The sequence below is a fragment of the Dendrobates tinctorius genome, unplaced genomic scaffold, assembly GCF_039654945.1.
Source record: "Dendrobates tinctorius isolate UK_male_01 unplaced genomic scaffold, ASM3965494v1 ptg000093l, whole genome shotgun sequence".
Classification (NCBI taxonomy): domain Eukaryota; kingdom Metazoa; phylum Chordata; class Amphibia; order Anura; family Dendrobatidae; genus Dendrobates; species Dendrobates tinctorius.
The window spans coordinates 19237848-19382026 of record NW_027361761.1 but is presented as its reverse complement, the minus strand read 5'-3'; the positions used below and the strand labels follow the sequence as shown (position 1 = coordinate 19382026).

The 144179-nt window shown below is 45.8% G+C and overlaps 1 protein-coding gene across 3 annotated transcripts; it reads left to right on the top strand.

Moving 5' to 3' along the window:
- The first annotated feature begins 24017 nt into the window (after positions 1 to 24017).
- On the top strand, positions 24018 to 129107 carry LOC141098596 (opsin-5-like). 3 transcript variants are annotated; one of them, XM_073586520.1, is made up of 6 exons: positions 24018 to 24198; positions 88616 to 88909; positions 97356 to 97687; positions 123007 to 123454; positions 128300 to 128467; positions 128825 to 129107. In XM_073586520.1, the coding sequence occupies exons 1-4, from the start codon at positions 24123 to 24125 to the stop codon at positions 123364 to 123366; spliced, it is 1062 nt and encodes a 353-aa protein (XP_073442621.1). In that variant the 5' UTR covers positions 24018 to 24122; the 3' UTR covers positions 123367 to 123454; positions 128300 to 128467; positions 128825 to 129107. The 3 variants fall into 3 exon arrangements, with proteins under 3 accessions (XP_073442621.1, XP_073442622.1, XP_073442620.1); XM_073586521.1 differs by lacking the exon at positions 128300 to 128467; XM_073586519.1 differs by having other exon boundaries at positions 128300 to 129107.
- Positions 129108 to 144179: the final 15072 nt, after the last annotated feature.

Below are 144179 nucleotides of genomic sequence, written 5' to 3'. Positions count from 1 at the left end.
TGGCGTGGTGAAGTCGCAGTTTTGGGGTCGGCAGGAAGTGCTCGCATGGTTTGGTGGAGTGGCGACTATGGTGTAGAGTTGCACTCACCATGCTGGACTTGGTTGCTGAGAGCTGGACTCAAGCATGCTTGACTTCTTGGCAGAAAAGTTGGACTCGAGCATGCTCGATTTTTTGGCAGAAGCTGGACTCATCTTTGGGACTCTGTCTACTGGGCAGCTACAACTGGTGGTGGACTCTGCTCCAAGGCTGCACTATGGTGATGGATCCGGTTGTGGTGATGGATCCGGATGGAGGAGAAGATGCACACAGGTGGTGGGCTCTGTTGCTGGGAGCGTAAGCAACAGAGCAAAGCTAAGTGGTGTTCCCCTGTATTGTCATCTTTCCTTGTGTGTGTTTAGTGCAGTGGTGGGATTAGTTTCCGCACCGACCAACTCCCTAGTGAGGGTTTAGGTGCAGGGCGAGTCAGGGTTTAAGGTTCCTGTGCATCGCCCGGTGCGGAGCCAGCATAGGGAACGATAGGAGTGTAGAGACACTGACTCAGGGGAGGGCAGGAGGTCTCCACTTTCCCATTCCCTATTGCAGGGCCCCCATTGTTAATGTTACCTAGGTTTCCCTTTATTATTTAAATTCGCCTTACTGGAGGCGGGGTTTCCAGACTACTGTATTTATAACGTGTATTATCTAAATTCGCCAGTTTGAGGCGGCGTATCCAGCTGCACGTTTTATTATTTAAATTCGCCCCACTGGAGGCAGTGTATCCAGGGTCACGCGTGTCATGGGTTCGCCTTGCGGTACTCGCTGCGTCCAGATACACGCGTGACCGTGACATCCTCTCTATCATCAGTGGAGGATAGGAGTCATGGTCCTGATAGAGATCATCATAGGGTGAATAAATCCAAGTGGGATAATAAAAAAAACAAAAGAAATTTTAAACGAAGGAACCCAACATCGTCTCCGGTTGATAAGAAACCAAGGACTAATGCACTAGAGGTGATGAATCTGTCCTCACATACTCTGTCTGATATACAAAAGTGTTACGGCGGCGGAACACGCTTAAAAAAATATATATAAGCGTGTTCGCCGCCCGGGGTCCACCGTGCGGCAGATGGAAAGACCGCTGCTAACAGAGGCAGAGCACTACGGCGGTAGTGTGCACTGGGTATAACTGCATCCAATATGCACTGAGGCAAGCTCTGTTCAAGCTGCAGTATACAATAACGCTGAGTCTGTTCTATGTCACAGACTGACAGCAACACAGATACGGTATTTAAGGTCACAGGAGTAGCCTTATACCGCAGGACTACTCCGTCTAGACCTACCGTAACAAAAGATGCGGAGTGTCGCAACTGCGAACGTCCGACAGACTGCAACCGCACGGAGCCACAGAGGAGACACCGCAAACTCGCTGGTGCGATGCAGGACGCTAGCTGCTGGAAAAGTATAGCTGGAGCGCGCTGACGCTAGCGCTGCTACTGGCGGCTGCCCAATCACTCACACAATCATAATATCAGAGGAAAGGGGTTTCATAATAAGTCAGTCACCAGTCCAAGCATCCATCACCATACATACAGCAGCAGTATGAAAATTCTAGCGCATGGCATAGCGGCCATGCGCACTTTTTATAGCATACGGGACCTGCCGGAAATCTCCAGAGCCCTGAGCATAACCAATCAAATCAGGAGCAGGACCTGAGCACCTGACTCCTGAACTCCAATGAGAGCTAGTCCCGTGAGCATGCACGGAAGCTGGGACAAAGGACTTAGCCTCTGGAGACAAATGTGTGAATCTGGATTCCCGCATAGGCATTATAGAACCCAGATTCCTAACACAAAAGGATGTGCTGAGTTTAGGATTAAATTTTTCCCCTACTAATAATTTTAATTTCTTTTTGGCAGTAAAAGACCTCCATCTCTTTTCCCGGAAATTGATTCTGCGCAAATTACACTCTAAACCTTGTCTTGGACGAGATACTGAGGCTGATATTGAGCAGGAGGCTATATTAGTACTTGAAGAATTGGAGCACGAATCTAATCCGGAACTGAGAGGTAATGCCCTACCACCCGTCTTTTCTAGGTCCACCACTTTCCTCCCCTTGTCTATCTGCCCCCAGGTTGAAATTTTTACAAAATTGGTAATGGCGGATTTTAAAAGAATACAGAATCAGAAAAATAATGATAACCTGACATTGGGGCAACGCATGGCACTGGAGGACCTGCGAAAACTGGACGATATTGTTATCAAACCAGCAGATAAGGGGGGGAATGTGATCATTTGGCCAGTGGTGGCCTATGAAAAGGAAGCTTTTAGACAGCTGAGGGATAGGGTCACCAATACCCAATTGTCTAATAATCCGCTCAGTTCCTTTAAAAGTGAACTGTCGTTTATTTTGGAAATGGCATTCGAGAGAGGTATTATCTCCAAAAAGGTATTGGATGGATTACTTGTTAGATCCCCAGTGGTCCTGACCTTCTACCTCTTGCCCAAGGTCCATAAGGATCCTCTCCACCCTCCAGGGCGTCCGATTGTCTCTGGCATTGGAGGGCTATGCGATCCAATCTGTAAGTTCATAGATTTTTATTTACAGCCACAGGTGGAGACGCTGCTCTTCTATGTCAGGGACACTACGGACGTCCTGAGATGCCTTGATGGCCTGTCCCTTGATTCTGACACATTTCTAGTGGTGGCGGATGTTGAGTCTTTATACACTAGTATTCGACATAACGATGGACTGGAAGCTTCTCGATTCTATCTAGAGGCGAGTAACTTAGACCCAGACATCCGGGAGCTAGTATTGGACTTGTTGCAATTCATTCTCACCCATAACTTTTTCATCTTTAAGGACCGTTTCTTTTTACAGGAGTGTGGTACAGCAATGGGGGCGGCCTGTGCGCCCTCCTATGCTAACTTCTTTCTTGGCTTTTGGGAGAGGGGTTTGCTGTTGGATGGCGCAGAGGCCGCCCACAGATCATGGGATGGTATAGATATATTGATGACATCCTGTTTATTTGGCAGGGCTCCGTCCCGGAACTGAAGTCCTTTATGGTGGGTCTGAATCGCAATGAGTCCAATATCAAGCTCACATACAACTATAGTAAAAAAAACTGTGTTTTTTCTTGATTTGGAGATCGTGGTTGACGATGATGGTCATATCCAAACTGATATGTACCGTAAAAAAAATCTGTCAATTCACTATTGCATGCATCGTCGTCACACCCGATCTCCACAATCAATGCTATTCCTACTGGACAGTTTCTCTGTGCCCGGAGGATTTGTACCACTGATGTGTCGTTTGAGGGCCAGGGATCTTGGGCAGAGGTTTAGGGATCGGGGCTACAGTAATAGGAGTATTAAGAAAGGGTATGTCAGGGCAAAGAATACCAAGAGAGGGGACCTTTTGGCTACACAGAGAAAGGATAAAGAAAAAACCAATGAGGTTGTGATTTGTTACATTTGTACGTTTAACCAGCAATGGGGTACTATGAGATCTATATTAAGGAAACACTGGTCGATCTTGACGACTGACCCCCTCCTCGGCCAGCATTTGTCTTCTGGTCCATTAATGACAGCACAAAGGAGTAAAAATTTAAAAGATATCTTGGTATCGAGCCATTATACTTCTAAATCACATTTTTTATTTGGCTCTATAGGGAAAAACAATGGATTTTTTCCATGTGGAAAATGTTTGGCCTGTAGGAATCATGTGAGATCCACGACCTTCACGTCATCGGATGGCCTCAAAGTGTTCTCGATTAGGGATTATATCACTTGTTCAACCACACATGTGATTTATTATGCCATCTGTAGTTGAAAATTAATTTACATTGGCTTGACATCAAGAGAACTATGGGTCAGAACCCGTGAACACATCAGGGACATTGAGGGCTGCACGTGATGTGGTGGACTTGGATTCTCTCAAAACAATCCCCAGGCATTTTATATTGAAACATAAATGTAATCCAGGTGACCTGAAAATTAGAGGAATTGATCATGTGAATATGGGGGTCCGAGGCGGCGATAGTATTCGATTCCTCACGCAAAAAGAATGCCGCTGGATTGTAACTTTGGGGACCATGGTTCCTTTAGGCCTAAATGAACAACTTAGCTTCTCTTCCTACTTATGAGCTCATATTGTCTGCCTTCTAATGGTCACTGTATTTTATATTTTGTTTTTAATTATATGTTGTTTCTCCTTTATTTAGTTTGTGATATTATACTTTTGGAATCTTCCTCTATGTCTGACCTTCAGAACTTCTGGAACATGGAGCTGCCCGAATCCTGTAACATCCTGCTTTATAGCCGGACATATCAGGAATGATAGATTATATGCATTTTTGTATTTTTTGTAATTCTCATATATTTAAAAATTTCCTATGCGTTTGTAACATGCATTAATTGTCGTGATTATCTAATTGAAATGTAACTGATATTGGCTTCTCTAATATTAAGGATATGTATTTATTTGTAAAGTTCCGGATTCCGTGCTGATATCTAGCGCTTGGACAAATAGTGGGCATTGTTTGACCTTAAACAATATGGTGGCACCTGATATCCTTCACTAGTGCGCATGTACCGGGATGTGGGTGTTGCGGCCGGCGTCACTTCCGGTGTCTTTCTATGACGTCGCGGTTCACGCAGGCGCAGTGTGGACCGCGCCGCCATCTTGACTCTGGGGGTGTCGCTCGGTATCGCCTCCACAGACCCGTGACATGCGCCACCAATGGTGCGGTTTGATCGGGTATTTAAGAGGTATGAGAGAGACACTTTGTACATCCGGTTTCCCTTCCCCCTGAAGAAGCAACCGCGAAATGCACGTAGGGTCGCGTACTCATCCATGGACTCCAGCATGGGTAATAGACCATCAGATCTCTTCTATCCCTTTTACTCTTTTTACACTGTGGACAGTTTTCAGCAGCAGAAATTCTTGATGGGAGTTGATACCTTGCTATGAGCTATAAAATGGAATTATTTTGGTAGGGATGTAGTATAGTGTGGTCTTTCCCCCCCCTCCCTATTTATTCCTCCCATTTTCTAGTCGGTATGTTCTAAATGGCACTGGCATTATATAGGATATGAACTTACCATGATCTACTTATACTGTAGGGTGGGGATTTTTTGCCCGTGCTGTGAGGCTATGTAACAGTATGCTTTGTTATTAACCGGTGCACCTTGATCTATACCATCTCATCTCTGTTTTGGTTCTTACATGAATTAAATAATTGTAGTCTGTTTATGTGCATTTATAGAATTAAAAATATTTTTCATACTTTATGAGATTATGCAGACGCTTTATTATGGATTTTAGGCTCCATTGCTTGTTTTCGTTTGCTTCTTAGTTAGGAGGAGCTCCATAGGGTATTTACCCAATTCTAGTTCGTGAAGACTAGGAATTTGCTATTTATTATGTGTTCTGTGCTCGAGTTTCTGTTTCTTAAGATGAACACTATTGTGGTCACTAATATGTAGGCACCATCAAATAGTCAGTTATTATCACAAGCGCTTACCAGCATTCCTGTGTTACGAGCAAAAAATTCCCCATATGCAAAATAAATATTCTAAGGTACCATAAAAGAATGACCAAGCTGGTACAAATGTAACCGCTACCGTATAAATACCGCAAAGTGAAAAAACACACTGGTAATCTGCATATGAAGTAACAAGAAATAGCATTACCTGGCATTAAACACGTGTAGCTCAGCGTCCCCTCGCCCCGACGCGCGTTTTGCCACCAGCTTCTTCCGGGGGGGGGTGTCAGGGTGAGGGATATCTGAATATTTATAAGGCTTACAGCCAATGGAAAATCAGAATAGGAGGAGTGGGACAGTATGAACTCACTGCAGCGCATGATGTATCCGCCCGCCTCCTTGTTAATGAACTTCCTCTTACCAGCGCTCAATGACACGCAAGCTGTAAGCTCTGCGTGTCAGTGTCTAAGCGCTTTAGGAAGTAATCGGAGGTCAGGGTGATCACACAGCACTGCAAGTATTACCAGACTTAGAATACAGAGGAGAAATAAGGTGAAAGTGCGTGAATAATATCCAACAATGTAAACAAAGAATACTAGTGCACATTTGCATTTATCATTATAAAAGGAATAAATCCATTCTAAAAGCGCATAGTGCAAGAAAGAAAAATAAGATGAAAGTACCTTTATCATCATAAAAGGAATAAATAGATTCAAAAAGTGCATAGTGCAAGAAGGAAAAATAAAAAATAATAAATAATAAGATGAAAGTACGTGAATAATATCCAACAATGTGAGCAGGAAATGCTAGTACATATTTATGTTTATCATTATAAAAGGAATAAATCCATTATAAAAGTGCATGAAAAATATATAAATATAAATAAATCCAAACATTGAAACACATATATATATGTATGTACCAAAATAATCTCATATAAAAACCACTACAAACAGTATATATCAATTATAAAGATATATAAACATACAGAATATATACATTTTTAATAAAAAGTATTTTTTCCTTTTTTATATTTTTATTATTAAATGAGGCGAAAGACCTTTCTATATCACTCCTAAAGTGAAAATAGTACATACATAAAAAATATATATTACTAATACAAAAATATTTTATTACTAACAAGAAAAGAATAAAAAACTCTGTAGTTCATTCCAAGACTGTCACTGCTCCTCTCGCAAATAAGGACTTCCTCGATTTGTGAAAAGGAAAAACCGTCCGCACTATAAAGAATCAAAAAAATATTAAAAACAAATAAAATACAGTTAAAATACAAATGAATACCCTAAAGAACGATACCCCCCCATTAAAAAGGTGCATCCTTATAGAAAGGCGGAATAACCCATGGTTTCATTTAAACCTGATGGACTAATGGTACCAAGACGATAGATCCAAGGTAGATCAGGAACACCTGTTCAAGACTCCTCCTTGTGTATCCTCTCTAGGCCATGTCTCTGCGCTGATCTCTCCCTTCCTTTCTGTTGTGCGCCTTCGCAAACAGTGTCCCAAGCCGCCAGCCACGGATCACGCCGGGCGACGTGGGTCAGGCCCCGGGATCCTGTATTCCAACTGCTGCCTTTTTGAATATTGAATGCTGCTGCGACTGAGGCACTTAAAGTTACCTCAGGCTCCGTCTTTCTAGCTGAGCCCTGTATTTCTCCACTACCTTCAGGAGCCACCTTACCGAACTAGGCCTGGTCCTTCCTTCTCCAGAAAGGGGCTTCACAGGTGGCATATTGCACTTCCCGTGCACCAAGGACCCCTTCCTTCCAGTCTAGGAGCTTGGACAAGATGTTTCTCTCTTCTCTGACCCTTAAGCCCTCTCACAGCAATCCTGATCTTACTCTGTCCTGTCACAGACTGACAAGAAAGGCCCATTTACCTTAGACTAGCTACACCCACCAACTGTCACCTTGCTCTCTCTCATTGGATGGCCACAATCACTCCACTACCTAAGCTCCTCCCACTGTACCTACCTTCCACTCTAACCCCCAACACCCTATCCTAGTCAGTCTGGGATGAGGTCATCCTCCCGCCGGGTACACCCAGATGCCCTGACTAACTAGTGTGTGTGTTGAGTGCAGGGTTAGGAGTCCTGAGTGGTGATTCCTCCTTACCTGAGGGTGGGATACCACACCTTTGGATGAGGTGCAGTACCTCTGTGGTGATCGTACCCTCAGGGGCGCCATAGTGCCCTTTCTCAATGTTCTATATTGTTGTCGGATCCATAGTGGGCCTGAGAGCGTCTGTGTTTGCCTCCTGAAATGTATACGGATATTCAGTATGTTTAAACTATACTATATATACCTTGTATCTAGTGATACTGTACCCTTTTGCAATTATCCCTAGACTGTATAGAGCTGTCCGCTTCTGATACAGTACCATATATCTGCTTGGGTTTTGAGTCCATTCTCACAAAAATTATTAACTATGGTGGAAGAGGCCACGGATGTGGGTGTGGTGGGCGCAGCTGGTACTGATGGTGGTGGTGCATCAGCTGGTAGTGCCAAAAGCACAATAGCAGCTAAGGCAGGAGGTGTTGAGCCTGCGTCATCCTCTGGCACAAGAAGGCCTTTAAGGCTCCCTTTTCTGGGAGTAGGTAAACTGCTTTTAAAGCCGGAGCATCAGGAACTGGTTTTGCCTTACATTGCCAGAACAGCCTCCAGCTCTATCACCTCCTCTTCTGAAGTTTACAAAAATGCAAGCACTGAGTCGTCACTGCAGGCTTCTGGTCAGGAGACAACCTTCACCCCCACCCAAAGTGCAGGATGCAGCAGCCCACAATTCAGATTACTCCAGGGAGCTCTTTATGCCATGCCTGTTGTATCACGTGAAATCCTGAATTCCCCAGTCCAACATGAATCGGAGATGGAGTGCACTGATGCACAGCCACTGCTAGATGCTTCCGCTGGTACATTCACCCACAGCACTACATTCCTCTCGCTCTCTATAGAGCCAGAATGTGACACTGATGAAACTCAGGTGCCCTTTCCCGCATACTATACCACCTTACATGGTGACACAGAGGAAGGTGCACATAAAAGTGCCGGTTCCCTGAGCAGGTGGGGGGGTCCTAGTCGTGGGCGAAGGCAGTGGCACAGGACCCCTCATAGCACACAAAAGTGTCTCTGTCGGTGGGAGGGCCCACTCACCGTCAGACATACCGTCGTAATATGTGGGGCCCTGTGCCAGTGCCGTCACCCACGAGTGGGCCCCACATGCTTGCTCAGGGCTACAGCACTTGCAATACTTACCTCTCCCTGCTCCACCGCTGTGATGTCTTCCGTGTTTCCTGACAGTGACATTCAGGTTAGAGAGCGCGTTGACATCACGACTGTATGCCCTCTACAGAAACAGTACAATTGCAGAGAGCTTGAAGATGGCAATGCTGAGGAGTCCAGAGCACAGCACTGCCCAGCGAGGAGAGGTATTTAATTTTTTTAAATGTTGGGAGCATTTTTGGGGGAGCAATATACACTGGAGAATGAGATATGGGGCCCATCATACACTGGAGCATCATCCATTTGGCCCATCATATACTGGAGCATTCCAAATGGGGGACATCAGACACTGGAGCAGCATTTACGGGGCCCATTATACACTGGAGCATTAGAAATGGGGCCCATTATATATGGAGCATAATTTGGGCTCACACACACTGGAGCATCGTCCATGGGGACCGACATATACTGGAGCATTCCAAATGGGGGACATCAGACACTGGAGCAGAATTTACGGGGCTCATTATACACTGGAGCAGTAGAAATGGGGCCCATTTTATATGGAGCATTATTTGGGCTCATAAGACAGTGGAGCATCATCCATGGGGACCAACATATACTGTAGCATTATGTGGAGCTCATCATATACTGTATGGAACATTATATGTGACCAATTATTCTGTATGGAGAAATATATGGAGCTCATTATTCTGTATGGGGCACTAGGTGGTGGCCATAATACTATGTGGAGTAATATACTGTCCATTTTTTGAGCTATTGTAGAATTTAAAATAGACAATATCAGTCATGTCATGTAAGCAGTGAAGTATTTTTCAATGTACTATACCTATATTTCTGTGCTGTATTGGAGCATTATGAATTGTGGTATGTGTTAAAAGAGCGCACTGACACTCTTTGGCCCAGGGCACACGAAAACCTGGAGCCAGCCCTACCCCCCCACAACTTTAGCCAAATAACCCCCAGTTTTTGATGCGCAACTATTATTATAAAGTAAATTAAGGTTGACAAGCTTCAGTAATAAGAATTGATGTCGTTGGCATTGATATGGGCACTGTAGGTGTGTTTCCTGTCCTCCACTCCCTGCCGACTTTGCTTCCCCATTGACTTGCATTGAGTTTTGTGTTTCAGTCGGACCCCCGACTTTTCCCTATTGTCGGCCGATTTCATTCGACCCGACTTTTGAGAAAGTCGGGTTTCATGAAACCCAACTCGACCCGAAAAAAGGAAAAGTCGCTCATCTCTAACTGTATATATAGCAGAGTCACAATTTTGAAGTATATGTCAAATGTAAATCCGTCTTAGGACCAGGAACTATCAATTACATCTATTGAAAATAGAGGCAGTAAAGCCTAGAGCCTTAGAAAGGAAAAGGTATAAGAGAAATGTCACACTCTATGTATAATTCAAATGGATGCAGGCAAGATTATCCTTGCTAGTTTAGTTACAGGGTGGTGCTGGGTCTGCCCCACGTCCCTCAAACCCATTGCCTACACTTCTTCAGGGGGTGATTTATGCAGCCCATAAATCCTTTATGAAGGTGTTAGCTTCATTCACTGTGAACTGTAAAATGTGATAAATACAGTCATAAAAATCCATGCAATTCTCTCCAGCTTAAAAAAAAGTCATGTGATGCCAGCCTACGAAGGGAAAAAGAGAGATTTCACAAGAGGGTTTCGGGCTGGAGGAGGAGACGCCAGCACCAGGACATGTGAACCACAGCTATGCATGCATTGTTCTTTCTACTGACTGGAGAGGTGATAGCTACATCTATCAGCCATTTATGGCATATCATATGTCTAATATGGGAATACCTCTTTAAGGACAAATAATTTATATTTGATTCCCCTACAGCACTCCCACAAGGTAAAGTAAGAATTACACTGCACTGGCTGAAATCAATGGTCTGCTCATGTTATACAAGGATGGCCCAGGTCCTCCAGAGTGAGTTTCCCTCCTGCTAATTAATTGAGAACTTAAATGTCGCCTCCTTCTCCATTACTGTAACAGGATATTTCAAAAAGAATTTTCTAAATCCAACAAAAGTATTAAGTGTCTCAGCAAAACTGACAAGTATAAAATAATACGATGCCTCCGTTGCCAAGAATAGGAGTTGCAGTGCCTCACTGATTGTGTTGTAGTGCCACACTGGGTGTGTTCTAGTGTCACACTGGGTGTGTTGTGATGCCACACTGGGTGTGTTGTAGTGCCACACTGGGTGTGTTGTAGTGCCACACTGGGGTGTTGTAGTTCCACACTGGGCATGTTGTAATGCCACACTGGGTGTGTTGTAGTGCCACGCTGGGTGTGTTGTAGTGCCACGCTGGGTGTATTGTAGTTCCACGCTGGGTGTGTTGTAGATCCACGCTGGGTGTGTTGTAGTTTCACACTGGGTGTGTTGTAGATCCACGCTGGGTGTGTTGTAGTTCCACACTGGGTGTGTTGTAGTGCCACACTGAGTGTGTTGTAGTTCCACACTGGGGGTGTTGTAGTTCCACACTGGGTGTGTTGCAGTGTTATACTGGGTGAGTTGTAGTTCCACACTGGGTGTGTTGTAGTCCAACACTGGGTGTGTTGTAGTTCCATGCTGGGGGTGTTGTAGTTCCACACTGGGTGTATTGTAGCGCCACACTGGGTGTGTTGTAGTTCCACGCTGGGTGTGTTGTAGTGCCACGCTGGGGTGCTGTAGTTCCACACTGGGCGTGTTGTAATGCCACATTGGGTGTGTTGTAGTGCCACACTGGGTGTGTTGTAGTGCCACGCTGGGTGTATTGTAGTTCCATGCTGGGTGTGTTGTAGATCCACGCTGGGTTTGTTGTAGTTTCACACTGGGTGTGTTGTAGTTCCACACTGGGTGTGTTGTAGTGCCACACTGGGTGTGTTGTAGTTCCACACTGGGTGTGTTGTAGTGCCACACTGGGTGTGTTATAGTGCCACACTGGGTGTGTTGCAGTGCCACACTGGGTGTGTTGTAGTTTCACACTGGGTGTGTTGTAGTATCACATTGGATGTGTTGTAGTCCCACACTGGGTGTATTGTAGTGTCACACTGGGTGTGTTGTCCTGCACTTGGTGTGTTATACTGCCACACTGGGTGTGTTGCAGTGTCACACTGGGTGTGCTGTAGCGCCACACTGGGTGTGTTGTAGTTCCACGCTGGGTGTGTTGTAGTGCCACACTGGGGTGTTGTAGTTCCACACTGGGCATGTTGTAATGCCACACTGGGTGTGTTGTAGTGCCACGCTGGGTGTGTTGTAGTGCCACACTGGGTGTATTGTAGTTCCACGCTGGGTGTGTTGTAGATCCACGCTGGGTGTGTTGTAGTCTCACACTGGGTATGTTGTAGCTCCACACTGGGTGTGTTGTAGATCCACGCTGGGTGTGTTGTAGTTCCACGCTGGGTGTATTGTAGTGTCACACTGGGTGTGTTGTAGTGCCACACTGAGTGTGTTGTAGTTCCACACTGGGGGTGTTGTAGTTCCACACTGGGTGTGTTGCAGTGTTATACTGGGTGAGTTGTAGTTCCACACTGGGTGTGTTGTAGTCCAACACTGGGTGTGTTGTAGTTCCATGCTGGGGGTGTTGTAGTTCCACACTGGGTGTATTGTAGTTCCACGCTGGGTGTGTTGTAGTGCCACGCTGGGGTGCTGTAGTTCCACACTGGGCGTGTTGTAATGCCACATTGGGTGTGTTGTAGTGCCACACTGGGTGTGTTGTAGTGCCACGGTGGGTGTATTGTAGTTCCATGCTGGGTGTGTTGTAGATCCACGCTGGGTTTGTTGTAGTTTCACACTGGGTGTGTTGTAGTTCCACACTGGGTGTGTTGTAGTGCCACACTGGGTGTGTTGTAGTTCCACACTGGGTGTGTTGTAGTGCCACACTGGGTGTGTTGTAGTTTCACACTGGGTGTGTTGTAGTATCACATTGGATGTGTTGTAGTCCCACACTGGGTGTATTGTAGTGTCACACTGGGTGTGTTGTCCTGCACTTGGTGTGTTATACTGCCACACTGGGTGTGTTGCAGTGTCACACTGGGTGTGCTGTAGCGCCACACTGGGTGTGTTGTAGTTCCACGCTGGGTGTGTTGTAGTGCCACACTGGGGTGTTGTAGTTCCACACTGGGCATGTTGTAATGCCACACTGGGTGTGTTGTAGTGCCACGCTGGGTGTGTTGTAGTGCCACGCTGGGTGTATTGTAGTTCCACGCTGGGTGTGTTGTAGATCCACGCTGGGTGTGTTGTAGTCTCACACTGGGTGTGTTGTAGCTCCACACTGGGTGTGTTGTAGATCCACGCTGGGTGTGTTGTAGTTCCTCGCTGGGTGTATTGTAGTGTCACACTGGGTGTGTTGCAGTGTTACACTGGGTGAGTTGTAGTTCCACACTGGGTGTGTTGTAGTCCAACACTGGGTGTGTTGTAGTTCCATGCTGGGGGTGTTGTAGTCCCACACTGGGTGTGTTGTAGTTTCACACTGGGTGTGTTGTCCTGCACTTGGTATGTTATACTGCCACACTGGGTGTGTTGCAGTGTCACACTGGGTGTGCTGTAGCGCCACACTGGGTGTGTTATAGTGCCACACTGGGTGTGTTGCAGTGCCACACTGGGTGTGTTGTAGTTTCACACTGGGTGTGTTGTAGTATCACATTGGATGTGTTGTAGTCCCACACTGGGTGTATTGTAGTGTCACACTGGGTGTGTTGTCCTGCACTTGGTGTGTTATACTGCCACACTGGGTGTGTTGCAGTGTCACACTGGGTGTGCTGTAGCGCCACACTGGGTGTGTTGTAGTTCCACGCTGGGTGTGTTGTAGTGCCACACTGGGGTGTTGTAGTTCCACACTGGGCATGTTGTAATGCCACACTGGGTGTGTTGTAGTGCCACGCTGGGTGTGTTGTAGTGCCACACTGGGTGTATTGTAGTTCCACGCTGGGTGTGTTGTAGATCCACGCTGGGTGTGTTGTAGTCTCACACTGGGTGTGTTGTAGCTCCACACTGGGTGTGTTGTAGATCCACGCTGGGTGTGTTGTAGTTCCACGCTGGGTGTATTGTAGTGTCACACTGGGTGTGTTGTAGTGCCACACTGAGTGTGTTGTAGTTCCACACTGGGGGTGTTGTAGTTCCACACTGGGTGTGTTGCAGTGTTATACTGGGTGAGTTGTAGTTCCACACTGGGTGTGTTGTAGTCCAACACTGGGTGTGTTGTAGTTCCATGCTGGGGGTGTTGTAGTTCCACACTGGGTGTATTGTAGTTCCACGCTGGGTGTGTTGTAGTGCCACGCTGGGGTGCTGTAGTTCCACACTGGGCGTGTTGTAATGCCACATTGGGTGTGTTGTAGTGCCACACTGGGTGTGTTGTAGTGCCACGGTGGGTGTATTGTAGTTCCATGCTGGGTGTGTTGTAGATCCACGCTGGGTTTGTTGTAGTTTCACACTGGGTGTGTTGTAGTTCCACACTGGGTGTGTTGTAGTGCCACACTGGGTGTGTTGTAGTTCCACACTGGGTGTGTTGTAGTGCCACACTGGGTGTGTTATAGTGCCACACTGGGTGTGTTGCAGTGCCACACTGGGTGTGTTGTAGTTTCACACTGGGTGTGTTGTAGTATCACATTGGATGTGTTGTAGTCCCACACTGGGTGTATTGTAGTGTCACACTGGGTGTGTTGTCCTGCACTTGGTGTGTTATACTGCCACACTGGGTGTGTTGCAGTGTCACACTGGGTGTGCTGTAGCGCCACACTGGGTGTGTTGTAGTTCCACGCTGGGTGTGTTGTAGTGCCACACTGGGGTGTTGTAGTTCCACACTGGGTGTGTTGTAGTGCCACGCTGGGTGTGTTGTAGTGCCACGCTGGGTGTATTGTAGTTCCACGCTGGGTGTGTTGTAGATCCACGCTGGGTGTGTTGTAGTCTCACACTGGGTGTGTTGTAGCTCCACACTGGGTGTGTTGTAGATCCACGCTGGGTGTGTTGTAGTTCCTCGCTGGGTGTATTGTAGTGTCACACTGGGTGTGTTGCAGTGTTACACTGGGTGAGTTGTAGTTCCACACTGGGTGTGTTGTAGTCCAACACTGGGTGTGTTGTAGTTCCATGCTGGGGGTGTTGTAGTCCCACACTGGGTGTGTTGTAGTTTCACACTGGGTGTGTTGTCCTGCACTTGGTATGTTATACTGCCACACTGGGTGTGTTGCAGTGTCACACTGGGTGTGCTGTAGCGCCACACTGGGTGTGTTGTAGTTCCACGCTGGGTGTGTTGTAGTGCCACACTGGGGTGTTGTAGTTCCACACTGGGCATGTTGTAATGCCACACTGGGTGTGTTGTAGTGCCATGCTGGGTGTGTTGTAGTTTCACACTGCGTGTGTTGTAGCTCCACACTGGGTGTGTTGTAGATCCACGCTGGTTGTGTTGTAGTTCCACGCTGGGTGTGTTGCAGTGTTACACTGGGTGAGTTGTAGTTCCACACTGGGTGTGTTGTAGTCCAACACTGGGTGTGTTGTAGTTCCATGCTGGGGGTGTTGTAGTTCCACACTGGGTGTGTTTTAGTACCACACTGGGTGTGTTGCATTGCCATCTTGGGTGTGTTGTAATTTCACACTGGGTGTGTTGTAGTCCTACACTGGATGTGTTGTTACACCACACTAGGTGTGTTGTAGTGTCACGCTGAGTGTGCTGTAGCGCCACACTGGGTGTGTTCTAGTTCCACACTGGGTTTGCAGTAGTTCCACACTGTTGGTGTTGTAGTCCCATACTAGGTGTACTGTAGTTCCACGCTGGGGGTGTTGTAGTTCCACACAGGGTGTGTTTCAGTTTCACACTGGGTGTGTTGTAGTGCCACACTGGGGTGTTGTAGTTCCACACTGGGTGTGTTGTAATGCCACACTGGGTGTGCTGTAGCGCCACGCTGGGTGTGTTGTAGTCTCACACTGGGTGTGTTGTAGCTCCACACTGGGTGTGTTGTAGATCCACGCTGGGTGTGTTGTAGTTCCTCGCTGGGTGTATTGTAGTGTCACACTGGGTGTGTTGCAGTGTTACACTGGGTGAGTTGTAGTTCCACACTGGGTGTGTTGTAGTCCAACACTGGGTGTGTTGTAGTTCCATGCTGGGGGTGTTGTAGTCCCACACTGGGTGTGTTGTAGTTTCACACTGGGTGTGTTGTCCTGCACTTGGTATGTTATACTGCCACACTGGGTGTGTTGCAGTGTCACACTGGGTGTGTGCTGTAGCGCCACACTGGGTGTGTTGTAGTTCCACGCTGGGTGTGTTGTAGTGCCACACTGGGGTGTTGTAGTTCCACACTGGGCATGTTGTAATGCCACACTGGGTGTGTTGTAGTGCCATGCTGGGTGTGTTGTAGTTTCACACTGCGTGTGTTGTAGCTCCACACTGGGTGTGTTGTAGATCCACGCTGGGTGTGTTGTAGTTCCACGCTGGGTGTGTTGCAGTGTTACACTGGGTGAGTTGTAGTTCCACACTGGGTGTGTTGTAGTCCAACACTGGGTGTGTTGTAGTTCCATGCTGGGGGTGTTGTAGTTCCACACTGGGTGTGTTTTAGTACCACACTGGGTGTGTTGCATTGCCATCTTGGGTGTGTTGTAATTTCACACTGGGTGTGTTGTAGTCCTACACTGGATGTGTTGTTACACCACACTAGGTGTGTTGTAGTGTCACGCTGAGTGTGCTGTAGCGCCACACTGGGTGTGTTCTAGTTCCACACTGGGTTTGCAGTAGTTCCACACTGTTGGTGTTGTAGTCCCATACTAGGTGTACTGTAGTTCCACGCTGGGGGTGTTGTAGTTCCACACAGGGTGTGTTTCAGTTTCACACTGGGTGTGTTGTAGTGCCACACTGGGGTGTTGTAGTTCCACACTGGGTGTGTTGTAATGCCACACTGGGTGTGCTGTAGCGCCACACTGGGTGTGTTGTAGTTCCACGCTGGGTGTGCTGTAGTGCCACACTGGGGTGTTGTAGTTCCACACTGGGCGTGTTGCAATGCCACACTGGGTGTGTTGTAGTGCCACGCTGGGTGTATTGTAGTTCCATGCTGGGTGTGTTGTAGATCCACGCTGGGTGTGTTGTAGTTTCACACTGGGTGTGTTGTAGTTCGAGACTGGGTGTGTTGTAGATCCACGCTGGGTGTGTTGTAGTTCCACACTGGGTGTGTTGTAGTGTCACACTGGGTGTGTTGCAGTGTTACACTGGGTGCGTTGTAGTTCCACACTGGGTGTGTTGTAGTTCCATGCTGGGGGTGTTGTAGTTCCACACTGGGTGTGGTGTTGTAGTACCACACTGGGTGTGTTGCAGTGCCACCTTGGTGTGTTGTAATTTCACACTGGGTGTGTTGTAGTCCTACACTGGGTGTGTTGCTATGCCACACTGGGTGTGTTGTAGCGTCACACTGAGTGTGCTGTAGCGCCACACTGAGTGTGCTCTAGTTCCACACTGGGTGTGCAGTAGTTCCACACTGTGGGTGTTGTAGTCCCATACTGGGTGTACTGTAGTTCCATGCTGGAGGTATTGTAGTTCCACGCTGGGTGTGTTGTAGTTCCACACTGTGTGTGTTGTAGTGCCACACTGGGTGTGTTGCATTGCCACACTGGGGGTGTTGTAGTTCCACACTGGGTGTGTTGTAGTGTCACACTGGGTGTGTTGCAGTGTTACACTGGGTGAGTTGTAGTTCCACACTGGGTCTGTTGTAGTACCACACTGGGTGTGTTGCAGTGCCACCTTGGGTGTGTTGTAATTTCACACTGGGTGTGTTGTAGTCCTACACTGGGTGTGTTGTTACGCCACACTGGGTGTGTTGTAGCGCCATGCTGAGTGTGCTGTAGCGCCACACTGGGTGTGCTCTAGTTCCACACTGTGGGTGTTGTAGTCCCATACTGGGTGTACTGTAGTTCCACACTGGGGGTGTTGTAGTCCCACACTGGGTGTGTTTTAGTGCCACGCTGGGTGTGTTGTAGTTCCACACTGGGTGTTGGAGTGCCACGCTGGGTGTATTGTAGTTCTACGCTGGGTGTGTTGTAGATCCACTCTGGGTGTGTTGTAGTTCCATGCTGGAGGTGTTGCAGTTCCACACTGGGTGTGTTGTAGTTCCACACTGGGTGCATTGTAGTGCCACACTGGATGAGTTGTAGTGTCACACTGGGTGTGTTGGAATCCCACACTGGGTGTGTTGTAGTGCCACATTGGGTGTGTTGTAGTGTCACATTGGGTGTGTTGTAGTCCCACACTGGGTGTGTTGTAGTGCCATGCTGGGTTTATTGTAGTTCCACGCTGGGTGTGTTGTAATTCCACGTTGGGTGTGTTGAAGTTCCACACTGGGGGTGTTGTAGTTCCACACTGGGTATATTGTAGTTCCACGCTGGGTGTGTTGTAGATACACGCTGGGTGTGTTGTAGTTCCACGCTGGGTGTGTTGTAGTGCCACGCTGGTTGTGTTGTAGTGCCACACTGGGTGTGCAAGCCTCTCAACTGTCCCAGATCCAGCTGGACAGTTCCGATTTGGACCACCAGCCCAGCTGTTCCGCCCAGGAGCTCAGTTTTCCCGCATTGCACTGAGCCGCCACACCCCCATGCACCGACCCCATCCTCGCCCTCCCAGAGAAACCCACCGCAGTCCCTCACTGATAAATCCCAGCAATGACATCACTGGGCTGCTCTGTGCGCCCAGGACCTGTGATGAGGTCACAGGAAGGGAGGAGTCAGGGGTCACATGATCAGGGGCCTCAGTGTATGCAGGACGCTGCTGTGCTGGTTGTCATGGTGTTGGATGAGGTGAAGTTTATGTGTGGGGTCAGGAGGGGTTTACAGGGTGGATGCAGCAGAGCAGTGTGTGTACGAGATCTACGGAGCGGAGCCATGTGTGTATGAGGTGTACGGAGCAGAGCCTCGTGTGCACGAGGTGTACAGATCTGAGCCGTGTGTATATGAGGTGTACGGAGCAAAGCCACGTGTGTACAAGGTGTACAGAGCATAGCCATGTGTGTACGAGGTGTGCGGAGCGGAGATGTGTCTGTACAAGGTTTACAGAGCGGAGCCGTGTGTGTATGGGGTGTGCGGAGCGGAGCCGTGTGTGTACGAGGTGTATGGAGCAGAGCCGTGTGTGTGCTTGGTGTACAGAGTGGAGCCGTGTGTGTACGAGGTGTGCGAAGCGGAGCCATGTGTGTATGGGGTGTACGGAGCGGAGCTGTGTGTGTACAAGGTGTACGGAGTGGAGCCGTATGTGTACTTGGTGTACGGAGCGGAGCCATGTGTGCATGAGGTGTACGGAGCGGAGCCATGTGTGTATGGGGTGTGCGGAGCGGAGCCGCATGTGTTCAATGTGTATGGAGCGGAACCATGCGTGTACTTGGTGTACGGAGCATAGCCACGTGTGTAAGGGATTACGAAACGGAGCCCTGTGTGTACGAAGTGTACAGCTGAGCCGTGTGTGTACTGAGAGGAGCAGAGCCATGTGTGTACAAGGTTTACAGAGTGGAGCCATGTGTGTACTGAGTGGAGCCGTGTGTGCGAGGTGTACGGAGCAGAACCATGTGTGTACGAGGTTTACGGAGTGGAGCCATGTGTGTACTGAGTGGAGCCGTGTGTGCAAGGTGTACGGAGTGGGGCCGTGTGTATATGAGGTGTATGGAGCGGAGCTGCGTGTATATGGGGTGTGCGGAGCGGAGCTGTGTGTGTACAAGGTGTACAGAGCAGAGCCGTGTGTGTACAGGGTGTGCGGAGTGGAGCCATGTGTGTACTGAGTGGAGCCGTGTGTGTGTGAGGTGTACGGAGTGGAGCCATATGTGTACTGAGTGGAGCCGTGTGTGCGAGGTGCACGGAGTGGAGTCGTGTGTATATGACGTGTATGGAGCGGAGCCGCGTGTGTATGGGGTGTGCGGAGCAGAGCCGTGTGTACAAGGTGTACATAGCAGAGCCATGTGTGTACAGAGTGGAGCCGTGTGTGTATGGGGTGTGCGGAGCAGAGCCGTGTGTGTATGAGGTGTACGGAGTGGAGCCGTGTGTGTACTTGGTGTACGGAGCGGAGCCGTGTGTGTACGAGGTGTACAAAGCGGAGCCACATGTGTATGGGGTGTGCGTAGCGGAGCCGTGAGTGTACAAGGTGTATGGAGCGGAGCCATATGTGTACTTGATGTACGGAGCAGAGCCATGTGTGTACGAGGTGTACCGAGCGGAGCCGTATGTGTACGAGCTGTATGGAGCGGAGCCACGTGTGTATGGGGTGTGTGGAACGGAGCCGTGTGTGTACAAGATGTATGGAGTGGAGCCGCGTGTGTATGGAGTGTGCAGAGTGGAGCCATGTGTGTACTGAGTGGAGCCGTGTGTGTGCGAGGTGTACGGAGTAGAGCCGTGTGTACGAGGTTTACGGAGTGGAGCCATGTATGTACTGAGTGGAGCCGTGTATGTGAGGTGTACGGAGCGGAGCCATGTGTGTACGAGGCATACAAAGCGGAACTGTGTGTGTCTGAGGTGTGTGGAGCCGTGCGTGTACAAGGTGTATGGTGAGGAGCATTCATACCTCCCAACTGTCCCAGATCCAGAGGGACAGTCCCAATTTTGAGAGTCTGCACCGCTGGCCCAGATGGGAGCTTACTTTTCCCACGGACACAGGCGTACACGACGGAGCCCCTAGGAGCACTTTAAAACTTGCACGTGACGCTCCACCGGAAGTGATGTGCTGGAAGCTGACCGGAAATGAGGCAATTTCGGGAGGAGATTGTGATGGAACCATGGAGGCACATCAGGGAATGCTTCAAATCTATCACTGTGTCCTCCTCCGACAGCGCAGACAGCAGGATCGCCTTGGAATCTGGGATGCCGACCATGTGAGCAGATAATGATATGTCCTGCACTGGGATGCTCAGGTGGGCATTGCAATGGGAGCCGGGCTGCTAGAGTATCTTTATAGAATCTTTCTTTCTCTCTCTGTTTCTTTCTTTTTATCTTTCTGTTTCTTCCTTTCCCTGTTCTTTCTTTCTCTCTTTCTGTTCTTTCTTTCCCTCTCTAATCTTTCTTTCTCTCTCTCGCTGTTCTTTCTTTCTCTAATCTTTCTTTATTTCTCTCTCTGTTCTTTTTTCTCTCTGTTCTTTCTCTCTCTGTTCTTTCTTTCTCTCTGTTCTCTTTCTTTCCCCTATTTCATTCTTTCTCTCTGTTCTTTCTTTACTTCTTTCTTTCTCTCTCTTCTTTCTCTGTCTCTCTCTGTGTTCTTTCTTTCCCCTCTTTCTTTCTCTCTATGTCTCTGTTCTTTATTTCTTTCCCCTCTCTCTTTCTTTCTCTCTCGGTTCTTTCTTTCCCTTTCTTTTTTTTCTTTCTCTCTGTTCTTTCTTTCCCATTTCTCTCTCTCTGTTCTTTCTTTTTCTCTCTGTTCTTTCTTTCTTTTCCATCTTTCTTTCTCTCTTTCTGTTCTTCACTTCTCTTTCTCTCTCTGTTCTTTCTTTCTCTCTCTGTTCTTTCTTTTTTTCCCCTCTTTCTTTCTTTCTTTCTTTCTTTCTCTCTCTGTTTTTTTTCTGTCCCCTCTTTCTTTCTCTCTCTGTTCTTTCTTTCTGTCTCTCTTTCTTTTGTTTTCTCTGTTCTTTCTTTCCCCTCTTTCTTTCATTTTTTCTGTTCTTTCTTTCCCCTCTTTCTTTCTCTCTCTCTGTTCTTTCTTTCCCCTTTCTTTCTCTCTCTGCTCTTTCTTTCGCTCTCTGTTCTTTCTTTCCCCTCTTTCTTTCCCTCTCTCTGTTCTTCCTTTCCCTTTCTCTCTGTTCTTTCTCTCTGTTCTTTCTTTCTATTTGTTCTTTCTCTGTTCTTTCTTCTTTCTCTCTCTGTTCTTTCTTTCTCTGTCTGTTCTTTTTTCCTGTCCCCTCTTTCTCTCTCTGTTCTTTCTTTTTCTCTGCTTGCTCTCTCTCTGTTCTTTCTTTTCTCTGTTCTTTCTTTCTTTGCCCTCTTTCCTTCTTTCTTTCTTTCTCTCTTCTTCCTTTCTCTTTCGCTCTCTGTTCTTTCTTTCCCCTCTTTTTTTCCCTCTCTCTGTTCTTCCTTTCCCTTTCTCTCTTTGTTCTCTCTTTCTCTCTCTGTTCTTTCTTTCTACCTACCTGTTCTCTCTCTGTTCTTTCTTCTTTCTCTCTCTGTTCTTTCTTTCTCTGTCTGTTCTTTTTCCTGTCCCCTCTTTCTCTCTCTGTCCTTTCTTTTTGTCTGCTTGCTCTCTCTCTCTGTTCTTTCTTTCTCTCTGTTCTTTCTTTCTTTCCCCTCTTTCCTTCTTTCTTTCTTTCTTTCTCTATCTGTTCTTTCTTTCTCTCTCTGTTCCCTCTCTGTTCTTCCTTTCCCCTCTTTCTTTCTTTCTTTACCCTTTCTTTCTCTCTCTCTGTTCTTTCTTTCGCTCTCTGTTTTCTTTCTTTCCCCTCTTTCTCTCTCTGTTGTTTATTTCTCTCTCTGTTCTTTCTTTCTCTCTGTTCTCTCTCTGAGTTCTTTCTTTCTCTCTCTGTCCTTTCTTTCTCTCTGTTCTTTTTTCTTTCCCCTCTTTCTCTCTCTGTTCTTTCTTTCTTTTTCTCTGCTCATTCTCTCTCTGTTCTTTCTTTCTCTCTGTTCTTTCTTTCTTTTTTTCCCCTCTTTCCTTCTTTCTTTCTTTCTCTCTCTGTTCTGCCTTTCTCTTTCTCTCTCTGTTCTTTCTTTCTCTCTCTGTTCCCTCTCTGTTCTTTCTTTCCCCTCTTTCTTTCTTTCTTTCTTTCCCCTTTCTTTCTCTGTCTCTGTTCTTTCTTTCGCTCTCTGTTCTTTATTTCTTTCTTTCCTCTCTTTCTTTCCTTCATTCATTCTCTCTCTCTGTTCTTTCTTTCTATCTGTTCTCTCTCTGGTCATTCTTTCTCTCTCTCTGTTCTTTCTTATTTCTCTCTCTGTTCTTTCTTTCTTTCTTTCTTTCTCGCTCTGTTTTTTTTCTGTCCCCTCTTTCTTTCTCTCTCTGTTCTTTCTTTCTTTCTGTCTCTCTTTCTTTTGTTTTCTCTTGTTCTTTCTTTCTCCTCTTTCTTTCATTTTTTCTGTTCTTGTTTTCTTTCTTTCTCTCTCTCTGTTCTTTCTTTCCCCTCTCTTTCTCTCTCTCTGTTTTTTCTTTCGCTCTCTGTTCTTTCTTTCCCATCTTTTTCTCTCTCTGTTCTTCCTTTCTCTCTCTATTCTTTCTTTCTCTCTCTGTTCTTTTTTTCTATCTGTTCTCTCTGTTCTTTCTTTTTTCTCTCTCTGTTCTTTCTTTCTCTGTCTGTTCTTTTTTCCTGTCCCCTCTTTTTCTCTCTGTTCTTTCTTTTTCTCTGCTCGCTCTCTCTCTGTTCTTTCTTTCTCTCTCTGTTCTTTCTTTCTCTCTGTTCTTTCTTTCTGTCTCTGTTCTTTCTTTTGCTCTCTGTTCTTTCTTTCTTTCTTTCTTTCCCCATTTCCTTCTTTCTTTCTTTTTTTCTTTCTTTCTCTCTCTGTTCTTCCTTTCTCTTTGTTATTTCTTTCTCTCTCTGTTCTCTCTCTCTGTTTTATCTTTCCCCTCTTTCTTTCTTTGCCTTTCTTTCTCTCTCTCTGTTCTTTCATTCACTCTCTGTACTTTCTTTCTTTCCACCCTTTCTCTCTCTCTTGTTTCTTTCTCTCTCTGTTGTTTCTTTCAATCTGTTCTCTCTCTCTGTTATTTCTTCTTTCTCTCTCTCTTCTTTTTTTCCTGTCCCCTCTTTCTCTCTCTGTTCTTTCTTTTTCTCTGCTCTCTCTCTGTGTTCTTTCTTTCTCTCTCTGTTCTTTCTTTCTCTCTGTTCTTTTTCCCCTTTCTTTCTCTGTCTCTGTTCTTTCTTTTGCTCTCTGTTCTTTCTTTCTTTCCCCTCTTACTATTCTTTCTTTCCTTCTTTCTTTCTTTCTTTCTTTCTCTCTCTCTGTTCTTCCATTCCCTTTCTCTCTCTGTTCTTTCTTTCTCTCTCTTGCTCTCCTTTCTTTTTTTCTCTGTTCTTTCTTTCTTTTCCTCAGTACCAGTCAGTGTGCTCACAGTATCAGTCAGTGTGATCAGCAGTGCTAAATGGGTGCCGTTGGGTGTGGACATGGGTGTGACGAGATGTGAAATGGGTGTGGTTGGGTGCATGGCCTAAAATTTGCCTTTGTCTCTCTTTCCCTTCTTCAAAACTTGGGAGGTATGGGTGTGTTGTAGTTCCACACTGGGGGTGTTGTAGTGTCACACTGGGTGTGTTGTAGTTCCACACTGGGGGTGTTGTACTGCCACTCTGGGTATGCTGTGATTGGACATTCCTGCAGTGTGGAGCAGCCCCTCATTCTCTGCTCTCCCCCTCTCCTGGAGTGGACTCCTTCTTGCAATCAGATCTCCAGCTCTGCACATCCCTCATCTCTTCAGTCTCTGAGCTCACAGACATCAGCAGGATGGAGATTTCCCCACGGCAAATGGCTTAAAGTTCCCTCCTGCAGCTGGGATGATGGAGGACAAGTTTGCTTCTACCTTACATCCACTGGTGGATTATGGGGCTGGCACCTTCCTACTGATTGTAGGTAAGTTAGAGGAGCAAGGCTGCATGGTTTATATTATCAGTTATGTGACTGCAGTTTCCATTATAGTTTACACTTTGTTATAAATACTGTCACTAGAATAATAGTAATAATAGTAAAAATGATTTGAACAGTGATATGGAAGATAACATTAGTGGTCGCAAGTGTAATAATGTAAACATCACATGTAATAAAATAGTAATTATAATAATACTCAGCAATAATGAAAACAATAAAATCATAATATAAAATAATTCCATTCTGATTACACTACAATTTAGAATAAAAAGATCTATTTATCTATCATGTATATATTTTATTTACTGTATCTCTCTCTGTTATCTATCTATCTATCTATTTATCTATCTATCTACAGTATCTATCATCTATCTATTATCTATCTATATTCTATCTATCTATCTATCATCTAGCTATTATCTATCTATCTATTTATTACATATATATCATTTATCTATTATCTATCTATATATTATCTATCTATCTATTATATAGCTATTATCTATCTATCTATCTATCTATTATTTATCTATCTATTGTCTATCTATCTATCTATTATGTATCTATCTATTGTCTATCTATCTTTCTATCTATCTATTATCTATCTATCTTTCTATCTTCTATCTATCTATTATCTATCATTTATCTATCTATTATCTATCTATCTTTCTATCTATCTTCTATGTATCTATTATGTATTATCTGTCTATCTTTCTATCTTCTATCTATTATGTATTATCTATCTATCATCTATCTATCATCTATCTATCTTTCTATCTATTATCTATCTATTATCTATCATCTATCTATCTATGATCTATTATCTATCATCTATTAATTTATCGTTTCTATCGAATCTCCATTTTCTTTCTTTCTTTCTTTTTTTCTTTCTTTCCTCTTTCTTCCTCATATCTATCCATCCATAATCTATTTGTTTCTCCTTTCTATCTCATCTCAGTCTGTTTATGATCTTGATATACAGATCTCTATCCTGTTAGCTATCATTCGGATTGACAGTCAGTGTATGAAGAGCTGAGTGGTAGCCCCTAATGGTCCGGTAATGGTGGCCAGCTGTCCTCTTCTGTGACCTCCATGAGCTCTAATAGAGGCAGAGACACAATTTGCTCTCTGTGACTCCCTCACCACTAAAGTGTCGTCTTCTCTCTTCCGCTTGTGACTTGTTGCTTCTTCTTTCTCCTGTCTGGGGGATGAGGTTCTTCTCTGGAAGCCTGTGTCTATCAGACATGTATGTTCTGAGTAAAAAACCCGGTTAGAAAGGAGCGCAAAAAATCGGAGAAAGTGGTTGAAAGTCTTCTTTATTATATATCCACAACGCGTTTCAACAGACTAATCTGTGTTCCTCAGGTGGCAGTACAGATCACATGGGAAATGGCTATTAATTAAAACAACATGGCAACAGTAGAAGCAAAGTACATGGAGTAAAAAACAAAGTATAAAATGAAAATGTTGGATTGCTTCTAACCCCAAGTCATGACGAATATTCGTATAAAGGGCCGTAACTTTTTAAGGCTCCAAGTAACACATTTATCAGACTTCCATCTCTACCAGCCACATATGGTTCTCCTAATCCAGGCTGTTTTGCCTGCAGAACCCCCAAATGCCTCTGTTGCGCATCCATTCTGAATGGGGTGCAACATTTTAAATCTCACACTACGGGTTCATCTTTTAAAAGCAATAGCCACGTCAACTGTCATCCAAATTATGTCATCTACTTAGTTGAATGTGACTGTGGGCTGCAATATGTGGGCAGAACTATTCAATCAATGCATAATAGAACGAATAAACACCGCCGAAATATAAAAAACCGGGTACCTGCTGCACAGCGTATCCAAACGTTTTTTGCTTACACACAATAAGGATCCCAGTGCGCTGAAACTTATAATTCTAGAACATATTAGAGATGACGTCACTAACCGCTATGAGAGTCCAATCAGGAGGGAAAGTTATTGGATTTTTAAATTAGGGACACTAGCACCAGAGGGGTTAAATCTCACAATTGAGAAACCCTTCTGACATTCCCCTTTTTTTACCCACCTTGCTGCTTTTAATATATTTTAGCTTATTTTTACTGTTTTCGATTAATATGTTTTGTTTATTGTACGTGTTATGTCCAAAAAAGTTTTTTATTTTATACTTTGTTTTTACTCCATGTACTTTGTTTTTTTTACTGTTTCGATTAATATGGATTGTTTATTGTACGTATTATGTCCCAAAATTTTTTTTAAATTTATACTTTGTTTTTACTCCATGTACTTTCTTTCTACTGTTGCCATGTTGTTTTAATTAATAGCCATTTTCCATTGGCTATCGTTCCTTTAAATACCTGCCCCCCCATGTGATCTGTACTGCCACCTGAGGAATGTCTTAGGCCGGGGGTCACACTAGCGATTACAACGGTCGAGTGCAATGGGATAAAAAATCGCATTGCATTCGAACCCATGTTATTCTATGGGGCAGCTCACAACATGCGATTTTTTATCGCATCCGATCCTCGGACCGAGACAATCGCAGCATGCTGCGATTGTCACCGATTTTCGGATCGGATTCCCCAATGCAAGTCTATGGATGCGATAAAAAAACGCATGGAAAACGCACCAAACGTGTGACTTGCGATTAAATCACACAACTTCTCCAGGTCTACAGGATAGGGCATCAGGCATTGGCATTGGATGTCAATTTGATGCTTAGATGCAATTAAAATTGGTTCCTTGCCGGAAAATGGGATGACAGACGGATATCTGGCCAAGAATTCTTTGTGCGATTTCGTACCGTTAAAATGGGACCGATTTTTTAATGGTTGTGTGTGACTCCAGCCTTAGTGTTAGATTGCAAGCTCTTTAGCCAACATGCTTTCAATGTCGTAGTATGTTCTGTATCCATAAATAATAGAAAATACATGCAAGATTTTACTTAAAGGAGTCTGTCAGCACATTTTTACATATAGAAGTAGGAGTATTGTTTTATAGACACTTTTCCCCCGATAACAATGCTACCTTTTGTGCAGAGATCCAGTGTGCCAATCATGAGATATCTAGTGTAGAAGACATGTTAAAAAATGTCAGGAAGTGCTCTGGGGGCGTGTCACTGAATTTGGAAGAAGCAGTCAAAGTGCACTGACACGCCCCCAGAGCACTTCCTGTCTGTTTTACACATGTCTTCTACACTAGATTTCTCATGACTGGCACATCGGATCTCTACAAAAAAGGTATCATTTTTATTGGGGGACAAGCACCTATGCAGCCAGACCACTACTTCTATATGTAATAATTAAAGTTCATATGGCCTTTAAATGGGAACTTTATAAGAACATGTCAGCTTCAGGGGAAAAGCATAGAGGAAATACACCTTAGACAACTATCATCCATACAGCTATCTCTCCTGAGTAGCCCACACTCATTCACGCTCAGTTCGGCTGAGTGTTCATGTGTTTTCAACTGTGTAAGTGGAATAAGTGGTGGTCAGACACCTCTGAGAGCCTCTCTTCACCCCTTGGAACAAAAATATTGGGCTTTTGAATTCAAAATGGCGGATTCTTCTGGCTTTGAACCATCATCTGTTGGGGTCCATTTGGGTGGTCCCCATACAATTGAGAGAGTTGACTGAGTCCATAGAAATTAATGGGTTTGTGTAGCATAGTCTATACGACTAGAAAAACATCCTTACAGATTTCACTACCAGTCTTATCTCACGGTACAATATTTTGAAATCGTAATTCCCTTTTAAATTAGAGTTGAGTGAGATGACATTGAAATATTTACTCTGTTTTCTAGAAACAGCGCCACATTTGTATGCAGGATATGACTGGTATTTCAACTCAGCTCCATTCAAGTGTATACTAGCGCTCTAATCCCAGGCACTGCCAATAAACAAGATTGGCGCTGTTTCCTTTAAAAACCATTAAAAAAAAGAACAAGTCTAATCTCCTTTATATCCACACCTAACATCTAATTTTTCCCACTTCTCTGACATCTTTCGCTACAAATCCATCATTTAGACATCAGGGCAAATTTAATAATATGAGTGAAGAAATTACGGTGCACACCATGCTGCATAAAAAACCCCTTTGATTTATTTCCAAATTAAGTGCAGAGGAGGGTTATATGGTGTTTCGCCTTCACTTACGCTTCATCAGGAGTGATTTACTAGATCTGCCGGTTCCATATTCTAGTCATGTACTGGAATACTTGTACACCTCCAAATAAATGTGATGTTTTGCACCAGAAACAGAGCTCTACTCCAGCTATGAAAAGGAATATATTTGCACTACAATATGCCCCCATTTAGGAGGAAAAGTCTACTGTTGACCAAGCCCGCTTCCCAGTTTTCTCACCACTATTAAAAAATTACATGATACGGGATTAGGTAACAGCCGTTTCGCACTCACTTACGCTTCATCAGGGGAAATTTACTAGAACTGCTAGATTACGTGGACACAGCCAAATAAATTTAGGATGTTTTGCACCAGAAACGGAACTATACTGCAGTTATGAGAAGGCGTATAATTGCACTACAATTTGAACCAATTTCTGATGAAAAGTCTACAGGTGACCTTGCTCTCTTCCTACTTTTCTCGCCACTTTTGAAAAGTGGCAAGAGTTAGGAAAAGTCACAAATTTGAGCACATACTGGACCTTGGCGTGCTCCATCACTCCTGTTCCACAGGCTTTGTGCACGAAGCAATGAACTCGATCATAGTGCAGGGCTGCTTCCCATTCTCATTGTTACCATCTCACTAGGAGTACCCGTGTATGCCACATTAGCAGAGAAGAATTTGAAGTTTATGACAAGGAAATTAAATAAAATTAGCTGTAATGAGGGCACAGGATGATGACACTGAAGCCTCCTGAGAACGCGGCTCTCAAGGCTGAGTGCGCACGGATCATCCGGTAATGCCACTTTCCATTTATCTCAGTGCTGCAGTACAGTTCTTGCCTCCTGTCATCTGCTTGCAAAGCGAAAATCAAAGGAATGAATATCACAGTCCCTAGACTCACCGATGAAGTACTGATAATCCAGTAACTCCTATGACTACCTGATAATCCAAGTAGTTTTGCAGCTTTGATATATTTTTCCATTTTTTTTTCTATTGCTGCCTGGAAACCATCAGCAGGATGAATTAATGGATCCTGCTAAAATGACATATTACTGTATATCACAGCAAAGAGCACGGATAGAGATGCAGGATCTATAATACAAACTTGAGCGTAAAGCCTAAGATCAATACGCATGCTTTTTTATGTTTTCCTTTTTAATAATATACAGGTGCTACTCATCAAAAAGTTAATTTATTTCAGTTTTTCAATACAAAAAGTGAACTCATATATTCTATAGAGTCAGTACCCACAGAGTGATCTATTTCACGTGTTTATTTCTGTTAATGTTGATGATTATGGCTTACAGCCAATGAAAATCCAAGTCATTATCTCAGGAAATTAGAATAAACAAAAAAACACCTGCAAAGGATTCCTAAACGATTAAAAAGGTCCCTTAGTCTGTTCCAGTAGACTCCACAATCATGGGGAAGACTGCTGACCTGACAGATGTCCGGAAGGCAGTCACTGACACACTCCACAAGGAGGGTAAGCCACAAAAGGTCAATGCTAATGAAGCTGTCTGTTCACAGAGTGCTGTATCCAAGCATACTAATGGAAAGTTGAGTGGAAGGGAAAAGTGTGGTAGAAAAAGGTGCACAAGCAACCGGGATAACTGCAGCCTTGAAAGGATTGTTATGAAAAAGCCATTCAAAAATTTGGGGAGATTCACAAGGAGTGGACTGCTGCTGGAGTCATTGCTTTAACAGCCACCACACACAGACGTATCCAGGACATGGGCTACAAGTGTCACATTCCTTGTGTCAGCCACTCATGACCAATAGACAATGCCAGAAGCGTCTTACCTGGGCCAAGGAGAAAAAGAACTGGACTGTTGTCAGTGGTCCAAGGTGTTGTTTTCAGATGAAAGTAAATTTTGCATTTCATTTGGAAATCAAGGTCCCAGGGTCTGGAAGAAGAGTGGAGAGGCCACAATCCAAGCTGCTGGAGGTCTAGTGTGAAGTGTCCACAATCAGTGATGGTTTGGGGAGCCATGTCATCTGCTGGTGTAGGTCCACTGTGTTTTATCAAGACAAAAGTCAGTTTAGCTGTCTACCAGGAAATTTTAGAGCACTTCATGCTTCCCTCTGCCGACAAGATTTTTGGAGATGGAAATGTCATTCTCCAGCAGGACTTGGCACCTGTCCACACTGCCAAAAGTGCCAATACCTGGTTTACAAACAACAGTGTCACTTTGCTTGATTGGCCAGCAAACTTGCCTGACCTTAAACCCATAGAGAATCTATGGGGTATTGTCAAGAGGAAGATGAGAGACACCAGACCCAACAATGCAGACAAGCTGAAGGCTGCTATCAAAGCAACCTGGGCTTCCATAACACCTCAGCAGTGCCACAGGCTGATCGCCTCCATGCCACGCCGCATTGATGCAGAAATTGATGCAAAAGGAGCACTGACCAAGTATTTAGAGCATTTACAGAACATACATTTAGGTAGGCCAATATTTCGGATTTTACAATCATTTTTCAATCTGGTGTTATAAAGTATTCTAATTTCTTGAGATAATGACTTTTGGGTTTTCATTGGCTGTAAGCCATAATCATCAACATTAACAGAAATAAACACGTGAAATAGATCACTCTGTTTATAATGACTCTATATAATATATGAGTTTTACTTTTTGTTGTCACACCGCTTCCCCCTGCACCCCGTCATACCTGTCCACGGCGTCCCGGCGGACCTCCGAAGTGGGTGCGTGCCACTCGCTACCCTTGCTTCTGGTCTCGCAGCCTTCTCCAGGGTCCCGTCATGTGCGCACGCACACATCAAGCAGCTGAGGCTGCGACCGCGCGCATCTTAGATTTCTATGTTCCAGGAGGACCCCGACCCGGAAGTCCTGCGGTGCGCTCCAGCTATATAATGCAGCCTCTTCCTGCAGGCTACGCCTGATTATCATTTGTGTCAGTGATTCAGGTCCCTGTTCTCCCTGCGCTTCTGTACCTCTTTGTTGCGCTCCAGCGCTACTTTCTCCTGTGCCCTCACCATGCTGCTTTTGTTTTCTCTTTTAGTGTTCGCTTGCTCCAGCCTTCGCCTGCCTCCAGCTGCGTCACCATTCACCTCCTATGTAGTCTGCCTCTGCCTATCCCTCTGTACCGACTGAGGCTCTTCCCTGTGGTCTCCGGTCTTTTCTTCCTGCCTCAATAAGACCCCGCTCTGCCTCCTCCGCTTGTGTTTCCTACTGATTGTCCCTTGGTACCAGCCGTAGTGGGGATAGTCTCCCCTGGGCCTGCCCCTGATGCGTCAGGGCGTATAGAATGAAAAACAATGCGTCTGAATGAATGTATCTCAATGTGATGCGTCTTTTCCTGGTCGGCGGCATGTATCACCACCATGGACCTGGGCATCTAGCGCTATCCTACTGCAAGCCCTTTGCCTTTTCACAGACGTGCTGACTATCCCTCTGCAGTCCTCTCTGCCCCACAGTGTCCAGTACCTACCTGTCATATCGGGATACATCAATTCAGACGCATTGTTTTCATCCTATATGCCCTAACACATCCAGCACAAAAGAATATCCTCCTTGGAGATTTAGCCCACTAACGTATGGATATATGCTCAAGGCTTCTATCTCTAGTGTTCGTTAAAGAATGTTCTGATGAAGGTCCTGTGATGGACCGAAAACGTTCAAATAATTTTTGTCTAGATGTACAATAAAAAGAAAGGAACTGTTTATTTTTCACAAATCGAGTGCCAAGTTTTTTTTAGTTTACGCACAGGTTGGCGTCAGGAGGTGTCTCATCCCCCTTTCCATACCGTTGGGGCCTTCCTCTTTCTTTATCATTGTACTAGCTGAAGAGCCCGGCGCTGCCCGGGCATAGTAACTAACTATGGTTAGTTATAACAAATTATAATGATTATATCTATATATGTAAAGCTGAGTGTAGAGCCCCGCCCACTCCGCATAGCCACATTCACTATAATATCCCACATCATCCCGTCAGCCAGAGCTACCGGACTACTCCCCCTAATATCCCACATCATTCCATCAGCCAGAGCCACCGGACAACTACCACTAATATCCCACATCATCCCGTCAGCCAGAGCCACTAGACTACTACCCCTAATATCCCCCATCATCCCATCAGCCAGAGCCACTAGACTACTACCCCTAATATCCCACATCATCCCATCAGCCAGAGCCACCAGACTACTACCCCTAATATCCCACATCATCCCATCAGCCAGAGCTACCGGACTACTCCCCCTAATATCCCACATCATCCCGTCAGCCAAAGCCACCGGACTACTACCCCTCCCACATCATCCCATCAGCCAGAGCCACCGGACAACTACCACTAATATCCCACATCATCCCATCAGCCAGAGCCACCGGACTACTACCCCTAATATCCCACATCATCCCATCAGCCAGAGCCACTAGACTACTACCCCTAATATCCCACATCATCCCATCAGCCAGAGCCACCGGACAACTACCAATAATATCCCACATCATCCCATCAGCCAGAGCCACCGGACTACTACCCCTAATATCCCACATCATCCCATCAGCCAGAGCCACTAGACTACTACCCCTAATATCCCACATCATCCCATCAGCCAGAGCCACCGGACAACTACCACTAATATCCCACAATCATCCCGTCAGCCAGAGCCACCGGACTACTACCCCTAATATCCCACATCATCCCATCAGCCAGAGCCACCGGACAACTACCACTAATATCCCACATCATCCCGTCAGCCAGAGCCACCGGACTACTACCCCAAATACCCTACATCATCCCGTCAGTCAGAGCCACCAGACTACTAATATCCCACATCATCCCGTCAGCCAGAGCCACCGGGTCTCCTACCACTAATATCCCACATCGTCCCATCAGCCAGAGCCACCGGGCTACTACCCCTAATATCCCACATCATCCCGTCAGCCAGAGCCACCGGACTACTACCCCTAATATCCCACATCATCCCATCAGCCAGAGCCACCGGACTACTACCCCTAATATCCCACATCATCCCATCAGCCAGAGCCACTAGGCTACTACCCCTAATATCCCACATCATCCCATCAGCCAGAGCCACCGGACAACTACCACTAATATCCCACATCATCCCGTCAGCCAGAGCCACCGGACTACTACCCCTAATATCCCACATCATCCCATCAGCCAGAGCCACCGGACAACTGCCACTAATATCCCACATCATCCCGTCAGCCAGAGCCACCGGACTACTACCCCTAATATCCTACATCATCCCGTCAGTCAGAGCCACCAGACTACTAATATCCCACATCATCCCGTCAGCCAGAGCCACCGGGTCTCCTACCACTAATATCCCACATCGTCCCATCAGCCAGAGCCACCGGGCTACTACCCCTAATATCCCACATCATCCCATCAGCCTGGGGTCAGAACCAGAGCGTTGATTGGAATGGTCCTAACTTCCATACCGGAGATCCCTTTAAGAGAGGCCTGGCGTCAGAACCAGAGCACTGAGTAGATTTGCCCTGACTTCCATACCAATGATCCCTTTATTAAAAGCCTGGGGTGAGAATCAGAGTGCTGAGAGATTTACCCTAACTTCCATACCAGCGATGCCTTTAAGAGGGGTCTGGGGTCAGAACCAGAGCGCTGAATGGAATTGCCTTAACTTCCACTCCAATGATCCCTTTAAGAGAGGCCTGGGGTCAGAACCAGAGTGCTGAGAGGATTTGCCCTGACTTGCATACCAATGATCCCTTTAAGAGCGCCTGGGGTCAGTACCAGAGCATTTGAAAGCAATTGCCCTGACTTTAATACCAGGGATCCTTTTAAGAGAGGCCTGGGGTCAGAACCAAAGTGCTGGATGGATTTGCCCTGACTTCCATACCAATGATCCCTTTAATAGAAGCCTGGGGTCAGAATCAGAGCGCTGAGGGATTTACCCTAACTTCCATACCGGAGATCCCTTTAAGAGAGGGCTGGGGTCAGTACCAAAGCACAGAATGGATTTGCCCTCACTTCCATACTGGGGATCCCTTTAAGAGGGGCCTGCGGTCAGAATCAGAGAGCTGAGTGGAATTGCCCTAACTTCCATACCGGAGATCCCTTTAAGAGGGAAGTTGTGCCTATGGGATGGAGGATGTTTGATGGGTATATGGGCACAGGAGGGGGGATTCATTTCTGTCATGTGCTCTATGCTCCTTTCTGGGGGGCAGACAATGGCTGGGAGCTTATGGTACCGGGGATGCTAGATTTCTCCCACCCGGTCACTGTCTGCTGAGGTGTTGTCGTGGAGTGGGAAAACTGTTGCTCATAACTGTCATGATCCAGGTTGGATTATGACAGATAAATGCACTAGTAACCTTTTTTTTCCTTAAGCTGTGTGCTTAAAGATAGTTTTGCCCCTGGTGGCCATTAGGGTCATTGCCTGTGGTGGTTTCAGTTCTAGTTTTGCCCCGGTAGCCGTTAGGGTCATTGCACTCTAGTTACTTTAGTTTAGTGCATGTGATTATAAAGTAGGTGTGATTGCTCTGGCTCTGCTATAAAAGAGTGTCAGGTGTTGCAATCAGTGTTGGTGATATTGCTCATTTCCAACCAAGTCTGGTGGAGGAAGGAACTACAGAGAGGAGTTCCTTGCAGCTCAGGAAAGCTCTGGTGTAAAGTCTGGTGAAGGAAGGAATTACAGAGAGGTGTTTCTTGCAGCTCTGACAAAGCTTGGAGAAATAACAGCGATTCTGGAGGAAATCTGCATTCTGGTAGTGGACTCTATTGCTGGGAGCAAGAGCAACAGAGCAAACTAAGTGGTGTTACCCCTGTTTTGTAACTTTCCTTTTATGTGTTTCAGTGCAGTGGTGGGATTAGTTTCTGCACCGTCCATTTCATTATAAAGGGTTAGGTGCAGGGCGAGCTAGGGTTCTTAGGTTCCAGCTTGGCGACAGGTGCGGAGCCTGTATAGGGACTGTTAGGAGTGTAGAGACTGGCTCAGGGTAGTGCAGGAGGTCTCCACGTCCCCGTTCCCTATCGCAGGGCCCCCCCATTGTATCAGTTTCCCTGGTGTTTCCCTTTATTATTTAAATTTACCCTGCTGGAGGCGGTGTATCCAATTATACGTGTAATACTGAAATTCGCCTGCTGGAGGCGGTGTATCCGGCTGCACGTAATATTATTTAAATTCGCCCTACTGGAGGCGGTGTATCCAGGGTCACGTGTGCCATAGAAGTTTGCCCTGCTGGAGGCGGTGTGTCCAGTCACACGTTGACCATCACAATAGCAACCAATCACAGCTAAGCTTCTTTTAAACAGCTCTGGTGAAATGAAAGATGCTTAGTGATTGGTTGCAAGGAAAACTGTTGCTCAAAGCAACCAATCACAGCTCAGCTTCTTTTAAACAGCTCTGGTGAAATGAAAGATGCTTTGTGATTGGTTGGTGATACACACATACATTCAGCTTTATATATATAGATAGACTAGCTGAAGAGCCCGGCGCTGCCCGGGCATGGTAACTAACTGTGTTTAGTTATAGAAAATTATAATTATCCTCCATCCCATAGTCCCGTGCCCATAGAGCCATCACACATATCCTCCATCCCATAGTCGAGTGCCCATATACCCATCACACATCCTCCATCCCATAGTCCCATGCCCATATACCCATCATACATATTCTCCATCCCATAGTCCCATGCCCATATACCGATCATACATATTCTCATCTCATAGTCGCAAGCCCATATACCCATCATATTTGCCATCCCATAGTCGAGTGCCCATATACCCATCACACATCCTCCATCCCATAGTCCCGTGCCCATATGCCCATCATACATATCCTCCATCCCATAGTCCCATGCCCATATACCCATCATACATATCCTCCATCCCATAGTCCCATGCCCATATACCCATCATACATATTCGCCATCTCATAGTCGAGTGCCCATATACCCATCACACATCCTTCATCTCATAGTCCCATGCCCATATACCCATCATACATATCCTCCATCCCATAGTCCCATGCCCATATACCCATCATACATATCCTCCATCCCATAGTCCCATGCCCATATGCCCATCATACATATCCTCCATCCCATAGTCCCATGCCCATATACCCATCATACATATCCTCCATCCCATAGTCCCATGCCCATATACCCATCATACATATTCGCCATCCCATAGTCGAGTGCCCATATACCCATCACACATCCTTCATCTCATAGTCCCATGCCCATATACCCATCATACATATCCTCCATCCCATAGTCCCATGCCCATATACCCATCATACATATCCTCCATCCCATAGTCCCATGCCCATATACCCATCATACATATTCGCCATCTCATAGTCGAGTGCCCATATACCCATCACACATCCTTCATCTCATAGTCCCATGCCCATATACCCATCATACATATCCTCTATCCCATAGTCCCGTGCCCATATGCCCATCATACATATCCGCCATCTCATAGTCCCATGCCCATATACCCATCATACATATCCTCCATCCCATAGTCCAGTGCCCATATACCCATCACACATCCTCCATCCCATAGTCCCGTGCCCATATACATATCTGCTATCCCATAGTCCCGTGCCCATATACCCGTCAAACATATGCTCCATCCCATAGTCCAGTGCCCATATACCCATCACACATCCTCCATCCCATAGTCCCGTGCCCATATACATATCCGCCATCCCATAGTCCCGTGCCCATATACATATCCTCCATCCCATAGTCCCGTGCCCATATACCTGTCATACATATCCTCCATCCCATAGTCCGGTGCCCATATACTCATCACACATCTTCCAATCCATAGTCAACCATTATGACATCATAATGAGCGGTGGCAGGGCTTGCAACCTTTGATGACATCAGTGTCACCATGGCAACCATTGTGACATCATAATGAGGGGCGGGGCTTGACACGCAGACACTGCTTCCCCAGTATGCAAATAGGGGCATTGTGACATCATAATGAGGGGCGGGGCTTGACGCGCACACACTTTTTCCCCCAGTATGTAGATAGGGGCAAAATTGTTTGGTGAATTGGAACGTGCGAGGTTAAAATTTCACCTCACAACATAGCTTAGGATGCTCTCGGGGTCCAGACGTGTGACTGTGCCAAATTTTGTGGCTGTAGCTGCGACGGTGCGGATGCCTATCCTGGACATACACACATACACACACACACATACATACATACACACATACATACACATTTTGAGCTTTATTAGATTGTATGTATATGTTGTGTCGTCTGCCGGACATACTCGTGACCGTTCGTGACATTATAACTGACCAACACCGTTTTGCTGAGTCCCTATGGCTCAAGCTGAAACTTTTGCACTCCTGATTCAGACCTTCTTGGATGAGGTTCTGAGTTGCGCTCAGAGGTGGTGCAGCAGCTTCAATTTATGTCTGGGTTCCTGGTCTCTTCTCATGCCCAGGCTCAACCGGAACCCAAAATATCTCTCCCCGCCAGATTCTCTGGTGGGAGAGATACATTTATGGTTTCCAGGGAAGCCTGTAAATTATATTTCAGGCTCCACCCTCTCGTTCCTTAGGGAGTGAGGAACAATGAGTGGGGATTGTGGTCTCCCTTCTTGGGGTGATTCCCGCTCCTGGGCCTTCTCCCTACTGAATCAAAGGCATATAGATCCCAATAGGGGTTATGTGTCTCACAATGCACTAATTACAATAGCAAAACCGACAAAAAGACAATTGTGCTAGGACAAAAGGTAAATGAATTCTATATATTAATTTTATTAAATACAAAAACACATATAAAATTAAAAATTCCAAGACATACAGAAGCATAGAAGAGCCCGGTGGGTGAGAAAATGCCAACAATTGTGGGTAACCTGGAAGTACAAAGATGCAACAGTCATAGGAAATACAATGATATGATATTGTGCTGCTCACGTTGCTCAGCCTTAGAGAATCAACCTCACCAGGTGAGTCGAGATCACAGATCTTACATCCATGTATTACTGAGGGGCGCATCCTCTCGAGAACTGCCTGAAATTAGGACCAAATTTCAAATTTAACATCATGAGCTCTCAAAATAAATTAAGAAATGATCAGCAGTTTTTAATATTTGTTGTGACTATGGTTTTGTCGCCAACATTTTTTTCCCACGTGACACACAAAAGTATTAAACAATACCTTTTTTTTGTTAGGAAAAACCACTCAATAAGTCAATTACTTCTCTTATTGTTTTGACTTAAATCAGTCTGAAAACCCAAGTGTTCAATCTGTCTACAGCGCCACCAAAGGAAATGTAAAGATATAACACAGTTTCAGATAAAATTAATAGACTCTTTATGCGATGCACAGAGAAGATAAGTCCTCGAGAGTGAGAGAGGATTTTTATAGCCATTCCAGCAGATAGAAGAGGATTCAGGTCAGCGGCCACCCCCTGTTTAAACTCAGAATTTCCAAATACGGTGTTTAAAATGCATTTTTTTACTTCTAAACCAGACAATCGCTTTAATAACACAGTAATTGTAACCATATTACGGATTTATAACTTAGACTTTTTACGACGCTTCTATATTCGAATTCCAAAGTAATAGCTACCATAAGAAGAAATGTATAAGGAATGTAACAAAGCAGTGTAAACTGCCATGTGAACCACCAGCTATAATACTGGGGCGTCTCGGATTGAGGAAAAATACTGATGGCAATATCACAGTTCAGAAAATGTGATTAACAGAAAAATCGACCAATTACTAGAACTGAACTCACGCAGAGAAGACCCTTCACCACCAAGACTGTTTGGACCTTACGAATCAAGTTTTTTTTATAAATGCATGTCAAAACCCATACATTTTTATTTTTCTTTATCTATGTAGCTTTATAGGGATTTGTTTTACTGCAAAATGAGTTGTATCTAGGTACCAGATTAGGCTACATCTAAGAAGATGTATCCAGGATCCAGGATCTCGGAAGGCTCCAAAACACCATCCAGTGCAAGTCTGAGTAAAAATTTCTTATTTATTGGTTAAAATTGGACAATAACAAATGACGGTGATATATTCAGCAAAAATTGAAACCGACGCGTTTCGGGCAATATAGGTCTTAATCATACTTCTTCTCCTCCCATGATTAAGAACTTAATTGTTCAAAACTCGTAGGTTTTAACTTTTGCTGAATATGTCACTGTATTCCTTGATTTCTTATTGTCCTATTTTAACCAATAAATAAGGAATTTTTACTCACACATTTGCTGTATTGTGTTTTGGAGTTTCCCAGGATCCTGGATGATTCCTTCTTCTTTCTGGCTTCAGCTACGAGTCGACAGGTTCCTTGCATTGTGCATGAGTGGGACACCTAAAGAATTATTCTGGAGAGCAACATCATTTTCTTTAGTTTAGGTTACATCTAGCTTTATTTTCTTAACTATTTCTGGAAGGGAAATAACACAAGTTCATAATGTTTTGTTACATTTTCAATGTTGTGCTGATCACTACTAGAGCACTTTTTGGGAACCCTAAGAGGGCAAACATCTACACTATTGTTCGACCTCCTGGTAAATTAGCACTTTATGGCACCTTGTGATCACAGGCTCGAGGTGGATGAAGCGACTGAAGTTCCAACCTGAACCTTCTAACTACTTAGATGTGGAATAAAAGTCCAAGACAAGAGCTACATTCGATTACGTCCAACATTTTGAGGGTAAAGGAAAATCTTAGACACTGTGCAGGGGGTAAGGAGTGGACCACCATCAAGGATAACCTCTGCCTTACTCTACTCTCTATTCTCTACCTTCGCCATAACCCATGAATACATTCTTTACTGGGGTGTCCCTTTTTAACACCATAATTACTGGTGGAGCATCAGACCATAGATACATTTATGGAACATTGCATAAAGTTACTGTCATGATCCAGGTTGGATCTGACAGATAAATGCACAAAGTAACCTTTTTTTTCCTTGAGCTGTGTGATCGGAGTTGGTTTTTGCCCCGGTGGCCATTATGTTCATTGCACTGGTGTTTTCAGCTCTAGTTTGCCCCGGTGATGGTGAGCGTCATTGCACTCTATTTTTTTTTTAGTTTAGTGCATGTGATTAAAGCAGGTGTGATTGCTGGCTCTGCTATAAAAGAGTCTCAGGTGTTGCAATCAGTGTTGGTGATATTGTTTGGGCTTTTCCAACCATGCTTGGTGAAGTAAAGAGCTGAGGAGAGTCCAGGACAGCTCGGTCAGAGTCCTGGAGTGGCAGCTGTGGTGTCAGCGAGGAGTTTGTGGAAAGCATGGTGGAGTGGCAGCTATGGTGTCAGTGAAGAATTCTTGCAAAACTTGGTGGAGTGGCAGCTATGGTGTAGAGCTGCATTCAGTTGCTGGACTCTTTTGCTGGAAGCTGCACTCAGGTGCTTAACTCCGTTGCTGGACAGCTGCACTCAGGTGCTGGACTCTGTTGCTGGACAGCTGCACTCAGGTGCTGGACTCCGTTGCTGGACAGCTGCACGCAGGTGTTGGACACGGTAGGAGGAAGATGCACTCAGGTGTTGGACTCTGTTTCCTGGAGCAAGTGCATCAGAGCAAAGCTAAGTGTTTCCCTGTTTGTCACTTTTCCTTATGTTGGTGTTAGTGCAGCGATGGGGCCAGTGCCTGCACCACCCAGCTCCCTAGCAAGGGATAGGTGTAGGGTGTGCTAGGGCGACAGGTTCGTGATCGGCGACAGGTTAGGAGCCTGTATAGGGAACGTTAGGAGTGTTAGGGACACTGACTCAGGGGAGTGCAGGAGGTCTCCACATCCCTCGTTCCCTATCGCAGGGCCCACCACTGTAAATGTTTCCCTATCCCCTGTGTCTGGTTGTATTAGTTACCGGCCTGCGGGCCGCATCACACTAGACAATTACATGTGCCGTGTCCTGTTGTATTAGTTACCGGCCTGCTGGCCGTGTCACACAGGATGGGGCACGTGACAGTTACACTCACAATTCACATTAAAAGAGAGGGTGACCCTGGTTGTGACCAGTTCCTGTAACTAAGAATGGAATTATTTAATATTTGCAAATGGGTTTCTAAAACCACACATCCCCTTTAAGACCAGACATCTATTGAACAAGACATAGAAAGTATGACCTTATTCTTAGCAAGCTGAAGAGCCCGGCGCTGCCCAGGCATAGTAACTAACTACGGTTAGTTATAACAGATTATAATGATTATATATATATGTGTATATATATATATATATATATATATATATATATATATATACACAGTATATATATATATATATAAGCTGAGTGTAGAGCACCGCCCACTCCGCATAGCCACATTCACTATAATATCCCACATCATCCCGTCACCCAGAGCTACCGGACTACTACCCCTAATATCCCACATCATCCCGTCAGCCAGAGCCATCGGACTACTACCCCTAATATCCCACATCATCCCATCAGAGCCACCGGACTACAACCCCTAATATCCCACATCATCCCGTCAGCCAGAGTCACCGGACTACTACCCCTAATATCACACATCATCCCATCAGCCAGAACCATTGGACTACTACCCCTAATATTCCACATCATCCCATCAGCCAGAGCCACCGGACTACTACCCCTAATATCCCACATCATCCCGTCAGCCAGAGCCATCGGATTACTACCCCTAATATCCCACATCATCCCGTCAGCCAGAGCCACAGGACTACTACCCCTAATATCCCACATCATCCCGTCAGCCAGAGCCATCGGATTACTACGCCTAATATCCCACATCATCCCGTCAGCCAGAGCCACCATACTACTACCCCTAATATCCCACATCATCCCGTCAGTCAGAGTCACCGGACTACTACCCCTAATATCCCACATCATCCCATCAGCCAGAGCCACCAGACTACTACCACTAATATCACACATCATCCTGTCAAAGCCACCGGACTACTACCCCTAATATCCAACATCATCCCGTCAGAGCCACCGGACGACTACCCCTAATATCCCACATCATCCCATCACAGCCGCTGGACTAAAACCCAAAATAACCCACATCATCCCGTCAGCCAGAGTCACCAGACTACTACCCCTAATATCCCACATCATCCCGTCAGCCAGAGCTACCGGACTACTACCCCTAATATCCCACATCATCCCGTCAGCCAGAGCTACCGGACTACTACCCCTAATATCCCACATCATCCCGTCAGCCAGAGCCACCGGACTACTATCACTAATATCCCACCTCATCATGTCAGAGCCACTGGACTACTACCCCTAATATCCAACATCATCCTGTCACAGCTTCCCGACTACTACCCCTAATATCCCACATCGTCCCATCACAGCCGCTGGACTAAAACCCATAATAACCCACATCATCCCGTCAGCCAGAGTCACCAGACTACTACCCCTAATATCCCACATCATCCCGTCAGCCAGAGCTACCGGACTACTACCCCTAATATCCCACATCGTCCCGTCAGCCAGAGCCATCGGACTACTACCCCTAATATCCCACATCATTCCATCAGAGCCACCGGACTACAACCCCTAATATCCCACATCATCCCGTCAGCCAGAGCCATCGGACTACTACCCCTAATATCCCACAGCATCCCATCAGAGCCACCGGACTACAACCCCTAATATCCCACATCATCCCGTCAGCCAGAGTCACCGGAATACTACCCCTAATATCCCACATCATCCCATCAGCCAGAGCCATTGGACTACTATCACTAATATCCCACATCATCCCGTCAGAGCCACCGGACTACTACCCCAAATAACCCACATCATCCCGTCAGCCAGAGCCATCGGACTACTACCCCTATTATCCCACATCATCCCATCAGAGCCACCGGACTACAACCCCTAATATCCCACATCATCCCGTCAGCCAGAGTCACCGGACTACCACCCCTAATATTACACATCATCCCATCAGCCAGAGCCATCGGACTACTATCACTAATATCCCACATCATCCCGTCAGCCAGAGCCACCGGACTACTACTCCTAATATCCCACATCATCCCACCAGCCAGAACCATCGGACTACTACCCCTAATATCCCACATCATCCCGTCAGTCAGAGTCACCGGACTACTACCCCTAATATCCCACATCATCCCGTCAGCCAGAGCCACCGGACTACTACCCCTAATATCCCACATCATCGCATCAGAGCCACCGGACTACAACCCCTAATATCCCACATCATCCCATCAGCCAGAGTTACCGGACTACTACCGCTAATATCCCACATCGTCCCGTCAGCCAGTGCTACCGGACTACTACCCCTAATATCCCACATCATCCCATCAGCCAGAGCCATCAGACTACTGTCACTAATATCCCACATCATCCCATCAGCCAGAGCCACCAGACTACTACCCCTAATATCCCTCATCATCTCGTCAGCCAGAGCCATCGGACTACTTCCCCTAATATCCCACATCATCCCATCAGCCAGAGCCACCGGACTACTACCACTAATATCCCACATCATCCCGTCAGCCAGAGCTACCGGACTACTACCACTAATATCCCACATCATCCCGTCAGCCAGAGCCATCGGACTACTACCCCTAATATCCCACATCATCCCGTCAACCAGAGCTACCGGACTACAACCCCTAATATCCCACATCATCCCGTCAACCAGAGCCATCGGACTACTACCACTAATATCCCACATCATCCCATCAGCCAGAGCCACCGGACTACTACCCCTAATATCCCTCATCATCTCATCAGCCAGAGCCATCGGACTACTACCCCTAATATCCCACATCATCCCATCAGAGCCACCGGACTACTACGCCTAATATCCCACATCATCCCATCAGTCAGAGCCACCGGACTACTACCCCTAATATCCCACATCATCCCCTCAGCCAGAGCCATCGAACTACTACCCCTAATATCCCACATCATCCCGTCAACCAGAGCTACCGGACTACTACCACTAATATCCCACATCATCCCGTCAACCAGAGCTACCGGACTACTACCACTAATATCCCACATCATCCCGTCAGCCAGAGCTACCGGACTACTACCACTAATATCCCACATCATCCCGTCAGCCAGAGCCATTGGACTACTACCCCTAATATCCCACATCATCCCGTCAACCAGAGCTACCTGACTACAACCCCTAATATCCCACATCCCGTCAACCAGAGCCACCGGACTACAACCCCTAATATCCCACATCATCCCGTCAACCAGAGCCATCGGACTACTACCACTAATATCCCACATCATCCCATCAGCCAGAGCCACCGGACTACTACCCCTAATATCCCTCATCATCTCATCAGCCAGAGCCATCGGACTACTACCCCTAATATCCCACATCATCCCATCAGAGCCACCGGACTACTACGCCTAATATCCCACATCATCCCATCAGTCAGAGCCACCGGACTACTACCCCTAATATCCCACATCATCCCCTCAGCCAGAGCCACCGGACTACTACCCCTAATATCCCTCATCATCTCATCAGCCAGAGCCATCGGACTACTACCCCTAATATCCCACATCATCCCATCAGAGCCACCGGACTACTACGCCTAATATCCCACATCATCCCATCAGCCAGAGCTACCGGACTACTACCCCTAATATCCCACATCATCCCCTCAGCCAGAGCCATCGAACTACTACCACTAATATCCCACATCATCCCATCAGCCAGAGCTACCGGACTACTACCCCTAATATCCCACATCATCCCGTCAACCAGAGCTACCGGACTACTACCACTAATATCCCACATCATCCCGTCAACCAGAGCTACCGGACTACTACCCCTAATATCCCACATCATCCCGTCAGCCAGAGCCATTGGACTACTACCCCTAATATCCCACATCATCCCGTCAGCCAGAGCCACCGGACTACTACCCCTAATATCCCACATCATCCCGTCAACCAGAGCTACCGGACTACTACCACTAATATCCCACATCATCCCGTCAACCAGAGCTACCGGACTACTACCACTAATATCCCACATCATCCCGTCAGCCAGAGCCATTGGACTACTACCCCTAATATCCCACATCATCCCGTCAGCCAGAGCCACCGGACTACTACCCCTAATATCCCACATCATCCCGTCAGCCAGAGCCACCGGACTACTACCCCTAATATCCCACATCATCCCATCAGCCAGAGCCACCGGACTACTACCCCTAATATCCCACATCATCCCGTCAGCCAGAGCTACCGGACTACAATCCCTAATATCCCACATCATCCCGTCAGCCAGAGCTATGTGGGGAAGGTGACCTGACGTACGGACGGACGTGTCAGAATGGTGAAAGATAGGTTTGCACAGTTTAGGTAGGTGTCAGTAATATAGTGGGAAACAGCTAGGAAAGTGTAGGTGACGTGCAGTACCTTGGGATGACCATTAGATGGCAGGGTGGAGTGTGAGCAAAGGACGTGACAGCAGCTTAGGGCTTTAGAAACCGTTGGTCATGGGGGGCGGAGTGACAGTTAGAGTGACAGTTTCAAGGAACCGGGAGAGCTATAAATATTGAGGGAGGGTTCCAGAAAGTTCCAGTCCCCAGGGGGAGCTCAGGTGACAGGAGGACTGTGACAGTCTTTGCGCTCTGAGGAGAATCTTACCAGGGGGACTGAGGAGAGAGAATGTCAGGGGGTGGTCCTGACAGGAAGATACCGCAGAAGAGACGAGGCAGTGAGTGCTATATACCGTATTTGACACGACGACTGACCAGTGAAAGCGCTGTTGGTTATTGGGCCTAGGGCGGCCACAGTGGCGGACCTGTCAGGAGCGTCAAACAAGTGAAGGAGGGACGGTACGCATATGTACGTCCCTATTGTAAAAGTACGGTGTGTAAACGGCTCTAGAAACGGAGGGCCGATAAGTGAAGAAACGTGCGGTGTGCTGCGGAGGCCGTCAGGCGGACGGCAAGTAAAGAAATAAACTTGGACCTGTTGCACCCAGTACCTGCCTCCATCTTGTCTCTGTGTCATCTTTGCGCGGTAAGCATAGGGATCACCCCCCCAGCTCGGCCCACCGACCCTACATTTGGCGTAGTCGGCAGGATCGCCGCCGCTAATACCCCATCTTCTGCGGCAGACCTGCCTCAAAGAATGGAAAAGGACTTGGACTACTCTGTTTGAATTACAATTACCTGTGGATTACAAATGACCTACCTGTGGAATACAAATGGGAAGCGCTGTGGCGGATCTGTGTGGCCAGCAGAGGATCCGGGGCGGTACCAGGTACTGTGCAGTATGGCGGTGTTGCTTCAGCGCAGAGGAGAGGTCCGGGTGTTTGCAGACGTGTTGAATGGACTGGGACCCCCTCCAGCGTACCCCAAAAGGAAGCAGTATGTGCCTGGAAATCGACGCTTCCATATATTGGACCCTGACCCTGACACCTCACCTCACAGAGGGAGTGGCACAGAAGAAAAACTTGGCTGCGGCTGTCTGATGCCATTCGAGTGCTGCCCAACGGACGGTATGAGACTCTGCAGGTGTCGGGGCATCGGCCGCCTAGAGTGGCAGTGGCGGCAGGGGATGGAGCTGTGCCAGAAGTCGCCCTCAGAGCCACGGGAGAGCAGCGGGATGCTGAGCTGGGGAGCGGAGCCTGAGCGGAGTCAGCGAGAACGGCCGCCACCAATACCAGCAGAGGACTTCTCAGCGGAGCCCCCGAGTTTAGGGGAAAAACCCGCGGGACAGTGGAGCAAGGAACGGAGGCTGCGGGGGAAACCGCGTGATGATGGGACGGAGGCCGCAGCGCCGGGAAAGGTGAGAGTACCCCCGGCCCTACCAGTGCCTCCGCAAGCGGCCCCTACCATTCTGCTGCAGCACGCGGCCCCCTGCGCACCGGAAGGCCTAGTTACCACGGGCCCCGTGGTGTATGCGGAGCTGAGTGAGGACCCCGCTCATGTCCCCGAACTACCCCGCCCGGAGTCTGTGCTTTCCCTGCTAATAGCAGCTGCATCGTTGAAATCGGCCGTTACTCCGGCTCCGTTGGAAGTAGTGGATGCGGCCTGTCCTGAGGCCGCGGTTATGCCGCTGCTGGAGTCGGCTGCGGCTGACTTAGCGGGCCCTGTGATTCCAGCCCCCGAGGACCCGGTTGTCCCCATTTGCCACCTGACCCCAGCGGCTGCTGGGCCACAGAAATCTTCAGCCGTTTCTGTCTTGCGGTCTTTTTCAGCGGAGTCCCGCCCACCGGACTCCAGGGCCCGTGCTGTTCCCTCCGTGTGGGTAGCGGTGGTGATCAGGAAGAAGAAGGCCCGGGAGCAGGAAGTGTGGAACCTGCTCCACACTCAAGGAGAGGCCGGCATGGAAAAGAAGAGGACTTGAATGGACACCCTCAGTATCCCCGGGGCTCCACGGCTGTGGGGTCCCTCACTACTAGCCACTGCGTAGTGAAGTAGACTGTTGAGAGTTCGGTGCACTGTAGTGCAGGTTCTGGAGAACAGTTCTAGTTTAAAAAAAAAAAATGTTTTATGTGCTGAGTTTGTTTTTAGTATGCTCCTCTTACAGGATGTTATTTACTGATTTGAAACTTGACAGAACGGGGATACGGAAAAGTGGAGGAGTGTTCAGGTCCAAGAAGGGGGGAGAAAGAAGACATGCAATGTTTTTTGTTATATGTTGGTTTTAGAAGCAAAAGAAAATGAAAAAAAAATATAAAAATGGGTACTTGTGCTATTATAAAAGTTGTTTAATGTATAATATGCCAAAGTAAAATGCAACAAGTCCGGGTAAGGGAAGGTCTGCGGGACCAAAGGAAAGTGTGAGATCCGGTAGGGATCTTAGAGTTGAGGAGGTCTGGGAGACCGGGACGCCGACCATGACATGTTATTGAAAGAAAGGAAAATGAGTTGGAAGACGTGAGGAAGACAGCCGTCCTAGGTCAGGTCCCCAACACCACGGACACCCCTGAAGGAGGAAGGCGGGCGCTGGTAATGATCTGGAAGGTAAGAGACCTCGATCATGGCGTACCGAATGGTGGAAGGTGACAGTAGGGGAGAGTAGGGGAAGGTACATGCCATAGAGAGAATATGGGTGTACCTAGCCCAATTTGAAAGACGTTGTCATGTGGCGTGTGCGCTGGTGAGTAGCAGTAGGCTGCTCAGAGCATAGTGCTCCCAGTATGGTTCGGCCCCCACAGATAGTGGGTTTGGCTCAACAGCTGGTCCGACAACAGAATGTAGGTGTAGCTTCAGAACGATGAAGGCAGGGATGACGATTGTCGAGGACGACAATGGACAAAGGAAGGGAGAGTGTGGGGAAGGTGACCTGACGTACGGGCGGACGTGTCAGAATGGAGAAAGATAGGTTTGCACAGTTTAGGTAGGTGTCAGTAATATAGTGGGAAACAGCTAGGAAAGTGTAGGTGACGTGCAGTACCTTGGGATGACCATTAGATGGCAGGGTGGAGTGTGAGCAAAGGACGTGACATCAGCTTAGGGCTTTAGAAACCGTTGGTCATGGGGGGCGGAGTGACAGTTGGAGTGACAGTTTCAAGGAACCGGGAGAGCTATAAATATTGAGGGAGGGTTCCAGAAAGTTCCAGTCCCCAGGGGGAGCTCAGGTGACAGGAGGACTGTGACAGTCTTTGCGCTCTGAGGAGAATCTTACCAGGGGGACTGAGGAGAGAGAACGTCAGGGGTGTGGTCCTGACAGGAAGATACCGCAGAAGAGACGAGGCAGTGAGTGCTATATACCGTATTTGACACGACGACTGACCAGTGAAAGCGCTGTTGGTTATTGGGCCTAGGGCGGCCACAGTGGCGGACCTGTCAGGAGCGTCAAACAAGTGAAGGAGGGACGGTACGCATATGTACGTCCCTATTGTAAAAGTACGGTGTGTAAACGGCTCTAGAAACGGAGGGCCGATAAGTGAAGAAACGTGCGGTGTGCTGCGGAGGCCGTCAGGCGGACGGCAAGTAAAGAAATAAACTTGGACCTGTTGCACCCAGTACCTGCCTCCATCTTGTCTCTGTGTCATCTTTGCGCAGTAAGAATAGGGATCACCCCCCCAGCTCGGCCCACCGACCCTACAGCTACCGGACTACTACCCCTAATATCCCACATCATCCCATCAGAGCCACCGGACTACAACCCCTAATATCACACATCATCCTATCAGCCAGAGCCACCGGACTACTACCCCTAATATCACACATCTTCCCGTCAGCCAGAGCCACCGGACTACTATCACTAATATCCCACCTCATCCTGTCACAGCTCCCTGACTACTACCCCTAATATCCCACATCGTTCCATCACAGCCGCTGGACTACTCCCCCTAATATCCCACATCATCCCGTCAGCCAGAGTCACCGGACTACTACCCCTAATATCCCACATCGTTCCATCACAGCCGCTGGACTACTCCCCCTAATATCCCACATCATCCCATCAGCCAGAGCCATTGGACTACTATCACTAATATCCCACATCATCACGTCAAAGCCACCGGACTACTACCACTAATATCCCACATCATCCCATCAGAGCCACCGGACTACAATCCCTAATATCCCACAACATCCTGTCACAGCCGCCCGACTACTACCCCTAATATCCAACATCATCCCGTCAGCCAGAGCCACCGGACTACTACTCCTAATATCCCACATCATCCCATCAGCCAGAGCCACCGGACTACTACCCCTAATATCCCACATCATCCCATCAGAGCCACCGGACTACAATCCCTAATATCCCACAACATCCTGTCACAGCCGCCCGACTACTACCACTAATATCCAACATCATCCCGTCAGCCAGAGCCACCGGACTACTACTCCTAATATCCCACATCATCCCATCAGCCAGAGCCACCGGACTACTACCCCTAATATCCCACATCATCCCGTCAGCCAGAGTCACCGGACTACTACTCCTAATATCCCACATCATCCCGTCAGCCAGAGTCACCGGACTACTACCCCTAATATCCCACAACATCCCATCAGAGCCACCGGACTACTACCCCTAATATCCCACATCATCCCATCAGCCAGAGCCACAGGACTACTACCCCTAATATCCCACATCATCCCATCAGCCAGAGCCATCGGACTACTACCCCTAATATCCCACATCATCCCGTCAGCCAGAGCTACTGGACTACTACCCCTAATATCCCACATCATTCGGTCAGCCAGAGCCATTGGACTACTACCCCTAATATCCCACATCATCCCGTCAGCCAGAGCCACCGGACTACTACCCCTAATATCCCACATCATCCCGTCAGCCAGAGCCACCAGACTACTACCCCTAATATCCCACATCATCCCGTCAGCCAGAGCCACCGGACTACTACTGCTAATATCCCACATCATCCCATCAGCCAGAGCCACCGGACTACTACCCCTAATATCCCACATCATCCCACTACTAGGGGTAGTAGTCCAATGGCTCTGGCTGATGGGACGATGTGGGATATTAGGGGTAGTAGTCCAGTAGCTCTGGCTGACAGGATGTTTTGTGTGATATTAGGGGTAGTAGTCCGGTGGCTCTGGCTGATGGGGTGATATGGGATATTAGAGGCAGTAGTCCGGTAACTCTGGCTGACGTGATGATGTGGGATATTAGGGGTAATAGTCCGATGGCTCTGGCTGACCGGATGATGTGGGATATTAGGGGTAGTAGTCCGGTGGCTCTGGCTGATGGGATGATGTGTGATATTAGGGGTTGTAGTCCGGTGACTCTGATGGGATGTTGTGGGATATTAGGGGTAGTAGTCCAATGGCTCTGGCTGATGGGATGATGTGGGATATTAGGAGTAGTAGTCCGGTGGCTCTGGCTGACGGGATGATGTGGGATATTAGGGGTAGTAGTCTGGTGGCTCTGGCTGATGGGATGATGTGGGATATTAGGTGTAGCAGTCCGGTGGCTCTGATGGGATGTTGTGGGATATTAGGGGTAGTAGTCCGGTGACTCTGGCTGACGGGATGATGTGGGATATTAGGAGTAGTAGTCCGGTGACTCTGGCTGACGGGATGATGTGGGATATTAGGGGTAGTAGTCCGGTAGCTCTGGCTGACGGGATGATGTGGGATATTATGGGTAGTAGTCCGGTGGCTCTGGCTGATGGGATGATGTGGGATATTAGGAGTAGTAGTCCGGTGACTCTGGCTGACAGGATGATGTGGGATATTAGGTGTAGCAGTCCGGTGGCTCTGGTTGCAGAATGATGTGGGATATTAGGGGTAGTAGTTCGGTGGCTCTGGCTGACGGGATGATGTGGGATATTAGGGGTAGTAGTCCGGTAGCTCTGGCTGACAGGATGATGTGGGATATTAGGGGTAGTAGTCCGGTGACTCTGGCTGACGGGATGATGTGGGATATTAGGGGTAGTAGTCCGGTGACTCTGGCTGACGGGATGATGTGGGATATTATGGGTAGTAGTCCGGTGGCTCTGGCTGATGGGATGATGTGGGATATTAGGAGTAGTAGTCCGGTGACTCTGGCTGACAGGATGATGTGGGATATTAGGTGTAGCAGTCCGGTGGCTCTGGTTGCAGAATGATGTGGGATATTAGGGGTAGTAGTTCGGTGGCTCTGGCTGACGGGATGATGTGGGATATTAGGGGTAGTAGTCCGGTAGCTCTGGCTGACAGGATGATGTGGGATATTAGGGGTAGTAGTCCGGTGACTCTGGCTGACGGGAAGATGTGGGATATTAGGGGTAGTAGTCCGGTGGCTCTGACTGATGGGATGATGTGGGATATTAGTGGTAGTAGTCCGGTGGCTCTGGCTGACTGGATGATGTGGGATATTAGGGGTAGTAGTCCGGTGGCTCTGATGGGATGATGTGGGATATTAGGGATAGTAGTCCGGTGGCTCTGGCTGACGGGATGATGTGGGATATTAGGGGTAGTAGTCCAGTGGTTCTGGCTGATGGGATGATGTGGGATATTAGGGGTAGTAGTCCAATGGCTCTGGCTGATGGGATGATGTGTGATATTAGGGGTAGTAGTCCGATGGCTCTGGCTGACCGGATGATGTGGGATATTAGGGGTAGTAGTCCGGTGGCTCTGGCTGATGGGATGATGTGGGATATTAGGGGTAGTAGTCCGGTGACTCTGGCTGACCGGATGATGTGGGATATTAGGAGTAGTAGTCCGGTAGCTCTGGCTGACGGGATGATGTGGGATATTAGGAGTAGTAGTCCGGTGACTCTGGCTGATGGGATGATGTGTGATATTAGGGGTAGTAGTCCAATGGCTCTGGCTGATGGGATGATGTGGGATATTAGGAGTAGTAGTCCGGTGGCTCTGGCTGATGGGATGATGTGGGATATTAAGGGTAGTGGTCCGGTGGCTCTGGCTGATGGGATGATGTGGTATATTAGGGGTAGTAGTTCGGTGGCTCTGGCTGATGGGATGATGTGGGATATTATGGGTAGTAGTCCGGTGGCTCTGGCTGACGGGATGATGTGGGATATTAGTGGTAGTAGTCCGGTGGCTCTGGCTGATGGGCTGATGTGGGATATTAGGGGTAGTAGTCCGGTGGCTCTGGCTGACGGGATGATGTGGGATATTAGGGGTAGTAGTCCGGTGGCTCTGGCTGATGGGATGATGTGGGATATTAGGGGTAGTAGTCCGGTGGCTCTGGCTGACGGGATGATGTGGGATATTAGGGGTAGTGGTCCGGTGGCTCTGGCTGATGGGATGATGTGGGATATTAGGGGTAGTAGTTCGGTGGCTCTGGCTGATGGGATGATGTGGGATATTATGGGTAGTAGTCCGGTGGCTCTGGCTGACGGGACGATGTGGGATATTAGGGGTAGTAGTCCGGTGGCTCTGGCTGACGGGATGATGTGGGATATTAGTGGTAGTAGTCCGGTGGCTCTGGCTGATGGGCTGATGTGGGATATTAGGGGTAGTAGTCCGGTGGCTCTGGCTGACTGGATGATGTGGGATATTAGGGGTAGTAGTCCGGTGACTCTGGCTGACGGGAAGATGTGGGATATTAGGGGTAGTAGTCCGGTGGCTCTGGCTGACTGGATGATGTGGGATATTAGGGGTAGTAGTCCGGTGGCTCTGGCTGACGGGATGATGTGGGATATTAGGGGTAGTAGTCCGGTGGCTCTGGCTGACTGGATGATGTGGGATATTAGGGGTAGTAGTCCGGTGACTCTGGCTGACGGGAAGATGTGGGATATTAGGGGTAGTAGTCCGGTGGCTCTGGCTGACTGGATGATGTGGGATATTAGGGGTAGTAGTCCGGTGGCTCTGGCTGATGGGCTGATGTGGGATATTAGGGGTAGTAGTCCGGTGGCTCTGGCTGATGGGCTGATGTGGGATATAAGGGGTAGTAGTCCGGTGGCTCTGGCTGACTGGATGATGTGGGATATTAGGGGTAGTAGTCCGGTGACTCTGGCTGACGGGAAGATGTGGGATATTAGGGGTAGTAGTCCGGTGGCTCTGGCTGACGGGATGATGTGGAATATTAGGGGTAGTTGTCCAGTGGCTCTGGCTGATGGGATGTTGTGGGATATTAGGGGTAGTAGTCCAATGGCTCTGGCTGATGGGATGATGTGGGATATTAGGAGTAGTAGTCCGGTGACTCTGGCTGATGGGATGTTGTGGGATATTAGGGGTAGTAGTCCAATGGCTCTGGCTGATGGGATGATGTGGGATATTAGGAGTAGTAGTCCGGTGGCTCTGGCTGACGGGATGATGTGGGATATTAGGGGTAGTAGTCCGGTGACTCTGGCTGATGGGATGTTGTGGGATATTAGGGGTAGTAGTCCAATGGCTCTGGCTGATGGGATGATGTGGGATATTAGGAGTAGTAGTCCGGTGGCTCTGGCTGACGGGATGATGTGGGATATTAGGGGTAGTAGTCCGGTGACTCTGGCTGATGGGATGATGTGGGATATTAGGGGTAGTAGTCCGGTGGCTCTGGCTGATGGGATGATGTGGGATATTAGGAGTAGTAGTCCGGTGGCTCTGGCTGACTGGATGATGTGGGATATTAGTGGTAGTAGTCCGGTGACTCTGGCTGACGGGAAGATGTGGGATATTAGGGGTAGTAGTCCGGTGGCTCTGGCTGACTGGATGATGTGGGATATTAGGGGTAGTAGTCCGGTGGCTCTGGCTGACGGGATGATGTGGAATATTAGGGGTAGTTGTCCAGTGGCTCTGGCTGATGGGATGTTGTGGGATATTAGGGGTAGTAGTCCAATGGCTCTGGCTGATGGGATGATGTGGGATATTAGGGGTAGTAGTCCGGTGGCTCTGGCTGACTGGATGATTTGGGATATTAGTGGTAGTAGTCCGGTGACTCTGGCTGACGGGAAGATGTGGGATATTAGGGGTAGTAGTCCGGTGGCTCTGGCTGACGGGATGATGTGGAATATTAGGGGTAGTTGTCCAGTGGCTCTGGCTGATGGGATGTTGTGGGATATTAGGGGTAGTAGTCCGGTGACTCTGGCTGATGGGATGTTGTGGGATATTAGGGGTAGTAGTCCAATGGCTCTGGCTGATGGGATGATGTGGGATATTAGGAGTAGTAGTCCGGTGGCTCTGGCTGACGGGATGATGTGGGATATTAGGGGTAGTAGTCCGGTGACTCTGGCTGATGGGATGTTGTGGGATATTAGGGGTAGTAGTCCAATGGCTCTGGCTGATGGGATGATGTGGGATATTAGGAGTAGTAGTCCGGTGGCTCTGGCTGACTGGATGATGTGGGATATTAGGGGTAGTAGTCCGGTGGCTCTGGCTGACAGGATGATGTGGAATATTAGGGGTAGTTGTCCAGTGGCTCTGGCTGATGGGATTTTGTGGGATATTAGGGGTAGTAGTCCAATGGCTCTGGCTGATGGGATGATGTGGGATATTAGGAGTAGTAGTCCGGTGACTCTGGCTGATGGGATGTTGTGGGATATTAGGGGTAGTAGTCCAATGGCTCTGGCTGATGGGATGATGTGGGATATTAGGAGTAGTAGTCCGGTGGCTCTGGCTGACGGGATGATGTGGGATATTAGGGGTAGTAGTCCGGTGACTCTGGCTGATGGGATGTTGTGGGATATTAGGGGTAGTAGTCCGGTGGCTCTGGCTGAGGGGATGATGTGGGATATTAGTGGTAGTAGTCCGGTGGCTCTGGATGACGGGATGATGTGGGATATTAGGGGTAGTAGTCCGGTGGCTCTGGCTGATGGGATGATGTGGGATATTAGGGGTAGTAGTCCGGTGGCTCTGGCTGATGGGATGATGTGGGATATTAGGGGTAGTAGTCCGGTGACTCTGGCTGATGGGATGTTGTGGGATATTAGGGGTAGTAGTCCAATGGCTCTGGCTGACGGGATGATGTGGGATATTAGTGGTAGTAGTCCGGTGGCTCTGGCTGATGGGATGATGTGGGATATTAGGGGTAGTAGTCCGGTGGCTCTGGCTGATGGGATGATGTGGGATATTAGGGGGAGTAGTCCGGTGGCTCTGGCTGACGGGATGATGTGGGATATTAGGAGTAGTAGTCCGGTGGCTCTGGCTGACGGGATGATGTGGGATATTAGGGGTAGTGGTCCGGTGGCTCTGGCTGACGGGGTGATGTGGGATATTAGGTGTAGCAGTCCGGTGGCTCTGGTTGCAGAATGATGTGGGATATTAGGGGTAGTAGTTCGGTGGCTCTGGCTGATGGGATGATGTGGGATATTATGGGTAGTAGTCCGGTGGCTCTGGCTGACGGGACGATGTGGGATATTAGGGGTAGTAGTCCGGTGGCTCTGGCTGACGGGAAGATGTGGGATATTAGGGGTAGTAGTCCGGTGGCTCTGGCTGACTGGATGATGTGGAATATTAGGGGTAGTAGTCCAGTGGCTCTGGCTGATGGGATGATGTGTGATATTAGGGGTAGTAGTCCAGTCGCTCTGGCTGATGGGATGATGTGAGATATTAGGGGTAGTAGTCTGGTAGCTCTGGCTGACGGGATGATGTGGGATATTAGGGGTAGTAGTCCAATGGCTCTGGCTGATGGGATGATGTGGGATATTAGGGGTAGTAGTCCGGTGGCTCTGGCTGATGGGATGATGTGGAATATTAGGGGTAGTAGTCCGGTGGCTCTGGCTGATGGGATAATGTGTGATATTAGGCGTAGTAGTCCGGTCGCTCTGGCTGACGGGATGATGTGAGATATTAGGGGTAGTAGTCTGGTAGCTCTGGCTGATGGGATGATGTGGGATATTAGGAGTAGTAGTCCGGTGGCTCTGGTTGCAGATTGATGTGGGATATTAGTGGTAGTAGTCCGGTGACTCTGGCTCATTGATACCTTTGTAGTAACCATTCTACAAGGGAGACATAGTGAAGGGGATGGGTTTGGGGGCTTGCATTGTATTTGGAAGGAACCACTTTAGTGGAGTAATTATGTGTAGTAAATTGAAAAATTGGCTGTCTAGCTTGTAAGCACTGGGCTGAAGCCGGCCGGGATTACGAGGTAACCGTGCACTCCAACGATCATGTTCAGCTTCAGAGCAGTGCTTACAAGCTCAGTAGAAAAGAACTTGTAAACTCTCATGCACATATTCTGCTTTCTAGCAGTAGGGGTCTGTCTTTAAAGCAGCAAGATGTGAGCAGAGGAAAAGTTTTAATATCTCAAAAATGGCAGAAAATTTTTATAAGCAGTAATTTGCACAACTGGTAGTATTTACAGGCACTATCCGACTGTATCCATCTATGTAGATGGTAATAACCCTTCAATATGCTACGATCCATATATACATCTGTCATGAGCTGGGGTTACTTTGCTATATATGATCGATACAGTGCATTGCGAAAATATTTGGCTCCCTGGAACTTTTCAATCTTATCCCACATATCATGCCTCAAACATAAAGATACCAAATGTAAATTTTTGGTGAAGAATCAACAACAAGTGGGACACAATTGTGAAGTTGAATGAAATTTATTGGTTATTTTAAATTTTTGTGGAAATTCAAAAACTGAAAAGTGGGGCGTGCAATATTATTCGGCCCCTTTAACTTAATACTTTGTTGTGCCACCTTTTGCTGCGATTACAGCTGCAGTCGCTTGGGGTATGTCTCTATCAGTTTTGTACATCGAGAGACTGAAATTCTTGCCCATTCTTCCTTGGCAAACAGCTCGAGCTCAGTGAGGTTGGATGGAGATCGTTTGTGAACAGCAGTTTTCAGCTCTTTCCACAGATTCTCGATTGGATTCAGGTCTGGACTGTGACTTGGCCATTCTAACACCTGGATACGTTTATTTGTGAACCATTCCATTGTAGATTTTGCTTTATGTTTGGGATCATTGTCTTGTTGGAAGACAAATCTCCATCCCAGTCTCAGGTCTTTTGCAGACTCCAACAGGTTTTCTTCAAGAATGGTCCTGTATTTGGCTCCATCCATCTTCCCATCAATTTTAACCATCTTCCCTGTCCCTGCTGAAGAAAAGCAGGCCCAAACCATGATGCTGCCACCACCATGTTTGACAGTGGGGATGGTGTGATTTTGGTTTCATCTGACCAGAGCACCTTCTTCCACATGTTTGATGTGTCTCCCAGGTGGCTTGTTGCAAACTTTAAATGACGCTGTATATCGATATCTTTGAGGAATGACTTTCTTCTTGCCACTCTTCCATAAAGGCCAGATTTGTGCAGTGTGCGACTGATTGTTGTCCTATAGACAGACTGTCCCACCTCAGCTGTAGATCTCTGCAGTTCATCCAGAGTGATCATGGGCCTCTTGGCTGCATCTCTGATCAGTCTTCTCCTTGTTTGAGATGAAAGTTTAGAGGGATGGCCGGGTCTTGGTAGATTTGCAGTGGCATGATACTCCTTCCATTTCAATATGATCTCTTGCACAGTGCTCCTTGGGATGTTTAAAGTTTTGGAAATCATTTTGTATCCAAATCCGGCTTTAAACTTCTCAACAACAGTATCACGGACCTGCCTGTTGTGTTCCTTGGTCTTCATAATGCTCTCTGTGCATCAAACTGAACCCTGAGACTATCACAGAGCAGGTGAATTTATATGGAGACTTGATTACACACAGGTGGATTATATTTATCATCATTAGTCATTTAGGACAACATTGGATCATTCAGAGATCCACAATGAACTTCTGGAGTGAGTTTGCTGCACTGAAAGTAAATGGGCAGAATAATATTGCACGCCCCACTTTTCAGTTTTTGAATTTCCACAAAAATTTAAAATAACCAGTAAATTTTATTCAAGTTCACAATTGTGTCCCACTTGTTGTTGATTCTTCACCAAAAATTTACATTTAGTATCTTTATGTTTGAAGCATGATACGTGGGAAAAGGTTGAAAAGTTCCAGGGAGCCGAATACTTTCGCAAGGCACTGTATATACTTTATACTGCAACCCACGAATAGTGCTGGTTACACACACTGCCAAGCTCCTGCCAGGACTGCAGAAATCAGTGATCAGTCAATAGCTGTTGCAGCATCAAAGGAGTTATTATTTTTTTACAGCCCCATTGATGTACATGAGAAGGGTTTACAATAACAATAAAATACAATTAAAGATGACAATGAACAATCTAACATTGACAGACTTGTATAGAGGGGAGAGTGTCCTGCCCTTGTGTGTTTACATAGTAGGTTGTGGGGTTCTGGCAGCTCTGGGGGTGATTTTGTGGCAGCGGGGTCATTGCAGGCAGTAAGCTTTCTTGAAGAGCTGGGTTTTTGAATTCCAGCTGAAAATTCCAAATGTGGTGTGTGGAGACACAGCATTGTATCTTAATTAACCATGCGTCTATTTTTAGCAAACCAGGAAGAATAGATTGTTATATCTATATGTCGACTTTTGAATTTATGTTTCTTTCTAGTTGATCAAGAAACAGGCTAATACTTGTGTAAGCCTGTAATATTGACTTGCAAGTTGACATTTGATGTAACATATTGTGCTCTTCTTCTTGATGACTAGTGATATTTGCTGATATGTTAATTATGCATTGTCCAGGCCAGCTAGTTTGTTGACTTTTAAAATAAAGGAGAAAAAAAAACTATGCAAATAGTTTAAATAATTAAGCAATGCTATTTGAGCTCATCACCATTCTTACCCTTTATGTAAATACTGATTGAAGGACTCTTTTTAATTATTAAAAGAAGTTGTACACATTTGTAAGAATAAGAGACAGAGATTCAGCCAAGACATCCAAACATCCAAAGTACCAGAGACAGTACAGCAGCCATGATATCATGGCTCCATCACGAGGGACACAGATTTATCATTCTACAGGATGCCAGCTTAGGGGACTTCTGCTCCGGCTGGAAGAATAAAGATCTCCTCCATTGACCATTACAAATCTATGGATACATTTGGAGAAAGCCAGGATTGGGACCCATCAGTCAACTAGCTCTATGGAGATCTTTGGAGAAGCCATGTTGTGACCCTCCGGTCAGCTGGACTTTTACCTGAATGGACTGTCATCTTCTTATGCTAGTTGTTACTTCCTCTCTGTGTGCATGCCACAGGTGGGGTAATCGGCCCTGTAATGTAAAGCCAAGTTGTAACCCTTTGGTCAGCTGGTCGTGTACCTGAATGGACTGTCATTTTCTTATGCTTGTCGCTACTTCCTCTCTGTGTGCGTGCCACAGGTGAGGTAATCAGCCCTGGTTTATCTGAAGTAACAGCTGCTATTATTCCGAATAGTCAGCGGAAGGGTGAGACTCTGTAATGTGCACCATTTTTGGGTATTTTGCTGGGATTGTTTTATGTGTTACCTCTAGTGATGAGCGTACATGCTTGCCACTACTCGGTACTCGCCTGAGTATCGCTATACTCGCAGTACTCGGCAAGCACAGAGCATTTCTGTGATTATTCAGCAGGAACTCGGGTCTCCATCCTGCAAGTTTGGTGCTCTTTAGAGCTCCAATCAACATGCAGGGATCGTCTGCCACACACTATAATGCCACAGCCATCTTTGTTGTGGTATTACAGTGATTGGCTGGCCGCACAGCATCATCAGGTCTATAAGAGACCTGATGCCACCCGGCTCGTCACAGTCACGTCTGGAATCAGACAGTAAGACAGTATAGTGAGAGCTGCTGCTGAGATAGGGACAGATTTGTGCTTTTATTAGTTAGTGTGGGTATACCATAATAGAATCTACAAATCCAGCTAAACCAACAGTCCTTCTAAGGACTAATTACAGGCTAAATACAGTTAGGTCCATGAATATTTGGACAGAGACAACATTTTTCTAATCTTGGTTCTAGACATTACCACAATGAATTTTAGACAAAACAAGTCAGATGCAGTTGAACTTCAGACTTTCAGCTTTCATTTGAGGGTATCCACATTAAAATTGGATGAAGGGTTTAGGAGTTTCAGCTCCTTAACATGTGCGACCCTGTTTTTAAAGGGACCAAAAGTAATTGGACAATTGACTCCAAGACTATTTCATGGACAGGTGTGGGCAATCCCTTCGTTATGTCTAGAGATGAGCGACTTTGCCTTTTTTCGAGTCGAGTCGGATTTCTCAAAAGTCAGGTGGAACTAAATCGGCCGATTATCGTGAGAAGTCGAAGGCCGACTGAAACACGAAACCCAATGCAAGTCAATGGGGAAGAAAAGTCGGCAGTGAGTGGAGGACAGGAAACTCACCTACAGTGCCCATTTTAATGCCAAAAACATCAATTCTTATTACTTAAGCTTGTCAACCTTAATTTACTTTATAATAATAGTTAGGCACGGAAAACTAGGTGTTATTTAGCTAAAGTTGTGGGGGGGGTAGGGCTGGCTCCAGATTTTCGTGGGCCCAGGGCCAAAGAGTGTCAATGGGCTCCTTTAACACATGCCACAATTCATGATCCTCTGATACGGCAGAGAAATAGCGGTATAGTACAATGAAAAATACTTCACTTCTTACATCTCATGACTGATATCCATTTTAAATTCTCCAATAGCTCCAAAAACGGACAGTATATTACTCCATACAGTATTATGGCCACCGCATACAGAGTAATGAGGCCCATATATTTCTCCATACAGAATCATTGGTCCCATATAATGTTTGAAACAGTATATGATGAGCTCCACATAATGCTACAGTATATGTTGGTCCCCATGGATGAAGCTCCACTGTGTTATGGGCCCAAATAAAGCTCCATATATAATGGGCCCCATCTCTAATGCTCCAGTGCATAATGGGCCCTGTAAATGCTGCTCCAGTGTCTGATGTCCACCTTTGGAATGCTCCAGTGTATGGTGGGCCCCATCTATCATTCTCCAGAGTATAGTGCTCCCCAAAAATAGCTGTCCCAACATTGAAAACAATTAAATAAGTCTACACGCTAGGGAATCCCTGTACTAGTCTCGACTCCTCGTCGTCCCCATCTTCCATGACATGATGTCATCGCGCTCTCTGACCAGAATGTCACTGTCAGGAAACGCGGAAGACATCACGGCGGTGGAGCAGGGAGAGGTAAGTATTTCAACTTTGCAAGTGCTGTGATCCACTTGTTGGTGACGGCCCTGGCACAGGGCCCCTCATAGTACGCCGGTGTGTCTGACGGCGGGTGTGCACCCCCACCGTCAGAGACACTTGATTCTACTATGAGGGACCTTGTGCCAGTGCCGTTGCCAAACAGTGTGCCCACCCACCTGTCCAAGACAACGGCACTCGCACGGGTGCGTGCGCCAGGTGGTGACCCCGGCCCTGTGGGGGGAGGCAGCCCAGTTAGGGAGGTGGAAAAATTGGCATATGTTGATGTTGGATTTTCAGCAGCTGCAAATGGAGTAATTGGAGAAGTCAGCGGAAGAGGAGGACAAAAGCAAGCCATTTTTTTGGCAACCTACGTGTCAGCAGGGGAGAGTGGGACAAAATCCTTTGAAACCCATGCATGATTCATTTTAATGAAGGTTAGATCATCAACATTTTGGGTCGACAGACGGGTCCTTTTTTCTGTCAGGATTGATCCAGCAGCACTGAAGACTCGTTCAGATAACACACTAGCAGCAGGGCAAGCGAGCTCCTGTAAGGCATATTGTGCCAATTCAGGCCAGGTGTCAAGTTTACTGGCCCAATAGTCAAAGGGGAATGACCGGTGAGGGAGAACATCGATATGGTAGGAGAAGTAGTTTGTTACCATAGTTGACAACTGCTGTCTCCTGTCACTTTCGATCGATGCAGTATTACCAGTCGTGTGAGCGGTACTTGAAAAATCAGTCCACAACATGGTCATGAAACCCCTGTGTCCAATGCCACTTCGGCTGTGTGCACCACGAACACCTCTTTCATGTTGCCCCCTACGGCTTGTTGGAAAAACATCACCGCCGCTGTGTGCTGGGAATGCCTCAAACAAACGGTTTACCAGAGTTGCTTGTTGGTTAGCCAGTATTAGCTCCAGGTTCTCCTGTGGCATGATGTTTTGGAATTTGCCTTTATACCGTGGATCCAGGATGCTGGCCAACCAGTAGTTGTCATCGTTCATCATTTTGGCAATGCGGGGGTCCCTTTTTAGGATCTGCAAGGAATAATCAGACATGTGGGCCAATGTTCCAGGTGTCAATGATGCACTGCAAGTGCTGGGTGGAGGAGCACTTTCTGGCAAATCCACATCCCTCCCATCACGCACAAACCCTGTACCTGACCTTGCCACGCCAACATTTTTTCTTGCCCCCTGAGAAGCATCCTCCTCCCCAAAATAATCATCCCCATCATCCTCCTCCTCCTCTTCTTCCTCCACCTCGTCCACGAGACTTCCCTGACCAGACAATGGCTGACTGTCATCAAGGCTTCCCTCCTCCTCGACTGCAGACGCCTGCTCCTTAATGTGCGTCAAAGTTTGCATGAGCAGACACATAAGTGGGATGCTCATGCTTAGGATGGCGTCGTCTGCGCTTACCAGCCGTGTGCATTCCTCAAAACACTGAAGGACTTTACAGAGGTCTTTCAGCTCCGACCACTGCACACCAGACAACTCCATGTCTGCCTGCAAACTGCCTGCCCGTGTATCCTCCCACAAATGAATTACAGCCTGCCTCTGTTCACACAGCCTCTGAACCATGTGCAGGGTGGAGTTCCACCTTGTTGCAACGTCGAAAATTAGGCGGTGCTTGGGAAGGTGGAGCAATCGCTGCAGCTTCTGCATACGACTGGAGTGTATGGGCGACCGGCGGATGTGCGAGCTCAGTCTTCGCACCTTATGGAGCAGGGGTGTTAACTCCGGATGATTATTGAGGAAGCACTGCACCACCAGGTTCAAAGTGTGAGCCAGGCAAGGTATGTGTCTGAGTTTTGAAAGGGCTATCGCTGCCACAAAATTCCGGCCGTTATCACTAACTAACTTGCCTGTCTCAAGATGTAGACTGCCCAGCCATGACTCAGTTTGTCGTTGCAAGTAGTCGGCCAGTTTCTCCGCGGTGTGTCTGTTGTCTCCCAAACACATCATCTTCAACACAGCCTGCTGACGCTTACCACTAGCTGTTCGATAGTGGGACACCTCGTATGCAACACTGGCAGCTGCGGATGGAGTGCATGTGCGACTGCGCTCTGTGGACGAGCTTTCGCTTCTGGAGGAGGAGGGACGAACGCCTACAGCCAGCTGTTTCATATACCGTGGGCTAGGCAGCACTGTCCCACCGCCGCTGTCCCCTGTGGACCCTGCATCCACCACATTAACCCAGTGCGCAGTGATGGACACACAACGGCCCTGGCCATGCCTACTGGACCATGCATCTGTTGTGAGGTGCACCTTTCCACTCACTGATTACTTGAGTGCATGGCCAATGCAGTCTTTCACATGCACGTGGAGGGCTGGGATGGCTTTTCACGAAAAGAAGTGCCGACTGGGTAGGTCATAACATGGTACTACGTAGGCCATGAGCTCGCGGAAAGCTTTGCTTTCAACCATCCGGTAGGGCATCATCTCTAACGAGATTAGATTGGCAATGTGGGCGTTCAAAGCCAGTGTACGCGGATGAGAGGATGAGTACTTTCTTGTCCTACTCAGAGTCTCTGGTAGGGTGAGCTGGACTTGAGAGCTGCATATGGTGGAACTAGCGGTGGACATGGCGGACTGAGAGAGGGTTGGTGATGGTGTTGGTGGTGTTGCTGATCGCCTAGAATCAGTCTTTTGTAGCAATAACATTGTGATTCCATGACTGCTTTGCCCTTGCGATGACACCTCGACATTTGCTGCTGGTGGTGTGCTAACCAGTGGGCTTACAGTGGGGGAAGCGATGTAGCATTGCTGACTACCTTCATTCGGAGCAGGTGCACATGTGGTACGTGAGGTTTGGCAGTCCGTCCACGCTTGCAAGTGCATGGTGGTTAAATGTCAAAGCATGCAACTGGTATTCAAATTTCTCAGATTTTTCCCTCGGCTAAAGGTCTTTGCGCACTTCTTACAGATAACTTTTGCCTGATCATTAGGATTTTGTTCAAAAAAGTGCCACACTGCACTCTTCCTACTATGGAAGATATTTTGAGGCGTCGCACACTGTGCTAATTTGACCGTTTGGCCAAGCTGTCCTGCAACTCTTTTGGTTTTTGTAACACGTTTTTGGACTGCTACGGTCCTGCCAGATAACAGCTGTTGTGATGTCGTTGCCTGCTGCGGATCCTCCTCCTCCTCCTCTTCTGAGCTTTTGGCAGCGGCACCCTCTTCCCCCAATGGATGCCAATCTGGGTCAACAACTGGGTCATCCATCACCTCCTCTTCAATTTCATGTACACCTTCCTCTGTGTCGCCGTGTAAGGTGGTATAGTATGCGGGAAGGGGCGCCTTGAGTTTCATCAGGGTCTGATTCTGCCTCAGTACACTGCAAGGACAATGTAGTGCTCTGAGTGAATGTACCAGCAGAAAAATCTAGCAGTGGCTGTGCATCAGTGCACTCCATGTCAGATTCAGCTTGGACTGGAGAATTCACGATTTGACTTGCTAACCCAGGCTGTCGGGGTAGCTATTGAGGGAGGGCTAAATTAACCCTTCACAGTTGAGCCAGTGATTTTCAACTTAATCCACAGAGTGTTGCTAGCAACTCAAATTACCACACGGAGATGAGGGTCTCTGCACGGGAGGATCGAGACAGATCACTAAGCCCCTTTATTTTAGTCACTTCTTTTATAACATTTTGCTTAATTATGCAAAGTTCTCAACTACCAATAACATCATTTCACTTTATAAGCCAATAATATTGCAAGAAAACCGGAAACTACATATATGTCCATCATAGAAAGTAGTAAAGTGGCATATTCTTCAGAGTAATACACCCCCGGTTCCCTTATCTTGCACCTGATGGGAACAGTCTGGTTTCATGACAGCCCATCCCACTTACAAAAATTTATTTTACAGCAACAAATATGGAGAAACGAAACCTTCAGAGAATGGATAAAACGAAACTTCAGCTTTGATTTTAGTTTTAACCCTTCACAAGGCATGGTATGTGAAAAGAGCTCCATGGAGTAATCGGTAGTGTGGCCTGCAACATCCTTTACATTTGGTAGGGGTGAAGGACACAAGGAAAGGTGTTGTTCCTGACCAGGAGCCTCCAATGAAGACTCAGTGCTTTTATTTTTTGAAACTTCAGAAGAGGAGGCGAGAGAGCTGGAGGCTGTGTCAGCAATATAAGCCAAAACTTGCTCCTGAAGCTTCGGCTTTAAAAGTGGTTTACCTACTCCCAGAAAAGAGAGCGTTCGATGCCTTGTGGACCCAGACGATGACGCAGGCTCAACACCTCCTGCCTTAGGTGCTATTGTGCGTTTGCCACTACCAACAGATGCAACACCACCACCACCATCGGGACCAGCTGGCAACCCCCCCCCCACTTCCATGACATCTTCCACCATAATTGCTCATTTTTGTGAAAATGTACCCAAAACACCACCAGCTATATGGTACTGTAAAACAAGGTAGAAGGTGTATCTACTATTGGTGAGAATTTGAATCTCACTATAGATTTGAGGACACTGAACTATTGTCTCAGGCCCAGTAGAGATTACACCTCAGTGTAACAGGCTGAAATTGGATGGTGAATGACAAGGTGGAGGGTGTCTATAGGATTGGTGAGAGGACCTTAGAGAGGACCTTCGCCAAATTGATTGGGACAATGTCCTCAAAAATAGGAACACAGAAAATAAATGGGAAATATTTAAATCAGTTTTACACACCCACTGCGAGCTAGCCATACCATACAGAAATAAAAGGGCTAGGAACAGGAGAACACCAATGTGACTAAATAAGGATGTAAAAAGGGCAATAAATAACAAGAACAAGGCATTTAAGAAGTTAAAACAAGAAGGCAATAAAGAAGCATTAAAAAGTCATAGAGAAAAAAATAAAATGTGTAAAAAACAAATATATTTAGCAAAAGTGGAAACTGAGAGACTCATTGCTAAGGAAAGTAAAACAAACCCCAAACTATTCTTTAATTATATTAACAGTAAAATGATTAAAATTGATGGTGTTGGCCCTTTAAAGAACAATGAGGGTGAAATCATAGAGAGCGATGTGGGAGAAGCAAATGTTTTAAATACTTTTTTCTCAACAGTGTTCACACAGGAAAAGGATTTGCCAGGGGAAATGTAGAGTGATAATGTAAACTCCCCATTAAGTATTACCTGCCTAACCCAGGAAGAAGTGCAGAACCGCCTTAGTAAGATTAAAATTGACAAATCACCAGGCCCTGATGGCATTCACCCTCGGGTATTAAGGGAGTTAAGAAATGTGATGGACAGGCCTCTATTCCTTATATTTAAAGACTCTATGGAAACAGGGTCTGTTCCTTTTGATTGGTGGCAAGCAAATGTGGTACCAATATTCAAAAAGGGGTGTAAAAGGGATCCTGGAAACTATAGGCCGGTAAGCTTAACATCTGTTGTGGGTAAAATTTTGGAAGGGTTTCTAAGGGATACCATTATGGAATATCTCAATGTTAATAAATGTTTAACTCCATATCAACATGGAGTTACGAAGGATCGCTCCTGTCAGACTAACCTGATCAGCTTCTATGAGGATGTAAGCTCTCAAATGGACCAAGGAGAATCATTGGATGTCATTTATCTCGACTTCTCTAAAGCATTTGACACTGTCCCACATAAAAGATTGGTAAGTAAGATGAGAAAGCTTGGGCTAGGGGAAAATGTGTGTAGATGGGTAGGTAGCTGGCTTAGTGCTAGAAAACAAAGAGTGGTTATTAATGGTGCATACTCAGATTGGGCCAGGGTTACTAGTGGGGTACCACAGGGTTCTGTATTGGACCCCCTACTATTTAATATATTTATTAATGATCTAGTGGATGGCTTACACAGTAAAATATCAGTATTTGCAGATGATACAAAACTATGTAAGGTAGTTAACACAAAGGAGGACAGTTTGCAACTATAGACAGATTTGAGTAATTTGGAAAATTGGGCTGAAAAATGGCAAATGAGGTTTAACACAGATAAGTGTAAGGTTATGCACATGGGAAGGAGAAACAGATGCTACAATTACTTACTAAATGGGAAACTGCTGGGGAAATCAGACATGGAAAAAGACTTAGGCATCTTAGTCAATAAGAAGCTAAATTGGAGTGCCCAGTGTCAGGCAGCTGTCACCAAAGCAAATAGGGTCATGGGATGCATTAGAAGAGGTCTGGGGACACGAGATGAAAACATAATTCTCCCTCTGTACAAATCACTCGTCAGACCACACTTGGAGTATTGTGTGCAATTTTGGACGCCGGTGCTCACGAAAGACATTACTGAACTTGAAAGGGTTCAAAGGCGGGCTACTAAAATGATAAATGGAGTTGGTTCACTACAATACCCAGAAAGGTTATCAAAATTAGGTCTATTTACTCTAGAAAAGAGAAGACTTAGGGGAGGCCTAATGTATATATGTACAAGTATATCAGAGGGCAATACAGAGATCTCTCCAATGAACTGTTTGTACCAAGGACTGTGACAAGAACAAGGGGGCATTCTCTTCGTTTGGAGGAAAGACAATTTCTGCACCAGCATAGAAGAGGGTTCTTCAGGGGAAGAGCAGTGAGGCTCTGGAATTCTCTTCCTGAGGAAGTGGTGATGGCCAACTTACTGAATGAATTTAAGAAAGGAATGGATTCTTTTCTTGTGAGTAACAGTATAGAAGGTTACGAATAACAGAATGTTATAGGTACATGGTTGACCCAGCTTAGGGGAAGGAATTTTTTTCCCTATGGAGAAAATTGGCTTCTACTCTGTGGGTTTTTTGCCTTCCCCAGGATCAACAATGCAGAACAGCTGCACTAAAAATAGGCTGAACTAGATGGACATAAGGTCTTCCTTCAGCCTTCAAAACTATGTTACTATAGATTTGAGGACGCAGAACTATTGTCTCTGGCCCAGTAGAGATTACACCTCAGTGTAACAGGCTGAAATTGGATGGTGTATGACAAGGTGGAGGGTGTCTATAGGATTGGTGAGATTTTGGATCTCACTAGAAATTTGAGGGCGCTGACAATGATGCTCTCAGTCCAAGTATGGACGCAGGCAGCCTAATAAGCAGGACTGCTGCACACACAAAAGGGTGGAAAAATGAACCCTTGGTAATTGTGCAGAAAAGAGGAAGAAAAGTATTTTTGCTTTTAAAAAAGCAGTTTGCTCAGCAGTGTGCAAACAGCAATGCAGCTATCAGGGAGCCTTATAAGGCAGCCTAATAACCAACAGAGCTGATGCACAAAAATATAGCCTCCCCTGTCACTGCGCACAAAGTGTTGTGTTGTAAGTGGAAATCGCTAACAGCAGAAGCAGTTGTTTTGGTTCTTCTTCCCTGCCTAACGCTCTCCCTACAGAATCAGCAGCAGCAGCAGCTCTCCCTATGCTAAGATCAGCATAAGTAAGATGGCGGTCGGCGTTCACCCCCTTTTTTAGCCCCTGTGACGCCACACAAAGCCAGCCAATCACTTGCCTGCCCTTCTCAAAGATGGTGGTGACCGATGTCTATGTCATCGCGATTCCCACAGTGTGCATCCTCCATCATTGGCTGAAAAAGGGCGCTGGAAGCATCTTTTGAAATTCGACTTTGTCGCTCTGGTCGCCGACCTCGTGGCCGACCTCACACTATGGTCGGGTTTTGTTTCATGAAACCCGACTTCAGCGAAAGTCGGCGACTTTTGAATATGATCGACCCGTTTCGCTCAACTCTAGTTATGTCATTCTCAATTAAGCAGCTAAAAGGCCTGGAGTTGATTTGAGGTGTGGTTCTTGCATTTGGAAGGTTTTGCTGTGAAGAAAACATGCAGTCAAAGGAGCTCTCCATGCAGGTGAAACAAGCCATCCTTAAGCTGCAAAAACAGAAAAAACCCATCCGAGAAATTGCTACAACATTAGGAGTGGCAAAATCTACAGTTTGGTACATCCCGAGAAAGAAAGAAAGCACTGGTGAACTCATCAATGCAAAAGACCTGGGCGCCCACGGAAGACAACAGTGGTGGATGATCGCAGAATAATCTCCATGGTGAAGAGAAACCCCTTCACAACAGCCAACCAAGTGAACAACACTCCCCAGGAGGTAGGCGTATCAATATCCAAATCTACCATAAAGAGAAGACTGCATGAAAGTAAATACAGAGGGTTCACTGCACGGTGCAAGCCACTCATAAGCATCAAGAATAAAAAGGCTAGACTGGACTTTGCTAAAAAACATCTAACAAAGCCAGCACAGTTCTGGAAGAACATTCTTTGGACAGATGAAACCAAGATCAACCTCTACCAGAATGATGGAAAGAGAAAAGTATGGCGAAGGCGTGGTACAGCTCATGATCCAAAGCATACCACATCATCTATAAAACACGGTGGAGGCAGTGTGATGGCTTGGGCATGCATGGCTGCCAGGGGCACTGGGTCACTAGTGTTTATTGATGATGTGACTCAGGACAGAAGCAGCCGAATGAATTCTGAGGTATTCAGAGCCATGCTGTGTGCTCAGATCCAGCCAAATGCAGCCAAACTGATTGGTCGTCGTTTCATGCTACAGATGGACAATGACCCAAAACATAAAGCCAAAGCAACCCAGGAGTTTATTAAAGCAAAGAAGTGGAATATTCTTGAATGGCCAAGTCAGTCACCTGATCTCAACCCAATTGAGCATGCATTTCACTTGTTAAAGACTAAACTTCAGACAGAAAGGCCCACAAACAAACAGCAACTGAAAACCACCACAGTGAAGGCCGGGCAGAGCATCAAAAAGGAGGAAACACAGCGTCTGGTGATGTCCATGAGTTCAAGACTTCAGGCAGTCATTGCCAACAAAGGGTTTTCAACCAAGTACTAGAAATGAACTTTTTATTTACAATTATTTAATCTGTCCAATTACTTTTGGTCCCTTTAAAAGCAGAGTGGCACATGTTAAGGAGCTGAAACTCCTAAACCCTTCATCCAATTTTAATGTGGATACCAACAAATGAAAGCTGAAAGTCTGAACTTCAACTGCATCTGAATTGTTTTGTTTAAAATTCATTGTGGTAATGTCTAGAACCAAAATTAGAAAAATGTCATCTCTGTCCAAATATATATGGACCTAACTGTAGATTGCAGTGCTAGGTAGGCATAGGTGCGTATATACACATCAGTGCAAGGCATGCAGGCACTGTATGTGGGTATGTAGATTGCATACATCAAATGGGTCCATTACTGTATGCTGTGGCCTATTATATATATACCTAGATCCAGGTATCAGTGGCTAGGAATATTTTTTTTTGCACCTCACTCCTGTTTTGTTCCAAAGCAATCTAGAGCCCTTTTTTTCTCAATTTGCTTGTTGACACTGCAGACTACAGTCAGAGCCTTTTCATAGTACAGCGTGAAAATCCAGTAATTTTATACGCCTTTGCCCGTCACATCTGAGTGCGCAGAAAATTCTGGCATTTTTTGTGGTACTGTAGTATTTTTTGGAGTGTCTTATCCAATTTTTTGACCCCATTTTGCTGACAAATTTTTTTTTAGCTGCCAAAAAAATATTTAGCTACAGTTCATATATTTAACACTGTGTTTTGTCCGCCACATGCAGTGCTTACCATTGTTCTAAATATTTTGCAATTTTAGTCCTCCAAAGAATTTTTTTGCAGTGTCGTAGCCTACTTATTGACACAATTTTAGTAGCCAAAAAAAAACAAAAAAAACAGGCCACATAATGAAGAGTCTGTTATCTCAGTCGATCACCAGATCTATCTGTGGCCTACAAATTGTGGCATTTCAGGGCTACATTTTATTGTACTTGCTGTCTGTGACCTATATTTCTATACACTATTTTGGGGTACAAAATTTTGAAAAATACAGGCCACAAATTGAACAGTCTTGTATTACTGTCAGATGCCTGCTCTATCTGTGGGCAACAAATTGTGGCATTTCAGGCTTCCATTCTCCTTTTTTGCTGTGTCTTACCCTAGTTATTGACACCAGTTTGATAACCAGAAATAAATTTTTACCTACAGTCCACATATTTTAAAATGTGTTTTTTCTGCACACGGATCACATACAAGTTTGCTACCAATTCAGCCATTTGTAGTGAACGTGGAAAATATACAAGTCCATTTAAAATGGGCAAGGTGCGTGGCAAGGGACGGGGATGTGGACGTGATGGTGCATGCAGAAACCGAGGCCGTGGGCAAGCTGAAATTGTGCCACAACAAACACCGACATCTTCAAGCATGACCTTTCTGTCCGAATTCATAGGGCACTGCAGAACAGTACTATTGAAACCAGAGCAGTGTCAAAAGGTTGTTGGTTGGATAGCGGATAATGTTTCCATCATTTTTCCACCCTGTTTTCCACATGGTCAAGTTTGAGTATCCGTGAGTCTGGACCACATATTCCTCACCCTGATCCTCCTTCCTCCTGTCATGCCGAGTGCCCGGAGACAACTGATCCCAAACTTGGACACTCTGAAGAGCTGTTCAGTTTTCCATTTATAGATCCGGTGCACTTGAAGCGGGGTAAGATGAGATCTCATGTAGTGATGCCAAAATATTTGCGCAGCCATGGTCACATGAAGGCAACGGTGGAAACATGTCACAAGAGGTGTACAATGACGAGACACAACTGCCAGCAAGTCAGGAGGAGAACCAGGGTGCTGAAGTGAAATCCAAGGTGGTGGATGATATAGTAACTGACACAACATGGCAAAAGGACATGCAGAGCAAGGACAGCAGCACACAGGGGGAGGGAGGTGTAGCACCCCAACAGGCAGGAAGAAGCAGTGTGTTGGCCGCAGACAGAAGGCGTGCAACCGTTCCTCGTAACACCAGTGTAGGATCGGTCTGAGGGAGGCAATTAGGTGGTACTGATCCAACAGGACTGGGGGGTGACCCACTTCGTGGCGCCGGCAGACATGAGACTGAGACAAGGGTTGTGTCCAACAGTTCAGATTTTATTGGCCGCTTTTAGGACGACCACCGTACTTCATCACAGGATTTGACCACAATTCACTTTTTACACAGACCGGGGTACCTTCTCTTCCTTGTATTACCGTTCGTGGCGTCCTCTATTCCTCTACCCCGCTGTGGCTGCCTTAAGAACTTTCACCACAGCGTTTCACCCTTTAGAGTACGACATCCACCTGATACTCACAGTCTGTCTCTGTCTGCAGCCACTGTCCTTTTGGGTCACCCCCGTGACTGTCTCCACTGTCAGTAGCTCTCTGTAGGCCTTTTCCGTCTTTCTAACTACAGCAAACTCCCCTCTCTAGTGAGCTCCCTTGGCTGACTGGAACTTCCAGAACCTTCCCTGACCTCTTAAACTCCCAGTCCCAGTAGCTCCGCCCACTATCACCTGACAGTAACCCTTAACCAATGGCAGTGACCTTGACCCATGGCAGTTACATAACCACTCTCTCCTACGCTCCCCACTGCCCTCTAATGGTCAAACGGCCACATGTCGCCCCTGGCTCTATATCTCAGCCTACACTGCGCTGCTCCTCTGCCTCTCTCCTTAGGCAGATCCATCCATCAGACCAACCTGCCCACATTCCCTTCCTTTGTCTACTGTCATCCTCGACAATCTTACTCTGAGGGATGCGTGGTACTGGGGGCCTGACTCATGTATCCCGGTCTGTATACACTCTTCCTGTCTTGACGTCCTGTCCTCTTAAATACGTCATGCTCGTCATACTCGTCATAATTAAAGATGTGTCTGACAGGATATCAGGACTCTTCAGACCTACAGATGACTACCCATTCCTGCTACTACATGTGGGGACAAATGACACCACAAGAAATGACCTGGAAACCATCTGCAAAGACTTTGAAGACTTAGACAAGAAAGTGAAAGAACTGGGAGCGCAGGTGGTCTTCTCTTCCATCCTCCCAGTGGATGGCCATGGAACAAGGAGGTGGAATAAGATTCTGCAGGTGAACAACTGGCTACGTCGATGGTGCCGTCAGCAACGATTTGGATTTCTGGATCACGGAGTGAACTACTTATACGATGGACTACTTGCTAGAGATGGGGTGCACCTTACGAAGACTGGAAAGCATGTATTTGGAAGTCGCCTTGCTACACTTGTAAGGAGAGCTTTAAACTAGAACAACATGGGAAGGGAAGCAAAAGACCAGAAAAAGCCATACACCTGACAAATGCTATTGAGAACTCTGCTATTAGAAGTGGAAAGGAAGAACAAAAATGAAAGAATCTAATTAATAAAAATATTGGAGAAAGAGAAACCAATCACAAACTAAAATGTTTCTATACTAATGCACAAAGCATGGGCAACAAACAAGGAGAATTGGAACTACTAACACAGGAAAAGAAATATGATGTCATTGGAATCACTGAAACTTGGTGGGACAATACACATGATTGGAATACAAGACTAGAAGGATACAACTTATTTGCAAGAAACAGACTTGATAAACGAGGAGGGGGTGTCGCATTGTATGTTAGAAACGCGTATATCTGCACAGAGATTGAAGCTTCAGAGACTGGGAGTTCTGTGGAAACTGTTTGGGTAAGAATACAAGGACAGAACAATGGAAAGGACACCATTGTAGGCATTTACTACAGGCCGCCTGTGCAAGCTGAAGATATGGATGAACTCTTTATGCATCAAATGGCCAAGTTCTCCAAAAAATATGACATAGTTGTCATGGGAGATTTCAACTATCCAGACATTTGTTGGGAATCTCTCTCAGGCAAAACTAACAGGTCAAGGAAATTCTTATCCTCTCTTGCTGACAACTTTATCTTCCAAAAGGTAAGGGAGAAAACAAGGGGAACTGCTACCTTGGATCTAATCCTTATAAACAGGGAGGAAATGGTTGAGGAGGTAAAAGTGGCTGGGACCCTAGTAGGTAGCGACCATGCTATTTTAGAATTTTGGATAACTAGAGGCGGAAGACCTGTGAAGACTCAGACGTCAAGGTTAGATTTCAGAAAGGCAGATTTTAAGGGATTCAGTAAAAGAATTGGAGGGATCCAATGGCTGGATATCCTTAAAGACAAAAATGTCCAGGAAGGATGGGAAATCTTGAAAAATGAAATTCTCAAAGCACAGTTGTTAACAATTCCGAAAAGAGGGAAGAATAGGAAGCATTTAAGGAAACCAGGATGGATGAACACAGAACTTAAGCACATGCTAAAAAGGAAGAAAAAAATGTTTATAAAATGGAAAGAGGGAGGCATATCTAAAGAAGAATATAATGCTGTCTGCAGAACCTGCAGGGCACAAATCAGATTATCTAAAGCTGAAAATGAATTGAGGCTTGCAAGAGATGTCAAAAGCAATAATAAAGGATTTTGGGGATATGTCAAAAGTAAAAGAAAAGTCAAAGATGCTATAGGATTTTTACAGGATGAAAATGATGAAATGGTAAGACAGGATGTTGAGAAGGCTGAACTTTTAAATTCCTATTTTGCATCTGTTTTCTCTCAGAAAGGAAATGTAACATCAACTGTTATTCACTGTCCTATTAAGGGAATAGAAGAATCCAGGATATCTATAAACAGAAAGATAGTGAGGAAACACTTAGCTAACCTAAATGAATTCAAGTCTCCAGGCAGTGGCGTAGCGTGGGGGGGGGGCGGGGGGGGCGGTCCGCCCCAGGCGGCACGTGTGTGGGGGCGGCGCGGCAGCAGAAGCAATTCCTCTTCTCTGTGGGAGAAGCGCGGAGCCTGGACTCACTGACTGTACATTTCGGCCTGCGGGGCTGTGCAGTGAGGGGGTAATGTAATGCAGCCTCTTCCCACCCTTCCTCCATCCTTCTCCTCCGCCTATCGGGAGTCTCTGTACCCCTGCTACCTAGCAGCTTCTCCCTCCTCTCCGCCTGGACCCTCAGTGAGCAGCGCTGCGCTGGGCAGAGGCAGTGCTGACTTCAGCCCCGCTGCACTGGAGGACTGTCATGGTGGGATGGTCGCGACTGCCAGGAATGTGATGCACACAAGGAGCCATGTTAGGAAGAGCCGAGCAGTGAGCTGGTGAGTGCGGGGCTGGGGTAAGGTGGTCTGCGGCTGCCCCCGGCGGCCCTGTGTGCAGGCAGCTGTCATCCTCATCACAGGCTGCGCTGGGTGTGTGTCTGCCTCCATTGTGTGCAGTTATGTGCCACCAACACCGCTGCCTGTGTCTCACCATGTGCAGCAGCGAAAGGATCTGTGCATGCAGCCACACTGTGTGTGTGTGTATGTACACTTATGTGTGTGTGTGTATGTACACCTGTGTGTGTGTGTGTGTGTATGTACACCTGTGTGTGTGTGTATGTACACCTGTGTGTGTGTGTGTATGTACACCTGTGTGTGTGTGTGTGTGTATGTACACCTGTGTGTGTGTATGTCTGTGTGTGTATGTATACACCTGTGTGTGTGTGTACACCTGTGTGTGTATCCACCTATGTGTGTGTACACCTGTGTGTGTGTGTCTGTGTGTGTGTGTGTGTACACCTGTGTGTGTGTATCCACCTATGTGTGTGTACACCTGTATTTGTGTATGCCTGTGTGTCTGTGTGTACGCCTGTGTGTGTGTCTGTGTATATACACCTATGTGTGTGTGTATGCCTGTGTTTGTGTATGCCTGTGTGTGTATACACCTGTGTGTGTGTGTGTGTACGCCCGTGTGTGTGTATCCACCTATGTGTGTGTATGTACACCTATGTGTGTGTGTACACCTGTTTGTGTGTATCCACCTATGTGTGTGTATGTACACCTATGTGTGTGTACACCTGTTTGTGTGTATCCACCTATGTGTGTGTATGTACACCTATGTGTGTGTGTGTACACCTGTGTGTGTGTATCCACCTATGTGTGTGTATGTATACACCTGTGTGTGTGTACGCCTGTGTGTGTATCCACCTATGTGTGTGTACACCTGTGTTTGTGTATGCCTGTGTGTGTGTCTGTGTGTGTGTATACACCTGTGTGTGTGTCTGTGTGTGTGTATATACACCTATGTGTGTGTGTGTGTACGCCTGTGTGTGTGTGTGTGTATACACCTGTGTGTGTGTGTACGCCTGTGTGTGTGTGTCTGTGTATATACACCTATGTGTGTGTATGCCTGTGTGTGTGTGTCTGTGTGTGTGTGTATACACCTGTGTGTGTACGCCTGTGTGTGTGTGTCTGTGTATATACACATATGTGTGTGTGTATGCCTGTGTTTGTGTATGCCTGTGTTTGTGTATGCCTGTGTGTGTGTGTATACACACGTGTGTGTGTGTATACACCTGTGTGTGTGTGTATATACACCTATGTGTGTGTGTATGCCTGTGTGTGTGTGTCTGTGTGTGTGTATACACCTGTGTGTGTACACTCTGCGCATGTGACAGCACAGCAGCAGCTCTGCTTTCCTAGGTTTTCTGTCCCGTCCTGGCACCGTAGCAGCTGCAGAGGCTCCGCCCTATTGATGCTCCCGGGAGGAGGAAAGAATATGGCGGTGCTGCTGCCCCGGCTGGGAGCGAGAGGAAAAGGGTAGGACAGTACTGCACGGGGTGAGGTGGGATACTGGGGAGCATGGTATGGGGGCGATTTGTGGGAGAGGCTGCTGGGTGCACCGCGGCCATTACCGGAGAATGCACCACCAACATCTGTACGGGAGAAGCCACAGACAGCTGTCACATGCCACATAGACATCACACCACAGGTGTCCTAATACAATAATCATCCCCCATATAAGTGTTCTCGTACATCCCCCCATATATACGTGTCCTCGTACATCCCCCTATACGTGTCCTCGTACATCCCCCCCATATATACGTGTCCTCGTACATCCCCCATATCCATATATACGTGTCCTCGTACATCTCCCCCTATACGTGTCCTCGTACATCCCCCCATATACGTGTCCTCGTACATCTCCTCCCCATATATTTTCTGTTTTTTTCTGTCACATTATTAAAAATTATTATTAAAAAAAGCCATTAGGTCTTCATCCAGCATCATCAAGCTAATACATACATATATATATAGAGAGAGAACTGCAAGAAGATGAAAGTCTAGAAATGTAGAAATAATAACAGCAGAGTTAGTAGCAGACTAAAAATTAGATCTTTGAGTGTAGTGTGGGCTCTCCTGATGCTTCCGGATTATCATCGACCAAAGGGGCGGCAAATTTTTCGACCGCCCCGGGCGCCACAAACAGTTGCAACGCCACTGTCTCCAGGTCCAGATGAATTACACCCCAGAGTACTGAAGGAGATAGCAGAAGAAATTTTTGAACCCCTCTCCATAATCTTTGAAAATTCTTGGAGAACAGGAGAAGTCCCAGAAGACTGGAGAAGAGCAAATGTTGTTCCTATCTTCAAAAAGGGGAAGAAGGTGGACCCAGGCAACTACAGGCCAGTGAGTCTGACTTCTATACCAGGAAAGATCTTTGAACAAATTATTAAACAACATGTATGTCAATACCTGGATAAGAATGAAGTGATTAAACAGAGTCAGCATGGGTTTGTAACTAATAAGTCATGTCAGACTAACTTAATTTCCTTCTATGACGGTATCACTGATTGGGTGGATCAAGGAAATGCTGTAGATATAGTATATCTTGACTTCAGCAAAGCATTTGACAAAGTCTCTCATACAATCCTTATTGAAAAAATGACTAAGTATGGAATTGACAAGGCAACTGTTAGGTGGATTCATAACTGGCTTAGTGATCGGACCCAAAGAGTGGTCGTAAATGGCTGCACATCCAGTTGGAAGAATGTCTCAAGTGGGGTACCACAGGGCTCTGTCTTGGGCCCTGTATTGTTCAACATCTTTATCAACGATTTAGATGAAGGAATTGAGGGTAAACTGATTAAATTTGCTGATGACACAAAGCTAGGAGGGATAGCTAATACTAGAGAAGAGAGAGAGAGGATTCAAAAAGATTTAAATAAACTGGAGAAGTGGGCAGCAACTAACAGAATGGTTTTTAACAGGGAGAAATGCAAAGTACTACATCTGGGCAATAAAAATGAAAAAAGCATATATAGAATGGGAGGAATAGGGCTAAGTGACAGCACATGTGAAAAAGACTTGGGTATACTAATAGATCACAGACTGAATATGAGTCAACAGTGTGATGCAGCAGCAAAAAAGGCAAATGCAATTCTAGGATGTATTAACAGAAGCATACAGTCTAGATCACGTGAAGTCATTATTTCCCTCTACTCCTCTTTGGTCAGACCTCATCTGGAATATTGTGTCCAGTTTTGGGCACCACATTTTAAAAAAAGACATCAACAAACTGGAGCAAGTTCAGAAAAGAGCGACCAGAATGGTGACCGGTCTGCAAACCCTGTCTTATGAGGAAAGGTTGCAGGATTTGGGAATGTTTAGTTTGCAAAAGAGAAGACTGAGAGGAGACTTAATAGCTGTCTACAAATATCTAAAGGGCTGTCACATTGTAGAAGGATCAACTTTATTCTCATTTGCACAAGGAAAGACTAGAAGCAATGGGATGAAACTGAATGGGAGGAGACACAGATTAGATATTAGAAAAAACTTTTTGACAGTTAGAGTGATCAATGAGGGGAACAGGCTGCCACGAGAAGTGGTGAGTTCTCCTTCAATGGAAGTCTTCAAACAGAGGCTGGACAGACATCTGACTGGGATGATTTAGCGAATCCTGCTTTGAGCAGGGGGTTGGACCAGATGGCCCAGGAGGTCCCTTCCAACTCTACGATTCTATGATTCTATGCATGCACCCGGAACCTGTTGAACACACACATTTTTTTTTTTAAATAACACTTTACTATATTTGTGGCAATACGTTTTTTTTTTTAGAACAATACTCTTTAAACACACAACAAAGCAAGCACAAAACAAAAAAAAACTATTTTAAGAATGAGTACAGGGGCGCTCCTCCTTCCTTTACGAACAACACCCCCACTGGCATTCCTGTTACATCAGAAGGAGGGTATGCTTTCTATGGGGATGCGGAACAGTCCCCTCTTTGTGCAACGGTGCACTGCAGTCCCGACAGTCCATTGTATGGGCCCTCCGGGCTACCTCCTGGTGGCCGTTGTCTTGCCGTAACAGGGGACTCCAATGCCGTAGAGTCTCTGGGATGCCAGTAGTGTCTGTATTTTGGGGGCTCATACCCCTCAGGGTAAGCAATGACCGCTATGGCGTAGAGGCCACGGGGACAGTGTTCCTTATTATATGAGACTAAGCCTCCCTCCCACAGATCATGTTCATTCTTGACGGAGGCTACATTTAGGTAGATCTTATAGCCGGTGGCAAGGTCCCGAATGAAACCATATCCTTTTCCCTTGTTCAGGTGTACCAGCCGCCTGTATGTGTCACGTCCGCCATGTCTGCCATGTCTGTTTGTCTCAAGAACTCCTGGAGCGATGTGCATGCGCATGTTTTGTCTGCTGTCCTGCATGTTCGCTAGAGCTGTGTGCAGACTCACCTCATGTCTGAGCTGCAGGATCCCTGCGTTTCTGCTCTGCCTTCTGTGATCTTCTCGTCATGTCTGGAGTCCTTGATCATGTGATGTTTCTTAAGATCCTGCACTGTCTGGTTCTGCAATCATCTCGTCATGTCTAGAATCCCGGATCATGTGTTCTTCCTAGGATCCTGCACTGGTTGGTTCGGTGATCATCTCGTCATGTCTGAAACCCTGATCATGTGACGTTTCCTAAGATCCTGCACTGTCTGGTTCTGCTATCATCTCGTCATGTCTAGAATCCCGGAAGTGCTCCCCTGGTCCTGACCTGGAGGAGGAGGTGCTATGCCCTATATCAGGCCGCCTCTTCCTATGCTCAGGGCCTGATTATTGTGTTGCTTCCCTGCAAGGCTCTGGGTCTGTGGGGTTGCTCCCTCTATTCTGTGCCCTTGCACTTTGCTCTGTAGTGCGTCTCTGCACACGCTCCGTGCTCGTATTCCGCCTCTTGTCTTGTGCCATGTCTTGTGTTGTCTCTCGTGCCATGTTTGTCTTTGCCTTGCTTTGCCTTGTAGTCCTTCTGCTGTTCTTTGTCTTAGTCTGTTTTGCTATGTCTCGCCTTAGCTATGCTTTGACTTGTAGTCCTTCCTGCGTTCTCTGCCTCGCCTGTTTTGCCATGTCTTGCTTTTGCTATGCTTTGACTTGTAGTCCTCCCTGTGTTTTCTTCCTTGCTATTCCTTGCTTTGTGTTCCTCCCTATGGTCTCAGTCTTTGCTTGCTCTGCCTCGCTCTCTCCTATGGTGCTCTGTAGTGCTCCCTGGCACACGCACCATTTCTCCTCTCCTTAGTGCTCGTTTCTTTGTCTAGTCCCAAGGTCTTCCCTTGGCCCGGCTCTGGGCTTCTGCCTACGCTCCGCTGCTAGACTCTGTCCTCGCTCTGACCTGGCTCTGTTTCTGCTTGTGTTCCTTGCCTTGTTCCCTGCCTTGTACTTGCATTGAACCCCGGCGTGGGTTCCCCTTGGCCGTCTCCTGTGCCGTGGTAAGTGCCACGTGTTTGTGTACAGCCGTGTGCACTGGCCAGTGTGGCGTGCCCCCTGCGTGGCTCCTAGCACGCACCCTGCCTTGAACCCTGGCATCGCTTCTAGCACGCACCCTGCCTTGAACCTTGGCGTGTCTCTACACGCACCCTGTCTTGTGCCTTTGCGTGTCTCAACACGCACTCTGTCTTGTACCTTGAACCTTGGCGTGTCTCTACACGCACTCTGTCTTATACCTTGTACCTTGGCGTGTCTCTACACGCACTGTCTTATTCTATGCTTTGGCGTGGCTACACACGCACCCTGTCTCATTTGCGAACCTTGGCGTGTCCCCTACACACGCACCTCGCTTTGAACCCTGGCGTGTCCCCTACACACGCACCTTGCCTTGCACCTAGTCTTGAACCCTGGTGTGTCCCCTACACACGCACCTAGCCTTGAACCCTGGCGTGTCCCCTACACACGCACCTAGCCTTGGACCTTGGCGTGTTCCCTAAACACGCACCCTGCTTGGATATCTGTCGTGCCTCCTTGCCTGAACCCTGGTTTGCCTGCCGGATGCCCGGAACCTGCCGACCGTTGCCAGAGGTCCGGAACCAGATGACTGCGGCCTGATGTCCGGAGCTGACGTCCGCAACCTGATCCCTGGACCCTGTCGGTTTGCCAGCAGTCCGGAGTCCGATGCCACCATGCCATTACCTGTGCCTAGGCGTGCCATCTGGCACGTACCATGTTATGGACCTTGGCGTGCCCACGCGCGCACCTTGCACGTTTTGCTTGTTTTCTCTGTATGTGATCTTGTGTTATTCTAATGAAGATACCTTGCACCTACGTCTAGTCTCGTCTTGCTTCCTGCTCGTCCTTGTCGTCAGACACTCGTCTAGTGTCCCCTGAGCCGGCCGTCTGGTCCCAGCAGTCGTGGTGGCTCACCCCCTTGGTCTTGCCCCTGACACTCCCTGTATAGGGGGTGGATTCTCACAAGGTCAGCTCGCCCTCGGTGGGTGGGTGCCATGACCCAGAGGGTCCACTCAAAAAATGGGCTCAGCAGGAGCTGAGTCCGTCACAGTATGATCGTGGAACAGACATGGCGGCCTCTCCTTTCTTATGGAGTAGCGCCCACACCTCCCGCTCTCTGGCCTTTTTCTTTTCAATTATCTCCGCAACCCAAATGGAGGGTCCGGTATAGGCCGCAGAGTTCGATGGGTGGGCCGCAGCCGAGGGTGGATCAGGAGCGGCCGTGGACAAGGGGAAGCAGGACGCCACCGGAGTAGCAGGCGGGACAGAGGAGGCCACGGGCATCTTCAGATAAGTTGTGGAGTCGGTCACAACCAGAATCAAGGCGGTCGTGGGCTCCGGTAAATAGGCCACAGTCAAGGCTGCGGACGCAACAACAGCAGCCGCGGGTGTTGGTCCGTAGGCCACAGTTTTCTGTGGCGAGCCCGTGATGACGGCAGGTTCTGATGAGCAGGCCGCAACCGGATGCAGAGCATGGCAGGGGTGGCCGTGGGCAAGGTGGCTCGGAATAGTCAACAAGAGCCGTGAGCTCATCCAGGGTCGTAGTCACTGTAGAGCAGGGAGTCGTTCAGGGAGGTTGAGGGCTGATGTCCGGACCCGGGGACCCGTCTGTTGCGCTAAGCATGAGGTCGGGCTCTGTCTGCGATGCCTCCGATTGGGCCGGGGGAACGCTCACCTTCCCCGGCATTGCAGCTCCCTGCAGGTTGTCCCCCAGCTCCTCCAATCGCCATAGATCTTCCAATGGCAGCTGCATCGGGGCACGGAGCACTGAGTCTGGCTCCCAGGGACAGGTTTCCCGGCGGGCTTCAACTTCCTGACGCCATCTCCATTCTAGGCGTCCAAGGCCATGACAGCTGCATCGCCGCAATTCACCCGAGTTTCCGAGGCTCAATGGCGCCAATCAGCTACACCCAGTCTCTTCACCAGGGCCACTTCCGCTCAGGGGTGGGGCGTTGATCGGCCTCTCCACCCATTTTCCAAGGGCCAGCATGGGAGGGCGGCTGCCTTCTGATGTAAGCCGTTCCCCCCCCAGGGGCGGATGCGACACAGTCCTGGATTGTCAGTTACGGCTTCAAACTCCTGTGTTTCTTCCTGCCGCTGATACATCACCGCCATATTAGCAGTCCACTTTTCTGCTCCGGTTTCACTTTTTGACAGCTAGAAACTCGAAGCTCAGTCCCAAATTGTGATCCACAAGGAGATTAAAATTATTCACCCCGTACAGCTTGGGGGTGTGTCCTCTGGTACTCGCTGGCAGGCTTGTCACTGAAGATGTTGTCTTTGCGGCAGCGATCCTGCTGACTACGCCAAATGTAGGGTCGGGCTGAGGGAGGCAATTAGGTGGTGCTGATCCAACAGGACTGGGGGGTGACCCACTTCGTGGCGCCGGCAGACATGAGGCTGAGACAAGGGTTGTGTCCAACAGTTCAGATTTTATTGGCCGCTTTTAGGACGACCACGGTACTTCATCACAGGATTTGACCACAATTCACTTTTTACACAGACCTGAGTACCTTCTCTTCCTTGTATTACCGTTTGTGGCCTCCTCTATTCCTCTTCCCCGTTGTGGCTGCCCTAAGGACTTTCACCACAGCGTTTCACCCTTTTGAGTACACCGTCCACCTGATACTCACAGTCTGTCTCTGTCCGCAGCCACTGTCCTTTTGGGTCACCCTCCGTGACCGTCTCCACTGTCAGTAGCTCTCTGTAGGCCTTTTCCGTCTTTCTACCTACAGCAAACTCTCCTCTCTAGTGAGCTCCCTTGGCTGACTAGAACTTCCAGAACCTTCCCTGACCTCTTATACTCCCAGTCCCAGTAGCTCTGCCCACTATCACCTGACAGTAACCCTTAACCAATGGCAGTGACCTTGACCCATGGCAGTTACATAACCACTCTCTCCTATGCTCCCCACTGCCCTCTAATGGTCAAATGGCCACATGTCGCCCCTGGCTCTATATCTCAGCCTACACTGCGCTGCTCCTCTGCCTCTCTCCTTAGGCAGATCCATCCGTCAGACCAACCTCCCCACACCAGCATGACGGAAGTTTGGCAGTACAACTGTTAGGTCTTCCCAAGTCTGGTTGTTTTTTAAAGACAAACAGGCCATTTGCTACCCAGAGCTGCCGGATCTGCTTGTGAAAGTGTGCCCATTTTCAAAAGTCAGATCCAGATTCCGCCACTCTTGCCGTGCTTCAGCAGCATTTGCAGCTTCCAGCTCACCAACTGGTGTGTGATGTCCCCACGCATTGGAACTCTACACTGCATATGTTGGAAAGGACTTGTGAGCAGAAGAGGGGAGTTGTTGACTACCAGCATCAACAAGGCCATCATTATTCAGGTCACACTCCACACATAAGACCTCAGGAGTGATCATGAATGTCAGACATATTTACCATCCTCCAAAGCTTTGAGGATTCCACCAACATGGTGAGCGGTGATGACACCACCATCCATTCTCTGCATTCTGAAAAGCTCTATGTTCACAATGAAAGAGGATGCATTGCAGGCAGAGCACGAGGACATGGAGCAAGGAAGCATACAGGGCAATTACACACAGCCCGGCTTCATGTCATCCCAACGTGGATTGGGTGACAATGAGGACAAGGAGGAGGAAGAACAGGAGCTACTTTCCTGCGCTATAGACGGTACTACAAGCACAACTGTCATACAGTCTGTTCAGCATGGATGGCCTGAGGACAGGGAGGAGGAGGACACAATAGTCAGTTGTCCTGTTTGTGAGGACATGGAAGGCTTGCCTGTTACTAGTCTGACTTTATGTTGTGCTGCATTTCCCGTGACCCTCGCATTATGAAAATTTATGGTGGCACTCATTACTGGTTGGTTACACTTCTAGACCAACACTACAAGAACTTTCAATCTCTTCTTCCAGAGGCAGACAGGTCTATTAAAATCTTGCAGTACCAGAGTGCCCTTGTTGTGGAATTATTAAAAAAAATTCCCATCTGAAAACGCTGGCGGCAGACGTCACAGTTCGTTGGACAACCAAGGAGACACAACTCCAATCCAGCAGAGGCAGGGGAACACTGGCCAAGTTCTGGGAGAGTTTTCTCAGACCCTCCCATCGCCCTGGCCCAAAGGCGCGAGGTAATGTCACAAGGAATTGAATGTTTTGAAAGATTCTGAGGGAGAACCTTGCTGACCATACTAACGTCCTCTGTGATTCCTCTGTGCCTTTTAAATATTGGGTATCGAAGCTGGACACGTGGCATGAACTGGCTCTCCACACCTTGGAGGTCCTGGCCTGGCCTGCCACTAGCGTTTTGTAAGAGCAGGGTTTTTAGTGCCACTGGTGGAATTATAATTGTTGAGCGCATTCGCCTGTCAACTGAAAATGCAGACAGGCTGACTCTTATAAAAATAAACAAGGGCTGGATTGGGCCTGACTTCTCTACACCACAGCGAAACCTAACCTCCAATACAGTGTCTTTTTTTGGGAGGTGTATTTCCATGCACCTCTTGACACCCACACATGGGTATACACTTCCTGATTTTGGCTATTTGATGTCATCCTCCTCCTTCTCCTCATCATCCACCAGACCACCAGCACTAAAACACGAGGGTGACCGTGTTCAGTGCTGCTACAGCCACTCTAGTTTGTTGAAAGGGTCTTTAAGTTGCCCTTCAAAATTTTTTTAAAAATATGTACCCAACAGGGGGATATGTTTGTCAGCCCATACACTTAGTGTATGGGCATTCCAAGTAAAGGATACCCACTCCTTTATAATTGGAAAAAAAATTTAAGAGGCCTTCCTCCACGTCTCTTTCAAGGGGCATTGGAGTGCCTCCTAATTTTTGGCAGGCCTTGCATTCAATACATAGGCAAACACTATGGGAGACCCACTTCCTAATAATGGAAACATTGTATTCAGGAGGCCCACCTCTACGTCTGTTCCAAGGGCTATTTTGATGCATGTAACTTTGGTGCAGGGAAGGTCTTGCATTCAATGCATAGGCTAACAATATGGCAGTACCAAAACAATAATGTGAACTTGGCTTTCCTGTGGCCATCCAGTACATGGGTTCAAAGGCTTATTGGGGTGCGTGTAACTTTGGGGCAGAGCAAGCCTTGCATTCAATCCATAGCCAAATTGTATGGAAGAACCAAATGAATAATGGGAACTTGGTTTCCCTATGGCCACCCAGTATGTGGGTTCAAAGGCTTATTTGGGTGCATGTAACTTTGTGGCAGGGCAGGCCTTGCATTCAATGTATAGGCAAACACTATGGGAGACCCACTTCCTTCTAAATGGAACATTTGTGTCATGAGACCCTCAAGTACGTCTGTTGAAAGGCTTATTGGGGTGCGTGTGAATTTGGTGCATGGCGGGCCTTGCATTCAATGCATAGGCTAACAGTATGGAAGAACCAAATGAATAATGTGAACTTGGTTTTCCTGTGGCCATCCAGTACGTGGGTTTAAAGGCTTATTGGGGTGCATGTGAATTTGGGGCAGGGCGGGCCTTGCATTCGATGCATAGGCTAACAGTATGGCAGTACCAAATGAAAAATAATGGGAACTTTTGTTTCATCTGGCCATCCAGGACGTCTGTTCCAAGGGTTATTGGGGTGCGTGTAACTTTGGGGCAAGGCAGGCCTTGCATTCAATGCATAGGCAAACACTATGGGAGACCCACTTTCTTATAATAAGAACATTTTTTCAGGAGGCCCTCCTGTACATCTCGAGAAAGGGGTATTGGGGTGCATCCTAATTTTTGGCAGCCCACACACACAATGCATAGGTAATAACTGTATAGGAGACACACTGTTTTATAATGGCCCTTTAAGAATAGTAATGCCGAATGATGCCCCTATAAAATAGGCTTTGTGACTTTAAGAGTCCCTCCTTCATAAATGATACAAAATGTGTATGATAATGTGTCACACACCACATAGCCAGCTAAGGTTGTTAAATGCTACAATGACATTTCCCAGTAAATGCATTAGTATTGGTTGAAAGCAATGGTAACGTTGGAAAACGCATCAAAAACATTACATATGAACATAGCCAAAGTGGTGGAGGAACATTTTTTGCGGGGTTATTTCTTTTGCCTTAAATACAAATTATTACCCTGGAAAGGATGTCCCTTAACATATTTCCCTGTAAAATCAATTTTGTTTTTGTTTTTGTGTGCGCCTGTAAAAGTGGCATCACACTCTGACATCATTGGTCACAGCAGTGACCTAGGAGTCAGAAATGTTTCCAGTGGCGATTCCCATGATGTTCCTATGTCATTTGTGCACTGTCCCCATACATTTCTGACGTTTTGATACCCTAGAAAGATCTCCGGAGGGGGTCGCGGCAATAAAGCTCGGATTTCCCAGATTGACATTAGGCTTGTTGCTCGGGTTGAGTACCTGAGTATTCCAATTTACTCAACCCGAGCAACGAGCACGCGAGCATTTTAGTGCTCACTCATCCATAGTTATCCGCCTATTTTGTGTATTGCCACACTGTTTTACCCTCACCCTGTGTTGTCTGAGTAGCATTATGCCTACAGTAAAAAGGAGAACAGGTGTGCGGTGGGAAAAGCCCTGGTCCATGTGGTTTTGGCTAATGGACCAGAAAGCAGGGCTGCTGAGGGAGAATGTGGGATGGTGGGTGGAGAGCTGGGCTTTGGAGGGAGAGAGCGGGATGGCAGTTAGTTACTATGCCCAGGTAACGCCGGGCTCTTCGGCTAGTATATATATAAAAATATGCTTTGTGATGTTCCTTTGTTGTTCCTCCAAGAAATGTATAAAGAAATACATCGGTAAGGCTAGTTTCACACTAGTGTATGGAGGTGGTGTGGAGGGATGCGGACTTTCTCCGTGAAGCTCTGCCCCTGGCCGTACCTCCTCCGGCCAGCTCCGCCTCTGTCAGCATGCGGCCTGCGTACCCTATCTTTAGCATTAGGTATGCAGGTCGTGCTGATGTATGCGGATTCCTCCACATGTGTCGTTTTGACGATGCGGCGACCGCACCAAAATGCAACATGTTGTGTTCGGCGCAGGTCGCCGCACCGGCAAAACGATGCATGCGGAGGCATCCGCATACATCAGCACGACCTGCATACCTAATGCTAAAGATAGGGTACGTAGGCCGCATGCCGACAGAGGCAGAGCTGACCGGAGGAGGTGCGGCCATGGGCGGAGCTTCACGGAGGAAGTCCGCATCCCTCCACAGCACCTCCATACACTAGTGTGAAACTAACCTTATTGGGTGTCTCCATTCCATTTGTCAATAAGGGGTGCACTTGCATTTCAGAGCTGATTGGATCCTATTGACATGGAGAATAACAACGCCCAGTTGTCAATGTACTAATTAATGCATTTCCAGGAGGAATAACAAAGGGAACACTTCAATGTAGTTTTTTTTTAATGCAAATATAATGTTATAATTTTGGGAATGCAAGTATTTATTAAATGAGATATGTGAGGGAGCTAAGGGGGCCCAAATGTTTCCAGGAGGACTAACAGAGGAGCGACACTGCAGACAGCAACTTACATATAACTTACATATATTTTCTGTCATTTCCAGCTATTCTGAGCATGGTGGGTAACGTCGTCGTGCTCGCTACATCAGTGAAATGCTCTTCCCACCTGAAGTTGCACGATCTCCTGTCTATAAACTTGGCCGCCACAGACCTGGGCATGGCACTTAGCATGTTCCCTCTAGCCATTGCCTCCGCCTGGAATCACGCATGGATCGGGGGGCATCCCACCTGCCTGTATTATGCCCTCATGGGATTCTTTTTTGGAGTGGCAAATATGATGACTTTAACAGCAATGGCGGTGATCCGATATCTCATGTTCAGCACAACTACGACCAACCGTGAGTAACTTAGCTTTTATTGAATACATGTGTGGAAAAAAGAAAGTACTTATCCCCTTATCGACATCTACTGTACATGTAGGGCGTAAGATGGCAGCCAGTGTATGAAGCAGGGTCACCGGGTGAGCCCGCGCCATACCTGGCAGGTAATGGCTGTGAGTTGCATCCAGGATCTGCCTCTAACAATCGCAGGTGGCGCGAAGATCGCTGATGGGTTGGTATCACAGCATTGGGTTGGTTGTAAACCTCCGTGCTTGTCATTACGGAGCTTCATTGGAACCCACCCTGTTAGCGAGATTCAAAAGACACCGTGATTTTAACTAACTACAGCAGTATTGTGGTTTCTCTCTATATAAGACAAGCAATCAGACAGTTGCAGCTTCAAATCCCCTAAGGGGACTAACAAGTACAGTGAAACGTAAAAAAAAGTTTGAAAAACATGAAGAAAAATGTAAAAGTTCAAATTGCCCACTTTTTTCCCCCCATTAAAAAGAAAGATAAAAAAATATACAAATATTTGGCATCACCGAGTTCACAAAAGTCAGATCTATCGAAATATAAATATAATTAAGATGATCGGTAAACACCGTAACTGAAAAACATTCAAGAACGCAAAAAATTATGTTTTTTTTTGTTGCTTCAATACCTCGAAAAATGATGTAGCAAGGAATCAAAATGTCACATCTGTCCTAAAATGGTATGTCTCGTCCTGCAAAACATATGCCGTTACTTAGTCGACTGGAGAATTAAAACGTTACAGGTCTCGGATTATGGCGACACAACCCCCCAGATTTTTTTTTTCTGATTTTTTTTTCACCACTAAAATAATAATAAAAAATAAACCTGGACATGTTTGGTATCGCCGTAATCGTACTGATGAGCAGAATCATATTTTGATGTCATTTTTAGCACACAATGTAATGTGGAAATAAAACATACCCAAAAAACAATGTCAGAATTGCCTGTTTTCACAACACTTGGAAGTTTTTTTTCCTGTTTTAAAGTATGTTATGTTGGAAAATGAATGGTGTCATTCCAAAGTACAACTCGCCCTGCAAAAAAGAAGCCGCCATCATATGTCTATGTGAACAGAAAACTAAAAACGTTATGGCTCTGTGAAGAAGGGGAGGAAAAAACTAAGACGCAGAAACAGAAATTTGCTAATTCTAAGTTCCACAAAAGCCTGTATTTATTCGGACTCCCATGACAGCACCACGAGAGAGGGGATCCGCCCTATAGGAACAGGAAACCTACAGATACAAAAGGGCGGCACCTCTCCCACGCATCAGTTGGTTTCCTGTTCCTGAGGGGACGGGATCCTACAGAAGATTTGGATCCCAGGCCGGCCAGCCGACACCGGTAGCGAGGGGGTCTCCTACCTCGGCCTGGTTCGGATTTCCTGGAAGACGCCACGGTGGCCCAGGATGGGTGTCACGGCGGTGGCGTGGACAGCAGGGAGCGGCGTCCGGAGGATGGCCGTCTCCAGGAATTTAGCCGCCGCCGGTAAGTATACCCCCCCCGGGGATTTCCGGCTCCGGCGGCGCACATGGGTGGCAGCGCTGTGCAGGGGGCTGCGACTGGCGCTGCTCCGAAGCTCCCGGGCGTCCCGCGGGGCTTCCGGCGTTTCCGGGGTAGCGGTGACGTCAGGGGGCGGGCGGAGGAGGCGCTTCCGGGTCAGCGCGCCACTGCGCATGCGCGGCAATTCCAAGATGGCGGCACCCATCGGAAACACCGATGGCGCGAGTTCGGGCGCCAGCTGGGGTAGGGAGCTCCATTAAGGGGGGGGGAGGGGCGCGGCATGGATACTGCTGACCGGAGGAGGGGGTATTTAGGCGGGACCCGGGCAGGGTTCCTTGCCTTGGCCACATTACTACATGCAGCAGTGTGCAGCAGCAGCAGCAGTGGTAATGGAAAGCGATCGAGAGCAGCAGCAGCAGCGGCAGAAGCAAGGGCAGCAGCGGCAAACATCACTGCCGCCCCTGGATGACCTTCGGCAGGTCAAACAGAAAAAGAAAGGGTCCCGTGACAGTAATGCGGGACGAAGTGACCAGTCCACTCGTAAGAGCTCCTCCAGGCAGACAGGAGCATCGACCGAAAGAAATCCCCCTCGTTCTCCGGTACTTGATTGTGGCACTGGTAAGTGATCTTCGTGAAAGTTCACTCAGTGACGGGACCCCCCTTCTGTGTTTTTTCTTTTCTAGGGAAAGAAAGCTACAACTAAAAATAAGCATAGGGAATGCGCACTCTGTGCATGCCCATTACCGGATGCGTGCCTCAAAAGATTGTGCCCCCCTTGTATTCAGCAGACGGTGGCAGATGAGTCGCCTGCAGTAGCGGCGAGTTTGAGAGACATTGTCAGGGTAGAAATGAGGGAAACCCTAAAGTCCTTGTCTCAGCCGCAAAGTCTAAGGGGCGAGGTCCCGGCGGAATCTGATTCCTCGATAGAGTGGAGAAAAAGCAGAGACTCCCAGGCTTCATCTCCCTCGTCCTCCTCAGGAGAAGAGGACTCGGGGCGATTTTGTCTGCCTCTTGACCGGGTAGATAAGCTGGTCAAAGCAGTCAGAGGGACAATGGAGGTAGAGGAGCCTAAGCCCCATTTATCCATGCAGGATGTCATGTTCGGTGGGCTGGAACAGAGGAAGCGGAGAGTCTTTCCGTTGAATCAAAAAATACAGGATCTGATCCACAGAGAGTGGAAAAAACCGGACAAAAGAGGGTCGCTACCACCCGCCCTCAAAAGGAGATACCCCTTCGACGATCCGGCAGTAAGTTCTTGGGACAGAGCCCCCAAATTAGACGCTGTCATTGCGAAGGCATCAAAAAAATCCTCGCTCCCATTTGAGGACATGGGAGCCCTTAAAGATCCCTTAGATAGGAAAGCTGATACTTTCCTAAAAAACACCTGGGAGATGGCGGCCGGGTCCTTAAGACCAGCAGTGGCTTCAACGTGCACGGCCAGGTCCATGATGGTCTGGTTGGACCAGTTGGAGTCACAACTAAAGCAGGGTACATCAAGACAGACAATTCTTGGGGCCCTACCGACCATCCAAGAGGGAGCAGCCTTCCTGGCAGACGCCTCAGCGGATGCAGTGAAAATGGCCGCCAGAGCAGCAGGTCTTTCTAACGCAGCTCGCAGAGCCCTGTGGCTAAAGTGCTGGCAGGGAGACATCCAGTCCAGAGCAAAGCTCTGTGCGATTCCATGTGAGGGCGAATATTTGTTTGGGACTGTCCTAGACGAGCTGCTTGAAAAGGCGGGGGACGACAAGAAAAAGTTTCCAAACCTATCATCAGCGTCCTACCGTCGCCCATTTGGTAGAAGGAGATTTGGCCAGGGGAGAAGGCGCAACTCTTCGCCTGTTAGAGATCGACCCAGATGGGAAGACAGAAGGAGACGAGGTACGGGCTATATGTTTACACGCTCGTCGAGAGATCAAAAGAAACCAAACCAATGACTAGCGGTTCCCGTAGGGGGTAGACTGTCATCCTTCTTCCCGGCATGGTCACAGATTACGAATAGTGACTGGGCGCGTAAGGTAATATCCACCGGGCTTAGGTTGGAGTTTACCCAGATCCCGCGGAACACCTTTAAACTGACCCCCTTAAGATCTTCTCATCTCGAACAAGCGGCTTTAGAAGCGGAAGTCTTGAGCCTATGTCAGAAAAATGTTCTGGTAGAGGTTCCAGAGGCTGAAAGAGGAAGAGGGTTTTACTCTCCCCTGTTTCTAATCCAGAAGCCTGATAACACATTCAGAACGATTATAAACCTTCGTTCCCTTAACGAGTTTTTGATTAATCATAAATTCAAAATGGAGTCCATTAATACAACAATAAAAATATTGTTTAAAGGTTGTTTTATGGCAGTCATAGATTTGAAAGACGCGTACTATCATGTACCTATCCATACAGACTTCCAGCAGTTCCTGAGGGTGGCAGTTTCAGTAGAGGGCACAGTACGTCATTTTCAGTATAGAGCCCTTCCCTTTGGTCTCTCAGCAGCACCCAGGGTTTTTACAAAGTTAGTGGCCGAAGTTATGGCTCACTTACGGGAGGTGGACGTCTTAATCATTCCATATTTAGACGATTTCTTGATTGTAGGAAAATCGGTGGGTCATTGTAAATCCCAGATAGAAAAAGCTAAATCCAGGTTAGAAAACCTGGGATGGATTTTAAACTACGAAAAATCCCGACTCCAACCCTTAAAGATACAGAAATTTTTAGGGTTGATACTAAATTCAGACACTCAGCGGTGCCTGCTACCACTAGATAAAATACAAAAGATACAGGAGCAGGTCCTTCGGGCAATGGATAATCCATCTATGACCCTCAGACAGGCCATGTCCCTGTTAGGTTCTCTAACTTCATGCATCCCAGCAGTAAGGTGGGCACAGTTCCATACCAGAACCCTTCAAAACGACGTCTTGTTTAATAGCAGGGCCCTTGGAGGCTCCTTACAAGGTCGGATGTGTCTAAGCCCCTCAACTGTTACATCACTGAGATGGTGGCTTGAGAGCGAGAACCTAGCGTCAGGGGTGCCCTGGATAACACAGATAACCCATATTATAACCACAGACGCAAGTTCCTTCGGTTGGGGAGCCCATATGGGGGACATAGTGGTACAGGGCCAGTGGGATTCTAATTCTGAAATCTCATCCAACCAGAGAGAACTATTGGCGATAGAGCGGGCAGTCAAGAAACTCATTATCTACCTGCAGGGCCATCATGTGAGGATACACTCGGACAACCAGGTAGCGGTAGCATATGTCAACCACCAAGGTGGAACCCGCTCCAGCGCTCTGATGCAGATAACAGAATGGCTCCTCCAGATAGCAGAGGAAAACTGTCTATCTTTGACCGCGCTCCACATCAGCGGAAAAGACAATGTAAGAGCAGACTTTTTAAGCCGCAAGGCTCTAAGACAAGGAGAATGGGCCTTGAACAAAAATATTTACCGCCAGATTGTCCGCAGATGGGGCCAGCCAGAGGTAGACCTCTTTGCCACCAGGAAAAACAGAAAAGAAAGATTGTTCTGCTCTCTGAACCCCAGGGAAAATCCCCTGGCGGTGGATGCCCTACTGATAAGATGGGATTTTTCTCTGGCATACGCCTTCCCACCATTGAATCTTCTTCCTCTGGTAGTCAGGAAGATCAGAGAGGATCAGGCAAGAGTCATACTGATTGCCCCCTTTTGGCCCAGGAGGACCTGGTTCGCATGGTTGAGGACCATGTCGATAGGCGATCCCTGGGTATTGCCGAACCTTCCGGATCTCCTCTACCAGGGGCCAGTCAGCCACCCACAAGTAGCGGGACTTCATTTGACGGCGTGGTATTTGAAAGGTCACTGTTAAAAAATAGAGGGTTCTCCAAGAACTTAATTGACACCCTCCTAAGAAGCAGAAAATTAACCACCACTAATATCTATGCTAGGACCTGGAAACGCTTCCTGTCCACCTTTCACTTTGACATCAGAGATGGAATTCCCACGAAACAGATTCTGGAATTTCTCCAGAAAGGTTTCGAATTGGGTCTCTCCACAAGCACGCTAAAAGTACAAGTTTCAGCCTTAGGGGCCCTGTTTGCAGCTGATATTGCAAAAGATTATTGGGTAGCAAGGTTCATCAGAGCAGCGGCCAGATCGAGACCTATACACAAAGACAGATGCGTACCGTGGGACTTAAACTTAGTCCTTACAGCCATGACAGAAAGTCCGTTTGGACCTTTAGATTCCGCCTCACTAAAGATTATATCCCTTAAAACAGCATTTCTGGTAGCAATAACATCCGCACGTAGGGTGAGCGACATACAGGCACTCTCCAGATTGCCTCCTTACACAGAGTTCTTACAGGATAGAGTGATCCTAAGGCCAGATCCAGCATACCTTCCCAAGGTAGCAACACAATTCCACAGGACACAGGAGATAGTTCTGCCTTCCTTCCTCCCTAACCCAACCAACCCTAAAGAGCAGAAACTCCAGACGTTAGATATTAGAAGATGCTTACTGACATATTTAGCAGCCACGGATCCTTGGAAGAAGGAGAACGCATTATTCCTATCCTTCCAAGGTTCCAGGAAAGGATACAGAGTATCAAAATGCACATTAGCAAGGTGGATTAGGGAGGCTATCTCTCTTGCCTACACAGCAGGTGGCAGTCCGGCTCCACAGAACCTGAGGGCACATTCCACTCGGGCCATGGCATCATCCTGGGCGGAGAGATCTGGAGTATCAATTGATCAAATATGTAAGGCGGCCACCTGGTCATCTCCTTCCACCTTTTTTAACCACTATCGGTTAGACATGGGTGCCTCCTCAGACCTCACCTTCGGGCTAAGGGTGCTGCAGGCTGTAGTCCCTCCCTAAGTTAGTTTACATCTCTGTAATTCTCTCGTGGTGCTGTCATGGGAGTCCGAATAAAGTATTAAGTTACGTACCGGTAACGGTATTTTTCGGAAGCCCATGACAGCACCCTTAGTTCCCTCCCTTGTTCACGTATAGAGGTGCACTCCTTTAGAAGATTGTTTATAGAATCACCATAGGTGGGAGATGGTATGAAATAATTCGGTTAAATAGGGTAGATAGGTTGTATATATCATATGTTGTGTACTAACCATGGTAGCCTCTCAAGCTCTGTAATCCAACTGATGCGTGGGAGAGGTGCCGCCCTTTTGTATCTGTAGGTTTCCTGTTCCTATAGGGCAGATCCCCTCTCTCGTGGTGCTGTCATGGGCTTCCGAAAAATACCGTTACCGGTACGTAACTTAATACTTTTTTTTTTTGCATTTTTTTCCATATCATAATTTGCATTAAAGATTATTTTCCACTTTTGGGGCCATTTTTTTTTTTCTTAAATGCTTGTGTGTGGAGCTAAAATTCATTTTCTAAATTCAGTTTTATTAAAAATGTTGCACCGTTTGGCTTCTACAACCTCTTTGTCCCTCTGCACATTTCACTTTGATGTGGTCATAAATTAGCTGAAAGAAGCTGAAAAAGGGACACATAAAAGAGATTCAAACTCTCTCATTGGATCATTAGAATGAGCTCACTGATACTGTAATTTCTTAGTTCTGTAGTCAACAGTAGAGGAGCAGAGAGGCAATAATGGCAAAATATGCAAATTTTTTAATCCAACACCATTATAAAAATGATATTTAGAAAATAAAATTGTCTCTAAAGCTGCACAACCCCTTTAAATAGCCAGCAGAAAGAAGACACCAGAGAAAGGAATATTTCTTTCACGATCTCTTCATTTATGGATATGTAGGGGGTGAAATAAGACATCCCCTTAAGATCACCCCTTTAAGAAGTTATTATTTGATGTGTACAATGCTAACGGTACTGCTACATGAGTACATGTATTACCGCCTGACTCATTGGAACTGCCACATTATATATGTGTTGCCATACTGTAAAGATTGCAATATATTATGTTCTGTATATTAATGTATAGATTAGGGTAAGCCAGTGCATCCTTTGGGGTCATTAGAGGAGGGCACTATTAGTATAGAGTTTCTAGATATGGGTAAGTGTAGTCCTATAGCGGGCCACTAGATGGGGGTATACTGGTGGGCCTTGTTAGGTATAGCTATAGGAAGTTCACATAAGGTTAACTTTAGGAGGAGCTGCTATGGGTTAAGCAAGTAAAGGAGATAGGAACAGTTGAGAAGGGCAAGCATGCCCGAAGTGTCCACAAGGGCTCTAAGCCCAGGACGCCATAGCAGCTATGCAACGTTTTGAAGAAGAAAAGCCCGGGCACAGTCAGATGAGTGCTGGATAAGACCAGAGCACCCGGGAGATTGCAGTTTATGACAGCAGCAGGAACGGGAAGAAATATGTGGTCCAAAAGTCGTGCAGGGCACAGAATATTCACCATGTGGCAGATCTTAAATAGCGCTGAAGCTTGCAAATCCGGGATGAAACGGATGAACGGGATCCCCTATGTCTTGAGGTCCTACAGTAGTGAAGCTGCAGTACCGCCAAGGGCGCTACTACCCTGTAATGTGAATGAGGACAAAGAAAGCAGGAAAGGGAAAGTGCAGGAGGAATGCTGAGTGGACTGTAATGTAACTGATGTGTCCGGGACTGTTGAAGAGAAAAGTAAAATCATTTGGTTGGCATCTGAACCGGTATGTGTGTCCGTTCTTTCTACCCTGTGCACAGAAGCTGAGTGTGCAGGAGCTGTGCAACAATTCCTGATGGTGAACCAGAACCCCGAACAGGTACACCGATAGAAGCTGACAATTTTTCTGTGGGAGGAGGCCAGCACACCAAGGCCCTGGTGTCCTTGGCCATGACTACCGTCCTGGTCTCTTCTTATAGATACATGGCTTTATTAGCAAAACACTATTGTTGCCTTGATGTGAACATGACATCGTTCCCACGCGTTTTGCAATTTCCAGTGCTGTGATAGAAACAATTATTAACAATTTCCATTAATTTTTTTTCTATTTCCAGGCAATACAATGAATAAAAAAGCAGTATACATCGTGATCATGTTCATCTGGCTGTACGCATTGCTCTGGGCAATATTCCCATTGGTCGGATGGGGTCACTACGGCCCAGAACCATTCGGAATTTCTTGCACCATTGCTTGGGCCGAGTTCCAGAATTCCACCAATGGATTCTCGTTCATTGTCAGCATGTTCATCCTGTGCACGATTACTCCGGCAATGACAATCATCTCCTGTTATACGACCATAGCCTGGAAACTTCATAAAGCCTACCAGGAGATACAACATTACGACAAGATGCCGAATGCAGCCAAAGTGGAGAAGAAGCTGACACTGGTGAGTGATGGCGGAACTTGTTTTATTCTTGACCTTTTTCGTTGGATGCTTTGCACTTGTCATTTAGGCTATGTGCACACGTTGCGGATTCTCCCGCGGATCCGCAGCATTTTTGGCCCTGCGGGTCCGCAGCAGATTCTGCTGCATTGTACAGTAGCATTAAAGTCAATGGGATTTGAAAACCGCTGTGCACATGCTGCGGAAAAATCCACGCGGATTAGCTGCGGTTCATTTCCCCAGCACGTCAACTCTTTGGGCGGTTCTGCAGCGTTTCTCCACCCATTGGCTTGCATTGATCCACAGCAAAACCGCAGGTCTCAAAAAGATCTGCGGCTTTGCTGTGGATGAAACGCTGCAGATCTGGAGGGGGGAAGAGTGGGGGCGGAGTGTGGGAGGTGAGTGTGTGCGTGTATGGTGTGTGGGCGGTGACTGGGCGTTTATGTGTGTGTGCGGGTGTCTGCGGGGCTCATCGGGCTGTCCAGGGGTCTGGCGGGGCCTGTGCGATGGTCATCGGGCTGTCAGAGGTCCGTGTGGGGCTGTCGGGGGTGTTTGCGGGGTTCATTGGGCTGTCGGGGGGCTATGTATGTATGTATGTATGTATGTATGTATGTATGTATGTATGTATGTATGTATGTATGTGTATGCAGGCATCGTCCGTTGGGACTACAAGTCCCATCAGGAGATGCCTGCTACCCTGACAGTGATTGACACATTAGCCAATGATGGGACAGTAGTAGTCTCATCATTCGGCTAATGTGTTAAATGTAAAAAAAAAACAACATGCAACATATAACATAAAAAGCATACTTGTAACGTACAGAACATACAACATATAAGATACAGAACATATAACACACAGAACATATAACATACAGAACATACAACATATAACATATAAGATACAGAACATACATATAACATACAGAACATACAACATATAAGATACAGAACATAAACTAAATAGCAAAGCCACTAAAGAAGACTCAAGGTCTCCAAAAATTCATTTTTAAACAGCAGAAAAAAAGGGAGCAACACTTACCTGCCCAGGTCTAAGAACAAATGCACAGCAAGGTGCAGCCAGCCCATAAAGCAAGATGTCAGCAACACAGGTGCAAAATACTAGATTAACAGCCACTCTCCACCTACCCATTCCTGGAGGGGGTGACTGCCCAGTGTAAAATTGCACAATAAAGGCCCGCATAGGGCGCTGTTCACACAAGGGAACGACACAGTGTCTGGCTCACAGCCTATTAGTCACACCCCTACTATTCAACTAGACGGACTGGCCAGCACACCCTCAATGCATCCCAGTGTGAACACCCCTCATACGAGACCAAAAGTGTTTGGGCTCAGCTGCACTCTGAAAATTATATAGTGCAAAAAGTACACAATTAGTGAGGTATTAGCTGCTGTTTAAAAATGAATTTGTAGTTCCCTTGTGTGAACAGTGCCCTATGCGGGGCTTTATTGTGCAATTTTATACTGGGCAGTCACCCCCTCCAGTAATGGGTAGGTGGAGAGTGGCTGCTAACATCTTGCTTTATGGGCTGGCTGCACCCTGCGGTGCATTTGTTCCAAGATCTGGGCAGGTAAGTGTTGTTCCCTTTTTGTCTGCTGTTTAAAAATGAATTTTTGGAGACTTTGAGTCTTTAGTGACTTTGCTATTTAGTTTAGTGTAGGGACCCGTAAGCGTGAGGAACTTTGGCGCAATTTACGGGCTCAAGTATTTTGGCCAAAATATCAGCTAATACCTCACTAATTGTGTATTTTTTACACTATATAATTTTCAGAGTGCAGCCGAGCACAAACACTTTTGGTCTCGTATGAGGGGTGTTCACACTGGGATGCATTGAGGGTGTGCTGGCCAGCCCGCCTAGTCGAATAGTAGGGGCATGACTAATAGGCTGTGAGCCAGACACTGTGTAGTTCCCTTGTGTGAACAGTGCCCTATGCGGGCCTTTTTTGTGCAATTGTATACCGGGCAGTCACCCCCTCCAGGAATGGGTAGGTGGAGATTGGCTGTTAATCTGGTATTTTGCACCTGTGTTGCTAACATCTTGCTTTATGGGCTGGCTGCACCCTGCAGTGCATTTGTTCTTAGACCTGGGCAGGTAAGTGTTGCTGCCTTTTTTTCTGCAGAACATACATATAACATACAGAACATACAACATACAGAACATGCAGTACATGTAACATACAGAACATATAACATACAACACATAACTTAGAGTACGTACTCACGGCACACACCTTGGTCCCCGAAGCCATCGATCTCCTGTAATAAATATAAAATAATAAAGCAACCTATATTTACCTCTCCGTCATAGTCCAATTAATATTGAGGGCCCCACGACGATCTCCCGTTGAGAACAGCCGCATCAGCTGATGCGACCGCTCTCCAGGGGCTCCAGCACTGAATTGACAGGCGGAGGTAATCCTCCGCGATGTATATCCCTCTGCCGGGAAAGAGGTCCTGTAACCCTAACCCTAGCCCTAACCCTAGCCCTAACCCTATCTATCTTTCTGTCTATCCTTCAGTAGATACATCCGTCATAATCACGTGTACGGCATCCCTAGGGTAGACTCAACCACAGGGATGGTGGCGAAGCAGTTAGTGCTTGCTTCATTGCTGTCGTGAGTCTGGCAACCAGTGTTCGAACCCCGTCATGGCTGTGAGTGATATGTATTTTGTGGACTTAGAACATTTTTTACCTGTGACAGACTTCCAGGCAGGGGAGCTGCTCAGGAGATGTACAGAAAACAGTTCCAGGAGCCTGGGTGCGTTTTTCATAAAGAATCCTACCGTTTGGTCCACGTCTCCTATGGGTCTCTTTCTGGTTGGCTGCCCGAGTCAGGTGTACATTCCTGGGTTACTCGAGCCACGAATCCTCCCACTTGGGTGCTGGATCTCCAGAAGGCGACAATGGAGATCTTGGTGGCGGTAGACGGACAGACGTAGGCCGTGTTCTGTGCATGCCAGCCCCGGGACGAGCCCTCCAGCTAGGAGTTCCCCACCGTTTGGTCCATGTCTCCTAGGGGACTCTTTCTGGTTGGCTGCCCGAGTGAGGTACACATTCCTGGGTTACTCGAACCACGAATCCACCCGCTTGGGTGCTGGATCTCCAGAAGGCGACAATGGAGATCTAGGTGGCGATAGACGGACATACGTAGGCCGTGTTCTGTGCATGCCAGCCCTGGGACGAGCCCTCCAGCTAGGAGTTCCCCACCGTTCAGTCCACGCCTCCTAGGGGACTCTTTCTGGTTGGCTGCCCTAGTGAGGTCCACCCGCTTGGGTGCTGGATCTCCAGAAGGTGACAATGGAGATCTTGTTGGCGGTAGACGGACAGACATAGGCCATGTTCTGTGCATACCAGCCCCGGGACGAGCCCTCCAGCTAGGAGTTCCCTACCGTTTGGTCCACGTCTCCTAGGAGACTCTTTCTGGTTGGCTGCCCGAGTGAGGTGCACATTCCTGGGTTACTCGAGCCACGAATCATCCCGCTTGGGTGCTGGATCTCCAGAAGGCGACAATGGAGATCTTGGCGGCGGTAGACAGACAGACGTAGGCCGTGCCCGGCAGTAACAAATCACCAGTCTCTTTCGACAGGACAACTATGACCGAGGTGGAGCACTTTGGCCGCGGCTGGGCTGCGAACTCCCGACCCCCAGCTCAGACCCACTCTGAGTAGATTCGGAAGGGGGCTTAATGGTCGGTTGGTGGGCTTAATATTTGCCCTGCAGCGGTCGGTTGGTGGGCTTAATATTCACCCTGTAACGGTCGATGGAAGTCAGAGAGTGAAATATATGTCTGAGAGTGTCCCAAAAGAGTCCCCCAAACTGGGGGTAAAATTTCTGGATCCTGGGCGGAAGGTTAAATTTTGGGTGAAAAACCGAATTTTGGGACTTCGAGAATTTCGAGATGAGACAGACTTCCAGGCAGGGGAGCATATCAGGAGGTGTACCCAGGAGGCTTCCAGGAGCCTGGGTACACTTTTCAGAAAGAACCGTTGGGACTTATTCAAATTTTCAAGATTTTTGGACTTAGACAGATTTTTGGATTTTTGTTCAAAAATCAGATTTCCCCTTCTCCCACCACTCAGGGGCGTCAATATGTTGTGGGGAACGAAGTGAGAGTGCCCTAGATGGGGGTAGAGTGTGTGGTTTATGGGCAGAAAGTTAAATTATGGAAGAAATTGAGTTTTGTGAACAAAAAAGTGTTTTGTGAACAAAAGTGGCCGTGACAGACTTCCAGGCAGGGGGGCCTCCCTGGAGGTAAACCGAAAACAGTTCCCGGTGCGGATGGTCATTTTCTTACTACTTTTGTTTTCTCAAAATTTTTTTGTTTTTGTGCTCTAAAAAGCTGGTAATTTCAATTAGCTCAAAAATTTCAAGTGTTATGAGCTAGTAGAGGTTAGAGGAATACATTCTAGGCAAAAAATTGCGGGGAAAAAACCTAAGTGAAAAAAAATCGGAATGAGGGAATTTCTGGCTGCCGCTTCCGCCGCACAGTTCCAGGAAGTCGGATACATTTCTGACTTCATCCCCTTAAAGTGGGGACGTTGTCCCACAATGCCTATACATAGTAATGCGCACCTGTGGCAGAATATAGGAGAGAGTGCTCTCTCTCTACCCCGATGGATGGCGGTTGTTTCTCTGGTTCCCTGACTCGGGTAAGCGACTTGGAATGTGGTCCCTCTTGGTATGGAAGTTGCACACTCTGGCATAGACTGAACTTCCACAGCTCCAGAAGTGACTTTTGCTGGTCGTGGGTCCCAAGTGAGAGAAGTAATCTCGGGGTACCTGAGCCTGACCAGACCCTCCCCGGTGGTCCCTGGTCCTCTGAAGGGTGATGGCTGTCAGGGGAGGCAAATTTGGAGTCCTCGTGGGAAGGAGGGCTCTGGAAGGCGGACGCCCCTTCTGACTATGTCCCCTCAGAGCAGGCTGGCTGGTTCATGGTCCCCTGCTTTGGCTGGTGGTCCATTCCCAAGCTGGAGAAGCGATCCTGGGGTACCTGAGCTTGACCAGACCCTCCCTCGGTGGTCCCTGGTTCTCTGGAGGTGATAGCTGTCAGTGGGGGCCAATCTGGAGTCCTCGTGGGAAGGGGGGCTCTGGTAGGCGGATGCCCCTTCTGACCTTGTCCCATCAGAGCAGGCTCAATGGTTCTCAGTCCCTGGCTTTGGATGGTGGTCCATCCCCAAGCTGGAGAAGCAATCCTGGGGTACCTGAGCTTGACCAGACCCTCCCTCGGTGGTCCCTGGTTCTCTGGAGGTGATAGATGTCAGTGGGGGGCAGATCTGGAGTCCTCGTGGGAAGGGGGGCTCTGGTAGGCGGACGCCCCTTCTAACCTTGTCCCCTCAGAGCAGGCTCGATGGTTCTCAGTCCCTGGCTTTGGCTGGTGGTCCAACCCCAAGCTGGAGAAGCGATACTGGGGTACCTGAGCTTGACCAGACCCTCCCTCGGTGGTCCCTGGTTCTCTGGAGGTGATAGCTGTCAGTGGGGGCAAATCTGGAGTCCTCGTGGGAAGGGGGGCTCTGGTAGGTGGACGCCCCTTCTGACTTTGTCCCCTCAGAGCAGGCTCGATGGTTCTCAGTCCCTGGCTTTGGCTGGTGGTCCATCCCCAAGCTGGTGAAGCGATCCTGGGGTACCTGAGCTTGACCAGACCCTCCCTCGGTGGTCCCTGGTTCTCTGGAGGTGATAGATGTCAGTGGGGCAAATCTGGAGTCCTCGTGGGAAGGGGGGCTCTGGTAGGCGGATGCCCCTTCTGACCTTGTCCCCTCAGAGCAGGCTCGATGGTTTAACAGTTGCACTGGGGCTTTTTTATCTTTATTGGGACAAGTCGTATATGTCTGTAGGGATACCTGGGATCTACTTCTGTGCCATGTCCCAGCTTGTTCTTCGACTCACTGGTTCAGTTAGTAGGATTTGTTACCTCCGGAACGATTTCCATACTGCCTCCCTGCTCATTCTCTGATGTACTGGTTGAAGGCATCACTGGTGACTGATTGTCGGCTTTATGCTTCTTTCCTGCATTTACCACCAACTCGTGGGCATGACACATCTGTCAGAGTCTTCTCCCGGTAAACTCTTTCAGCCATGTCGTTTGTATGTGCCAAGTACCGTGCAAACAGTCGCTTTTCGCAGTTGGCGTATGGTGAAATAGTCTAGGTTTCACATATCCGTCGTACTAGGTGGCTAGTGATGTTTGGGAGGTTGTAGCTATGGAGGAAAACATAATGTCAGTACCTGTTTCTACATATGGCCATGCACCATTCGGCTCGTGGCCGTCGTACCTCGAATGGTATTGCCTGAGGCCCAAGGATGGATTTACTATGGCCTTCCCCGTACATGTCACAAAGCAATTTGTGATCTTCCTTTGGCCAGCGGTAAAGACAGGTCGGACATGTTCTGCATACACTTTGAACCACTGAAAAAGGAAAAAGAAAATAATCTCGAGCCATATGGCACCCCTCCGACAGGTTTTACATAGGGACAAGAGAGAGGTTTGCTCCCCATGTGGAGTGGGGTTGCCTGGGGTCCCTGACTTGGAGATTCCCTTACCGATTCTTCTTCCTCTGAAAGTATGAATGCTGCGACCTGAGTGGTGGAACATTTGTGAGTCTTCACACCGACAACTGTCATCCGTCTGCCGTGGTACATGTGATGGATCCTCTCGGTCCACTCTGAAACCTGAGGTGGAAAGTTATTGAACTGGTGCATGGGAGACCGCTGACCCACAGTGTCTGACTACTTACCGTCATGTTACGGATGACACCTGGTCTCTGGAGATTTTTCAGAACCAGCAGGGCCTGGAGGTAGAGTGCAATTTCCCGGCGTTCTTCATTTGATCCGCCCTCTTCAACAGCGGCTATGCTGGCTAGAAAAGTTGGCCTTGCCTCCTCCAGAATAATCTGGCAGTCCACGGGCAATTTTAGCGGCTTCCTCAGTAGATCGTACCTGTGGGGAAAAAATAAGAGGAATTATTGAACATCCAAGGCAAAAATCAAGCCACATATGGGATATTTTGAAGGGTGTTTACCGCTTACTAACAGTCTCCCTGCAGGCGCCCTTGTACAACGTCTTCTGTAGGTCCTCGTATGGCTCAAGAATACCTCACATGCCTTGTAGAGTTCTGGCTTTTCTATTCTCAGTCCCGTGGCCCTCATCTGATAGACAGTGAATCTCCGTATATGCTTCAGCATTCTGAGGCAGGTCTGTTTCGATAGCTGGAGGTTTCCGAGTTTTTCAAAAAATTAATTGACTTTACTTGGCTTCAGTAGGTACTCCAGGGTTACTCTTCTCGGGTTCACAAAGAGGAACCTGGAAACGTTTGAGACCTCCTGTTGGCAGTTTGTAACCCCATGTGTAATGGTTAGGTATGAGCAGATACCTTTGAACATAGCGTCGTTCATTGAGTGGCGCTTATAAAAGCTGGCCATCTTTGTAGCGGTGCGATTTTTGTCCTTCCACTGCCTTTTCTGAATTCTTAAATCGCTACCGTCAGTGACCTCCTCATCTTCCATGGGGTCAGAACAGGCCCCTGTGTGGGCAGTCTCTGAACGAGGGCCTTCTTCAAAACTTTCCAGAGGTCGTAAAAGTGAAGCCTCATCCGAAGCATCCGGATCTGGCTCTGCCAGGGGCAGGGGACTGTCTGCAGGCCGTAAAAGCAAAGGAATATCGATCTCATCCGAATCTTGCTCCGCCAGGGGCATAGAGCCTGGGCAGAGCTCCAAATTGGCTGGTGGTACCTGAGCGGGCCCTTCAGAGCTCAGAGGAGGGATTTGATGCTCAAATCTAGGCTTGTTGGCTATTAAAAATCCGCAACCTTCTAAGAAGGACTGGAGAGGCTTGAGGTCATTGAAGCGGATAGTTGTACCTCTTTCTGCAATGGATTTGAGCTGAAATTTGGCTGATGCAAGGGCAGTTTTTATATCGGAATCACTCTGGGTCCTCAGACATACCCTTCTAAGATGTGTGAATCATAGAATCATAGAATCGTAGAGTTGGAAGGGACCTCCTGGGCCATTTGGTCCAACCCCCTGCTCAAAGCAGGATTCGCTAAATCATCCCAGTCAGATGTCTGTCCAGCCTCTGTTTGAAGACTTCCATTTGAGGAGAACTCACCACTTCTCGTGGCAGCTTGTTCCACTCATTGATCACTCTAACTGTCAAAAAGTTTTTTCTAATATCTAATCTGTGTCTCCTCCCATTCAGTTTCATCCCATTGCTTCTAGTCTTTCCTTGTGCAAATGTGAATAAAGTTGATCCTTCTACAATGTGACAGCCCTTTAGATATTTGTAGACAGCTATTAAGTTTCCTCTCAGTCTTCTCTTTTGCAAACTAAACATTCCCAAATCCTGCAACCTTTCCTCATAAGACAGGGTTTGCAGACCGGTCACCATTCTGGTCGCTCTTTTCTGAACTTGCTCCAGTTTGTTGATGTCTTTTTTAAAATGTGGTGCCCAAAACTGGACACAATATTCCAGATGAGATCTGACCAAAGAGGAGTAGAGGGAAATAATGACTTCACGTGATCTAGACTGTATGCTTCTGTTAATACATCCTAGAATTGCATTTGCCTTTTTTGCTGCTGCATCACACTGTTGACTCATATTTAGTCCATGATCTATTAGTATACCCAAGTCTTTTTCACATGTGCTGTTGCTTAGCCCTATTCCTCCCATTCTGTATATGCTTTTTTCATTTTTATTGCCCAGATGTAGTACTTTGCATTTTTCCCTGTTAAAAACCATTCTGTTAGTTGCTGCCCACTTCTCCAGTTTATTTAAATCTTTTTGAATCCTCTCTCTCTCTCTTCTCTAGTATTAGCTATCCCTCCTAGCTTTGTGTCATCAGCAAATTTAATCAGTTTACCCTTAATTCCTTCATCTAAATCATTGATAAAGATGTTGAACAATACAGGGCCCAGGACAGAGCCCTGTGGTACCCCACTTGAGACATTCTTCCAACTGGATGTGCAGCCATTTACGACCACTCTTTGGGTCCGATCACTAAGCCAGTTATGAATCCACCTAACAGTTGCCTTGTCCATTCCATACTTAGTCATTTTTTCAATAAGGATTGTATGAGATACTTTGTCAAATGCTTTGCTGAAGTCAAGATATACTATATCTACAGCATTTCCTTGATCCAACCAATCAGTGATTCCGTCATAGAAGGAAATTAAGTTAGTCTGACATGACTTATTAGTTACAAACCCATGCTGACTCTGTTTAATCACTTCATTCTTAGCCAGGTACAGACATACATGTTGTTTAATAATTTGTTCAAAGATCTTTCCTGGTATAGAAGTCAGATTCACTGGCCAATAGTTGCCTGGGTCCACCTTCTTCCCCTTTTTGAAGATAGGAACAACATTTGCTCTTCTCCAGTCTTCTGGGACTTCTCCTGTTCTCCAAGAATTTTCAAAGATTATGGAGAGGGGTTCAAAAATTTCTTCTGCTATCTCCTTCAGTACTCTGGGGTGTAATTCATCTGGACCTGGAGACTTGAATTCATTTAGGTTAGCTAAGTGTTTCCTCACTATCTTTCTGTTTATAGATATCCTGGATTCTTCTATTCCCTTAATAGGACAGTGAAGAACAGTTGATGTTACTTTTCCTTTCTGAGAGAAAACAGATGCAAAATAGGAATTTAAAAGTTCGGCCTTCTCAACATCCTGTCTTACCATTTCATCATTTTCATCCTGTAAAAATCCTATAGCATTTTTGACTTTTCTTTTACTTTTGACATATCCCCAAAATCCTTTATTATTGCTTTTGACATCTCTTGCAAGCCTCAATTCATTTTCAGCTTTAGATAATCTGATTTGTGCCCTGCAGGTTCTGCAGACAGCATTATTTTCTTCTTTAGATATGCCTCCCTCTTTCCATTTTATAAACATTTTTTTCTTCCTTTTTAGCATGTGCTTAAGTTCTGTGTTCATCCATCCTGACTTCCTTAAATGCTTCCTATTCTTCCCTCTTTTCGGAATTGTTAACAATTGTGCTTTGAGAATTTCATTTTTCAAGATTTCCCATCCTTCCTGGACATTTTTGTCTTTAAGGACATCCAGCCATTGGATCCCTCCAATTCTCTTTCTGAATCCCTTAAAATCTGCCTTTCTGAAATCTAACCTTGACGTCTGAGTCTTCACAGGTCTTCCTCCTCTAGTTATCCAAAATTCTAAAATAGCATGGTCGCTACCTCCTAGGGTCCCAGCCACTTTTACCTCCTCAACCATTTCCTCCCTGTTTATAAGGATTAGATCCAAGGTAGCAGTTCCCCTTGTTTTCTCCCCTACCTTTTGGAAGATAAAGTTGTCAGCAAGAGAGGATAAGAATTTCCTTGAGCTGTTAGTTTTGCCTGAGAGAGATTCCCAACAAATGTCTGGATAGTTGAAATCTCCCATGACAACTATGTCATATTTTTTGGAGAACTTGGCCATTTGATGCATAAAGAGTTCATCCATATCTTCAGCTTGCACAGGCGGCCTGTAGTAAATGCCTACAATGGTGTCCTTTCCATTGTTCTGTCCTTGTATTCTTACCCAAACAGTTTCCACAGAACTCCCAGTCTCTGAAGCTTCTAACATACAATGCGACACCTCCTCCTCGTTTATCAAGTCTGTTTCTTGCAAATAAGTTGTATCCTTCTAGTCTTGTATTCCAATCATGTGTATTGTCCCACCAAGTTTCAGTGATTCCAATGACATCATATTTCTTTTCCTGTGTTAGTAGTTCCAATTCTCCTTGTTTGTTGCCCATGCTTTGTGCATTAGTATAGAAACATTTTAGTTTGTGATTGGTTTCTCTTTCTCCAATATTTTTATTAATTAGATTCTTTTGTCTTTGTTCTATACTGGTGAGGATCATCCATATCGTTTCTGTAACGATCCTTCCATCCATCTATCTATCTATCTATCTATCTATCTATCTATCTATCTATCTATCCTTTTATCTATCTTATCTATTCATCTATCTATCCTTCCATCCTTCCATCTATCGATCCATCTATCTATCCTTCTATCCTTCCATCTATTTATCCTTCTATCCAGCTATCTATCTATCTATCTATCTATCTATCTATCTATCTATCTATCTATCTATCTATCTATCTATATATATATCTATCTATGTGTGTAATGGAGTGTGGGTTGGACCAATGTAAATGAGAAGGTTGGACAGAAATGTCATCACAAATTTTTTTTTCGTTAAATAAGATATCTTTATTTAGCTTGCAAAAAAGCATACAAATCTGCAGGAAAAACCTCACTGAAAAATGCATCAAAACTGCGGCAAAAACGCTTAAAAAACATTTTCTACCAAGAGCTGCGTTTTTTTGTGCGGAAAAATTCGCGGGATACTCCACAATGTGTGCACTCAGCCTTAGAAATCTCAAGTTTCCTTCTTAGCACAGAACAACTTACGTTATTCATACAATCAGGTGTGGGAGGTGATAGCAAGATTTAGGATATTACTCCAGTTGTGGAGACTCAAGGTGGCCAAATTACAGTTGCAATCAAAATTATTCACCCTACTTACATATAATTAGCAGCAGTTCTAAATTTTCCGCTGTTTGCAATAAGCCAATCAAACAATTAAAACAGCTGAACACAACTAATATAACCAAATTCTAAAAGAATTCCACTTTTACTGAATACTGCAGTGTTCTCTTCTGGCTGCGTTCCCGAGGAAGCTCCACCCATTCCTTATGGGCAATATAACTCAGGTGGCTAAAATTATCGGGTTCACATGATGAAGCCATCTTCTCACACATCCCACCAAATATTTTCCATGGATTTCATGTCAGGATACCGTGATGGCAACTACAGAATCTTTCAGGACTTCTTCAGAAACAAAGACTTGGTGGACTGTGAGGTGTGGTTGCATGGCATTTCTCCTACAATTTCCTGATAATTGATTAAATATACAAATTGTCTCTTCTCAGAGGAAGAGGACTAGGACTCTATCTAGTGACATCTATTGGAAGTAGCAATCCTCAGAGTCAAGAATGACTTTTTAACGAGCCTTGTCACATGACTTAGTATAAAACCCAAACCAGAATCTCAATTTGCAGACACTGTGTTTCAGGGTACTGCCCCTCATCAGTGCAAAGTGTAAGATCTGGTTTGGCTTGGTGAGAGGCGTCTGACCTGGATCCAAGGGATATCATTTCTCCTTGCGAAGAATAACATGTCAAGCCTGTCATGCCAAGGTGAGGATACTTTTAAGCCTTGCAATGCTCTTCTGGCAAATTAAATATGAAAATTGTCTCTTCAGAGAGGAAGAGCACTAGAACTCTATTGGAAGTAGCAATCCTAAAAGTTGATATTGACTCTCCACAAGCTACCAAGTTTCCAGTGTGAGAAGAAGAAAAGCAGCACAAGAGCTCCACTGACTTAACGCCATGCTTCATTGTAGACATCACCAAGCCTCTGCCATGCTTCACTGTAGAATCACCAAGCCACTGAAATGTATCACTACAGGAATTATCAAGCCCCCATCATGCTTCACTGTAGGATTTGCTAAGCCGCCACCATGTTGTGCAGTAGGCATAACCAAGCCACCAGTGGATAAAGGAGAGATAGAGCAAACAGTGTTTCTTTATTAAGGTGAATATAGCACAAAGAATTTGGGATAAAACCTTCATGCTAGCAATAGCATCTACACGTTTCAGTTGTCTCTGCACCCTTAATCATGAGTACTATATACAGTATGTACTATATTCTCCAGAATAAAGAAACACTGTTTGCCTGTGAGCTGGATCTCTCCTTTATTCATTGGCTGCATACTCAAGCTATAAGAGAAGATCTCCCTGTGCTCCAGGTTACAGGGAACTATTAACATTGAGCTGGGTATTGACGTGCGAGACTCGTGCGAGTTTCTCGCAAGTCTGACCCTGGCCTAATGCTACCTATTGCATAGTGGCAGTACAGTGCCTCCCGAATATAATAGTGCCACCATAATGCCTCCTGTTACTTACCATGGATGAAAACTGTGGAAAACACCAAGAAAGATGAGTAGAGGCAGCTGCAAAATCAATCTATGAAGGGTCACACAGGAGCGGCCATCTGACAGGACGTTCCCACACTCATCACATATTTTCCCGTTCTCTTTTCCATCCGAACATGTGAAAATTAATTTAATAACCTTTAATGTCTTCATCAGCGTTTCTGCAGTTATAATCTGAGCCCATAACTGTGTTCACAAACTTCTGAAAATCAGCAGTAATTTCATATTTTGCAAAATCACCCTAAGGCTACGTTCCCACGATCTGGAAGTAGCAAGGTTTTGGATGCATCGTATTTTCGCTGCCATCTATTGAACCCAGGTAAATCCTCATGTGATCACTGAGCCGTGCGGATTTACTGCATCCAATAGTTTCTATTGATCACATTTCTGTTGCGGAGACTGGCGTCTGTACAAGAGAAACTGACCTGGTGCAGTTCTGAAAGACGTGCCACATGTGCGTCTCTGCGAGCGATCCACGGGTGTCTGTGGACACATAGTGGACATGGGATTTCTAGAAATCACATCTACTATGCTGTAACATCTGGCCGCTGGATAAATACACTGCATCAAAACCGCAGCAATTCCTGATCGTGGGCATAGATTATCTATCTATCTATCTATTTATCTATCTATTATCTATCTGTCTATTATCTATCTATCAATCAATCATCTATTATCTATCTATCTATTATCTATCTATTATCTATATTATCTATTTATCTATCTGCTGTATATGCACCTCCCTAGGCATGATCATTGAATAAACTCCCATTTAGGTCACGAGGACCTGTTGACTCTCTACCTGAGAAAAGGAGGACCCACGCAATGTCAAATTATAAGAAAATGTGTTCCAGAATTATCATACATGGAGAATATAAGTACACCTTTATACAGTTGTTGTGGATGGATTTACTTTTGATTTGGGTAGATTTACCCCTGTGCATACTGTGGCCTGTCCTAATTAGATTCTAATTCTAGTCTTATTGAGCGCTCAAGGAAGGAAAGACTCCAGACTTGGTTGGCAGCAATACCTCCCAGCAAAACTCTGGAAGTTTATTGAATATACTTGGTTTTATCAGTTGTACAGAAAGGTGTGGCTACTCATTAACATAAAGGCTTTATTTCTTAGCTAATTGGTCAGTTTTAATGCATAAACATATATGGGCGTCGACCTAAGGTGACTTAAGCATCAGATGATATACTGCTCTTTGTCTTACAATGTCAGCAATATTCTGATATCGGCTGGCACATCTGGCCTAAACTTCCTCTTTCTATGTCTGGGACAAATATCACAAGACAATGCTATCATAAGATACCATCTGCTCCCCAGACTCTCTCATGGGGGGCAGTAGGTCATTTCCACCAACTAGTTGCAAGGTTCAAACTGTGAATATGTATCTGTGTGCATATAAGAATATATAAAAGTACATGAGTATATAGCAGTATATGGAGTATATAGCCTATAGCAGGCAAGTGAGATCTATATGAAATACATATACGTATATATTTCCATAACAATCCCCCCTTAGATATCACTTGCCCTAAAATCCTGCTCCTGGCCCAAAGCGCTGCAACTCTTTTATGCTGCCAGTGGACCGACATATGCCTAGTGCATACATCCTCCTCTGTACAGACTTTCGCAAATGGGCGGTCAGGAGATCTGTCCCTAAAGGGGGTGTGGTACAATGTAATCAAAGTCTCTTAGTTAGCAGTCTATGCAGTCAGTGCATGTGTATTCTCTTTCAGGTAGGTAATTTATTCAGTCAGGGAGGTCATCCACAGCATCATTCCAGCTCAGGTGTATCTTCTGGTATGAAGGCCTTTTCCTGCAATGCGATGCGTGGATCCAGGCGGGGTTTTCCTTCCAGGTCGGTGGCGTCAGCACTTGGAGAAGGGCCATCGGATCTGGGATTGAGTGCTTCTCTTTGTGGACTTTTTCCACCAACACTCAGCAGTCTCCCGACTTCAGGACGTGCATACCAGGCACCGAATCTGGACCTGGCAATGAGGGAGAAAAACTCGAGAATGGACATTGGCAAAATTCTTGATAAATTCAATTACACATGCAGACAAAGTATCATATTGCATAGTCAACTGCTAAGTAAAGAATGCCCCTAAACTGGGTTTTTTACCCAAATAAAGTCTCATATTGGTGACAGCTTTTTCTGAGCCTATGGGAGTGTCTAATGCCAGGGTTTGTCTGTCTCTTGGGCAGATTTTTTAGCATGCTGCTCTTAAGTGTCCCACCTAGTCTATGGTGTGGGATGGTGAAAAGTGTGTAGGCCTACGTCTGACCCTACTGCTGATCAGATCCCTTGTGTAAGGTTTGCTGTGTATGGGGGTCCCTGATCACTTGCTATTGCTTCTGGAAACCCCATATCTGCACACTATTTTTGAGAGTAGCTTCTTTGCAGTAGTCTTCGCCAACTGGTTCCTTACTGGGAAGTCTTCAGGCCAGATGATGTGGGGGAACTTTTCCCGCTTGTCCGATGTTAAATTTGTCGGTGGTCGAACAGCTGCTGGGAATCTTCGCTGTTTAGGTGTGAGTTGAGTCCAATCAGGTCATTCATCTGTGTCCTCAATTCTGTGTGGGAGCCATGTGCCCATTGAACCACCGTGGGGTACACACTTTGAGATAGACTGGGTCTGTCTTGAGATAGACGTTTTGAGGTAGACAGTTTGAGGTAGACTAGGCCTGTCTTGAGGTAGACATTTTGATGTAGACGGTTTCTTGGAGCCCAGTGGACACCACTGGACTCTGTTTTGCAGAACTTACGTTGCTGCTCCATCAGGCAGTGTAGAGGAGGCATGGAAAACGCTGTGCGGGTGGCGGTGTCCATGACTTTTGCATGCTCCGCAATCCAGTTGGTGGGGACGGAGGGCAATGCTCTTGCGAGCTGTGAAAGGCTGTTCCGGGCCCTCTTGGGCCTCACTGTCCATTTGTTCCGCACCCCCTTGTGCGTTTTCAGGAACTGGTCGTCCAGGTGAGGGGGAACATTGAGGGAAGCTTCGGGCAGATCCATTGCCGTGAGCACCGTTGCTGTGGCTGGCACGTTTGTCAGCAGAGTGTGCAGATCTGGCACAACTGGGGTTTCAAACACGGTTGCTTCGCTCACACTCCTCAGGTTATGCACCATTCAATCTGATCTGGTTCTCCTTTCACAGTCTTCCTCTTGATCGAGAGAAGCTGGGACCGCATGATGATTCCCGTGGGTGAGGCGGCTCAGTCTGGTCTTGCTCTTCACAGTGCCGTGAGTGACTCCCATCTTCTGGCACAAGGCTGGCAGGAAACCAAACCGTTTGCTGGGGTCCTTATTTTTCATCTGAGGTGACGTTCTGCTGAGCTTTCTTGCTCTCACAGGGGGTCTTTTTGCTGGGGCATCTTCTTTACCAGCCAGCAGCAGTTCCTTTCACCCAGCTTGATTTCTGGTCAGCATCTTGTTAACCAATTTGAGGAGCTGAGTGGCTGTCTTCTGGTCCAGGGCCTGGATTAACTTCAGGGAGCACCTTCAGAATCTTGTCCAAGATGATCCTCTGGCGCTGGAGCCGGAAGCAGTGCAGCCATTTCACGAAGCGGGTGTGGTCCCTCTGGGTTGAGAGTTTTCCTGGCCCATGCCAAAGTTCTTATGCCGTTTCTTGAACAGCAGTTCCACTTAGACCTCCAGGGCAGTCAGAGGCAGTTTAGCTCTGGGTGATGAGCTGCGGATGCTGGGCCTTCGGAGCGTCCGGGGTTGTAGACTTGAGTGACACCCGCACTGGCGCAACTTGAAGTCTCCCTTTGGCCATAGGCTTCTGGGTGCTATGTCCAGCACCTCCTTGGGTAGGCTTGCACCGGTTATTCGAGCAAGGCTCTTGTAGGGCCACCAGCATGATTAATTCTTCCTGGGCCTGGGGTGGAGAGGAGGTCAAGGTCACATCTTCATGGGACACTTTGGTCACCTTCAGTTCCTGCAGTAGGTCTGCGCTCATCAGGTGGGGTGGGCAGGTCTCCACCGTAAACTGGAACAGGATGGAGTGACCTGGCAGTGTCCTCATGCTTAGGGGCTTGCAAGCTGGGGAACGTCTGTCTTGACCTTTAATCCCCATACAAGACACAGAGTGTTCTGATAGACTGGTGGGGTCGGGGATTTTCACTTCTGACTGCACCAGTGTCCACAAGGAAAGATATGACAGCCCCCAGTGATTTGAGGTATTGGGTCCGCTGATGGGGTTTCACATGTCAGGGGCGTGACGTCTGGCAGACCTGGTTAGCCTCTGTCCTATGGACAGGGTTCTTCATTGTCTTCTGTGTTTCTTTCTTGGCCTACTCCTCTGAGTTAATACCTGGGTTGCCGGGGTGCTGTGCACTGGTTCCAGAAATGGCCAAAGTTGCCACAGTTGAAACACCTGACAGGTCTTCTGTCTCTGCAGGGTGGTTGCTCCTCCACGTCAGTGGCCATCACGGGAGGGCCTGTCCTCCGTACTCCTGGGAGGGACTCAATTCTTCTGGCTACTGTAAGCAGGACATCTACTGCTATTGTCCTGTACTCAGGCCTGGCCACTATCAGTAGTTTCTTGATTGGTTCTCTTAGTCCATGCACAAAGGCCTGTGTACCTGATCATGAATAGTGAAGCCTAAAATTTGGAATACTTGCCACACTCTGCCATGAAACCTGTCTAGAGACTCTGTCTCGGCTTGTCTCATGTTATGCAGGCTGAGTGCTTGTCTGGCGCTGGTCCACTCTCTAAGCTGTTCAATTAGCTTTGATCCTGATTCCCAGGAATGCACATTTAATTCTGATGGAAGCTTTAAGTGTTTCTTCATGATTTTAGAATACTGAACACCTGACTAGGGGTGAAGGGCACATAGTGTAAGAGTTCTGGCTCTATCTGCCCCTAGTACTATGCAGCATAATCTCCTCTTCATGTTCATCAGAAGAGGAACTGTGCCACTGTGTGATTGTCTTTCTGTGTGTGTATAGCACTCCCCCCTTCTGAGACTGCAGCTCCGTTTGGCACATAGGATCTCCAGTCTCAGCAAGTGCAGTGTCTGATGGCCCACACCTCCCTTCTGCTATCTGTTGTATCGGGAGAGCACCTGTGTTGTCATGTGTGGGGAGTGATTCACTTTCTTCTCCCGGTGACATAACTGTCTCTTTAGAGAGAGTCCCCTGTGGAACTAGGGACACTTCATTGTCTGGATCTGGCACTGGGCCAGCGGGTGACGATGAACTGAGAGGTGGGTGAGAGAAAAGAAGAAGAAGAAGAAGTAGAGGAGATGGTGAAGACAAGGAGGAGGGAAGAGGAGACGGGTGCGGTGGATGAGAGGGATGAGAGGTGGGTGCTGGTGATGAAGATGGAAAGGGAGGAGAGAGAAAGGAGGGGGAGGAGGAGGGATGGGAGGAGATTTTGCATTGTGAGAATAGCAGAGATAGAGGGAGGAGGGAGATCGGAGGAGGGAAGAGTGAAGGGAAGAGTGAGGAGAGAGGAGATGGGGGGGCGGACTGCTTCCCCCCCCTGCCGTCACGGAAGGCATTCTTAGACCTGTGGTCCTTCTCAGACGGCACAGATTAGTATGAAAACACTTTTTCCTACACGTAAAAAAAACAAAACATTCCTTTCTTGTTCACACTATCTGCTATCACTTTCTGCGCTGTTAAAATCCTCTGTCACTTTAAGAAATGCAGACTGCAATTGAGCTCAACTAGCTACTTCCCTTTTTTCCTTTCTATACATTATGCCATGCTACAGCATACGGAGCTGCCCGTAGAAACCGACATGCTTAACTTTCTGAATAACACCTACTGTGTCTGTTCCAAAAACTTCAAAAAAGGTAAGTGATTAAAAACTTTAAACACTTTGCAACCCCTTTTAACCTGCTTAAAAGGGGGAAAAAAAAGAAAACAAGAATATGGAAAATCAAAAATTGGCAAGATAACACAGGAATTACCAAAGCAGGTAACAATTCAAAATTCTTTTTTTTTTTTAACAAAAAACTGGAAGAAAGAAGTGAAAATTCTCTTAACAAAAACAGAAAAAAGAAGTGAAAACTAAAACCTAAAAAAACTGATAAAATGTCACAAAAGGTGGAAGAAAACTAAGAAGAGATAAAAAAGGGAAAAAGTATATAAACTTTGAAAAAAACCACTTAGAAAAATAAAAAAACAAATACGAGTACACTTCCAATAATAAAAGGGTTAATGCAGAATGCAGGCACCCAACTTCCTCTTTTTTTTTTCTTTCCTTGCCTGCGTCTCTCAGTGAAATCTGAGAACAATGGGAAACCAAAAAAAAAAACAGACTCAAAATGACCGAGCTTTCCCAAAAAATTCTCATACTGCAGTAACAAAAGCCTCTACCAAAAATGCAAAATAAAAGATAAAATAGGGAAGAACAGAGTCCAAAATATAACAATATGAAAAATATGTATATATCAGGGGCACACCCTGCAGGCAAAAGAGGAAGTTTACAATAAAAAAAAGGCAAAACTCTTTCTGCTTCAGATCTTTGCGGAAACCTGCAATAAATTCACATATAGATGTCTGGGGAGAGAGATCAAAAGCCCTTCTGTGACATGTCAAACAGCTGCTGACAACCGGTAACTGCCAATCACCCATGGCGCTTTGGTTAGCATCGGGAAGTATCACCCTCCGTCTGCTGGGAGACGGGAGCCGTGATATCCCATTAGATTATCACCCCTCCGTGTGCACCCGAGAACCGTGATAACCTCTCCAGTGATTAGTCTGTGATATCCCCCCCAGTCTGCCGCATCCGCGTGTGTGCGGGGACTGTGGCAGCAGAGAGATTCACCTGTGATACCTCCCTTAAGCTGACACCTCCGTGTGTGTGTGCGGGGACCGTGACAGCCGTGGGATTCACCTGTGATACCTCCTTGAAGCTGACACCTCCGTGTGTGTGTGCGGGGACCGTGACAGATTTTTCAGAGGAAACCACCTGTGATATCCCGTCTAAGTCAAAACCTCCGTGTGGTGCGGGGACGTGATCTGACTTAGTCAGAGAGACTCAGTCTTGTTATCGGTGTCTCAGCAGCTACAAATCAAGTCACAGTCTCCACCAACTCTCTCACCCGAATCTCAGACACACAGGATCACAGTAGACACTTAGCTTATCCCAGGGTTTGGATTTGCTCGTGGACTTTTCAACACTACCTGGGTTTGGTGACCACACTGACCGGCTAGAGTTGCCGACCCGGACTGGGCACAGGGAACATTCAGGTAAGATAACTAGATTTTCTTACCTTACTTATGGAGTTGCGCAAATCTCTGTTCCCCTGAGCCAAGACCTTGGCCGGCACCTCTGTCCTCTCCGGTCAGCAGGATCCCCGTGCGTTTTCGTCCACGGCCCCACGTTGGGCGCCACTTGTTGTGGATGGATTTACGTTTGATTTGGGTAGATTTATCCCTGTGCATACTGTGGCCTGTCCTAATTAGACAGAGTCTTTCTTATTGAGCGCTCAAAGAAGGAAAGACTCCAGACTTGGTTGGCAGCAATACCTCCCAGCAAAACTCTGGAAGTTTATTGAATATACTTGGTTTTATCAGTTGTACAGAAAGGTGTGGCTACTCATTAACATAAAGGCTTTACTTCTTAGCTAATTGGTCAGTTTTAATGCATAAACATATATGGGCGTCGACCTAAGGTGACTTAAGCATCAGATGATATACTGCTCTTTGTCTTTGTCTTACAATGTCAGCAATGTTCTGATATCGGCTGGCACATCTGGCCTAAACTTCTTCTTTCTATGTCTGGGACAAATATCACAAGACAATGCTATCATAACATACCATCTGCTCCCCAGACTCTCTCATGGGGGGCAGTAGGTCATTTCCACCAACTAGCTGCAAGGTTCAAACTGTGAATATGTATCTGTGTGCATATAAGAATATATAAGAGTACATGAGTATATAGCATTATATGGAGTATATAGCCTCTAGCAGGCAAGTGAGATCTATATGAAATACATATACGTATATATTTCCATAACACCGTGACCAACTAATACCTTCATAGTAACATAACATAGTAACACAGTAACATAGTTATTAAGGTTGAAGGGAGACTTTAAGTCCATCTAGTTCAACCCATATCCTATCCTAACCTGCACTAACATGTTGATCCAGAGGAAGGCAAAAAAAAAACAACACAGGCATTGTGAGCAGCATCTAATTGTGTTCAAATTTCCAAAGGATTCTCTGCATTTATTCCAAACTGTTAGGTTTTAGAATCATTGGCATTAAATAAGGGTTCTACAATATGGTGCAATACAATGCACCTGTTGTTTCAACCACTCTAGGTGTCCTTTGGAGCACTTAACCTCAAGTGCGGTTTCCTTCATTATTTTTCAGCTTTTTCATTAGCAGAACTGGCATCTTGTCTGTTGTGATTTCTGCTGCTGATTGGTGTTTGTGGTAGGTGTCTTCATGTAGTGACAGAATAACACCTACATACAAATCAACAAATAATACCTTCATACCATCGACAAATAATGCCCCCATACAAATAATGCCCCCATACAAATAATGGCCCCATACAAATAATGCCCCCATACAAATAATGCCCCCATACAAATAATGTCCCCATACAAATAATACCTCCATACAAATAATGTCCCCATACAAATAATGCCCCCATACAAATAATACCTCCATACAAATAATGCCCCCATACAAATAATGCCCCCATACAAATAATGCCCCCATACAAATAATATCTCCATACAAATAATGCCCCTATGCAAATAATGCTTCCATACAAATAATGTCCCCATACAAATAATGCTTCCATACAAATAATGCCCCCATACAAATAATGCTTCCATACAAATAATGCCCCCATACAAATAATGCTTCCATACAAATAATGGCCCTATACAAATAATGCCCCCATACAAATAATGCTTCCATACAAATAATGCCCCCATACAAATAATGCCCCCATACAAATAATGCCCCCATACAAATAATGCCCCCATACAAATAATGGCCCCATACAAATAATACCCCCATACAAATAATGCCCTCATACAAATAATGGCCCCATGCAAATAATGGCCCCATACAAATAATGGCCCCATACAAATAATGGCCCCATACAAATAATGCCCCCATACAAATAATGGCCCCATACAAATAATGCCCCCATACAAATAATGCCCCCATACAAATAATATCTCCATACAAATAATGCCCCTATGCAAATAATGCTTCCATACAAATAATGTCCCCATACAAATAATGCTTCCATACAAATAATGCCCCCATACAAATAATGCTTCCATACAAATAATGCCCCCATACAAATAATGCTTCCATACAAATAATGGCCCTATACAAATAATGCCCCCATACAAATAATGCTTCCATACAAATAATGCCCCCATACAAATAATGCCCCCATACAAATAATGCCCCCATACAAATAATGCCCCCATACAAATAATGGCCCCATACAAATAATACCCCCATACAAATAATGCCCTCATACAAATAATGGCCCCATGCAAATAATGGCCCCATACAAATAATGGCCCCATACAAATAATGGCCCCATACAAATAATGCCCCCATACAAATAATGGCCCCATACAAATAATGCCCCCATACAAATAATGCCCCCATACAAATAATGGCTTCCATACAAATAATGGCCCCATACAAATAATGGCCCCATACAAATAATGCCCCCATACAAATAATACCTCCATACAAATAGTGCCCCCATACAAATAATACCCCCATACAAATAATGCCCCCATACAAATAATGCCCCCATACAAATAATGCCCCCATACTAATAATGCCCCCATACAAATAATGCTTCCATACAAATAATGGCCCCATACAAATAATGCTTCCACACAAATAATGCCCCCATACAAATAATGCCCCCATACAAATAATACCCCCATACAAATAATGCCCCCATACAAATAATGCTTCCATACAAATAATGCTTCCATACAAATAATGCCCCCATACAAATAATGCTTCCACACAAATAATGCCCCCATACAAATAATGCCCCCATACAAATAATGGCCCCATACAAATAATGCACCCATACAAATAATGCCCCAATACAGTGAACAAATAATACCTTTATATAATGAACAAATAATATCCTGTACAAATAATACCTTCATACCATGAAAAGATAATACCCCCATTCAAATAATACCTTCATTTAGTGAACAAATAATACTCTGTCCAAATAATATTTTAGCATGTAGCAAAACTTTAAAAACTGTTCTAAATCTGGAGCTGCTGTAATCGTACTGACCCAAAGACTAGACTCCCTCTTTTTAGTGTTTCACCAGTGCTGCTTCCAGCTGGTCCCAGGTAGAATCCTCTTGAAAAAGACATTGCGTGCACAAACCCTAAGACTGATTTTATGATTTTATAACACTGATCACTGATGTCGAGATTTCAATCTAAATCTTCCATAAACAGGATTCAGGTGGAACCGCTGAGAGAACCATTCACTGAAATGAGGCACACAGTCACTTTAGACTCCATTTGGCCTCCTGGCGGTATCCCATCTTTTTAGGCATTCGCAAAAGTGCAGTCGAGCTCTGATTTATACACCTTGAAAAACATGAAAACTACAGGAACAGAGATCAGATGGAGTGCAAAGTGTCTCCATATTCCCAGTGAATGATACTGTCAGGGGTTTCCATGTGATTGACAGGTCTGCCTCACGTGTACACATGGGAGAGACATGTCAATCAACTAAAACGATGTGGGGAGAAGCCGGTTGGGACGGAACCTGACTAATCTGATCTCTGCCTTTAGTCTTTGGCTAGATCTTTAAACTATATGAAGTTTGAAACTGCCATCATTTTGGTGAAACTGGTCCGCAATCGTGCAGCGAGGCTCTGGTTCATGCTGCCCATAGTTACTTTTTGGGGTTCTCTACTGTTCTGGCACCTCAGAGGTTCTGCAAATGTTGCCCAGAAATTATTCCAGGAAAATTTTCTCACCAAAAACAAAATGTCGCTCTTTCCCTCCCAAACCCTGCCACGTGGCCAGATGCGTTCAGAATAAATGGTGTAACAAATTGTGGGGTCTAGTTTCACCTGTTATCTCTGGGGCTAAAACAACGTTTTATTGGTAAAAATGTAATATTTTTATTTTATTTACCCTGGGATATAAAATTCTGTGAACACCTGTGATGTCTTCATGTTCACTAAAACTCTAAATGAATTAATTGAGGGGTTTAGTTAGGTTCTGCTGTTACGACACCTCAGGGGCTCTGGTGGTGTAACACAGTGTCCAAATATTATTCCAACCAAATCTGCACTGCATTTTAAGGCACCTTAGCTTACGAGCTTAAGGGTGCTTCCACATTGCTTTCATGCACCCATTCGGTGGCCTTGTTGGCGCATCTGTCCAAACCCCGTTTTTTGGGAGGGTTCGGATGTAAGCCTTGACAGAGCCATCGAGCGGGTGCCAGAAGTCAATGTGAAAGCACCCTTATGCCTGAACAGTAGCTTCTGACCATATTTACTGATAGTGGCATACTCAGGTGAGATTGCGTTACAATTTGTTGGGTCCATTTTCTGCAGTTTCCTTGGTGAAAATTAAAATTTCTGGACTAAAGCAACATTTTGCTGTAAATAACGTCATTTTTCAGTTTTACGTCCCGATGTTATAAAAATTGGGCAAAGCACCTATGGGTTCAAAATGCTCACTACACTTCTAGATGAATTCCATAAGGAGTGTAGTCTCCAAAATAGGGTCACTTGTGTTCTTTTTTTTTTGCTGCTGCTGCGGCACCTCATTGGCTCTCCTAATGTGACATGGTGTCCGCAATCTGTTCCACCCAAAATATTACCATAAAAGACATGTCGCTCCCTTCTTTTCTGATTCCTGCTGTGTACCCGAATAGTAATCACTGACGACTTTGGGCTATTTCCGCGTTCGGGTGAAATCGAGTTACATGATTTGTGGTCCATTTTCCCCTTTTACTTCTCGTGAAATTGAAAAAAATTGGGACTAAGCAACAGTTTAGTGGAAAAATATACATTTTCTTTCACGCTGCAGCAGTATATTCTGTAATTCATTTGTGGGTTCAAGATGCTCACTGCGATGGCAGATACCGGTACATTTTATACAGGGTGTAGTTTCCAATATGTGGTCATTTATGGGTAGTTTCTCTTCTTCTGACAGGTCATGAGCTCCGCAAATGCAATTTGGCGTCACACTCTATTGCATCCCAAAACATCTCTTTAGCCCTGTCGTTTACACAAACTGTAGTTTTTGACCACATAAATTATGTAACAAATGGTGGGTTTTATTTTCCTTCTTCTAGATGGCGGTACTGGTGAGTCTTGGATTTCTTGTGGCTTGGACACCCTATGCCATTGTCAGCTTCTGGTCTATTTTCCAATCTAGTGCCAGCATCCCTCCGACTGTCTCTTTACTCCCCTGTCTCTTTGCCAAGTCATCCACAGCCTTCAACCCCATCATCTATTACGTCTTCAGTAAAACCTTCCGGCAAAAAGTGAAGCAGCTGAAATGTTGCTGTGGCTGGAGGATCCATTTCTTACAGCAGGAAACCTCGGGAGATAACCCGGCCGTGTCTGTCATCTGGTCGGGTAGGGACAACATTCAGATCTCCTCAGTTCTTAAGTTTAACAAGAGACATTCAGGTTCAACGGAGAGCCAATGAAGGAAATCTTAAGTGACCCATACATGTAGGATAAAATTTGGCCACAATGGCTGATTTTGACATGGTGGAAGCAAGAGCTGAGCCTAAGGTGAGTGACATCAGGCACTGAGAGATGATTAATGGCCCCCTATTGATATTTTGAGTTAGGGCAACCAATCTATCTAAAATAATAAATGCCCTAAGCAACTTCCGGTTGTAACAACTTCCGTTCAGTTGTAACTAGAGTTGAGCGATACCGTCCGATACTTCAAAGTATCGTATCGGATGGTATCGGCCGATCTTTAAAAAAAGTATCGGTATCGCCGATACCGGAAGTCCCATTCAAGTCTATGGGACTTCCGGTATCGGAATAAGAAAAACCCTTTCCTGCCCTTGTACAGCCTCTCTGGGGTCTGTACGGGCCTTTCGGGGGGCTGTGCCGGCCTGCCAGGGGGTCTGTGCAGGCTCCGGTGGTCTGTGCCGGCCTGCCGGGGGGCTGTGCCGGCCTGCCGGGGGGCTGTGCCGGCCTGCCGGGGGGCTGTGCAGGCTCCGGGGGTCTGTGCAGGCATCGTCCGATGGGACTACAAGTCCCATCGGGCGATGCCTGCTACCATGACAGTGATTGACACATTAGCCAATGATGGGACAGTAGTAGTCCCATCATCCGGCTAATGTGTTAAATGTAAAAAAAAAAAAAAAAAATTACATGCTACATGCATGCTACATACATACTACATGCTACATACATACTACATGCATACTACATACATGCTACATTCATACTACATACTACATACATGCTACATTCATACTACATATATACTACATGCATGCTACATACATACTGCATGCTACATACATACCACATATATACTACATACATACTACATGCATGCTACATGCATGCTACATGCTACATACATAACACATATATACTACATGCATGCTACATACATACTACATGCTACATACTACATATATACTACATGCATGCTACATACTACATGCTACATACATACTACATATATACTACATGCATGCTACATACATACTGCATGCTACATGCATGCTACATACATACTACATACATACTACATGCTACATACATACTACATATATACTACATACATACTACATACATACTACATGCATGCTACATGCATGCTACATACATACCACATACATAACACATATATACTACATGCATGCTACATACATACTACATGCTACATACATACCATATACATACTACATGCATGCTACATACATACTACATGCATGCTACATACATACTACATGCTACATACATACTACATATATACTACATGCATGCTACATACATACTACATGCTACATACATACTACATATATACTACATGCATGCTACATACATACTACATGCATGCTACATACATACTACATGCTACATACATACCACATACATACTACATATATACTACATGCATGCTGCATACATACTGCATGCTACATGCATGCTACATACATACTACATACATACTACATGCTACATACATACCACATATATACTACATACATACAATACATTCATACAATACATACATAGACATACAGTACATATAACATAGAGTAACATAAATTCCCACGCAGCAATGGCATAAAGTGAGACTAGGGACTTTTTTTTTTTTAAGTGGCGGAGGAATACAGTGCGGAAGGATACCTACCTTCCGTCATTGGATTCCTGCAGCCCGTAGAGAACGGCAGCATCATCTGATGCTGCAGTTCTCTACCCAAGATCGTCGTGGGACACACTCGTGGACTGCTTCGGATCGTGGGTGAGTATTTTTGTGGTTTGTTATGTTAATATTTATTCCGTAAAAGACAATGGCTTCGGGGAACAATGTGACAAGTATTGGTAAGTATGTTACTCTATGTTATATGTACTGTATGTCTATGTATGTATTGTATGAATGTATTGTATGTATGTAGTATATATGTGGTATGTATGTAGCATGTAGTATGCATGTAGTATGTATGTAGCATGCATGTAGCATGTAGTATGTATGTAGCATGCATGTAGTATATATGTAGTATGTATGTAGCATGCATGTAGTATATATGTAGCATGTATGTAGTATGTATGTGGTATGTATGTAGCATGTAGTATGTATGTAGCATGCATGTAGTATATATGTAGTATGTATGTAGCATGTAGTATGTATGTAGTATGTATGTAGTATGTATGTGGTATGTATGTAGCATGTAGTATGTATGTAGCATGCATGTAGTATATATGTAGTATGTATGTAGCATGTAGTATGTATGTAGTATGTATGTGGTATGTATGTAGCATGTAGTATGTATGTAGCATGCATGTAGTATATATGTAGTATGTAGTATGTGTGTAGTATGTATGTGGTATGTATGTAGTATGTAGTATGTATGTAGCATGCATGTAGCATGCATGTAGTATGTATGTAGCATGCATGTAGTATGTATGTAGCATGCATGTAGTATGTATGTAGTATGTATGTAGTATGTATGTAGCATGCAGTATGTATGTAGCATGTATGTAGTATGTATGTAGTATATATGTAGTATGTATGTAGCATGTAGTATGTATGTAGCATGCATGTAGTATATATGTAGTATGTATGTAGCATGCATGTAGTATGTATGTAGTCTGTATGTAGCATGCAGTATGTATGTAGCATGTATGTAGTATGTATGTAGTATATATGTAGTATGTATGTAGCATGCATGTAGTATGTATGTAGCATGTAGTATGTATGTAGCATGCATGTAGTATGTATGTAGCATGTATGTAGTATGTATGTAGTATATATGTAGTATGTATGTAGCATGTAGTATGTATGTAGCATGCATGTAGTATGTATGTAGTATTTTTTTTTTTTTTTAACATTTAACACATTAGCCGGATGATGGGACTACTACTGTCCCATCATTGGCTAATGTGTCAATCACTGTCATGGTAGCAGGCATCGCCCGATGGGACTTGTAGTCCCATCGGACGATGCTTGCACAGACCCCCGGACATCAGCACAGCCCCCCGGCAGGCCGGCACAGCCCCCCGGCAGGCCGGTACAGACCCCCACAGGGTGCACAGACCACCGGCAGGCCGGCACAGCCCCCCGGCAGGCCGGTACAGACCCCGGGCAGTCCACACAGCCCCCCGGCAGGCCGGCACAGCCCCCCGGCAGGCCGGCAGAGACCCCCGGAAGGCCCGAAATGACGGCGCATCATGATGCGCACACACCGCGCATCATGATGACGTCAGGCCGTCAATCAACTGAACTTCCGATTCCGATGCCGAATTCCGATATTGAAAAAATATCGGAAGTCGGTATCGGAATTCCGATACAGCAAGTATCGGCCGATACCCGATACTTGCGGTATCAGAATGCTCAACACTAGTTGTAACCGGTGACGTCACCGCACACCTCTTTCCATGTTAACCCTCAACACACACACTCCTCTCACCTTTCACCATCTCCACTCACTCTTTCACTCCACATACGACCCTTTCTCTCACTCCGTCTCTCATACTCACGCCATCATCGCCGCTGATCCACGATCTTCTTCCACCGGCGCCATCCTGGATCCAGACGTCCTCCACGCTGGCGACATGTTCTTGCGGCGACACCATTTTGGATCGGCGAAATCCCGCGATACTCAAGATGGCGTCGCCGCAAGAACATGTCGCTGGCGAGGAGGACGTCGGGATCCAAAATGGCGTCGGTGAAAACTCGCGAGATTTCGCCGACGCCATTTTGGATCCCGACGTCGTCCACGCTGGCGACATGTTCTTCCGGCGACGCCATCTTGACTATCGCGGGATTTCACGATACTCAAGATGGCGTCGCCGCAAGAACATGTCGCCGGCATGGACAACGTCTGGATCCAGGATGACGCCGGCGGAAGAAGATGTCGGGGATCGTGGAGCAGCGGCAATGACGGCGTGAGTATGAGAGACGGAGTGAGAGAAGGGGTCGTATGTGGAGTGAAAGAGTGAGTGGAGATGGTGAAAGGTGAGAGGAGTGTGTGTTGAGGGTTAACATGGCAAGAGGTGTGATGCTATCGCATCCTCCCAATGCGATAGCATCGGGCCATAATCTAGTACTCTCTATAAGGGCACATACTCACATGCGAGAAACTCAGACAAGCTTTGCACATCAATACCCGGCATGCGGCAGTGCCGGGAATTGACGTGCGAGACTCATCCGAGTTTCTCGCATGTGAGTATGAGCCCTAGGACAACCAATGAATGCTGTGAGGGTTCTACTGTGATGGTTCTTTCTTAGGGAAATATGCCATTGATCATGAAATATCTTCCCTTTTTGACTTCGTAACGTACCTAAACTGGAGCTCAAAATGTTTTTCTGCTTTTGCTTTCCTTTTCCCTCCACGTTTTATTTTTTCCCACTTCTACCTTTCTTCATGGTTTTTGACTATTTTGCTTTTGTCTACAAAAATTTTGTTCCATTTTGTTTTGATTCTGTTATTTATTTTCTATGCATTGTTTTCACCTCTTTTTGTCTACATTATTTTTCTTTTTTTTATCTTTATTGTTCTGTTTTTGTATTTCCTAATCGATTTTCTTTATGACGGTTTTATCCCCTAGAGCAGGGTTCCCCAACTCCAGTCCTCAAGGCCCACCAACAGGTCATGTTTTCAGGATTTCCTTCATATTGCCCAGGTGATAATTGCATCACCTGTACAATACAAGGGAAATCCTGAAAACATGACCTGTTGGTGGGCCTTGAGGACTGGAGTTGGGGAACTCTGCCCTAGAGTATTTTTTTTTTCTTTTTGTCTGTACACCTTTTACTTTTTTTTGTTTATTTTCTATATTTTATTTCCTTTGTGTGTTTTTTCCTCTATAATATTTTGTTGCTTTGTTTTTTAATTGTATTTTTAATGTATTTTTAATCTATTTTCTATATTTCTTTTTCAGTTTTTTTCATTTCTTTTTTTTCTAATTTAAAAAATTGTCATTAAACAAAAATGTTTATAAACATGGAAGGAACTGCTGCACCGCTGGTAACAAAGTCATTTCTCACATTATCAGTAATAAAATTGAAAAATTTTTTTACAAGTTTCCCTTGTTTCAGAAATCACTAAGGTAAACAATATAAACAATAAAAATGCACCATTATCTACTATTATTTTTCTTTTTTTTTTGTTCAATTTCTTTATTCTTCCAGTTTTTGTCTTTTTTCTTTATATCACTTTTATTTTCCCTAGAGAATTTTTACGTTTTGTTTTTTTTTCTCTCTCTACATTAAAGGCAAAAAAAAAGTGCAAACTGTGTAAATATTTTATTGGCTTCACTTGTTTCATAGATCACTCGGCTCTATAATGAAATGCACTATATGGACTCAGATTTTTAGCGGATAGTTTTTATTGTCATAAATGTTCTACAGAAGTGACTTCACGATGTCTGGTGCTGGTCTGACATTCCATGTTATCTCATCATTAGAGGGGACACCTCCACTTACAGAACATTATGGACAATTTTCCGATGGGACATATAAACCCATGATATCATCATCCCCTTGTGTCATCGTGGTCGGACTTGACTCTGGTTGTTCCTGATGATGACGTATTGTTGGGGTTCAGCAGAAGAGAGGCTGATTCTGAAGGCCGCCCGCTACTACGAAACAACACTTTTTGGTTCGTTTTGGTTAGTTCACCAAACATTCCGTCTGCCCTCGATCGTAGTACACCTTGTATATGCACCAACAATAAAGTTTACAAAGACATTAGAGGTGTCATTTCTTTCTTTTAGACTGACTTTCTTAAGAGTGTGTGCACACGAGCCGAGGACTGGCCGATCATTTCTTCCATCGGTTGTTAATTCTTGTTACGGCTTCAGGCTTTCAAAGCAGCAAAACAGCTGAAAGAGGTGACCGGGCCATTCTTGTGGTGGATTCAGCTTTTATATGGAGGGTGTCAATAAAAAGGCGCCGGCGGTAAAAGTGTCAGAAAAGAGATCCAAACAGCTTTCCTGAAACTATGCGGGTACGCTGGCGTCTAAAAGACCCTGTGTGCTCATACCATAAGGGAAAGAATGGATATAAAGATAGATAGATGGATATATATAGATATTAAATATTCATTCCAAATAAAGGCAGCACTCCATAGTTAGTCTTTCAAGTGGTAGTGAGTTTATTCAGCCCACATATCAAGGCAACGTTTCGGCTCAACTGAGCCTTTCTCAAGATAGATAGATATTAGATAGATAGATAGATGATAAATACCAGATAGATAGTATATAGATAGAAAATAGATAATAGATAGATAATAGATGATAGATAGATTATAAATAGATTATAGCTAATAGATAGATAATAGATAGATGATAGATAATAGATAGATAATAGATAGATGATAGATAATAGATAGATAATAGATGATAGATAGATAATAGATACATAGATGATAGATAGATTATAAATAGATTATAGCTAATAGATAGATAATAGATAGATGATAGATATATGTGAAGATAATAGATAGATAATAGATAGATGATAGCTAGATGATAGAAAATAGATATATAGATAATAGATAGATAACAGATACATAGATGATAAATAATAGATAGGTAATAGATACTAGGCAGATAAAAGAGATAAAAACCCTGACCAGCACCTCCTAAGTGTGAACAGGTGGAAGCTGTGATAGCAGGACTCTATAGGAGCCAAGATGTGATGAGTGATTGGCTCCAGGTATGAGGGAAGTAACCGACACTCGGCACAATATTAAACAGTCTAACCATCCTGTGAGCCCTTGCTGGCAGGGTCCTCTCTCCTCCTGTACCAGCCGGGGACTTGTATTGTTTAACATTATTGTACTTATTTTTTGCTAAGTATACCCCTTTTCAGATGTAAAGTGCCATGGAATAAATGGCGCAATAATAATAAATAATAATAATCATGCGGTCTGTATTTCTGGTGGGCTGCACTTCAGCATTTCTGGTGGGTTTCCATCCAGGCCACTGGATTTTCAGTACTTTATGGAAGAGCTTCTCTCTGTAACTTCATGTAATGTAATTGGTGCATCCGAAGGGTTTTGGAAAATTTGGACTTTTTTCTCTATTCCCTTTAATTTTTTCCGTTATGTTTTTCTGTTTTTGGTTTCGTCCTTCCTTCGGGATGCCTTTGTAGAAGTCTCTGAAGTACTCGTGTCCGGTTGTGATGGTGTGATAGGCTATGTGGATATCATTTTGTGTATATTTCTATTTCACTTATTTTCATAGTGTTTTTCTTGTATGTCTATAGCCTGACTGTATCTGTCTCTTGATGACCCCCTGTAGTTCTTTAATCCCCAAGGCTCCATTGTTCTCCATTGGGTTACGCTCTGTTGATCCCACTGCTGCCACCAGTTGTCACGGGGTCCTTCTCCGATACCACACAATCAAGAGAGCGAGGGAAGGATGAACAATCCCAAGACCTTTACTACAGGCAAAATTAGAAGGTCCATAAACAATCCACCACACTGAGGATACAATAGTCCAGAACAAGAATATAGTCCAGTAACAGGATAAAATGTCCAGGGAGACAAGATTCCAAATCTCTAGCACCAGAGGATAAAATGGGTCCTTCTCTCTGAAGTGCAGTCTTTCCACGATCCTCCCCACACAGGAACTGACTTGACCAGCTCCTGTTCTCCCCACCCCCTTCCTTGTGTCCAGGGGTAGTCAAACAGGTTGGGGCGGTTTCCAGGCCTCCCAGAGGAGAACAAAGGAGCCTTGGGGATTAAAGAACTACAGGGTGTCACCAAGAGACAGACACAGTCAGGCTATAGACGTACAAGAAAAACACTATGAAAGTAAGTGAAATAGAAATATACACAAAATGATATCTACATAGCCTATCACACCATCACACCGATGTTGCTGTTTTGGATATGGATGTTGTTTTTCTTCCTTTTTGTGTACATGTGGTTCCATAGTTCTCAGAAGGAGTTTGAGGGCACCTTGACGTTGACTGAGTTTGGTAGAGATGTAGCTTCTTCCTGAGAATTGTTTTATACAGCCTTTGCATGGTGTCATAGAGATCCCTCAGACCCGGGTGGTTGGGGTCTCTCTGTATCTATCTATGCATTTAGCTTTTGATAAAGAAAATAATCAATTAAGCTATTAGAATCTATAAATTGCCAATAATGTTTAGTTTCAGTACTAATTGTGTTATTACTATATCTTTTATACCACATTGCACATTCTTTGTTCATCTGTGCAGAATGCTTATCATAAGGACAACATGTCGAACTTTTGTGCATAAAATGATGCTCAAAATCCTTGAAATTGTTTATACAAAACTGACTCTTTGAAATATGCCATGTTATTTAGGTTTGGACATGTGTAAAAGCCTAATGCGGTGTCCAAGAATATTGAATTAAATAATGCACCGTTTATGGCGTAAGCCAGACCTCTATCACTAAGGCCTCTCTTTTTCATTTTCCTATTATCTTCATTTCTTTTTCATTATTTTTCAGTGTAGCCTCTATGCTAAATAAATTTTGTTTTTATTCAAATCACTTGTAAAAAACCTGATGTTTTGCAAGAAGCACAGATTTCCATGTGAAGTGGTGGAGAATGCGGGCATTTCCAGCAGCCTGAATTCACTTGTCAAAGCAACCTGAAAAGGAGAATCAACAGGGTGGAGAAACGCAGCCTCAGGTGATATTTTGTACCAGTGAGTCCTTTTCTCTTCTTCTGTAGGTCTTGCTTTGAGCCGGACTTTGGCTACAAGAGATTTCTTTCTTAGGTTACTATTAACTTTTTGTGCTTGTACAATTGTACTTGTTTGCTTGTGCCTTATTAATCGATTGCAAAATGTAGTGTTGGGACAATCTTCACACTCTGTGGCTGCTCCTTGAATGTCAGTGACCACTACAGCCCCATAGTGTTCCAATGCTGAATACTTGGACCGCTTGACCTCCCATAGTTACACTTCAATACATTTGTCTGCTCTTTGCACTAATAAGATTTATAAGCTTGGCTTGGATAAACTTAGGTTTATTTGATCTCCAAGGACAACCAGTACGCCAATGTGGTAGTCCAGTACCCACCCGATCTACTGCTGCTGAGTGAAAAGGTGGTGTGGCAGTAGATCTGTCCCCGCCGTGCCAGAACTGCTTTGTGCACTGTGAGTTAGGAGCTGTATAATACATTGTATGTTCTTACACTGAGGATTCATAAATGTGTATCGTACTTTGCTGCCATCTACCTGTCAATGTATGCGTATGAAAGTTAGGTGTTTAATCTACTCATAACACGCTGCCATAGGAATGGCTGCGAGGAGCCTCCGCTCAGTGCTGACACATGTCCTGTGAGTTGGTTCAAACAAGTCTAGTCCTGCTTAGTCCAGGGAAGGAACAGTAAGGAAGCTCCATTACTCCCTGAATCCATTCCAGTCTACGCAGAGGGGACATCTGTCAGGAACACCGCACTGCACTTGCTCACTGAGCCAGAGCGCGTGTCCTGAGTACAAAGACTGTGCACAAAGATACCTGCGGAGCGCGCAGCAGTGGTGACAATGCATGCTCCAGGACCTGAATCACGTGAGCTGCAGGAAAACTCCTAGAAAGGTAACTACAGGACAATGTTACCAGGGGGCATAGACAGAGACAGAAACCAGATCAAGCTGAGGTCAAAGCATGAGATAGCAATACAGTACCAAAGGATTAGACAGAATGGATAGGACATAGCAATAGACCAGAAAATCAGAACGGGCATTAGATGGTACAATAGGGGTAAACTGTAACGGAGTAACGATAGCCAAGCCAGGAGGTCAGAACCAGAAAAGACAATAGTACCAAAACAGGAGACGGAGTACAGAGTGAAGGAACAAGCCAGGTCATACACGGGAAGCAAACAAACAATGCAGAGTACACGTTCACCAGGGGTCAGACACACCAAAACAGCAGTATAACTGACAGAGAAAGCTAGTTTGGAGTGAGTATAAATACCCCTCCCAGATCCAAAGAGAGACTGGCAAAAGTTAACCCTGTGAAAACAGGACATTAACCATGTCCTAACCATGACAGTAACATAGTAACATAGTTTTGAAGGCTGAAGGAAGACCTTATGTCCATCTAGTTCAGCCTATTTTTAGTGCAGCTGTCCTGCATTGTTAATCCTGGGGAAGGCAAAAAACCCACAGAGTAGAAGCCAATTTTCTCCATAGGGAAAAAAATTCCTTCCCCTAAGCTGGGTCAACATCTACCTATAATATTCTATTATTCGTAACCTTCTATACTGTTACTCACAAGAAAAGCATCCATTCCTTCCTTACATTCATTCAGTGAGTTGGCCATCACCACTTCCTCAGGAAGAGAATTCCAGAGCCTCACTGCTCTTACCATGAAGAACCCTCTTCTATGCTGGTGCAGAAATTGTCTTTCCTCCAAACGAAGAGAATGCCCCCTTGTTCTTGTCACAGTCCTTGGTACAAACAGTTCATTGGAGAGATCTCTGTATTGCCCTCTGATATACTTGTACATATATATTAGGTCTCCCCTAAGTCTTCTCTTTTCTAGAGTAAATACACCTAATTTTGATAACTTTTCTGGGTATTGTAGTGAACCATCTCCATTTATCATTTCAATAGCCCGCCTTTGAACCCTTTCAAGTTCAGTAATGTCTTTCTTGAGCACCGGCGTCCAAAATTGCACACAATACTCCAAGTGTGGTCTGACGAGTGATTTGTACAGAAGGAGAATTGTTTTCATCTCGTGTCCCCAGACCCCTTCTAATGCATCCCATGACCCTATTTGCTTTGGTGGCAGCTGCCTGACACTGGGCACTCCAATTTAGCTTCTTATTGACTAAGATGCCTAAGTCTTTTTCCATGTCTGATTTCCCCAGCAGTTTCCCATTTAGTAAGTAATTGTAGCATCTGTTTCTCCTTCCCATGTGCATAACCTTACACTTATCTGTGTTAAACCTCATTTGCCATTTTTCAGCCCAATTCTCCAATTTACTCAAATCTGTCTGTAGTTGTAAACTGTCCTCCTTTGTGTTAACTACCTTACATAGTTTTGTATCATCTGCAAATACTGATATTTTACTGTGTAAGCCATCAACTAGATCATTAATAAATATATTAAATAGTAGGGGGCCCAATACAGAACCCTGTGGTACCCCACTAGTAACCCTGGCCCAATCTGAGTATGCACCATTAATAACCACTCTTTGTTTTCTATCACTAAGCCAGTTACCTACCCATCTACACACATTTTCCCCTAGCCCAAGCTTTCTCATCTTACTTACCAATCTTTTATGTGGGACAGTGTCAAATGCTTTAGAGAAGTCGAGATAAATGACATCCAATGATTCTCCTTGGTCCATTTGAGAGCTTACATCCTCATAGAAGCTGATCAGGTTAGTTTGACAGGAGCGATCCTTCATAAATCCATGTTGATGTGGAGTTAAACATTTATTAACATTGAGATATTCCATAATGGTATCCCTTAGAAACCCTTCAAAAATTTTACCCACAACAGATGTTAAGCTTACCGGCCTATAATTTCCAGGTTCCCTTTTACACCCCTTTTTGAATATTGGTACCACATATGCTTGTCGCCAATCAAAAGGAACAGACCCTGTTTCTATAGAGTCTTTAAATATAAGGCCTGTCTATCACATTACTTAACTCCCTTAATACCCGAGGGTGAATGCCATCAGGGCCAGGTGATTTGTCAATTTTAATCTTACTAAGGCGGTTCTGCACTTCTTCCTGGGTTAGGCAGGTATTACTTAATGGGGAGTTTACATTATCACTCTGCATTTCCCCTGGCAAATCCTTTTCCTGTGTGAACACTGTTGAGAAAAAAGTATTTAAACCATTTGCTTTTCCCACATCGCTCTCTATGATTTCACCCTCATTGTTCTTTAAAGGGCCGACACCATCAATTTTAATCTTTTTACTGTTTATATAATTAAAGAATAGCTTGTCGTTTGTTTTACTTTCCTTAGCAATAAGTCTCTCAGTTTCCACTTTTGCTAAATGTATTTGTTTTTTACACATTTTATTTTTTTCTCTATAACTTTTTAATGCTTTTTCAGTGCCTTCTTGTTTTAGCTTCATAAATGCCTTGTTCTTGTTATTTATTGCCCTTTTTACATCCTTATTTAGCCACATTGGTGTTCTCCTGTTCCTAGCCCTTTTATTTCTGTACGGTATGGCTAGCTTGCAGTGGGTGTGTAAAACTGATTCAAATATTTCCCATTTATTTTCTGTGCTCCTACTTTGAGGACATTGTCCCAATCAATTCGGCGAAGGTCCTCTCTAAGCTTATCAAACTTTGCTTTCCTGAAATTCAGCGAGTCATAGGGGATTTCATTGTAGCTCTGACAGAGCTTGGTGGCAGTGATTCAGGGGGAGAGCTGCATTCTGGTGGTGGACTCTGTTGCCAGGAGCAAGTGCAACAGAGTAAAGCTAAGTGGTGTTTCCCCATTTGCGTTATTCCTTAGTGTGTATTAGTACAGCGGTGGGGCCAGTGCCTGCGCCACCCAACTCCCTAGCAAAGGATAGGTGTAGGGTGTGCTAGGGCTACAGGTTCCTGATCGGCGCCCGATGCGGAAACGGCATAGGGAACGTTAGGAGCGTTAGGGACACTGACTCAGGGGAGTGCAGGAGATTTCCACGTCCCCTTTCCCTATCGCAGGGCCCACCGTTGTAACTGTTTCCCTACCCCTTGTCTTGTTGTTTTAGTTACCGGCCTGCGATCCGTGTCACACAGGACAGTATCACGTGCCGCGTCCTGTTGTTTTAGTTACCGGCCTGCTGGTCGCGTCACACAGGATGGGTCCACGTGACAGTTACAGAAGAACGGAGAGGTGCCAGTGGACTGGTTAATCCGATTGTTAAATGCAAACTCAGCCACAGGCAACGAGGAACACCAATTATCCTGCTTAGATGTAGCAAGACACAGAAAAATCTGTTCAAGTGACTGATTGGTCCTCTCTGTCTGACCATTGGTCTCGGGATGGTAGGCAGAGGAGAAGGTCAAGCAAGTACCCAATCATTTACAAAATGCCCTCCAAAATTTGGACACAAATTGTACTCCTCTATCAGAAACCACACTCAAAGGCACGCCATGCAGCCGTAAACCGTGCTCAACAAACAACTTAGTGCTTCTGCATTAGGCAATCCTGTCAAAAGGTACAAAATGTGCCTGCTTACTGAATCTATCAACCACTACTCAGATAACAGTTTTGCCATTGGAAGAAGCGAGTTAAGTGATAAAATCCATGGACAAATGAGTTCAAGGACTATCCGGAATTGGCAGCGGCACCAATTCCCTGACCGGAAGGTTATGGGAGCTCTTAGCACGGGCACCAGTATCATAAACATACACAAACCTAGTGACATTAGAGGTCATGGAGGACCACCAAAACAGCCTAGCAATGGCTTTCTGGGTCTCCAGCAACAACCACCCAGTGCTGAAGAATGAAGGAAGGTTTGGGGGGGTGATATTGGATCAAAACTTTGAGATAAGGCATCTGCCTTATCACTCTTGGAACCAGGCTGAAGTGATAGAGAAATGAAAATGAGAAAAAAAGCGACCACCTAGCCTGTCTAGGAGTTAACCACTTGGCAGATTCAATGTAAGACAAGTTCTTGTGGTCCATAATCACCGTGATCCAATGAACTGCCCTTTCCAAAAAATTCCTCCATTCTTCAAAAGCCAATTTTATGGCCAATAACTCCCGGTTACCAACATCATAGTTTCTCTCTGCAAAAGAAAACTTCCTGGAGAAAAAGGCACATAGTCATAAATTGGTCAAAGTAATGGGTGCCTGAAACAACACCGCCCCCACTACCACCTCCAAACTACCATTCAGCAGTGAGTTTACTCTGGGAGAGACCCATGATCATGTCCTCTGCTACCCTGACCGGGTCTGGTTCATCATAAATCAGTCCTAAAGCCTCAAAGAACCTGTCCGCAGATGTACATTCAGGGGTAGAAGCAGGTAAAGAAAAAGCCCAGGTTAGAGGCCCCTCCCGGAGTAATGAAATAATTATCCCACTCAAAATAGCTTATAATTTTCTCTGAATGCAAGAATCCTCTCCTTCTCTCCAGAGAAAGTATCAGGGAGCATGACCGTAGGTTCAGGAGAGTGTACGGACATATCAGTGGGGTTAGATTGACCAACAGCTGATTTAAGGTACTGTCACACTTAGCGATGTACCAGCGATCCCGACCAGCGATATGACTATGATTAGAAATAGTAAAAACGATTAGAAATAGTTAAAAAATGGACCTTGGTGTAGTGGTTTGAGTACAGATTGTTTCTAATCATTTTTATATCCATTTTCTAGCAATTGTTTTTCTTCCCTTCAGGCATGACCTGACCTTGGTGTAGTGGTTTGAGTACAGATTGTGTCTCTATTTTTTTCATCAGCAGGAGTTCGGTTTTTAAATACATGTATATATTTTTTCTCCTTTTTTTCTCTTTTTTTCTTTTTTCTTGATTTTCGAGTCTTGAGTTTTTATCTGTGAATCAATAAAAATAATATTTTTAATGAACAAAGATTAACTAATATGACATTCCACTTGGTGTACTTTGAACTTTGACATTTGTACCATATGACATGTGATCATTGGCGCCAACTTTTTGAATCGTGGTTGTATATAATCTGTGACAGCTTTATCTGTTCATATATGTCATCCCCTGAGGAAGAAGTGGTATACACTTTGAAACGCGTTGGGAAATAAACAGTTAATCTTTCTCACAATCTGGATTCGTGAAATTTGTCAAGCAGCCCACTGAAGTCCATGAATTTATTCCCTTAAAATCTGAAGTTTTAGCGGTCACAGAGCTGACCTTGGGACGTGCAGCAAGCTGACTACGGATCTTACATGCCTGAACCTCTCCTGAAAAGGGTGAGTGAATTCTAATTTATTCTTCTAACAATAACCCGGATAAGACCCTATTGCGCTTTTTGTTCCTTTAGTTTAATTGCATCAAACTACAATTAACAGCTTTCCATTTTTGCCATCCCCATATACATTTACTCACACGGACATTGTTGCTGCTCATGTCGTCATTGAGCACAGGTTTTAAGTTGGATTTAATGAATATACACACCCCTCCACCTTTTTGTCTTACTTCTCCTTTCTAAATGTAGTGTAACCCTCTACGTTTGTCACCTGGTCATGGCTTTCAGCAAACCAGGTTTCTGTAATGCTCATTACAATGTATTCTGTGACCGACATAATCTCCTGTTCATTCAGTTTGTTTGCGAGACTTCTTGCATTTGCCTGCAGACATTTAATATTGGCACATTTGTTACTCAGCTCCCTACTTTCCCTGCTTATCCCAGCGCCCCCCTAAATCCTCATTAACCTCTACTGTCTCACTGTCTACTCTAACTATCCTCTTATTGGCACATCTACCTCCCCCTTCAGAAACTAGTTTAACCCCTTCACCCCCAAGGGTGGTTTGCACGTTCATGACCGGGCCAATTTTTACAATTCTGACCACTGTACCTTTATGAGGTCATAACTCTGGAACGCTTCCATGGATCCCGGTGATTCTGACATTGTTTTCTCGTGACATATTGTACTTCATGTTAGTGGTAAAATTTCATTCAAATAACTTGCGTTTATTTGTGAAAAAAATGGAAATTTGGCAAAAATTTTGAAAATTTCGCAATTTTCCAACTTTGAATTTTTATGCCCTTAAATCACAGAGATACGGCACACAAAAAACTTGATAAGTAACATTTCCCACATGTTTACTTTACATCAGCACAATTTTGGAACCAAAATTTTTTTTTGTTAGGAAGTTATAAGGGTTAAAAGTTGACCAGCGATTTCTCATTTTTACAACACCATTTTATTTTTAGGACCACATCACATTTGAAGCCACTTTGAGGGGTCTATATGATAGAAAATACCCAAAAGTGACACCATTCTAAAAACTGAACCCCTTAAGGTGCTCAAAACCACATTCAAGAAGTTTATTAACCCATTAGGTGCGTCACAGGAATTTTTTTGAATATTTAAAAAGAAATGAACATCTAACTTTTTTTCACAAAAAAAATACTTCAGGTTCAATTTTTTTTATTTTACCAAGGGTAACAGGAGAAATTGGACTGCAAAAGTTATTGTGCAATTTGTCCTGAGTACGCTGATACCTGATTTGTGGGGGGGAACGACTGTTTTGGCGCATGGCAGAGCTCAGAATGGAAGGAGCGCCGTTTGACTTTTTCAATGCAAAATTGGCTGGAATTCAGATCGGACGCCATGTCACGTTTGGAGAGTCCCTGATGTACCTAAACAGTGAAAACCCCCTACAAGTGACCCCATTTTGGAAACTAGACCCCCCAAGGAACTTATCTAGATATGTGGTGAGAACTTTGAACCCACAAGGGCTTTACAGAAGTTTATAACGTACAGCGGTACAATTAAAAAATCATATTTTTTCCACAAAAATGATCTTTTCACCCCAATTTTTATTTTCCCAAGGGTAACAGGACCCTAAAAGTTATTGTGCAATTTGTCCTGAGTACGCTGATACCCCACATGTGGGGGTAAACCACTATTTGGGCGCATGGCAGAGCTCGGAAGGGAAGCAATGCCATTTGACGTTTTTGGCTGGAATTGAGATCGGACACCATGTCGCGTTTGGAAAACCCCTGATGTACCAAAACAGTGGAAACCCCCAACAAATGACACCATTTTGGAAACTAGACCCCCTAAGGAACTTATCTAGATGTGTGGTGAGAACTTTGAACCCCCATGGGCTTCACAGAAGTTTATAACATACAGCCATACAATTAAAAAATCATATTTTTTCCACAAAAATGATCTTTTCACCCTCAATTCTTATTTTTCCAAGGGTAACAGGACCCTAAAAGTTATTGTGCAATTTGTCCTGAGTACGCTGATACCCTACATGTGGGGGTAAACCACTATTTGGGCACATGGCAGAGCTCGGAAGGGAAGCAGCGCCATTTGACGTTTTTGGCTGGAATTGAGATCGGACACCATGTCGCGTTTGGAAAACCCCTGATGTACCAAAACAGTGGAAATCCCCCACAAATGACACCATTTTGGAAACTAGACCCCCTAAGGAACTTATCTAGATGTGTGGTGAGAACTTTGAACCCCCATGGGCTTCACAGAAGTTTATAACATAAAGCCATACAATTAAAAAATCATATTTTTTCCACAAAAATGATCTTTTCACCCTCAATTCTTATTTTTCCAAGGGTAACAGGACCCTAAAAGTTATTGTGCAATTTGTTCTGAGTACGCTGATACCCCACATGTGGGGGTAAACCACTATTTGGGCGCATGGCAGAGCTCGGAAGGGAAGCAGCGCCATTTGACGTTTTTGGCTGGAATTGAGATCGGGCACCATGTCGCGTTTGGAAAACTCCTGATGTACCAAAACAGTGGAAACCCCCCACAAATGACACCATTTTGGAAACTAGACCCCCTAAGGAACTTATCTAGATGTGTGGTGAGCACTTTGACCCCCCCAGTGCTTCACAGAAGTTTATAATGCCCGGGCGTGAAAATAAATAATTCGTATTTTTTCCACAAACATGATCTTTTAGTCACCATTTTTTTATTTTCCCAAGGGTACCAGGAGAAATTGGACCCCAAAAGTTGTTGTCCAATTTGTCCTGAGTATGCTGATACCCCATATGTGGGAGAAAACTACTGTATGGGCACACGTCGGGGCTCGGAAGGGAAGTAGTGACGTTTTGGAATGCAGACTTTGATGGAATGGTCTGCGGGTGTCATGTTGCCTTTGGAGAGCCCCTAATGTACCTAAACAGTGGAAACCCCCCACAAATGACACCATTTTGTAAACTAGACCCCCCAAGGAACTTATCTAGATGTGTGGTGAGCACTTTGAATCCCCCAGTGCTTCACAGAAGTTTATAACGCCCGGGCGTGAAAATAAAAAATTCGTATTTTTTCCACAAACATGATCTTTTAGTCACCATTTTTTTATTTTCCCAAGGGTACCAGGAGAAATTGGACCCCAAAAGTTGTCCAATTTGTCCTGAGTATGCTGATACCCCATATGTGGGTGAAAACTACTGTATGGGCACACGTCGGGGCTCGGAAGGGAAGTAGTGACGTTTTGGTATGCAGACTTTGATGGAATGGTCTGCGGGTGTCATGTTGCCTTTGGAGAGCCCCTAATGTACCTAAACAGTGGAAACCCCCCACAAATGACCCCATTTTGAAAACTAGACCCACTAAGGAACTTATCTAGATGTGAGGTGAGCACTTTGAACCCCCAAGGGCTTCACAGAAGTTTATAATGCCAGGGCATGAAAATAAAAAAATCGTATTTTTTCCAGAAACATGATCAATTAGTCCCCAATTTTTTTATTTTCCCAAGGGTAACAGGAGAAATTGGACCCCAAAAGTTGTTGTCCAATTTGGCCTGAGTACGCTGACACCCCATATGTGGGAGAAAACTACTGTATGGACACACATCGGGGCTCGGAAGGGAAGCAGTGACGTTTTGGAATGCAGACTTTGATGGAATGGTCTGCGGGTGTCATGTGCGTTTGGAGAGCCCCTGATGTACCTAAACTATTGAAACTCCCCACAAGTGACCCCATTTTGGACACTAGACCCCCCACAGAACTTATCTAGATGTGTGGTGAGCACTTTGAACCCCCAAGTGCTTCACAGAAGTTTATAACACTCGGACGTGAAAATAAAAAAATCATTTTTTTCCACAAAAATGATATTTTTGCCCCCAATTTTTTATTTTCCTAAGGGTAACAGGAGAAATTGGACCCCAAAAATTGTTTTGCAATTTGTCCTGAGTAGGCTGATACCCTACATGTGGGGGTAAAACACTGTTTGGGCGCATGGCAGAGCTTGGAAGGGAAGGAGCACCATTTGACTTTTTCAACTCAGAATTGGCTGGAATTGAGATCAGACGCCATGTTGCATTTGGAGAGCCCCTGATGTGCCCAAACAGTGGAAACCCCCAATTATAAATCCAACCCTAACCCCAACACACCCCTAACCCTAATCTGAGCCCTAACCCTAGCCCTAACCCTAGCCCTAACCCTAGCCCTAGCCCTAACCCTAGCCCTAACCCTAAGGCTGTGTGCACACGCTGCAGATTTTGCTGCGGTTCCGCAGCGGTTTTGGCTGCTGCGGACCCCAGTACCATGATTCCCTATGGGAATCAAAAACCGCAGTGCAGATGGTGCGCAATTTTCCGCGCGGATTATTTGCGGTTTTCAATCCGCAGAAAGAATTGACATGTCAATTCTTTCTGCGGATTCTCCTGCGGTTTGCCATCTCCTCTAATGAGGAGATGAAAAACCGCAGGACAAAACCGCAGAGCAATCTGCATGTAAAACCGCAGGTCTTTTGACCTGCGGTTTCACCTGCGGATTTTACAAAATCCGCGCGGATGAATCCGCACCTAATCCGCAGCGTGTGCACACAGCCTTACCCTAACGGGAAAATGGAGATAAATACTTTTTTTTTAGTTTTATTATTTTTCCCTAACTAAGGGGATGATAACGGGGGGTTTGATTTACTATTTATGGCGGTTTTTATGTTTGGCAGCTGTTACACGCTAAAAGACGCTTTTTATTGTAAAATAGTTTTTGCATCACCACATTTTGAGAGCTATAATTTTTCCGTATTTTGACCCACTGAGTCATGTGAGGTCTTATTTTTTGCGGGACGAGTTGACGTTTTTATTGGTACCATTTTCGGGCACGTGACATTTTTTGATCGCTTTTTATTCCTATTTTTGGGACGCAGAATGAACAAAAACCAGCGTTTCATGAATTTCTTTTGGGGGGGTGCGTTTACACCGTTCCGCGTGCGGTAAAATCGATAAAGCGGTTTTATTCTTCGGGTCAGTACGGTTACAGCGATACCTCATTTAGGTCGTTTTTTTATGTTTTTGTCGGTTTTATGCAATGAAAACTATTTTATATAAAAAATAATTATTTTTGCATCGCTTTATTCTGCGAGCTATAACTTTTTTATTTTTACGCTGATGATGCTGTGTGGCGGCTCGTTTTTTGTGGGACAAGATGACGTTTTCAGCGGTACCATGGATATTTATATGTGTCTTTTTGATCGCGCGTTATTACACTTTTTGTTTGGTGGTATGATAATAAATCATTATTTTTTGCTTCGTTTTTATTTTTATTTTTTAAGCGGTTCGCTAAAAGGGTTAACTAATGGGACAGTTTTATAGGGCGGGTCATTACGGACGTGGCGATACCTAATATGTGTACTTTTATTGTTTTTTTTTTTTTTATTATTTTCAAAAAATGAATTTATTGGGGAATATTTTTTTTTTTTTTTTTTTTACTAATTTATTTGGCGATTTTTTTAAATTTATTTTTACATTTTTTTTTAATTTTTTTTTTACTTTATTACATACTCCCAGGTGGGACATCACTGTCCTGTGACAGATCGCTGATCTGTCACATCACAGATCACTGTGACAGATCAGCAATCTGTCACAGGCATTGAAGCAGACTTCCTCTTGCCTGCGCTTTGCAGGCACTGAGGAAGCCAGCTTCCTCAGGTCCCCGAAGGCCCCCGTCGCCATCTTGGATTCGGGGGCCTGGAGGATAGGAGCCCCCCGCAGCAGCGCTGCACATTGCGCTGCCGTGGGGGGCTCAGGGAAGCACGGAGGGAGCCCCCTCCCTGCCGATGCTTCCCTTTAACTCCCGGTACACCGCGATCATGTTTGATCGCGGTGTGCAAGGGGTTAACGTGTCGGGGGCGGTCCGTGACCACCCCTGACACATAGTGCCGGGTGTCAGCTGTGATAATCAGCTGACACCCGGCCGCGATCA

Coding starts and splice junctions, on each gene's coding strand:
- LOC141098596 (XM_073586521.1), top strand. CDS start 24,123: ATGATGGAGGACAAGTTTGCTTCTACCTTACATCCACTGGTGGATTAT. Junction 24,199..88,615: donor CACCTTCCTACTGATTGTAG/GTAAGTTAGAGG, acceptor TGTCATTTCCAG/CTATTCTGAGCATGGTGGGT. Junction 97,688..123,006: donor TGGAGAAGAAGCTGACACTG/GTGAGTGATGGC, acceptor TCCTTCTTCTAG/ATGGCGGTACTGGTGAGTCT.